The following is a 143110-nucleotide window of genomic DNA, read 5'->3' as shown; positions in this document are numbered from 1 at the left end:
ATCTGCTGCCACTGTCCCCCATTTGCTTTGCTCTAGCCAGTTCCCTGAACTCCCGCCCCAGGGCTTGAGCTTGCTGCTCCCCCGCCTGGAATGCTTTTACCCAGAGAACTACATGTTCCACTCCCCCACTCCTTTGGGTAACTCAATGGCAGCTGTCAGAGAGGCCTTTCCCCTTAACTGATCGCTCTTAACCAAATAGCACTCCCCTGCCAAACTTTCTGTCCCTTCACTCTGCTACATTCTTCATCTTAACATTTACAACCATCTGATGAATGTATTTATTTATTGTTTGCTTCCCCACCTGAGATGTAAGTTCCATCACTGCTCGTGAACCTGGTTTTTCTTCATTGCTGTATCTCCAATGCCAAGAATGTTACCTGGTAGGTTCTCAGTAAGTGTTTTTCATATGAATAGGAATGAAACGACTTGCGCAAGGTCACACATCTGTAAAGTATAGCCCAGAGATTTGATTCCAGGCACAATCTGATTTAAGGCTTCTTGCCAGTTCGTTCTTCCTGTTTACAAAGGGGGCTGGGGCCAGAGCAACTCTGAGGTCCCTCGGCTCCTCAGTCCTGTAGTTAGAGGAAAGGGGTGGGGGGATGGGCGGTAGGGCAGGGAGACTGACTCCCTGTGGAAGAAGAAAAGCAGGGTGGGGCAGGGGTCCCCACATCCTCACCCAGTTCCCACCAGGGAGAAAATTCATGAAGGAGCCTTGGGCAGCAGAACCCTAACAGAGGGACCCTGGCAGGAGAGAGAACCAGAGAAATTAAGAAGGAAGAATAAAATAGAGGGAGAAAAGATGGCTGGGCCTCCCCAGGTGTTTTCCGTGGAGGTGTGCACTGGAGGGCACCACTGGGGCGGTGGGCTAGGCTCTGCCCGGTGGCCAGTGTGCCCAGGCTCAGAAGACGTACCCAGCTCCACCCCACATGCTGCATGCAGGTGCCCACCTGCACTGCCTCTTGTCCACAGGCCCTGTGCCTCCCAGGGTTTGGGGCCCTGGACTGGCTAGTCGTGGGGAGCTCCCTGAAGACTTCATGACTCTGGGCTGCAGCGTCAGGATTGGCTGCCCACATGGCCTTGCTGCATGTGATGCAAGGCCGGCTGGGGACTCTGAGTTCTCTGAACTTTTGGGGAAAGGGGATGCCTTCCTTGGTCCTGGAAAATCAGAAGGGCAGAGGGCCTGCTTTCTTCATCCCTGGGTGGGAACTAAGGAGAGCTGGGGGAGAGGCTCCAGCCACTGGACTCCTGTCTCACTACTGTCTCTAGCTTGCTGTGTGACCTTAAATGAGTTACTCACCATCTCAGATATACTAACTTTAAAACCAGCAATGTAGATCCTCCAGGACAGGGATTGTGCCTTATTGTTTCCCATGGTCCCTGAATTGAAAGGCAGGAGATTATATTCCTTTTAAGAATTATTGTCTGTATTGTAATGTATTCCTGTCGGAGTGTGTGTGTGTGTGTGTGTGTGTGTGTGTGTGTGCGTGCACGCGCATGAGTGTGTTATTTGAACCAGATGTTCTCATTCCATGTGCAGAGTTATAAATGGCCCCCATTGTCCTGCATCTGGGGACACAGAGCAGAGATTCCACACAGATGCCAAATTCATCTTAGGGTTCAGTTAAATCCCAAGCTCAAGGGATCAAACCACAACCGTCTCGGCCAAAGTTTTCTACTTCCCGAAAACTTCCCCACACCTTTGAGCAAGGATGATGTCCCAGATTCGCAGATTTGTCCCAACTCCCTTGTGCGAACAGATGAGCCTCAAGGTCAAAGCCTGGGAGAGTGAAGAGCAAGCTGTGTGGGAGTCACAGTAGACTTAAGTGAGGCCCCAGTTCTAAAGACAGGGTCTGCTGGGTGGCAGGTGGGGTGGGGAGGGGAGAGGTTTTCCAAGGTTTAGATGGGAGCCACCTAGAAAACCACACTTCACAGCTTCAGCTGCATCTGGCATTTGTAAGTATGTCTCCAGTGACAGGTGTTGTGCACTGTAAGGGTGTACTGTTGAGGTCACTACTGTGGGAGAAGAGGTCTCGACTCAGCTGTAGCCTCCTGAGAAGCATACAGAAGGCCTCCCAGATTTGTCTGGAACTGGGGTTCAGAGAATTGAAATAGCCCGCCCAAGGTCACACAGATGGTGAGTGAGTCATTGGCCCAGCAGGGATTAGAGCCTTGTGTTTTCAGAGCCCATGCTTTTCCCATAACACTATGGACCGGGGTTTAGTTAGGCTCTGACTTGTTGGGGGACTTTGGGTAAGGCACTTAACCTCTCTCTGGAGGTGGTGGCTCAGTTTCTCAACTGGGAAAGGGGATGATGAAGATCTCTGCCTGTTTCCCTTCTAGGGATGTCCTGAGAGCCCAGGGAGCAGAACCACAGGAGCAGGGGAGATGCTCACAGCATAGTGTGGCATGAGCAGGGCAAGCTGATGGTGGGGGTTTGGGGTGGGGGGAGGAGGGAGGCTATGAATCCTGCTGGGTTGGTGTCTGAAGGAGGAATGGAGAGCCATGCCTGCAGGAAGACTCTGGGAGGCTAGGCTGCCCACCTGACTTCCCTCCCCTCACTCCAGCCACAGAGCTCCCCAGGCTGGGAGACCCAAGCTGATCACACCAACACCTGTTTTGCATCAATAAGTTCCTGACTGCTGAGGGGAAGCCTCTCATAGAGGCTTATTCCTCCCAATTACATAAGGCTTTACAACTTACCAAGTATTTCCAATCACTTAAAACTTTTATCTCCCCACACTTCCTTGAGGTGAGCTGGAAAGGTGTTGTTATCCTAATTTTGCAGCTTCATGGAAGGGACCTTGCAGACCACAGCTCAAAGGCAGATAAGGAGGCCGGGAGATGAGAAGCTACTTGTCCAAGGCCACACAGGTAATGAACAGCAGAGTCAGGACAAGAAATGAACTCTTCTGCCTCACAGGCTGGTGTTCTTACTAATAAACTCTTTGACCCAGGGTATCCAGGCACCTGGGACCTCCCCTGGAAGGTGCCATCTAAAACAAGTACCCCAACATCTGTCTTTTCCTTATGAAAGTCAGGTGAAGATTAGGCAAGAAAAAGTAGTGTAGCCATGATTCTGCTTTTGCTTCCTGCTCTGGGTTATGTGAGGGGAGGAAGCTGGTGAAGGGGTGGGGGGGTGTGGTGGCGGCAGCCCTGGGTTCCTGTAGTGCCCTGTGGCCACGTGGTCAGTGGTAGCTGACTCGTGTCCTTTTCCTTTTCCATCTCATTTTCCAGCCTGGCCTGTGGTTATTGATGACCACACTGCTCCTCTGTGGGCTGCAAGAACCCTCCTCTGCAAGGATCCATTTAATCACAATCAGAAGGCAGAAAAAGTGGACTCAGACATTTTTTAATAACCAGCAGCTACAAAGAAGACTGAAACAAATTGAGTTTTATCAACACAACTCTCCATTACCCAGAAAATTTCATTACCCTACCTCCCCCACTCCCTGAGCCTTCTGCTTAATAGAGTATTGACTGAAAACATACATTTCCAAAGTCTGGTCTCAGAGGAGTGTAAGGGGAAAAACCCAAATAATTCAGAAATGCGGAGACAGACCTCTTGAAGAATTGCAAGAAAACTTGCTGAAGTTTTACTCCTTCTAGTAGATTTTGGAGGGATGACAGGAAAACAAATTAATTAAGTAAATAGGCTGAGGTATAGCCTGCAGCAAAAGTTTTGTGGCTGAGCTATAAAAATTTTAAGTACCTAAAGGTTTATCATGGAAACCCAGAGGAATTCTAACCAGTCACTCAAATGGGTGCTGCTATAATTCCATGATTTGCATCAGACTCGGGCAGCGGCTGGGTCTTGGTTCCTATCTGGGAGAGTGTGTCCTTGCTGTCTGATCCAATTGAGAAATTCCTCTTCAACTTTGTAATTTGAAAACTTTTTTTTTTTTTTTTTTTTTTTTGTAATTTGAAAACTTTAACAACTCACTTCCTTCCTTCCTCTTCCCCAAGCACAGAAAATTAGCTGGTTGAATGAATGGACTTGTACGTGATTCACCATATCAATACCATATCAGGGATGCTAATTACTGCACCTGAGGGTAAAAAGCCAACCATCTGGAGCTCAGTTTTTCTCCTCCAATATGATCCTGAGCATTCAATAGCTCCCTGTTGCCTTTAGGAAAAAACTTCAGCTTCTTTGCATGATATCTCAGGTTCTTTAAACTGGTACCCAAATTGTCTTTCCAGCTTAATCTCTTAGCTCTACATCATATACCATCTACCTCGGCCAGGCTAACAAATCCTTCCCACCTATTTATTCAAACTCTTCCACAAACATGTGAGAGCCAGAGGAAAAGATGCTCAAACTCGATGAAATCTTCCCTTTCCTGCCCCAGGCCACAGTTATACTTTCCTGCCTTGTGTTTAAACTGATGCACTGCTCACTTTTTTTTACCTTACATGATTACATGTGTGATCAATTTAATCCATCATCCACATACATCATATTACTCCAGCCAGAGAGTAAAACTACGAAACTTTCTGATTGAATGAATAAATGAATTTGCAATTAGCTCTTCACAAACACTCCATGGCAGGGCAGGAATAGAATGATTTGCTTGAGGGGTCTTCAGTCTAGCATTCCATGCACAGAAAAGCAAACTGTCAAAACAATCTATTAGTAACCTAAAGGCCAGCTCGTTTAACTGACCAGCTTCATTAGGGATTGTTAGCACATCAAAGCAGTGTTTATTGAACCTGGCAAAGTGTCAGATTGTGCTTGGGTTTCTCAAACTTTTCCAGAGGTAGGTGATAATATCTGCTTTCTTTTCAAGAGAAAAATAGTTTCCTTTCCCTGAGCACACAATATCTTTGTTCCCTCTGTTGACTAAGATGTCAAGCTGCCTTGAGTTATTTAAAGAGACAGAAAATATCTTTGTTTCTCAGTGATATTCCCCTTGGATTCCCTTCACTGGCAGCAAACAGCTCCCTCATTATGACACATTTGCTTACTTTTAAAAGGACACCACTCTATCCATCTAAACACTACTTTGTGGCTGCTATCTTTACCTGGAATTGCTCTGGCCCCCTCAAAGTCATTTCTGTGGATATTGTACTTCTTTAATGTTAATATGGAAAGACCCCACTCTTTGTGTCCCTTTCCCTGAGAAAAAAACACCCTCCCCCTCTTTTTTGAAAAAGTAGCTAATAACTCCATTTTGCAAACATGCCATTTCATCCCCAGCAGTTGGAACCACAGGACAGGATTGCTTTGCTGAAATCAGATAAATGGGCAGCTGCCCTGGTTACCGCAGAGACAAAGGCGCACTTTCCAAGATAACGAGAGCCACATCTGGAGCCCCAGGCCCTCACCCTTCCACCTTGCCAAAGCCTCTTGCTTTCTGTTCCAATAGCAGTGGAGGAAGACTAGTTTCTGCTGTTAACTTGTGACTTCATGGGACCTCAGTGGGGGAGCAGAGTAGAGAGAGCACTAATCTAAGCCAGCTAGTCCAGTGGGGCGGGCACTGGGCTGGGGGCTCAGGCTTGCACCTGACTCTGCCAGCTGTTTGATCACCATAAGCAAATCATCTTCTCCTCTCCAGGCCTCAGTTTCTCCTGCTATAAAATGAGGGAGGTTCATTCATTACCTTGAGTTGGGTTTCCCCAGAAGCTGACTTTGAGTCAAAGATAGAAGTGTAAGTAGTTCATTTGGGAGGTGATCCTGGGAAACCCACGTCAAGGGAGATAGAGAAGGAAGCAGGCCAATGCAAGGCGTGTTGTTGAGTAGGTCCCCACCATGGGCATTGCAGCTCTATCCTGTTGGGGGCACTCTGGGAGACAGAGTTGGGGCACTTCTCAGAGTTATCTTGCCCAAGGGGTGAGGGAGCTGAGGATTTATCCACCAAATCCTCATCCCTCATTAATAGAGGGCGTTTCCAGGGGCATTAAGTCTTGGGCCTTTGGGCTTTGCCCCACACTGGTCCACTGTGCCCACAAGTACTAGAAGTAAGCAGGCTTCAGTGTGGAATTGAGTGCTGAAGAGATGGGGCAGGGCATTGACAGCCTCTGCTGAAATGACTGATCTTTAATTTTTTCCAGCCCTGAAAAGCTGGGAGAGTACACTTCAGCAAAGTAAGTGAATTTAGGGCCTTGGGATGATATGCAGGGCAAAGGGACTATATCTCTGCAATCAATGACATCCCCCTACCCCCTTCCCCATGATTTTAGACCACTAGGCAGTTCCCAGGGGCTGACACCAGAGTTCATCTCTAACTTTTGAGAATGCTGAATTCTCTCACTGGCCTGAAAAGAAGGTGAGACTCCATCCTACCTTCCCGTCCCATGGCATCCAGGATAAAGACCCGTCCTCCTCAGCCCGTCTTCCAAAGCTCTTCATGGTCTGATTCCGAGATACCTTATTTTTTTTTGCTTCCCAACACAAACCACTCAACACTGTCAGGTTTTCTCCCTCCCCACTTCTGCATAGACCATTCCTACAGATACCCTAGAGTATCTTCCTACTAATTGGTCTGTCAGAATTCTAAACTTCTTTCAAGGATCAACCCAATTTTACCTCCTACAGGAAACACTTTGTGACCATCCTAGAGATAAAAATGCATCTTCTCTGGGCATGTATTGCAGTGGCACTCATCCAGCCCTTATCACACGCGACTCTGCCACTTCTCAGAGACACACCTAGCCTCCCTCAAATGGAAGATAACGTCTTTCTGCCACTTGAGTTCTATCTCCCAGTACCTAGCAAGTCTCCTAGAGATAGGAAATGTTGAAATGAAGAATGAACCAATTAGTTCAGTTCAGCAAGTATTTACTGAGCACCTGAGTATACAAACACTGTGCAAGGAAGCTGTACGATGGAGTAACTCAAAGATAAATGATGCCCCATCCTGGTCACGAAGGATTTTAGAATTAAAGTTGTCCTAGGTAATAGAAAGTCAGAATTTGTAAGGATGGTCCTTGGAGATCACCAAGTCTAAACCGCTCCCTTCACAGATGGGGAATCATAGCAGAGAAGTGACTTACCTTGTCTTGGGTGCCATAGCTAGTGAATAGTTTTACATTTATTAATTAATAACAGAGCGCCCTAGACTTACTTTCCCATCATTTGTGCAAGTTCAGAGACAATCTTCTTTCCTTTTCTTTGTCTTTTTTTTTCACTTTGAAGAAAAAGGAAATTTAATGGCTTCTCTTTCTGAAGAGAAGGGGCAAGGAATGAAAATATCAGTTATGTAAGAGTCATTTGCCTTAGTCATGCAGCCCTGCCAAAGTGCCGTTGGAACAGAAAGATGATTAAGTTAAACACTGCATATTTATTCCCCTGCGGTCACCCTAATTGGTTCTGCCGCTGTAATTGATTTGACAGGTTATTTTTACTTGGAATGAGCCGGGTTCCTCTGCTGGCTTGTAGATTTGCTATTGTTCCAGGTGCCCAGGCCAGCAATTGTCCAGATGCCCAGATGTGGGCTGGTTTCCACTTGGGGATGAGAGAAGGGTGCTCAGCCTAGCCTGGGGAGAACTGAGCTGGCAGTGTGAAGGTGTGAGTGCTTGTGTGTGTGTTTAGTGGGTGATGGGGGAGAAAAGGATAGAGAAGCTCAATGTGATGCCTCAGGGATCAAATTGGGAAGGAGCTAAGAAAAAAATGTGACATAACATGAAACTATGTTAAGGACTTCATCCTGAGGGCAGAGGGAGTCTTGTGTGGCTTGGAGCAGAAAAGTGGAAGACCATGTTGGGGAGAACTTTTTGCCTACAAAGACTTCTGTACTTTTCACCTATTCCAAGCAGCCACTTTTTCCCACCCCTGCAAACTGCTCCCCAGAGTACAAAGCACATAGAACCGGCATTCTCTGGTAGCCTGCGGCACCAGCCACCTACACGTCCTTCCTCCTCTTTGCACATGACTCAGCACCTCCCGCTACGTGCATGCTGGGAGAGGAGAGAGTGTTGGCGGGTGCTTGGAAACACATGGGAGGTCTCCAGAAATGAGCAGGAACCATTAAGGGAGCTGGCACCCCTAGGACCATCTCAGTGACCATGTGTGACCTTGAATATTGCCTAACCTTTGAACTCCAGGGTCCCTATCGTCTGTCAACATGAAATAACCATAGTCTCTGTCCTATCCCCTCACTAGGCTGTGATAAGAGTACACACAGGTAATAATCACTGAATATGTACTCTACAGCATGTCAAGCTCGGGACCAGGTGCTTCCTCATACATGCACCATCACATGCTACCTTCATGTGTGATGTAGAAGGTGTTATTGTTATTCTTATTCATTACAGACAAGGCAGCCGAGGTGCAGAGAAGTTGAAAAACTCTTCTACAGGTGCACAGTTCTTGAGAGGTGGAACTCAGGAAGGCTGGCTCAGCCCTCGTCTCTTAACACAATAATACTACACCCAATGTATGCCAGGAATGAATCTTGGAAACTGCTGAATTTTGATCCGCTAAGGAGCATGTTAATGTGAGATTGTTACCATATCCAGAGTAGGATGATGCTGCGGAAAGAGCACATGGAAAAGGCAGCCCCACTATTTGCTAGTTTTCTAACTTCTCAGACATCCTCCTTTTTATCTGTTAGATGGGAACAATAATATCCACCTCACACGCTTGTTCTCAGGTGTGTAAGACAGCCTAGCACAGGGCCTGATATAGAGCAAGCACTCAATAAATAGCAGCCCCTTTTCCTCCTTTCCAGAAAGCTGAGGCAAGAGAATATCCACTTCCCCCAAGGCTCCTGGAATGGGAGATTTCCCCTGTGCACTTAACTTTGTGCAAGGGCATGGGGTTTGACTCTCCAAAGCAGGGAATGATCGATGGCAATGGCCTACCCTAACCCTGCTCAGCAGCATACAGTGGTCTGAGACAGGCCTCACAGAGCCCAAGTTGCTGCTGTCCCGTCCACCAAGCATTCAGGACACCAAAGAGGCTCATGCTGGAGTGGGCTGAAGAAGTGAGATCACAGTTTCTGACAGTGATTCGGAAGTTAGGAGAGGCCTGCCAGTCCCTGCCAGGCCCAGGACCTTCACAAAACTGTTCCATGTAGTTCAGCTCAAATTTCAGGCATGAATGTTCAGCAGACGGCCTTGGGGGCAGGTGTAAATTCTGGAGGCTGAGCAACATTTTGCAGAGGAGTTTTTTCTCTGTCAGCCTCGGGCCTCCAGAAAGGCCTTCCTGGGAGCGAGAGGTGCTTCTTGGGCTTGGAGCAGGCCCAAGATTGCCTGAGCAGCAGCTTCCCATGGGCAAGGGAAGTGATGGGCCCACCTACTGTGGGCTTGGAACTTTACACTGATGGTGTGGCTGGCTGGATTCAACATGCAAACAGAAGACATCTTTACTGTTTTTTCCTGTCCTTTTCAACCTGCTCTCTTTCTTTCTATCCATAAATAAAATCTCAGGCAGGTCCTGTAGATTTTCTGGGCCCTTTCAGTCTCCAAGATAATCTCAGTTCAGTAAATAGAAAAATCTAGTCTAGTTTAATATAAAAACTCCAAGCTCTTATCTTACAAAAGCTTTTCACTACCTTTAGCTCAAGCCAACTCCAGGCAGTAGAGACCATAGCCACTACTTGGTTGGCTTTACTCCACCTGTCAGCCAGTGTTTGCTCTTTGGCCCTTACAGGGCAGGCTCAGGGTGGAGGAGAGGTGAGGGGCAGGAAAGGCCTCCTGTGGCTGGCATGGAAGCACTCTGGCTTTGGACCCATCCTTTGTGACATCCTGTGGTGGCCTTGCCTCTCTCCCCCTGCTACTTATGACTGCTCTCAGCCCCGGGCTTCCAGCTCACCACTGCTTTGTTGGAGTTCCTTTTCCATGTGTCATCCTCAGAGGAATACAGTTTAGGAGACCCCAATCAGGCTGCCCTCGACAGGACAACAATACAGCGCTCCCGCTCAAAGAGGCCCCCTCTCTCCCTGCTCCCACCTGTCCAAACAGCTTCTCACCTTTAGATTTCTCAGGAGTGTGTCAGACATCAGTCCCTATGTCCCCCAAACTCCAGGGTCACATATCAAGCTCTCCTAGTGACCTCTTAAAATGCCTGCTTTCTTCTCCTGCATGTCCAGGGAACATATGACATACTTACAACTCTCTACAGAGAAGCCCTCACACCTATCCTTTTTCAGTTCCACTCTTTCTTACCTGGAGGTACTGGCAGAATATTCTATAGTCTTTTAACTTGTTCCACACACACAGCCTAGACCCTTGCTCCATGATATGGGGGATTCTTGGCACCCATTGTATTATTCTAGGCTTTTTTGGGGTGTCAGCTGGAAAAAGACAGCAAGTGCCCCATTGTAGCATCTTGTTAGGAGGGTTCCCTAATGTAATTATCATGGTGGGGCCACTCATGTTTCTTGAGTACTACCTCCTATATGCCGGCCACTACATTAGGCAACTTAGATGCATTATTTCAGAGCAATTCCTATTTTACAAAAGGAGAAACTGAGACTCAGAGAGGTTAAGTGACTATCCCTAGGGTCACAGGGCTTGTTGGTAGTAGAGTTAGAATTTGAACCAATCCAGTCTTTCCCCACCAGGCCAGTGCTGTTCCTCTCCCCTCTGCCCTGGCCCAGCATGACCTTCTTCTCCAGCCACAACTTCTTTCTCAATGTCCCCTAAGCACATCTGAGCTTTCTTACTGTCCAGTCTGTCCTCCTGGATTGACCACCCTGCCCAAACTGTATTCTTTAAGGTCCAGTTAAAAGGCTACCTTCTCCACAAAGCTTTAAGTCATCCCACCCAAGGTGATTTCTCCCTCCCCACATAACAAATCCTCCTGAATGTAGTATTTATTCTGAACTTAGTAATTTTCATTCCCATGCGTATCTTTTTGTTTTGTAAGTTTTAAATCAATGTATCACTTGTATTAGGTGCACAAATCTTAAGTGTACAGCTTGATAAATTTTACAAATGAACATGCCTATGTAACCACCCCTTGGCCTAAGATATGGAACGTGCCCAGAACTCCAGAAAGCCTCCTCATGAAGAGCCACCCCAAGGTACCCCTAGTCTGACCTCTATCACATAGATGAATTTTGCCAGCATTTGACCTTCATAAGAGTGAAATCATGCAGTATGTCTTCTCTTGTGTCTGGCTTATTTCACCTATAAGAGTCACCTTGTTATTGTGTGTAGCAGTAGTTCATTCTTCTTTACTGCTGTGTAGAATTTGACTGAGTGGCTCTACCATAATTAATCCACTCCACTGATGATGGACATTTGAGAATTTCAAACTTGAGAATACTGTAAATATATAAATATACGAACATTCTTATACATGTCTTTTGATGGATTTAATCACTCATTTCTGCTGGGTATATAACTAGGAGTAGAATTTCTGCAAGATGTTTACATACGTTTAGCAGTAGATGCTGTCAAACAATTTTCCAAAGTGTTTACATGAACTTACATTCCCACCAGCAATGCATGAGAGCTCTGCTTGATCCACATCCTCGGTAATACTTGGGATTGTTAGTCTTTTAAATTCTAGCCATCCTAATGGGTGTGTAGTGGTACAGTATTATACTTTAATTTGCATTTTCCAGATAATTAGTGATGTTGAACACTCTCTTATAGGCTTAGCCACCTTTGAATATTCTTTTTTAAAGTGCAGTTTTAGCTCAATTTTAAAAAAGTTGAATAGCCTTTTTCTTATTGATTTGTAGGAATTCATTATAGAACTGGGATTAGGTCCTTAAATATCTTTTCTCACTCTCTGTGTTCTTTTTAAATATCTCTTCATCGTCTCTTTTCATGAACAGTTCTTAATTCTAGTGAAGTCTAATTTATCAATCTTTTTTTTATGATGAATGCTTTTAGTGCCCTATTTAAGAAATCTTTGCCTGCCCCAGAGTCATAAAGATATTTTCCTATGTTTTCTTCCAGAAGCTTTATTATTTCCCATGCACATCTTCATACTCTAATTATATGTGTATATATATCACTAAGCATATACAATATTGTTTTGTATATTTCTAGATTTTATACAAATAATGAATAGTACCTATTCTGCAGCTTGCTTTTTGCACTCAATAGTGTGTTTATGAAATCACCCTTTGTTGATATACGTAGCGCGTGTTCATTCACTTTCACTACAGCAAAGTTAATTATGCTGTATACGTCCATCACCACCTACTTACCCTTTCTCCTGAGGATGGACATTTAGGTTGTTTCCGTTATTCATCCTCACAAATAATGATTCTACGAACACGTATGCACGTGCCTCCTTGTCTGTGAGTATCTCTGGGGTACATACCACATAGAAGAGGCTGTGTTTGGAGCCGTACAAACTCAGCACTTGGAGGAGGTGACTCAGGGGCTGCTGAGGAGTAGGATTGGGGAGATAGATGGGTGGGGGTGCTGGATGGCCCTGGCTCTAGGCCCAGACCCCTGTTTCAGCCAGAACAGATTTACTTTCATGCTTTATGACCTGGAGTTCTGTTTAACTCTTTGTTTGAAGATGAGTCCTGCTTTAAAAACAAGTAACTTTTTGAAAACAAGTAACTGACTTAAGGCATTGTTCCTAAAGTGTTACAAGTTAAAAAAAAAAGAGAGAGAGATGAGTGATTCACTCTTCAACCCAGACTAGTCTGCTTATCACTACCACCTTGCATTGTTAATTAACTCTTTGGGTGCAGCCCTCCTTTTTCTTTTCCCCAACTACACTCTTTATTTCTTTTTAAAATTATTATTTATTTGTTTATTTATTGGCAGCTGTCTAGTACAGGGATTGGAATCCTTGACCTTGGTGTTAACAGCACCTCACTCTAACCAAGTGAGCTAACTGGTCAGACTCACTATTTTTGTATCCTTGGCTGTCCAGTTCAATGAGTGTTTGTTGATGGACTGATTAAAGAATAACCCTTTGAATAACTTGGCACCGGAATCATCTCCTATTTGTACTATCGACAGTTCACAAACTGCATTCATAGCTATTCCTCCCTTCAAACAAGCCATCTAAGAGCCTGAGGATTATGCGGTGGAGGAATGACTCCACTTCACAGAGGAAAATACTGAGGCTCAGGGAGGTGAAATGGCTTGAGGTCATGTGACTGGTAGGTGGCAGATCAGGATTTGGCCCCAGGCCTTTGAATCTGGCAGTGCGCCGACTCCACTGCTGTGTGTGGCCTGAAAATACATCCTTAATCCAGATATTAATTAATAACTAACTTGTGCGTTGCCCTCTGTAGTTTATGAAGTGCTTTCCCCATGTTGCTTCTTTTCATCTCTACAATCCTTTGGTGGGTGGATATTATCATTATTATCCCCAACCCACCCCTTTTCAAAGAGGAGAAGCTAGTAGTCAGAGGGTCAGAGTGTCCTACCCCAGGTCACACAACCACAGAATGACAGAGTTGCACTCAGCACCAGCTCCCAGCTTCCTCATCCCTGATCTTCTGCTCTTTCCTCACTTTTCCTTCCTCGGCAGGACCTAGAGTTGTCTGGGGGCAGGTGGGCTTTTCAGCCACCCCTCCAGGTCCACCCCAAGCAGCCTAAAGGCCTGGCCCTCATGGGCAGGCCCAGGAAATGGCTAGGTCTGTAGTTCGGAGCAGCCCCTATCACGAGGCCTGGGGTGGTTTTTCTTATCTAAATAAACTCTGCACAAACTTGGCCATGTTACTCAGGTGTAAGTTAATTGCGATAGCATAGCTCAGAGATGGGGAAATGGGTTCACACTGGAACTGTGTCTCGACGTCGTAAAAGTGAACAGGGAAATGGAATTTTAGACCCAGGGCAGCAAAATCCAAAACCTACTTTCCTTGACACCCCACCTCCCATCTCAAGCCTGGGGAAAACTTTGCCCCTGGTCTCACAGCCTATGGGCCCTGATGGAGGAAAGGCAGAACCCACCTGTGCCTGGAGCAGAGGGTAAGGGAATTCCAAGGGACAGACTCTCTCTTCCATGGCCACTATCTGTTCCCACCAGGAAAGACAAAGACACATCGACCCGTGCAGGGGAGCTGCATTACCCCCAGGCCTTTTGTAAAATGAGTGCTGGAATCCATGCCTGGTTCTTCTCCCCACCTTTAACTCTGGGATTTGGATCTTTTACAAGAAGGTCCCGGGACCAGGGGAGGGATTTAGGAAGCTGCTATGTAAATGAAGATATGTATAATTTAGCTCAGTCCTGGCACAGTGAGGCTGTTATTATTACTGTTGAGGAGGCAGGTGGTTAGGTGTGTGATGGGAAAGAGAGACGATGATAAAAGTGGTTTATCTTGGCCCACTATCATGTAACTTCCCCAAGGCTGCACATCTACTTGCTCAGGTATGTTATTACCTCGCTGCATAGGTGAGGGCCTGACTCTCAAAGGAGTTCTATGATGTGCTCAAGGCACCAACAGGAAGTCAATCATAAGCCATAGAAAGTGGGGTTTGTGTTTGCAAACGAATCTCTGACATAAAATCTCAGGAGAATTCCTGACAGAGCTGGAAAAAGAGCCTTAGTCCCTTGACTCCTAGATCAGCAGAATTTGGTTCCAGCAAGATGTTTCAGGGATGCCCAATTCCCTGGATGTAATTTGTGTTGGTCCCAAGGAACATGAGCACTACATTTGGCTTCAGTCCCAAGGCTCTGGAACTGTGGTATACGGGCTATGTGGTCACAGGTCCTTGCTCCTCTTTACCAGCTTTAGAACAACAGAATTGAGCTTGGACAGGCTGTGGCTATTTGCTGTGTGGGTCTTGTCCTGGAGACTTTGTCTGATTCATCTCTGTACTCCCATGGGACTGCCACTAGGACAGGGCTGGGTTAACACCCTTAGATGACCTGAAAGGTCATGCCTCCCTCATATAAAATTTAAGCAATAACAATTCTAAACCTGAAAAAGTACCACACATCCATGTGTGCTGAACTCAAAATAGCTTCCTTCTAGAGATTCTGATGGCAAAATCCTGGATGAATGCAATGGAGCTGAACCTTTTTCCTTGGGCTAGGAGTGGGGCAGGAGTGGAGCAGGAGTGGGGCAGGAGGAGGAAAGGCTTTGCCATTGGCCTAAGCATCTGCTTGCTCTGCCTCCTGGACCACCCAGTCTGCCAAGGGACCTTGCACATAGTGGGTGCTCAGCCCACCTCTCCTAAATGGAATGAAGTGTGCCCATGTCCCAGAAGATGACTAAATCAAAGCAGTACTGTGTTGGGAAATGGGCAGAGAGTCTCAGCCAGTACAGGGGGAGAGAGATAGAAAGAGAGGGAGAAAAAGAGAAAGGTTGTGTGTGGGCTCAGCAACCTTCCTTAGTTCCACTTTGAAGAGACAGCAAATAAAAACATGCTGTTGGGCCGGCCCATGGCTCACTTGGGTGAGTGTGGTGCTGATAACACCAAGGCCACGGGTTCGAATCCCATATAGGGATGGCCGGTTTGCTCACTTGGAGAGCGTGGTGCTGACAACACCAAGTCAAGGGTTAAGATCCCCTTACCGGTCATCTTTTAAAAAAACAAACAAACAAACAAACAAAAAACATACTGTTGCCTCTCATAGTTAATATATGTGCTTGGAGTTTCTACACAGGGCCAGGCCCCTCCCCTGGTGCTGACTGACCCTTTATGGACAAGGTTTCCACAGAAGGATCAGCTACTAACCCTGAACCAAGCTGCTGGAATGCTGGGCCTGGGAGCCCCAACTTCACAGAAAATGCAATTCCACAAAGGGATTTTAGAGTTTTGTAATGCAGCCTCCAGAAGATGAACGCATTCCTACCTAAAACTGGCTTAGATCTGCTTTAAAAATAACAACAATGGCAAAAATACACTTAAGGAATGTGTAACACACCACAAAACTACAGAAAGTGGGGTTTGAGTTTGAGTGGGAGTGTATAAGTGTGTGTATTTGAGACATTAAGTTAGGGTAACGTGGCCTCACTTGGAAAAATCTGGGGGGATGAGGGAGGATGATAAAAAAATATGAATCCCATGCCGGCTGGGAGCTCAACCCTACGCAGCTAAGCTTCGAGGATGGAGAGTGTTCCTTTGTCAGTGTGTACGCACGTTCATTTTTCATGCATTCATTCAAATACTATTAAGGGACTGACTTGTGCCAGGCACTGTTCTGGATACTTGGCAACACACTTGTTATCAGAGAGATGAGTTCCTGCTCTGTCTACTCAAGTCAGTGGGAACAGAACTCATATTTTCTGGTTCCTGAATTAAACTGCATGCTACCCAAGGGCAGGAGGCCAGGCTATTTTCTCATGACATTTTTTCTACAAAGCGCCCTGAACTCATGTCCCTATGATGGATGCTCAGGCAATGGGCCCAGTGTGTGTCCTGATGCCCTGGTCGGCTAGACCTCCTTTCCTTCTATCACCTCCTCTCCTGCTCTTATCTCCTGGGCCTCCTGGGTGGCCTTGGCAGGATCAGGCCCTGAGAGTTCAGCTGTTGATTAAAGCCAACAAAAACTTGAGGTGCTACTCTCCCACAGTCATTTGCATCTAGTTAGGGGATTCCCAAAGACCAGAGGAATGTGTCTCTATCAATGGGATTGGAAAGTGAGAGCTGAAAGAGTCTCAAGGCAAACAGGTTTCAACGAGAAGAATGGCAGGTTCTTGGCAGAGCTTATAAAAGGATTCTAGGAAAGGGAAGAACTCAGTAATTGATTGGCAATGTCTGCTGTGGGTAATGCAAAGGAGGGTACTTGAGCTATGTGTTTAAATAAGCCAAGGCCAGTCCAATCCCTTAATCTTACAGATGAGGATACTGAGTCAGGGAGTGTAAATAGCATGCAAGTTGGGAGCAGGTCCATTGATAGAACCAGGCCCTCCGGACCCCTCCAGGCACTCCAGTTGGTCCATTCTTCTGTCACTTAACCAGCACTTTGGATACTTTGCAGGCGGAGGGACTTCATCCCCAGGTCACAACTATCCTCTTCATCAGTGAATGAGGTCAGCTCTGATTGAGAGCTGTGTATCATCTTGCAACACGCACTTATGTTTCTTTTGGTCCTAGTCATTTCCTGGTAATAATTTGAGGGCAATAAAATATAGTGCAATTAAAGCCAAATCCATACCAGAAAAAGCAGGTCCTAGTCATTTTCTTTTGGTCCTAGTCATTTCCTGGTAATAATTTGAGGGCAATAAAATATAGTGCAATTAAAGCCAAATCCATACCAGAAAAAGCAGGATCATGAGCCAGGTCACATGGATTTTAGCAGTTGGCACCTTAAGCCAATCTTCGTGCAAATCCTCCCACATGTACACTCCAGATAAGGACCCGACATCTCTAATTTGGTGGCTGAATTACCACTGGACTGAGAGCCTGCAATGTAAGTCAGGAAGCCACATTTTAGTTATGAGACCTTGGGCAAACCGGTTCATCTTTCTGGGTCTCAGCTTCTTAATTATTAAGCCATTCATCCACCAAAAGTTTATTAAACACTTTTGATGTGCTTGGGCACAGGTATGGGAGATAGAAACACAAGACAAGGTTCTTGACCTTAAGGGGCATAAAATCTAGTGTAATGGATCAGTTAGGTAAACAAATAAATGCACTAATGGGTTATAGGTATTAATAGGCATAGAGGTCTGAGCAGGGTAGAGTGGGGGCTCAGTCCTCCGGTGGAAGTCAGAGAAGGAAAGGCTTCATGAAAGAGGTGGTGCTCAAACCTAGGCCTAGATGAGGAGGAGGTGTTCATCCAGTTGAAGAACTGGGATGTGGGGATTGAAGGGATGGGCACAGAATGCAGGAAGGAAAGGCAGGAGCAAAGCCACAGTGGCATGAAAGAATCAGGAATATTTGTGACTTGCTTGAAAAGAAGATGTGGCACAGCAAGAGAGATGAGGTCAGACATAGGGCAGGTCACATCACCCAGGCACCTTCTTCTCACTATGAAGGACTACGGATTCTATTTTCTGAATCTGTGCTACCCAACAGGGTATACTAGCCACATGTGGCTATTGAGCACTTGGAATGTGGTCAGTCCACACTGAGATGTAAGTGTAAAATACACAATGGATTGCTGACTTCATACAAAAAATATATATAAAATAGAGATAATTTTTATATCGATTACATGTTAAAATGATAATCTATTAGATATGCTGTTAAATAAAATATATTATTAAAATTAACTTCCTGTTTCTTTTACTTTTTTTAACGTGGCCTTACGAAAATTTAAAATGACGTATGTCACTCTCATATTTCTATTGGAGAGCACTGCTGTAGACAATGGCAAATCACTGCAAGCATTTTTTTTAAATAGCTGGGGAGATCCAAATTAGATTTGCATTTTAGAACGCTTACTCTGGCAGCAAGTAGAGAATGGAGACGATTAGAAAATTATTGTAGTAATCACTGGTGAGTAGGGATGGGGGCTGAGTTAAGACGGAGGCTGGGTGTTGGGAGGCAGATTCTACAGGGCTAGGGACTGATTGGATGTGCAGGTGTGAAAAGGGAGGAGTCTCCAGATTGCTGGCTCAGGGGGCTGTAGACAACGATGATACCCCAGGAGGACGGAGGACAGAGGAGGAGATTTATGAAGGAAGCTGATGAGTTTAGTTCTGAACGCTAACTTTGAGGTTACTGGGGCCATCTATGGCAGGTCCAGGTGCACAGCTGGATGTATGAGACTGGAGTGCTGGAGAGGAGTTTGGGCACGATACTCAGATTTGGGAGTCAATTTGTAAGGGTTAAGTGAGATTCAAGGGTGGATAAGATCACCCAGGGAGAGGACTGTAAAAGAAAAGAGGCAAGTACTTGGTGCTGGGGAACACCCATATCTGTGGGAGGGCAGGAAAAAATACATCCTTTTACTTCCTGCCAGTAATGACATCCTATGACTCCTCACCTTACTTAAGGCAGGCAGCTCTCTGCTCCATGCTGAGAGGTCTTTCAGCAGAGAATCTTTTTTATTTGCTGTGTTCAGAGAAAACAAGAAAGTCACAGCTAAAGCTGAAGCTCTTTGGTCTCCTTGAAAGGAGCTATTGATGACTAAGTGAGACAATAAGAATTTGTCCCAGGTGCAATCTCTCTTTATAAAGCTGGTGTGGCAAGGACAAGCTGTTACAATAGCTTTTCAGGGGCCATTTGTTAATGGCATTAAAAGTAGCAATTCTTTTTCTTGGGACTTATCCCAAGAAAATAATCAGGGATAGACACAAATGTATACACACAGAAATGTTTAAAACAGCACCTTTTATAATACCAAATAACATTAGGAACAATTAAATGTACATTTGTGGGAAACTGGTTTAATAAATTATGATAGATCCATGTGACACAATGTTCTACAATTATTCAAAATACTGTAGTAAATGTATATTCATTGACGTAGGAAGATGCTCACAATATGTTCAATGAAAAAGCTTGTGACTGCAGTACGATTATTTCTAGTTAGCAGCAGTTTTTTGTCCTCATGGTGGTTAAGAGCAAGGACAGTCTAGCAGATGGCCTGGGTTGTCTGAGGGTGACCACTCACTGATGACACCTAGCCATGCCTCAGTGTCCTCTTCTAAAAAGAGGACAGGAATAACTCGGGCTCCAGGCAATGCTAAAAACTAAACAAGTTAACCTAATCTGCATAAACAGGCCCTAGCTCTGTAAGATCTCAGTAAATGTTAGCCTTTATTATTAGTTAAAAATATCTTTATTGAGAGGCAATCCACATATCATACAATTCACCCATTTAAAAATGTACAATTCAATTGTGTTTAATATGTTCATAGAGTTGTGCAACCATCACTGCAGCCAATTTTAGAACATTTCATCAGCCCAGAAAGAAACTTAGTACCCATTAGAAGTCACTCCCCACCCCACCCCTTCTCCCAGCCCTTGGCCACCATTGATCTTTCTGGCTCTAAAGACCAGTCACTTCTGGACATTTCATACATATAGAATCATACAATATGTGGTCTTTTGTGATTTGCTCTTTCACTGAGCATAATGTTTTCAAGGATTATCATGTCATAGTACATACTAGTACTCCATTTCTTTCCTATTGTGGATAGTCTTTATTATCTATACTATTATATAATTTAAAGAATTTCCCTACAATGAAAACATTACACATTTATAGCAACCACAACCCAACTTACTTTTTAGGCTGGTGTCCCTCTTTTTGGATAGGCTGCCTGGGAGAGGGATAGCTCTGCCTTGTTTCTCTGACCGATTGCATTCCCTCCAAGCGTAAGTCAAAAACAGGATGTTCCCATGGGCTGCAGACGCTGGGTTGCATGTAAGGTGCAGAGTATTTGAGACGTGTATGTTATTTTGAGAGGTTGGCATTTCCACCCTTTCTCCTGTCATCACCCAGGACCTGACTACACAGAAGCACTACCAGGCTAACTCCAGGGTCAGCAACACACTCACACCTGACCAGAGAGTGCAAACCACCATGGTCTCGTTCTCTGCCACTCTCTAGAACTTATACTCACACCAGAGAGACCCGACTCTGCTCTCACCCTACACATTGTTTTCTTTCTCTCTTTAAAATCAATTTTAAAAATTGAGTTATAACTTTGACCCAGTATACTCTATCCACTTATTAAAATTTATTTGTTTTTTAATAATCGTGGTCAAATGCAGCTCAGAGGCATTAAGTACATTCACACTGTTTTGCTCCTATCGCCGCCAGCTATCTCTATCATCCCAAACTGAAACTCTGTACCCATTAAACTCTAACTCCCACTCCCTCTCCCCCCATCCCCTGGAAGCCACCACTCTTCTTTCTGTCTCTATGAGTTTGACCACTCTAAGTTTCTCCTGTAAGCAGAATCCTATCATATTTGTCCTTTTGTGACTGGCTAATTTCACTTAAAATCTTCTTAAGATTCATCCATGTTGTAGCACCCATCAGAATTTCTTTCCTTTTTAAGGCTGAACAACATTCTATTGTCCGTATACACCACATTTGGTGTATCCATCCGTCCATTGATGGACACTTGGGCTGCTTACACCTTTTGGCTACTGTGAATAATGCTGCTGTGAACATGAGTGTACGAATATCTGTTCAAGTCCCTGCTTTCAATTCCTTTGGGTATATACTTATATTGATTCTTAATGTGAAAATAACATACCAATATATTAAAAATAATTTAAAGGCATACAATCTCACTGCCTCGATAGAACTATATTTTCGTTTCAGTGCATCCTCTTTGATGGCTATCCATATGCATGTGTCTTTTAAAAATAAATGCAATTATAATGTACCAACAATTTTCCAATTACTTTTTTTTAGGTCCACATTGCAAACTGAACCATGGACTGAGGGAAATCCTGGGCATGAGCCAAGGCTGCATTTGTGACTCTTATTATCCCAGAAAATAGAAAAGGGAAAACAGTGACCTCTATAAACATATATATACACACATACAAGATGAATGCAAAGACAAAAACTGCAAAAACACATTTATGCAGGGAAAAGACTCATACAACATGTACCTGTTTCACTTAAACAACTAGGGCTGGACTCTGTGAAAGAATGAAATCTGAACAAGACAGCCCTCAGATGCATCTAAGACACACACACACATCTGAATCTCAACAACATCCGTGTACACAGAGTGATCAACACTTCACACGAAAATGGTAAAATTAAACACACACACACACACACACACACACACACACACACACACACACACACAAACAGGCAACCTCACACCTATGAGAATCCACTCCTGGCCCCTGACTCCCAGACCTTTCTGAAGGCTGGGAAGGAGCTCCCCAAGAGAACTCAAAACAGCACTGCAAACCCTGCCCTGGGCTCCACCTGTCCACCCACAGGTCCGTTCTGTTCTCCTAGCGCAGCCCGGGGGCTGTACCTGAGTCTGTACATAGCTCCAAGTCTAATCCCCTGCCCCAAATCTCCCTGAGTCAGACTTCGTCCCTCTCAGTAACTTCCTTGGACAGTGCCTAGACCCAGCTCTTTCGTCATAGCCCCGTTCTCCCAGGGATGCTCAGTAATCAACACCAGAAACCCTGCTGAGGGCTCTGGGGACAGAGAAGCCCACACTGGGCTAGCAGTCAGGGGCTGGCCGTCCACAGCCAGTCCAGTTTTGGCCAACAGCAGCTGGACTCCCTGCCTCTCTCCTCTGTGAAGCAGCAACAATAACAACCACCTTGTAGACACCATGAGAATTTTAAAGACAGCCACCACCATGAAGTCCCGGCCCACAGCCTGGCAAAGAGTAGACCCATGAATGGCGTTAGTCCCCTGACTTCTGTTGCCTAAGCTGTCACATGCGGGCAATGCCTAAGCCTGCATGTTCTTAGGGGCTGCTGTGAGACAAGCATTTTAAATAATTTTGACTGGGTTCTCCAGATGTGTGATATCATGATCACTGAACCAGACAGTGCTAGTAGCCAAGGGCTTTGTCTTTTGAACAACCTAGAGCACAATTAGTGTATTAACTAATACAGGTTGGGCACTTGGTAGTACCAAAGCTCTGGAGTAGAGGGTTAAATTAATCATACTCCTCAATACACAGGGCATCAATCATTACAGATCTGTGAATTCATTTCTTTATTTCCACCCTTTAGCCTCATCCCCCATGCCCCTACACCCACCCTCGAACACCTATTCTACTGTGTTCGATGTGTATCTGTTCACTCCTGTATTTTTTAATGTGGTAAAATATACATAACGAAATTAATCATTTTAACCATTTTAGTATACAGTCTGTGGCATTAAATACATTCGCATTGTTGACAACCACCCCCACTATCTCTTCATCTTCCCCACCTGAAACTCCATACCCATTAAACAATAACTGCCCATTCCCCTTTTCCCCAGACCTGTAACTGCTGTCCACTTTCTGTCTCTAAGACTACCCTAGGTACCTCTATAAGTGGAATCATATAATATTTGTTTTTTTGTGAATGTCTTATTTCACTTAGCATAATATTCTCAAGGTTCATTCATGTTGTAGCATGTGCCAGCATTTCATTCCTTTTTAAGGCCGGATAATATTCTATCACATGGATATACCATATTTTGTGTATCCATTCATCCATTCGTGGACATGAGTTGCTTCCACCTTTTGGCTATTGTAAATAACGCTGCTATGAGCATAGGTGTGCAAATATCTGTTGAAGTCTTTGCTTTCACTGCTTTTGGGTATATACTCAGAAGAGGAATTGCTGGATCATATGATAATTCTGTTTAATTTTTTTAGGGACTACCACACTATTCTCCCCAGATACAGCACCATTTTACATTCCTATCAGCAATGAGCAAGTGTTCACGTTTCTTCACATCCTTTCCAACACTCATTATTTTAAAAAAACCTTTTTAAAAATAATAACCATCCTAATGGGTGTGAAGTGGCTCAATGTGTATCCTCTTCTTTGTGTGACTTCTTTCAGAATATATACAGTTGTTCTGTGTATATGTAATTTTGCACATAAGTAACATTATGCTATTCATTTCAATCTGTCTTGCTATTTTCGCTAGGAACTGCTTTTAGGGTCCATCCATTTGTTTTGTGTACACAGAACTCACTTCTTCTAACTGTTGCATAATACTCTATGGTGTGTATTGACCACATTCATGCATACTGAGAACCTAGTATGTGCTTGTGCCAAGATCTCTACATGGGTTATTTAATTTGATTCCACACAGCAATCCTAAGAAGTAGGTGTTATTATTATTATTCCCATTTTATGGATGAGAAAACTGACACACAGAGAGTTAAGGAACTTGCCCAAAATCAGATAGCTGGAAGTGGTAAAGCTGGGAGTTTAACCCAGCTCTGTCTGGTGCCACAAGAGACTCAAATGTGTAAGGTGCTACAAAGAGCTATTGATAGAGATCTGACTAGACAGAAGCTCTCTCTTAGGTGAGGCCCCTCTGATGAGAGTTCTAGTCCTGACATGGCTACTTCCCTCCATAGTGCAGATCATCTCCCTCCACCAGACGTCACTTTCTGTTTGTGTAAAATGAAGACAGAACAATTTTGATGCCCTTTCTAGATTCACCACTTGTCAATTAAACACCTTCTAGCTAATGGGAAAATAATCAGAATTGAAGTTAGGTATTTGTTTCTTTCCAGTATTCCACCTGGGAACCATTCCACGTACATGAAGACCCTTTGGCACATCTGTTTACAAGGCTCCTCCCTGAAAGGACTATTTCCAGAGAAATAGAGTCCTGCCTTTGCCCCCATCTCACCTCTGCTGAACTTTGCACTTACCATGATGAAAAATTAACTGGGCTAATGTTTCCCTTTCAAGGACAACCTCTGCAAAAGCAGGCCTGGCTGGGCCCCAAGAGACCAGGCGCCAGAACAGAGTTGTATCCATCTGGAGCCACCCAGCGATTCACTGCCCAAAGTCAAGAGAGCATGTAGGGTCCTCTCAGCACTGAGAAGAATCAGTTCCTCTCCCCTCCTCTGGGCTTTGTGAAACTGGGCTTGTTCCCTGAACTCTTCTTAGGGAGAAACCAAGGCCAGAGGAGAAAGAAGGAACCCAGAAACAACATGTGTTAGACTTGCATGTGGGTCCAGCACTGTTTTTCTGCATGCACAGCTGTCACTGTCACACGGATGCCGGCAGGGGAAGGAAGTGCAGGAAAGTATAGTTTAGCCACACTTAACTAGCTGGCTGACTAGTTATTTCCTCCCCTCAGGAAAATGAGAGGGCTGGATGAGGGCCCCTTCCAATGACACAATTTTAGAGGATGAGGTACAGGCTCTTCAACTACATTTAATCCTCAGATCTCTCTTAGGCTATTACCTGCATGGTGCAAATGGCCTCCCTTCTCCAGACATCGTTCTCTGTCTGTGTAAAATGAGGGGCTTGCCCTGGAGGATAATTATGATGCTCTTTCTAGATGTACCGCTCTGCAGTACAAGAACCGTTTGCTCCATTCTTACAGCCGAGAGAACAGGAGCTCAGCAAGGTGAAGGAGGGAAAGAACCCGAATTCAAAGCCAGGTCAGTCTCTCATGGGACCTGAACTCCTTTTACTTGATTTGGCTGCCTCTCAACAGTTGGACTTATTTGATTTGAAGGTCAAGTTAAAATTAACATTTTACTGGAAGATGACTGCAAAGGCCCCTTTCTGCCCATCTTTGCTCACTTAGACACATCTGCCCTGCCCCCACCCCTTGGTGCTGTGAGCTCCTTGAGGTTAGGGACCTTCATCTTTCATTTTGGAGGTAGGTCCCTGAACTGAGTAGAGGGCTGCAGCACAGAAGCAGTCGATAGATGTGTGTCTAACTGAACTGAGCTCTCTCAACCGCCCCACTCTTCCTGTCATTAGCCTTGGCAAAGCTTGTCACAGTAGTCCCACAGCCACCTTAGGAAGTAGAGAGGAACACTATTTCTAGCCCCATTTTACAGGTGAGCAAACATTTCTTGCAGTGTTACAATAAGGAACTTTTGTTCTGCAAAGAGCTCTATCAATGATGTCATCTTTGCCTTCTTCAATTCTAAAAGACATCTGGGTACAGTGGCAAGGTCACAGACTGAGGCTTCACAAAGCTCTGGGTTTAAATCCCAGCTCTGCCACGTGGAACCCTGACAAGTACTGTAACCTGTAAATGTGAGGCATAAGGACATCCACCTCAAGGGCCATTGTGAAGATTAAATCAGAGGGCAGCACTTGGGCTGGTGGAATGAAGAAAGCAATCAATAAATGTCAATTGCCTGCCTTTCTTATCTGTCTTGAGGAGGGCTGGGAAGAAGAGTGAAACCTGAGACTACAGCAGCAGCAGGTTAGCAGGAGGACCAGCCAAGAACTGGGACCAGGTTACTAAGCCCCAGTTGGGCTTCCAGGTCCAAGCAGGCAGGGAGTCAAAGGAGAGGCGGGGGAAGTGCAGTGCTCCACAGCAGCAGCAGCTAGCGGGTTTGTGGCAAGCCACTCTCTGTGACAAGCAAGGGCCCCTGCAGCTTCTGGGCTGAATTTGTGGATTGGGCCACACCTCACAGGGCTTTGTAACTCCCCACTACCCGCTTGAGGGTTTGCAGATAACTTCTTTCTCACCACTGGGAGTTTCCTGCTGTTAAAAACAAACAAGGCCTTAGACACCCAGCTAGCCTGATAGAAGAGGGGGCAGTAGGAGAAAGGCTCTGGGGGCCCAGAAGCCACTGGGGGGCCTGTGGCCAGATGCCCCTCAATTCTGCCAGTGGGGAGAAAAACCCCAGAACCCCCAACGTGCTAGTGTTTCTTTGCTTCCCACCTAGGCTAACTTTGAATATGTAAACTTTCTTGGCCCACTTTTTCGCGAGTTCATTGCTCTGGAAACAAAGCTCTGTCTCCAATTTATCGGGTGTCGAATTTCGGATCTTTCTGTATCAGGAGATTCCCCAGCACTCTGTGATGTAAGTTTCCCCCAAAGATAAATTCTAAAGCGCCCCCATTCATTTCTTGATGAACTCAAAAGAGATGTCTTTGAAGCCCATTTTCTTCAAGGTACTTGGTTCACAAGGCCCAAGGTATCCTCGGCTGTAGCTATTGTCCAGGTTGTCACTGCGGTCCCCAAATCTCCACTTCTTAGAGCCCACTTCTCTCGCGTCTCTACTCCCTCCTCCGCATACAGACTCTCAGCCGGTGTGATTTCACCAGTGAGAAAACAAAAACAGCCCCCTGGTCGCTGGCACCGGCCGAGGCCCCTGACGGGGATCCGCGAGCGCGAGTCCAAGTGTGCGCCCCGACTTCCTGGTCCTGGAGTCTTCCGTGCGCCCCGACTCGGGCCGAGATCCTCCCGGGGTGCTCCGCCAGGCCTCGGCCAGACAGCAGTTACTAGCTGCGAGTCTAACCCTCTCCGGCCCGCAACTCCAACTGAGCTTCCCGAGTGTGGGTTCCGAGAGCGGACGCCATAGCCCGCGCTCAGCCCTCCAGCCTGGGGCCCCTCTCGCTGCTCCTTTCCCAGGACTTCCTCCCCGCTCCCGCCCGACTCTGGGTCGGGGCCGCCGCCGCCGCCGCCCCCGTCCCGGGTCGCCCACGTGGGCGTGCTCGGCGCGGGGCGGGGGATGGCCGGGAGCCCTCCCCGGAGCAGGGGGCGGGCAGGGCGCCCTGGGGAGGAGGCGGCGGGGCGCGGGGGAGGAGGCGGGGAGCCCCGGCGGCGAGGGGGCGGTGACAGCGCTTGGAAAGGAGGCTGCACGCGGATTTGCATGAAACACAGACTGGGAGCGGGCGGGAGCGGGAGCTCGGCGCACGCCCCGGGCCGGCCGAGGGAGCGAGCGAGCGAGCAGCCGGTAGGAGGAGGGAAGCGGGGAGGCGAGGCCGCCGAGGCGAGGGGATCTGCGCATCAAAGCGAGCTAGGCGAGCAAAGTTTGGCTGGGGGTTGGACTTTCCTTCCCGGAGGCGGCACCCAAACAGCTACCCCGTGCGGAAACCCAAACTTTCTGCTGCCACTCCGAGTCTCACGGCCTCCGCCTCCGCCCTGCGTTCGGGGCCTTCCCGACCCGGCGCCGCTGCCGCCAGCCCGCCCGCCCGCGCCCCCTCCGCGCTTCTCCCCGCCGTGGGAGCCTCTCGGGGCGCAGGGCCGCGCGCCGAGCTCCGCAAGTTGCAGCGCCTCGTCCCGGCCCGGCGCACCGGCAAGTTCGCCGAGAGTTGAGGCGAAGTTTGGGCGGCCGCGGCCGGCCCCGGCTGAGCTCCCCTCTGCGCCCCCGGCGTCCCGCCGCGCCCAGCCCCGCCGGGGGCGCCCCTCGCTGTGCGCGCGCCTTCCCCAGCCATGTCGTCCATCCTGCCCTTTACTCCCCCGATCGTGAAGCGCCTGCTGGGCTGGAAGAAGGGCGAGCAGAACGGGCAGGAGGAGAAGTGGTGCGAGAAGGCGGTCAAGAGCTTGGTCAAGAAGCTCAAGAAGACGGGGCAGCTGGATGAGCTGGAGAAGGCCATCACCACGCAGAACGTCAACACCAAGTGCATCACCATCCCCAGGTGGGAGCCCGCCTGGGGGTCCGGAAGGCGCGCCGGCCCAGCCCCCTAGTGCTGCGGGGCCTGCCCGGTGGGGTTGGAGAGGGAGCGATTGTGTGTGTGTGTGTGTGTGTGTGTCTGTGTGTGTGTGTGTGCGTGAGTGCGTGTGCGTGTGCGTGTGCAAGGGGAGAGCAAGAGCGCGGACATGAAGGGGGGGGAACCCCAAACAAAACCTCTGGATTTGCAAAGATTCACAACATGGTGCTCCTACTCGGCACTCGCTTCCAGATCTCACATTCGCTGTCCACCTCCGAGAAAAGGGGTACTGCTGGAATCGGCCGCCCCCACCCCGGGGAGCTGCGGGCTACAAGTTGAGGCCCGCTTTGTTCGGCTCCGCGGGCCGGAGCCCCTCCTCCGCCGCCGCCTCCCGCCCCCGCGGCCCGCGCTCGTGGAGGTGGTGGTGTCTCTGCCTTTCTTTGCTTCGGTCCTGTCCCCCCACTTCTTTCCTCGTCTACAGGAATGCAGTCCGTACAGCTGGGGCTGTGGGTGAGGAGCGGGAGCCTCGTGATTGACAGATTCCTTCTTCGTTCTTTCTTTGCCTTCGGGATTAGCATTTTTATCGAGTATTTTTAGACTTGGTTGTGCCAGTCTCCCGCCCCCTGTGCACGCACGCACTTTAGTTGCAGTACAATGATCTGACTTTCAGATGGGAAGAGACAATTGGCAGAAAATAGGGTCTTCTCTCCAATCTCCCAGCCCCCTCCTGGCTGTTTGGACCCCCCTTTTAGTCTAGGAGATTTCGGGTTGATGCAGAACCGAGGGGAACTAGAACCGGACAGATAACAAAACACATCCCAAAGTGGGCCTCGCATCGCATTCCTGCAGAGCCCTCCTTCCCAAAGCGCCCTGCCATCTGTCTGGACCTCTTTATCCTCCTTCCCATTCCGCTAGTTAGGTTGGGCGGGAGCTCACAGATGGCTGATAGAAGGGGTCAGTGACTTCTTCCACTCCCCAGGGCCTACCTTAGCTTAGCTGTGCCTGGTTGGGAATTGGGGTGGGGGGCAGCTTGGCCTCTCCTCTCTACCTCTCAGACCCCTTTTGAAGTCTGATTCTGAACCAAGGGAGGGTGTGGGGGTGTGTGTGTTTGGGAGGGTGTTCTGGGGTCCCAGGCTGCAGAGGAATGAGTAGAGGGCTTTCAGGGGTCGGAGCCCCACAGGGATTGTCATCCTCGCTCCTGGGCCGGGGGGTGGACTCCATCCTTGGCCACCTGCTTGGGGCAGCTGTGCAAGGGCTGCCAGCTGTGTCAGGCAGGCACAAAGCAACATCTGTCCACAGGAATCCAAGGCAGGCCTCCCCTGGAAATAAATGCCACATAAGGTGGGAGTGCTGACTTTAAAAATAATTTTTTTTAAAAACTGGGTAGACCCAGTCAATACATGGGAAGGGAAGGTGGTGTGCTGTCTGAGTGCGCTCCGGATGTGTGACTGGGAGCCAAAATTGACTTCAGAGGAGGTGATATGATGTGATGGTCAGAGAGACCTGGGGTTTGGTCCCAGGTCTGGTTCTTACTTCTTTATTCCTTTGGTGGGGGCGGGGAGGGTGAGTGTCATAGTTTTCTATCTGGGGAGGGGTCTGCAAAATCTGCCTTCTCCTTATCTGCCTGGGCATTGAGAATAAGTACTTTAAGCATTGAAAGAAAAAAAAAGTGGTATCAATTATAAAACAAGCAGCTGTGAAAAGTTTCACAGTTTAAAAAGCACTTTCACATGGTTTTATGAGGTCTTGGAAGAAAGAAAGAAAGAAACCAACCAACCAACCAACCCCTGCAAAATAGATAAGGCTGTTAGGCTTAAGATTATCTCATTTTTAAGTAGAGAAAACTTTGGAGAAGAGAGGTGACGGGACTGAGAAAATGGGCACGGGATTCCGGCTCAGTGTGCTCTTTCTGCTGCTCCTGCTGCTCTGTACTTAGAAGATTCGGAGTAAGTTCTTTGCTGAACGCTAAAGCACTGTTAGCCTGGGGTGGGCGGTGTGGACCTTTGTTGTTTGCTATGCTTAATCTTCAGGCTGGTGATGGCTTGGAGAAGAGGCCTTGCTGTCCTTGCCTTGGTAGGTGTTGCCCTCTGTGGGGGCATAGCATTGACCTGCCTCTTTCTCTTCCAAAATCCTCCGCAGTCTGAGGGATGCGAATGCTTTGGATGTTTCCGAAGTTCAAGCTAACTTGTCCCCTGGCCTTCTCATGACTTTGTTAGGACTGGGGCATCTTCTGCCTGTCTGGAGAGACCTAATGCTAAAAGTGGATTTTTTTCATCTTTTCTCAATTAGGGAAACCCAGTTGCTTGGGTGGATCCAGACAAAATGGATTTCCATCCCTGGATTTTGTGCCCACGCCTCTGGGTCACCTTGTCTTCCTTGGCAACAGCTGCTGCTGTTTTGGTTGTGGGCAGAAAACTAAAGGCCACGTCTTGGGGAGGTGGCTAGCTGGCCTTATGCTGGTGATATTGATGTGTGTGCTAAGCCCCATAGATTGTGGTGTTGCTTGTCAAATTGTCTGCTCTCTCCACAGTGCCGTTTAGGAGTTGGGCTTTGGAAAGTAGACAAAGGAAAATGTTTCTTAGTCATCCCACTGTGTGTGTGAGATGGGGAAGTGGGTGCATAAAATAACATTCTGCGAGATGTGGACTCTGTGGTTTAAGGAGCCCTCCACCTAAGGAGATTCTGTCAAGTGTGTTTTGGCTAATATGTAGTCATGAGCAGCAACAGCAACATTTAGCAACTGTAACTGTATACCAGGTCTTCCAGACCGCGTGCTCGCTTCTCTTTTACACCAGCTCTACCCTGTTTCATTGATCAGGAGAACTGGAATGATACAGGCTTACTGGTATCAAGAATGTAAAAGAGATCGGTGCCAAGGAAGTGGTGAGAGCTTGACCTATATACACCGACAAAGGGGCTATCAGGATAGGAGGTCTGGCGAGATGGGCAGAACTTAGACACATTCTATAACAGCATCTCACTCCTTCCCTGCAGAAATCTTCCTCACCAGTTTATAAGAGTGACGTTGAAGCATTTGACACTGAGAGAAAGAATCCATGTGTGGATGTTATGTTAGTAATAAGGGACCAAGCACACTTAAAAATTACTTTTCTGATAGACACTTGTTCTTCCACCAGTGGGATCCATGCCTTGGCCCAGGGGTTGGGAGCCGCACCAAGCTTAAGATGTTGTTTGCTTGGAAGGGAGTTTGGGCTTTCTTGTGTCAGAGCACCAAGTCCAGAGGAAAATGGAAGAATTTGACCAAATGCTAGATCTGACACACAGCATCTCCTACCTCTCTGTGCATCTGATCTTTTAGTATAGTCGTCTCCTGTTATCTCCCTGGACTTTGCCAGGCTACTCTCATCTTGGGGAGAAAGGAAGAAGATCCTCGTCTTTAACACTCCTTTTTCAGACTTCTGGGGACAGACCTATTACCAAGGCTGCGGAGTGCCCTCTTTAATCCCCTTTAGATCTCAGCATCTTCCCTCCACCCACCCCTCCCAGATGCTGTTCAGAGTGCTAATCTGTTGTGGGCCATTGGAAGCAAGCCCCCTTCCAGCTGCTGGGGAGGCTGTCTATGCTGTCCTTGCTCTTGTTAACCTTGATTAGCGCAGCTCCACATAGGGCCTGGGAAGAGAAGGGGCCTGCAGGACAATGGGAAGCTGATTAGGGGGATGACACAGAGCTGTGGTTGAACCTAGGAGCCACTTGACATCCCCTTGACACTTAGAACCTTGGAACCTGCTGCTTGCACCCAGGAGTTCAGTGTTTAGGCCGATGTGTATTGTAGACGGCCCCTTGCTCACAGTTCCCAACCAAATTTTACAAGGTTGGATCTTGATTCATTGATATTTATTGGACTCTTCCCATGTCTGAGTCAAGGGAGGATGCAGAGATAAATTTGAGAAAGTCCCTGCCTGTGAGGAGCTTACACTTCAGTAAAGGAAACATAAGTAGGGCATTATTTGAGTGTTTTAACTACTATTTCTTTCTTATTCCCAGCCATCAGAAGAAATAGGAGATCTAATATGGAGTGATTTTTGGGGGGTGGGGGTGGGGGAAGACTATGATGTATCTTTTAAATATTGCATAAGTTGCTATGTTAGAAAATAAGATAATGACAGCCATCTGTTTTCCTTGAAAAAGCACCTGTTTTCCTTAGTTTCTGCATCTGCCATTTTACTACCTGGATGGCTTTGGAAATTCATTTAATGTCTCAGAGGCTTCATGTTTGCACCTGTAAAATCAGGATGAGATAAGGCTCATGGAAGTATTTTGTAAACCAGAGAGCTTGACAGATATAAGTGTTATGTTTAGCCTTCATTACTGAATTAGTCATTTATTGATTACCTACTACTATGACCAAGGCAGTGTGTCTGTACTCAAGGAGCTCCCTGTCTAGAGTGGAAGACAGACTTTCTCCAAGATGTAGGGCATGAGCCATAGCTGAGGGATGCACAGAGTATCCAGCAATATGGGGACAGACAGTTAATTCTGTGGGAAGAGGTGGCAAGAGGAGGTGAGTCAATGTGAGGTGGGAAACTAAGAAGGGGACAGGAGTTATCATCAGAGGGTAGTTTTTGAACTGCAGTGTGATCATGGCAACTTTTTGGTATGTGGGGATAGTTGCCTACAAGAATGAGGACATCTTTGTCTTCTGCCTTTTTCTAAACTGAATGCTGTTGTGAATATGTCACCTTATAACTCACACTGAAGGGTGACCTGGGTGCTGTACTTTACTCCACTGTGAAGCATTTTCTCTTTGAAGTAAAAAAGTAGTTTAGTACTGCAAACCTGAAATTCAGGTTTTCTTGGTGGGAACAGGGACTTTAGATATGATAGCCCAGAATATGACAGAGTGTTGATAAAAAGTGGACAACTTGCAGATGATTGTGGGTGCTTAGAATTTCAGAATATTGGTGTGACCTAGCTTCTAATTTCTCTGGTAACACTTGCTGAAAATAAATCTATAAACCTGAGTTTCTGGATGGACATCAGAACTTTTAGAGATATATTTTTTAAAAAGTCTTTGCAACAACATAAAGGTTTAAATGACAGTTTTAATAATAGAAAAAAGACCAATGAATACAGTAGTCATTTAGTTCTGATGAGAAATGCAAGAAGTTGATGAAATCCAGAAAATTTAGTTCAAGCTTATCACATCAGGAATCCAATTAAAATGAGTTTTAAAAAAATAAATATTGGTTTAATAATATAAATTTGTGATTGCTGTATTATTATAATGGAAATAAAATTAACACAATTTAATTTTCACCCATTAATTTATTAGGAGATTTTAATGCCATTTGATGTAAAATATAGCCATTGTTCTGTGTGCGCTCCTTTATGTAATAAACGGAGGGCCAAGCAGGGTTTGCTTAAAATTGAAATCAGACTTTTTTCCCGTTACCTTATTCGCTCACCTTCTCATCCACCTCTCCCCGAGCCTCCTATAAAAGCAATTAAGTTCTCTAAGGTTGGAATGCAGCTTTCTCCATCAACAAGGCTCATGGATAGCCCTAATTTACTTTTGTTCTTGTCTCCTTTGCTATATTGACAGATTAAATCAAAAACAAAACAAAACAGAAAACAATTCTACCTTCTTCCCCCAATCTACATCTGATAGCACTGATTGGCTGGAGACAGAATTGCCCAGAAAGGCTACTTGTGAAGGCAGCTTGCTGAGCGTGCAGAGTACTGACTAGGAGGTTTATCAGCCTTTTGCAGACACAAATGGCTGGTACAATGTTGGATGTGACTAGCTGCTCCCTAAGGAGGGCTGTGATCTTTTGTTGACTGCTGACAAGTTCCTAGGCCATGGAGACTTTGAGTCTTCTCATTTTCAAGGGCAGTGTTTCCTGGAAACAGTTGGAAGTTGCCATACTAAGCCTAACCTGCAGAATTTTGGTTTCTAACTTTACTCTATTCCAAGTTTTAGAACAAAAGAAGATTCCAAGAGAACCTGTCCAATTCATTTTATGCTTTCTTTTGATGCACCTATCAGGTGCTAATCTGTTAGGTAACAGGGACTAAATTGTGAATAAGGCAGATTCTTTCCCTGCCTTCTGTAGCTTCTAGTCCACTGGCTGTTAAACGTGGGTTCTTTGGAATTGTAATAATGCTGTATGTATTTGCTCTTTGGCTAATTTGTAAATACTGTTTTCTTGGTGCCAAAAAACCAAATTCCCCAAGTTCTGCAGTTTATTGACTCCTGACAAGGGTAACTGTGTAAGTGTGTATAACATTTTCCTTTGTTTTGACTTAATTAACAGTTTGAGAAATAAATCTATAGCACAAGCCACACTATCCACTGTTGATTATCTGAGGCCCTTGCTGTAAGCACAGTCTACCACAGTGACACACTGCTGCAGAATGTTTTGACAGAGAGACTCAGTTTAAAATAAAAACACAGTAGAAGCCTATTAATTAAGAAGTTTGGCTAATTCTGGATTAGGCTGAAGTTTGTTTAGCAGGCCTTCTCTCCCCATAAATGTTGTCAAAGAAAAATTACTAATAAAAAAGGGTTTGGGGGTCATTTTAGAGGCAGGAGTCAGCAGACCTGGGTAGATTCTAGATCTAGCTCTGTTTCTGATTAGCTGTGACAAGTCACTTAACTTCTCTGGGCCTCAGATGTTCTTAGCTGGAAAACAGGCTAGATAAGCTCTATTGGATGGTCTTTCTAACTCTAAATTGGTTTTTATGCAAGCATTTTATTTATTTATTTATTTATTTATTTATGGCTGCTGACCGATATAGGGATTGAACCCTGGATCTTGGTGTTACCAGCACCACACCCTAGCCAACTGAGATAGCTGGCCAGCCCCTCATGCAAGCATTTTGGAAGCTCCCATTTGTACACATCCAGTTGATCAATGAACCACAGATCTTTCCTATTAGTGTTCCAAGAGCCTGTCAGCTTGGTGCTAATTAATTTATATAAATGAAAGTAATAAGACTATAATTCAGTTTTTAATTTTGGTTGTTTCATCTCCCCTCTCCTCCCTGCCTCTTCCTTACTCTGTGAGTCTAAATCGGTGAAATTTAACTACAAAGGAATATAAAAATAACTTCTAGGATAAAGACGTGGAGGCTGTGTCGAGATGCAGTGAGCAATTTTTCTTCTTTTGTTGCTATTTTTGGCTATTCTCAGAGCAGGAAGTTTGCTTAAACTAATGACCACAGATGCCTAAAAATGGTTAAATGTGTAAGAGGTAAGCATTATAGAGGATACCTGTGGAAATGTTTGCTCATATGTCAAAGTTTACCCAGGAAGCTTTCTTTCTTTATTTTCAAGCATCTATATAAAGAAGGGTTACACTTGATTGCGAAAGCACAAGCCTTTTGTTAGGCAGCGTGGAGGTTACAAGTTTAAACCCAAGCTAGGAAATGAAAAGTGAGTTTCCTCCAAAATATTTCTTTTTCTATATCACGTGGCTCTCCCTGTTTATATCTGGCAAGTTTTTCTCTCTCCTGAAAGCTTTGCTGGGAGTTGAGGACTCAAGTATTGTTTAAGAAACACTGTGTACGGGTTTGCCTTTGAAACCTACAGAGTTATAAATCTGGTCGCTGCTTCTGCTCAGTGTTACATCACAAACTGCCGAGCCAAGTTGTAGCTCTGAGGTGTCACCGCTTTTTTTTTTTTTTAAACTGGACTTTTGAAATAGTAATGCTTTTTGGGCGTGTGTTTTTTAAAGGTCTGTTTTTACGCTGTCACAGCTCAAAAATGCCAAAAGGCATTTTTTCCTTAAAAAATCACCTCTGGGCCAAGCCCAAATGTGGAGTTATGGATCCAGAAAAGACTTTTTGAGTAGTTACAAGTGGCTGAAAGCAGGCTCTGATGATGGAAATTGGGTTTTTCCTTTTGCTTCAAATCTTCCCTGTTGTAAACTTTGTCTTAGTCTTGCTGAACTCAGACTCAAGGTGCACATGGGAGGGCAGGGTGCATTAGAGTTTGTTCGGCTACCCCTTTAAATTTCGTGTGTAGCATTTAGCTCTACCCAAACAGGTTCTTCAAATGTTACCTAGGGAGTAGGGGAGGGGGGAGTTCAGGAAGAGCCAGGTGAGGAAGAAGAAAGAGAAAAGCTCTTGAGTCTGACAGTTCCTAGGTCTGTGGTGACCTTGGGTACAATGGCTTCAACTTTTTGAACCCTGGTTTCCTCATCTGTAAAATGGGGGTGGGACCACCTCCCTCATATAAATCAACCTAAATGGGATAAGACAGATCAAGTACTTAGCCAATATTTGTAGCTCACAGCACATAGTAGGTGCTCAGTAAACCAATAAATGCTCATTTTCCCTTTCAAGGGGGATATTTGACTTACGGTGTCTATTGACTCCAGTGAGGGCTCTCCATCTTGCTCCCGCTTGCACTTTGCTCTCAGAGCTCACCATTTGGAGAGCTTTGGTTTATGCAGTAAAAGGATCTACTTCCAACACATACACAGAAATAACACGCAACCATGCCACTTGTTGGTTTAGGGCTTGGCAGACTATTGAAAGGGAAACAATTCATATTTCTTAGGTGGTTCTGCCCTCTCTCCTTACCTTCTCTATCATCATGTTTTAAATTGTTTGGCAGACTAAAAATAATAGTACTGAAAACAAACTTTGATGAATCAGTGCTCCTAGGGTGGGGGATGGGTAAGATCCTGAAGCAGAAACGCTGTGACTCAGGTGCTTGTCACTGATAGCTGCCCGTAAGTGCGTGGAAGTGCATGATGTTTATTGTTGCTGGTGTTTTTTGAGGCCTGGGTGCAAAGCACTTCTGGCTCTGAAGTACCACCTCACCAGTTGGCTTGGTGGTTAAGTGAAAACGGTCAGCTCCAGAAACTCCGGGCTCCGAAATGACCTGGACATGAGTGCTCTGAGCTGTGTGCAAGAGGGGCTTGCACTTAGAGGACATGCTCTGGCTCTCCTCCTGGCTGTGCTCCTCTTCATGGGGCAAGGAGTCTGTAGGGCCAAGGGACAGGCCCATCTAGAGCCTGCACCTCCTCCTTCCAGACCATCAGTTCTTGCCCCAGTGTCTCTAGCCTGCTTCCAAGTCCAAGTTCCAAGAGGTGTGGGCCTCTTCCCCAGGTCCGTCTACCTGAGGGCAGACTGTGTCGACCATGGATAGTATATGCAACCGCTGGTCCAACGGCCAGGCGAGGGGTTTAGGGGGGTGGGGGAATTGGCTGGAACTTGGACTTGTGGCCTGGGGAGTCTACCTACATAGGTGTGCATGAGGCCCCCAGAAGTGTGGGATGGTGCTGGGGGTAGACTGAGATCTGGGGCCGGTTCTCCCTGAGTTTTCACATTCCACTGTGAAACCGAGGGGTCAGAGAATTCTAAATTCAAACCTGGACTTCCAGGTTGTATTAACATATTTGTCAAGGTAGAATGATAGAACACATTCTTTTTAACAGTTCGTTACCTTGATTTCTGTCTTTTAAATATGATGTGTGGTATGTAGGCCTTCATATGTGTTCTTGCTCTGAGACCCACTGGGGGTAGGAGCAGGCCTGTTTTTAGCACCATCTGTACAGTTGTGTGGCCACAACTGAGGCCCAACCTAGGTGGCAACATTATATGGACAAGATTGTGGAGATGTCCCTCACCCTGAACCGAGGCCAGAGTGAATTAAATGCAGGTCAGGGAGAAGGTGCTACATACCGCAGCTGCCAGTCCAAAAATGGAGCAGAGCACTGGGCGACCAAACGTGCATTTCTTTGTTGGAAACATTTATTGAGCACTGACTTTGTGCTGGGCCTCAGGGGAGATAGGGGTGAAGTCCTGTCTCTGAACTGCTCAGAGGCAAAAAGGGACACCAGTAACCACAGTTATGCTGAGGCCATGGGAGAGATGCTCTAGTAGAGAACAGAGGGTTGGTTGGGAGTGCAGAGGATGAGCAGCTCTCTTTCTAGGGGTGTCAGAAGGCTTTACAGAGGCGGTGATGCCCGAGTAGAGCCTCGAAGGATAGATAGGAGGTTGGGAGGGGTGTGGGAGGCTGAATGGAACACAGGCCAGACAGAGCATGGAAGGGCCTGGTGTCTGGGGAAGGCAGGACAGTTCAGGGTGGCCAGAGCATGGAAGAGGCAGTGGCCGGAGAGAAGTTGTAGAAAGGTGTTGCCAAGGGCTTTGGTCAGCCATGCTTGGTGTTTGGCCCTTGCTCTGTGAGCGTCCAGGAGATTTTAAAGTTGGGGAGTGGCATGGCTAAAGCCACTGTTCCTTTGTACTTCATCTCCTCCCACCCTGTGGCGGGTAACAGCAGGTTTTCTGCCCGAGTTATCCAGGTCAGAGTCATAATCCCTTACACCACCATGTGGACAGCTTTAGGCTATGTCTGGACCTGGTTGAAAGTAGTGTTTTGTTTGCCATCGGGAGAGAAGACGCGTTGTTCAGCCAGGAGGGCTCTGGGAGCCCAAGTGTTCAGGTAATTAGCCAGTGAGTCATGGCAGCCTCCCGACTTGGATTCTGTGGGAAATTAAGTGGAGTGTTGCTGGGCTCCATGCAGGTGACTGCTCTCCCCAGGCAAAGGCCTGCAGATCAGCTCTTGGTCTCTCTCTGGGTCTTCCTTGTGCCTGACCTCATGCCTTTATGTGGACTGTCTCTGGTCAGTGTTTTTAGTTTCTGCATTGATGATCATCTAGGCCAGGATTTCCAATTCTAGGCCACACTGCAATTGGAGAAAATACACAGATTCTCTACTGCACACTCACAGAACGATATCAGTATATTAGTAACACATTGTATTCCTTAAGAAGAGAGTAAAATAGTTTATTTAAAACAGGATTGTTTATTATCATTAAGAGCAAACAGAAATCATATTGACCATTTAAATACTGAGTACAATTTACCTTATCTGTTTCGAGTCAGCTTTTTGTTGTTGTTAATTTAAGTTAATAGGTTTTTAAAAGGTAAAGTTTTGTGTCCATGGACTGATTCTGGTTCATGAGCCATTGCTGAAAACATTACTAGAGGCCTGCTGCTGAAGGTGAGACTAGGGGCAGCATATGGCAGTAGAGCATCCTGGGTTCAAGTCCCTGCTCCCTAACTTACTGTGCTGGTGACTGTGGCTAGATAACTTAACTCCTTTGAGCCTCCCTTTCCTCATCAATAAAATAGGAAAAATAATATCTTCATCAGGAGGATTTTTAGAGTTATTTATTCAGTTAGATCAGCTATGCATTAAAAGTACTTTGCAATGTGTAAAATATTATGCAGTGTCACGTACTATTTCTTTATGTAGTGCAGCTCTTTAGTATTGCTAAAAATCCTTTCTGACAGAGATGGAGTTACGTCTTCCTAGTTCGCACCCAGATTTTCACAGAGGCCTTAGAAAAAATCATAAATAATGCACAAAATCCAACAGGAGTATGAACTCAGGTGTACATGCTCTGGTGTCTTGTGCTAGAAGCTTAGGTGAGCTGTTGCTCTTGGCTTTGTCCGAGGATTTGAGTCAGTAGATGTGCTGACCTTTGACAAATCACCTAAACCCTCTCGCGTGGGTGATCTTGGTACGTGCTGCATGGACTGAGTGCCAACTAGATGCCAGACACCAGAGGGGTGACCCACTTGTTGGTCTTATTTATCTACAGGATTCTGGGAAGGATGATTTTCCTATGTTTACAGAGGAGGAGGCTGAAGCTTTGAGGGGTCAGTAGCAGAACAGAACTCTAAACTCAGGCTCTGGAATCTGAACCCCAGTTCTTTGCACTCTGCCTTACTGTCCCCCAAGAGAGGGCTCCCATTTTCTTCCTTGTAAGAAAAGCCCTGAAATTGGTATTATTATCCTTATTTTGTAAACAAAAAAATAAGGTTCAGATTACTTAGGCAGGTTGCTTTAAGTCTCATGATAAGGGGTGGAGCTGAATTTACCTCTGAAGCTCTAACCCTTCTAGAATCTAGGGTGACTATGTAATTTATCAGACAAACCAGGACATTTCTAAAAGTGAAAAGGGGCAGTGCTGTTAATAATCATGGCTGGGTAGTGGGCATAAGCCTGGATTTTCCAGGCAAGCCTGGGTAAATAGTCACCCTGAGTCACCTGGCCTCTGTACCAGTGACCGTGATACTTGACCAAGGTAACTGGGAGGATTAGATCAGCCAGTTCATATGCTGTTGCTCAAGTGGGAGGGACTCTGTGAATTATTTGCTACCATTCTAAGTAAAGCGACTTGCCTAAGGTCATGCAGCAAGTTGGCAACATCATATTTAAAACTGGGTAAGACCTTAAAGATGAGCTAATGGAGTGAAGATAGCATTGGAGCTTAATTAACTAGAGTAGGAGTTAGGGAACATTGAGCTATGTCATTGGCCACTCTGAAGGGAAGGGAAATATATGTGGGAGGGGGCGGTGGGGTGTGGGTGTGGTATGGGGTTGGCAGGGTGCCCACTTGGATCTAGAATGTCTGCACCTTTATCAAGCCCTGTCCCTTTGAGACCTAGGAGATGCCACTAGTCCCAGTGCAACTTGGATGACGTTTGATGGCCAGGAGTGGAGATTTCTATGAGCTGACTTCTCCTGCTCCCCTGCTCCATTTTATCTGAGGCCTCAAAGATACTACTGGTTGGGAGTGGTGAAAGTTTAGTTGATAATCCTTCTGCTGAAGAATTTTGGAAGGCAATGAGGAAGGAATTAAAAATAACAGCAAGCATGCCTTTTCTTTCTCTTTGAGTGTGGTCAATGTGTGGAATGTGCCAGGGCCACTGCGGAGCAAGCACGTGGCCCCAGATAACCCTCTTTGCCGATGGAATTCTGCAGAGATCATGTAAAGCCTGTGCTGCTTCACTTCTGCTTCAAGTTCTCGGGGTTGGTTTTCATGATCATCCAAACCTCATCTGTCTTCCCTTGCCTCATATAATTTATTGGAAGTCTGGAGAGGGACTTGTGTTCTCTAAACTCTCCAACCAAACTTGCTGTGGGTGAGACGCTGTCTGATGAGCTCCAAGGGGAGCAGCTGGAGTGACAAAGAGGAACAGTTACAGGCTGAGAAAAGCGAAATGTTAAGTTCAAACCAAACTTGGCACCTGTTTGGAGAACTTCAGCTAATACTGTGGTGCTCCAGTTGCTAGCCTTTGTGGCTGTGCTGGGTCTTATAAATAGAACAAGATGCATTTCCCCTTTTGTTACCCCATGGACAGGAGGAGACATGTGTGGGGGTGAGTACGGGCAGAGAGTATTAATTATTTACATTCCAGTTCATCAGATAGTCATTGTGGGAACTGAGCCCTGCTCTGAGGGGATGACTAGGCCATCTTGTGGGTAAGGCTGGAAGCTGCCTGTGTGTCTCCTGAGTTCCATCCCTCCTCTCCAGTGCCACTCTCCCCTCCACAGATGAGGCCCTCGGTTCTTCATGTCTAGATACTACACTTGTCCAGGTCGCCCCTTCCCTCTCTGATCCAGCCCATATTCTGTATCAGGGGCCAGAATCACTGTATCAGGATGCTTTTGGTAACCTGCAACCAAACGAACAGCTTCAGCAGGATGGGCTTATCATCTCCCCTAAGAAGTCTAAGGCAGGGAAGTTTCAGGCATCAGAAGAACTCAGGTGCCTTCCGTCTTTCTGCCCTGCCATCTTCAGCCTGATGGCCTTTTGTCTTCAAGCTTGTCTCTCCCTTGTTCAAAGGTGGCCACAGCTGTTGTAGACATTACCCTTTTTAAACAGTTGCATCCAAAGGCAGAAAAGAGATGGTTCTCCTTGGGTGTCTTTATCCAGGAAGAAGATATCCAGGAGCCTCCTAGTATGTTATTGACCAGTGTTGTATCCCATGCAGTCAATGACAGAAATAATGGATTGTCATAAGCCTCTCGAAGTCAAGGACCCAGGCTATTTCTTTGATGCATTAGAGTACTTAGTATGGTGCCAGGCACATAGGAAATTTTAATTAGTATTTGTGGATTGCTGTTTTCCTTCTCTGAGTGATAGTCCTGAACACTTACTGATCTTTTGCTAATTCCTGAGCCTATGATGGTAAACCAGTCAGGGACCAGTTCCTGCCCTCACAGAGCTTATATTCGAGGTGGAGAGACAGTTATGTAATTGTGTTTGGCACGTGTGAGGGGTAGATTGTAGCAGTCTGTTGTGGCTTCAGCAGCTTTGGAAGAGATAGCAGATTGGGGCTCAGGGAGACAAACGAAAGTGAGAGAATCACACTGGGGACTCTCAGGGCCTCTGAAGACTGTGCCCGAGGACCATACACTTTGTGACCCACGCCGGGTCGTGTCGAGCAATTCAGACTTCTGCCTCCTCCCCTCCACCAGTCTTATTTTCCTGTTGACAAAATGAAGATAAAAACCTGCCCTTGAGTACAGACTGGGGGCAGGGTACAGAGCTAAGAGCCTACTCCCCAAGGGGGAATTTTCTAAAGGTTCTTGCGGTCTCCTAGCTTCAAAACCGTTTGCAATTTAATTGCATGTTTCATGTTTTTGTGCATCTCACTTGCTTTGAATCTGCTGGAAACTTTCTCTGAAAGCATGTATATGAAGAAATTAAAATTCTGTAAATGTTTAGTGGTTAAAAACAAAGTGCTGGCCAATTTATGTAAATTTTTGCTATTTTCTGATGGAACTTTCTGCAGACATGGAATACCCTCGAGTCTTCCTGTCACAGTGAGCTAATAACTAATTTCAGGTCTGCAAATGCTCTTTTATTCCAATTCAGAGAAAACAGAGCCTGTCCCAAGGCCTCAAGTTTTTATTTTCCTATTGATGTAGGAGCTGGGATAACTTGGGACCCCGGGGAACATCTCAAAGCTAATTAAAGAGTTTGTTTGAGGTTGGCCTGTTTTTCTTGCTTGACTGAAAGAGTTGCAGTTTTTGCTTTGATTATTTAAAAAAAGAATCTATCTCCATTCCTGATCCAGGAGGTGGGGGTTGGCAGAGAGGGGGTATTGCATACTTTAGTAAAGATGGGAAGTCCTCCTGCCCTCCTAGCATGGTCTAGCCCAGAGAGGCACCTTCGAAGATGGGCCTGGAACCAAAGCAGCTACTTTCCTTGAAAATTCTCAAGTTTCCAGGAGCAGTGGCCAGGTGAGTCTGGGCGTGAAACTGAACTAAGCTGTCCCTGTGTGAGGCTGGTTCTGTTTGATCACTTTCAGTTCTGAAGTTAATGGTGCAAGTTTGCCACTCACAGAGGGAGCATTAGCATGGGGGGGGTGGTGGTGGTGGAGGCCCTGACAGCCATTCCAGGGTGCCCCCAACCCTTTGTTTAACCACGTCTGTGGACCAGTGGTCTCAGATGTTTACCATCGCCTGTTTATAAGAGGGAAGTGTGGTCATGTTTCTATCTCTCTTGTGGGCTGCACGGTTGCCTTACTGGGGTTCATGTGGGAAGTGGTTACCGTTAGCAGGAGGATGAAATAACAGCACTCACAAAAGGGCTTTGATCCAAGGATCTTTCTGAATGTCAGCTTTTGGCCACTGTGTTTTTTAGTTTTATTTTTTGCTATCTGCTTTAACTTCAGTGATGAGAAAAGTGAACCGTGTGCTGGACATCGTTAGATCCAGCTGGGCTGAGTCAGAATTTCAGTGCAAACTTCTCTTCTCCCTGGGCTTCATTTATGACCCTTGTGGGGATAACGTCCAGATCTGCAGTTCTCCAGAGCTTAGAGACCCTCAGCTCCAGTTGCTCTCTGAACATCAATTCCCGAACGTCCCTGCAACACCTGAAGTTTAACATGTACCATTTCTTCTTCTTCCTCCCCATTCAACCTACTCTGGTCTTCATCTTCATCATTATCAGAGCCCCCAGGTTTGATAAAGTATTGAAATCAGCAGAGGAACACATAAAATGAGACATGAAGGAATTGTGATCTTAGCATCCTGCTTTCCGGGGGAGGCTGGGGCCCCTTGTCCACTCTCACCGGTAGAGAGAGATTAGCTTTATGACTTGGGGAAAGTTGACTTGACTACCTGGGTATCTGGTCTTCTCATATACAAAATGACAAGCTTGAAGACTCTCAAAGGGCCCTATCCATTCTATTATATCACAGTACCTCTCTAAGCTCTCCTCCTTGGCTTCTTGCCTTTCACTGTTTTCTTGATGCACATATTTTCCTGGGGGACATATCTGAGTTTTCATCGATGCTCTGCCTTCAGAGGTGGCCCATTCCTTACTATCTTATTTAAATGCATTATAGTCATTGTTTAATTTATCAGAGATTTCCTGAGCTTTCTTTTGGTGGTGGTGGTGGTGCCGCCAGACACTATGGTCCAGGAGCTGCAAATGCACTGTTGACTTGGATAGTCATACATACCCTGCTCTCATGCAGCTTCCCAGGGTGAAATAAGGCCCCACCTGAGACTCTATTCCCAGGCCAGGGAAACTCAGTCTGTTGACAAAGAGGAATTTCTCATTTAGCCTGAAGCACAGGTTTCCTGTGCTTGTAGGCACCAGCCGTGTTCCAACTGTGGTGCCATAAAAATATAGGAAGGAAGGGAAACATGTTCACAGGTTGGTTAGAGATGTTGAAACCAACCATCGGCTCTCTTATCCACATGAAACCAGAATCCACTGCTGGCTTGAGTCTCTCAGACCTGCAGCTCAACAGAGTGCCCTTTTAAAACTGGGTTTGACTCCATGCAAGTGGCTTTTTCTGTCAACCTCAGACAGCCACCGAGTATATTCTTTGAGGCTTATGATTTGACCTGTGTGCTCAGGAATCTTTAAAGAGAAACGCCTTCTTTGCCATCAGTTGTTTTAAGGCCAGTGAGGAGACTGAGCCTTTCAGAGATGAAGCAATTAGAGGATGACCTCCAACCAGTCCTTTGACACTGTTTGTGTCTGGCATCTGTCACCATGAGGAACTCCTCTGGGGTGTGGAGGAGAGACAGAGGCGGAAGACCTCTGTTCTGGGCCTGGGTCATTGTGAACCAGCGTCGTGACCTTAGGTGAGTCACTTTGCTACCCCAGCCCCTGGTTTCCTCTTCTATAAAATGAAGGCATTGGCTTAGCAGGATTTTAAAGTTTCTTCCACCTTAAAAATTCTAATTCTTGTGCTTGCATTCAAAGGAATGGCTCTGTTACTCATTTGGATAGTTTCAGAATCACTGTACAATCACGCTGGGGGCTAGAAATTGGGGCCTGCAGTTGAGGACAGGATGGAAAGGGTTTGGGAGCTCAAGGTAAGCTGGGGCAGCTGGGAGTCTTGCTTCCGCATGAGTCACGCTTGGTTGTCGGGGTCACCATAGAAGGTTCTCAGCCTTGGTTGCTTATAAAAATTTTGATGCTCAGACCACACCTCAAATGGATTAATTCAGAATTTCTACAGGTCAGGCCTGGGAAATCAGTATCTTTAAAGCTTCCTAGGTTGTTCTGCTGTGTAGCCAGAATGGAGACTCATAGCTGTAGATACTTATGTAAAGCTGTGGTTCAGTGTTACGGGCATCTGTTCTGGGTGGAAAGTGATAGTGGTTGGTTAAAAATAAATAAATAAATAAAAAGCACACACACGGAGAAAGAGAAAAGTTCTAGGTTCTGGGAGTGTGTTGATTTGGTAATCACGGCTGTTGTTGGTGAGTAGTTGCCCTGAGGTTTGGAGTCTCAGTTCTCTTATATCTCTGGGTCAGCGGTTTCTCAGCATCTTTGAAGTAGTGGAACCATCTGTAGTTGGTTATTTCTGCTCAAGAAACTCAGAGTACTAAGTGGGGTGGGGTGGGGGGTGGAGCAGGAATGGATTAAACAGGCCATTACACACACCCACACTTTTTTCATGAAACTAAGTGAGAGGCCTCAGCCAACGCTGGCATACCTTGGTGTCAGATCCGTGGCAGTGCCCCAGTGGATTCTAGGGCCTGCAAGAGGGTGCAAGGTGTATGTTGTTCCCTGAAGCTTTGGTGAAAGTGTCCCTGTCTGTGGTGGAGAGTGTCCTGCCACTTCATTAGCTACTTCATCTAGATCCTCCTGTTTGTGCCCAGTTGATGGTTCCCTGCAGCGAATCGCTTCCTACAGCCTAGGAAATCTGATGGGGCACAGCTAGATGAAAGCATTCTGGATGAAAGCATTAATGGAAAAGGCCAAACTGGGAAAGGGCAGCTAATTGGAATATCTCATTCAGGTAGAGGGGTGGGCTTGCTTCCGTGGTAGGAGTGCAAAGGTGAATACTTAATTGGTGTGAAATGAACCATAGGAGGGAAGAGAACTTGTCAATTCTGATTAACCTTGAGAGAGTCCATGGATGAAGGGGATGTGTGAAAAGTTTTTAAAATGACAAGGTCTGAGATGCAGGTGTAGACACAGATACCAGATGTAGGTAGCTGTTTTTCAGATGAATGAGGAATCTGTCAGTTAACAAACATTTTTGAAGCTCAGCAAGGCACTCAGTGAGATGGAAAATATGGCCTAATCCTCAAAGAGCTTGGAGACTTTTCGGGGGTTTGAATACACAAGTAGCAAATGACAGTAGTGAAGGCCTTCTGCGCCATGGTCACGTGGTGAGTATTCTAGCGATTCAGAAGGAGGCACCATAGAGAACGTAATGGGACAGATGCATCAAAGAACGTGACCCTGAGCTAGCAAAGCAAAACACACGGGTTCCACTACCATATTGTGCGGATCTTCTCCTTCTAACGTGGTGTCAGCTGTCCCTGGGAAGCAGCCATGGTGGGCACCTCATTGTTAGCAAGAATGTTTTTATGTTCCTGCTCCCATGAACCTTCTCTCCTTTCAGGAATACATTTTCCTCTAGCTTTTTTCTTTTCCTGCAAGGGAGGGAGTGGGCTTGCCAGATCCCTGCTTTGATGATTACCATCTGCCCACCCTAATTCCTTCATAGTTTCAGTTGGAAAGTCTTTTCTCTCCAGACCCAGAAATACCATGTTATATGATTGTACCATGTTATATGATTGTTCTGTGGATAGGGTGCCAGCTGGCACCCTATCCGCAATGGCTGTATTTCAGGTAGGGATGGGGGTGATTATCTGTGTATCAGAAAACTCAAGTTTGTCCTGTGAGCAAGTTGCATGATCCACAGTAAACGCAGTACTGGCCTTGTTAGGCCCTGGTTGTGGCCAAGGCTGTCATTTCTCTGTGGGTAATTATTCCAGTTTCATGGTCACGAGCTGAGTGTAATCAGGGGCAGATAAGAAAGCCATATATAGAGCAAAGTACATATTTCTTAAGGTGGGCGGCAGAGGCATTATATGTGTGTGTGTGTTTAAAAAAAGACCTATATTTTCTGGGCAGCAGAACTTAAGTTTCCAGTAAACAACTCCTCCCTTTTTTACTTTACCTTTTAATTTTGTGTTTATGGTCTCTGTGCTTTGGAATTGTTTTGCTGTGATGCCAGCCCTGCCTGAAACAGGCAGAGCATGCCAAGCCCTTTGGAAGCCATGGTTTAGATCAGAGTTCTTAGAGTGACTGTGGCCCAGCTGACTGACAGCTCTAGCTCATCTAGAAGAATAAAAATAGAAACCTTGAGCTGGAGGGCATGGGGACGTGCATTTGTCAGTTTCTCCCCCATTATCACCTTTGTCACAGGAGGAGTCTCCTGCTGTGTGGAGTTCTGGTTTGGGGCTGGTTTTCCTCTGTTCCCCCTTCCCTGTGGTGTCCAAGCCCCAAACCTGGGACTGATTCTCCTGGGAGACTGTGGCTAGGAGGATGGGCACATGCTAGGGTGAGCCGGTGCTAAGTGGCTCTCCTGATAAACTCACTGTTCTTTCTGACCGTGACTTCTTGGGATGGGGAGGAGAGGGAGGGTGGGCAGGGGCGGGGAAGCCCACCATGCAAACAGTACGGTGGAGAGTCAGGCCGAGGCCAGGCAGAGAGCATCGGTGAGTGTGAAAACATGTGGAAGAGGGGGCAGTGAGCAAGAAAAGCTGGGGGAGAAAAACCCACAAAAGCAGCAAAGCCAGCCAGAGCCCGTGTGGTGGGGGTGGTAGCGAAGGAAACACGCCGCTTTTAGTTCAGCGCTGCTAGGAAGGCTATTTCAGAATTTTCACTGCACGGGAGGAGCAGCTGTTTAGGGGTAAAGAGGGGAGCAGCTTCCTGTGGTCACTGATGCAAGGAGCATGGGGGAGTGGACGGGGCTGACCTCGGATCTTTGTTAGGTCAACCTTTGTCCGAACAAAGAGAACCCAGTGAGCCCAGAAGGGAGAGGCCCTCAGCACTGTATGACCCGCAGAGTTCCCAGGAGACCCTAAGTAAAGCATTAGGCACAAAGCAAACAGTCCTGAGTGAGAGCACACCAGCAGCTTTCTTTTGCAAAGTGGGCCTTTTCATAGGGTGTGTGGCTGCTTTGGGCTCTTCTGAAGAAGCTAGACTAGGAGACCCCAGAGGGATGAGGGAGATACCCCAAAAACCCAAACTCACACCCCTGCTCTCCCTACCAGACGATCCTTGCTACCTTACTGCTTTTTCGGTGACTATCCTTTTTCTTTTTTTTTTCTTTTCTCTTTGAACGTCCTGAGGATTTTGAATAGCAGGGAAATAAGCGAGTTTCCTTTGATTTGTGCCATCCTTCCTCTTCACCCCACGGTGGAATGACGTGTCACATACTTTGCCGTGTGCAGTGCACTTTCTCATTGTTTTACCTTTATTGCAGCCCTGGGTAGAGACAGGGCAAATGATCTTATCCCTGTTTTGTAGGTGACCAGGGACAATTTATAGTTGGTGGAGGAACAGGAACTGAGGCCAGTTCTCCAGTCTTTGACAGAGTTCTTTGACTACACTCTGTTGCCTCACAAATAAGCATGCATGAGGTGTGTATGCACACATATGCATGTGTGTTTTCTGTGTATCAGAAAATGATGAATTCTTTTTCCAGCTGCTGTCACTTGAAAAGAGGACATACCACCACCATAACCTTTTCTGTGCACCATACTTTACAATTTACAAAGCAGGCTGGCTAGTTGGCTTAGTTGGTTAGAGTGCCACCTGGTAGCACCAAGGTCAAGGGTTCAGATCCCTGGATTCCCATACGAGTCGGCCACCAAAAAAAAAAAAAAAAAAGCGTTGTTTGTTACTGCATAGTGGGGTACAATTACAAAGCACTTTTCCACATGTCATTCCATTTAATCTTCGTGACAATCCGTGGAAGTAGGTGCTAGTCTAGATGAGCAGAGACCTGGAGAAGCTGAGGGACTTGGTCCAGGGCTCTAGCTAGGAAACGGCACAGCGGTGAGCGAATCATGTTGATTGGGTGCTGTGGGTGGGGACATGAGGGTCAAATGGTGCAGTTGGTATGACCAGTGATTGGCAGAAGCATTGAGTTTTGTTGTCGTTGCCTCCAAAGCGACATAGGCTTCTGATTCCCGAGGGTGACCCTCTTGCTGAGGGCTGGCTTGTGCATATTCTGCCCCTGTGTGGGAGCGTGGACCAGTGTGTATGAGCAAGAGGCACACCCAGGTCAAGGAAAGCGCCATCCTGAGGGGGTAGTGAAGTGGCACTGGGAGCAGCTGGAATTGCTCAGGGTGCAGCCGTCCTGTTTCACATGACTGAAGGGTGGACTTTGAAGGAATGTGGCACTTTAATGTTGGTGCCTCTCCTGGTGCAGTAGGCAGATCAAGGAGTCTGGAGTCAGATTTTGCTGGAATCCCCACTTTGCCACTTAGTAGCTGTGGGCAGTTGAGACAGTCGCTTCAGCTCTTTGCACCTTGACTTGGGGGTGCTCAGATCTTCAGAAACTGTGAAGAAGTTCCTGAGCAGGGGTCCCTGCCACAGTATGGGTCATATCATAGTTGCTCCCCTGTTCAGAAGTGACTTGACAGATCATCTAGTCCAATCACATCATTGGCAGAGGGGGAGACTGAGGCCCTGAGAGGTGCAGTGACTAGCCCAAGACCATACAGTGAGTTAGTAGCAAAGCTGGAGTGGGGACCAGGTTTCTTGGTCCTATGTCTGGTTTTTTGTTAGTTTGCTTGTGCTTTGAATGAATCTGGGGTACTTTTCCCAATGGCCATTTCCCTAGAGCAGTTAGTTGTCTTATGAGGTGAAGGAGGCCAGCACCCAGGGGTGAGTGTGCAGCCATGATGTCAGATTACTGCGGTAGGAGAAGGTGGTGAGCACTATTTTGACACTTGCTTGCAGAGCCTGATGTGAACTGCTGTGAGCTAGATCGTGGTTTTCCATGTGTGCTTGATGGGGAGCTTGGTTCAGATGCTGAGCTGTTCCGCTCAAGGATTTGGAAAGTAGACACACATTTCCCTTCAAGCCCTTGATGCATCTCTCTTCTGCAGCTCCCCCTCACCCCCCAGCACCCCCACCTCTCTGTTTCTCTGGGGCTTTAAGTCAGCTTTGGCTTGGGTTTGAAAGCAACCCATTACAGTCGTGAGCCTCCGGTCTGTTTTGTGTGGTGTTTCAGGCTAAAATGTTATAAACAGACCACCAAACTGTGTCTGGTCCAAGGCCAAGCACCTCTTTCCGCACTTGAGCACTTGGTTACCTGCCGCAGGGGTCAGTCTTGAGTTCATGGAGCAGAATGTTTATTTCAGGGCTGTTAGAGTTCTAGTACAGGAATCTGGCATAATTTATTGTGTTGTTACAATCTGGTTTCATGGAGTCTGTTTCTTTTGATATTAATTGTGCCCTTGGGAGGGAAAACCCCTCAAAATGGTGGAAAAAGAAGATAATACCTTCCTCCCCCAGAACCCCCGGGGCACACACATTGCTGCCATGATGCTTGGTGGATGTGGCTGAAATAAGCCCCCTTTTTCTTTGAGCATTCTCATTTATTACTCCTGTTCCCCCAGCAATCTCCAGGCCCAGTCCCCTCTGATGGGGTTTCCCAATGGCTTCCAGACCAGAGCCTGCCATGAGAGATAGGACCTGCCTCCACGGTAACAAAGGGCCAGAGGTGCTTTGGGGTGTTACCCAGTAACACACCCTTCCCCAGTGGCTGAGGATCCAGCCTTGCGGTGATACATTATGTGACCTCTTCAACAAGTGAGTGAGTCACTCACCCTCAGATAACCACCTGGTACTTTCAGGGGGAAATATTGGTATTATTGTGGCCATGGTTTCTCAAAAATAAGGTGTTTTTAGAAATGAAAGTACAGGGATTGGTTTCCTTAGATTTGTTGCCATGGATTCATGGCTCCCTAGTCTTTTCCTCATAAAGACTCACCTTTGCTTAAGTTGTATACTTGGCATCGGTTGTATATGTTAATAATATATAAATGACACTCTTCTAATATTTTTTGGGGGGGAAAACCTTCATAATTTTATCTCTTTTAATTTTTCCATATTACCTTCTAGAATTGCCTATTTGCATAAGCATTTTTGTAAAGCTGTTATCAGAATGTGTCAGTCAGAGTCTAACCAGGAAAGCAGGAACTACATCAAGTATTTACCACAAAGAGAATTTACTACGGGGCCTTGGTTACACAGGTGATAAAGGAGCTGAGAAGCCAAACATGGGAAGGTGAGGTGACCCAGTTCTTCCCAGGAAGCCACAGCCGCCTTTAGCCTGGAGGGACAAAGGGAAAAGAGGCCGTGTTCCCAGAGCCCCGAGTGAAGGTCACCAGTGCGCCTGTCTAGAGGAGATGCAGCTGCTTCTAAAAATGCCTACCTAGGGCAGGAAGGGAGGGAGAAGAGACACCCTGGCCTCACCCATCCACCTGCCCTCCACTCTTCCACAAATGCCTCCTGTTGTCCAAACCCTGTCAGGTGCCACACCCCATCCCCATGTGGGGCCTAGAAAGTTAGGGGTCAGCCCCGGGACATACAGAGCAGAGCCCAGGAATATGAGGGATGGGTCAGAGGCAAACTGGACCCAGACCAGCCCAGGGTACAGACCTAATGCTTTAATTTGATATTTTTGTAAGCATTACCCCATACCTTCCTTTAACATGGTCTTCATAATTATGCATATTAATTTATCAAGTAGATGTACCATACTTAATCATTCCCCAACTGTTGGAAGAGCATTTTAAATTATTATAAATTAGCAGCTCTCAAAGTGTGGTCCCCGGACAGGCGTCAGCATCACTGGGGAACTTGTTAGAAATGCAGAGTCTCAGGTTCCACCCCAGGCCTCTTGGATCAGAAACCCTGGGGATGGGGCCCATCAATCTGCCATTTTAAAAGCCCTCCAAGGAATGCTGATGCACACAGAAGTTTGAGAACCACAGTTATAGGTGATTCTGCACCTATAGGGGTACAGATGTGGAGGGTGCTGGGGACAGGGGGTCTTTATCCAGAGTAGGGTGGTATGGCAGAAAAGGTACAAGACTCCAGGGCTGTACCCCTCTAGGGTCAAGCCTGACCCTTGCTGTTGACCTCTTAAAGGAGTACTTCTTTCTTCTTTTGTCAAAAAGCTAAAAATATCAAACCATGGGGTTGCTATGAGGATTAAATGCAATACCAGGCATGAAGTTCCATATATGTTGGTTCTTCTCCTGGAGCTTTGGGGAAGGAAGTGTGGCAACAGCAGTCAGCTTCTGGGCCATAGCAAATTGGCCCCCGTGCCAGTACCCGAGGTGTGTGGTCTGCACATCAATGATGAACACTTAGGAGGCTCACAGCCTGCTTTGAGTCAATAGGAATATTAGACTGAGAGTTTGGTATCTGTGGTCAAACTTCCCCTCACCTCTTAGCCTTTCTGAGCTGCACGTTCCTTATCTGTGAAAACTCTGCTTTGCCTCCCTCACTGACCATGGTGCAGATCAGGTGGGATGATAACAGGAAAACTGCCTTGAACCCCTGAGTGCACCCCAAGAATAGAAAGCCTTAGGGTCCACGCCTCCACTGGGCCCATCGCTGGCCTTGCCCCTCTGTAAGCCCCTCATTCTACCCCCAGCATGGGGGTGCTTGATCCTCATTTGTCCACGAAGGCAGGATGGCAGGTGGATCGTCATGCTCTCAGCGCCTGGGTGAAGGCACCAAGCTGGGGCCTTCAACACACTTCTCCCTCTTCATCCTCCCAGCAGCCCTATTAAGTGGGGAGCCTCACAAGAAGTAACTGGGGCTCAGATAGCTTAAGAGGAAGGATGTGAGCAAAGCTGACCCTGAGGGGACAGACAGAGGCCCCCTTTGCCTCCCAGCCTCCTGCAGAGCAGCTGCTGCTAAGAAGGGAAAGGGGAACTGGGCAAACACTGTTGCTGACTTGCAGCGGCAAGTGTGGTGGAGCTGGTAGGGAGCCTGTTACCCGAGGAAGCGAAGGCAGCTCGTCATTCCTGTCTCCTGCCTCTGGACCAATGGAGAACTGACCACCAGCCCACCGCAGGCTTCTGTGAAGTGGACTGAGTGTCCTTGCCAATCTCATCGGTGCCTTTGCTTGTTAATGGCTGAGGAACCTGAGGCTCAAAGAGGCAAGTGTGCCTGAGGTGGCACAGGCAAGAAATCTGAACCCAGATTGTGTTGTTTCTGGCCTAGGGCTCTTTGCATGATGCCATGGTGCTTCCCAGACCAGCAGTTTGCAGTGTCCCAAGCCGTTTCCCACCTTTTCCATGGAGGGGTCCTCAGGGCGGGCAGTAAGACTGCTCAAGGTGGCCTACATGGAGTGGCCTGTGGGGTGATGGGTCTAGCAAAGTCAATCTGCACCTTGGGCAGGTCAGAAACATGCTCATCCTCCAGCCAACAAACAGTTCCTCCTGTTTGGATTGCAGCTAGAGTGACACCAAGAGGGGATGAGAGTACCAGCTGCTCCCATCCACCCTGCATTTAGGGTTAGTGGGCACCGTCCCACCCAGTGGTTCCCCTGGGCAGGGCTGAGGGCATTTGCTTGGCCACCTTGTAAGACAGACTCAGCACAAAACAATCTTTTTGTTCAAACTCTGCTCAAAATTGCTACCCTGAGGAGAGGCTGTGGCAAGGTGGTAGGGCAGGTGTGATAACAGGGAACCCAGGGCCTGCCCGAGCAGGTCCTGATGATTACAAATAACTGCTAGAGGCAGGACCTGAGCCTTTCACTTGATAAATATACATTACTTCTTATGTAGCTGGGGATGAGCTGAGGAGCATAATCATCTGAGATCTGCTTTACAGGCATTTAGGGAAACACATGGGGCTGCACTGACCTAGGTAAGGATGTGGCCACATTCATTTAACACGTCTCAAAGAAGCCCTTGCTTTAATTCTTTATTTAAGCCCTGGCAGGTTGCCCCTGACCTGATTGATATACCACAGCTTTTGCAGTCAGAGTTGCTCTCTTTTTTTCTTTAGTTAAATGCACTTAAATTTTAACCCAGATGTACTACCCAACCTCTGGGCAGACAGCAGCGAAGTCAAACTGAGCTGGCTAGACAGGTCTCGGGTAAATTTCAACTTCTCTGAGCCTCAGTTTCTCCAACAGTAAAATCGGAATAGTGATACCTGTCTTTTGGGGTTGTTGCAAGATTTGAGTTAATGGATGGATGTACAGCACCCAGCTCAGTGTTGGTCACCTTGCTAAGAGCTGGTAAATGTTGGCTGGTCCCTTCCTCTCTTCCCTTGGTTTTAAACAGATCAAAGGATGGCTGATTGCTCACCTCCTGCTTTATTGTGTGGATGAAGGAGCTGTCCCACAGTATGACAGCCTTAGAAAGGTGAAAGGTGACCAGCGAAGTCTTCTGGCCCATCAGGTACTCAGGTAGGTAAGCATTTTAATCCAGATCTTTTGTGTGCTTCGTTACTGATGTCTGTAACCAATGTTTCTCAGACCCAGGGCCTCTGAGTGTGTGGTCCTTAGCTAATTTTGCTTTAGATGAACTGGCCAGCAAAGGAAAGGACAGCCATCGGAATGTGTCTTGAGACTATCCCACCCAGGTGTGGCCAGCATCGAGGCCGGCTTTGTGGGCATGTGACATGTGCAGTCACGGAGGTTGCACTCAAAGGGCCCTGTGCTTGGTTTGGTGCCCTGTTGTCAACATCTTGGGATTCTTAATTGTATTTTTGAGCTTGTGTTTTGTGGGAGGTCCGATGAGACGGTGGAGCGTGTGCACAAGCAGAGGAGATGCGGGCAGCATGAGGGTCCCTTGTTCCTTTCTGCCCCATTCGCATAGAGCGTTTGAAGTGCCCCATGAGCATGGAATTCTGCTGGACCCCAGTGTGGGGGAGCTGAGTGGGAGTCAAAGGCAGTACGCAATAAAATGTCACAGCAATGGCTGAGTAGGTGGGGGCCCCGACAGTCCCAGTGCTTTCCATTTGAGCCGGAACTTGTCTTGGATGTGGAAAGAAGGTGACAACATTCTAAGAAATGTCAACGACCTAGGAACCCTACTAACATATACTTTCTTACTCATGTTACTTCCCCGTATCAGTCAATGACTTGCATGGAAAATGATGACACACAAGGAAAAGGAAGGACAGGGCAACCTGTGGTGACTTTTCTTCATCACAAGGTAGGGTGTTGGTAGAATGTGTGCCTACCAAGAAGTGAAGTAAAAGTGGTTGAGTTAGTTTTAGGCAGTGTTTCTCTTGCTCTAGTAAGTCACAAAATGCATATGGATGTCTAAGCTAGGAAATACAGTTTGTGTAATTTTGGTGATTCCACATACTGTACTAGTTAAATGCTCTTATATTTGCATTTAAAACTGGCATCACACAGTATGAAGATGAATGGTAAAATTCATGCTGATAATTTAAAATTTTAATTTTTCTTCACTTAGAATGATATTAAATAGCAAATTAAAAAACACCATGGCAAGTCAAGAGGGAAACTGTGGAAGAAAGAGAAAAAGCTTTATATTTTAGTTTCACAAATGGTTCTTTTTTCCTGCTTGTTCCACACGGAGCTCCCCATTCTCATTTTGTACTGTATTTTTGCCACAGATTAGGTAGATAACCCTGACTGGCATCCTGTGGCTGGAGGTCTCAGGCAGGTCTTGCACACACAGGCCCATAGCTAGCCCTGATCTGCTCACACTGTCTTCTGGGTTGCAGCACCAAGAAACGACATATAAGCAAGTAAGCACTGGTGCTTGCTCTGAAGAGTCCAGGCTTTCCCAGGTGATAGTGGCTCTGTTGATAGAGATCACAGTTGAGGAATTCCAGAGGCTACAAACGTACCCTCATTGTAGGTATTTTTGGGGTGTGCTGTGTATTCACTTTTGTGAATTTTTGAGCAGCCCAATGTAGCAGCATAAGCTAGCAGTGAGCTGAGAGAAAGGCCCTAGTTTGAATCCCAACTTTGGCTTGCTCTCCTCAAGCAAGTCATTTCTTCATTGGGCGGTCCTCAGTTTCTCAGTTGTAATGTAGTTGTCAAGAATGTGGGCTACTTGGAGGCTGAATTTTGGGGTCAAATCTCATCTCCACCTCTTCACTAGTTGTTTGACCTTGGGCAGATTGTTAGAGCCCCCTAGAGCCTCAGTTTCCCCATCTGTAAAATGGGGATAATGGTAACTATCTCATAGGGTGGTCATAAGGATGAAACGAGTGTGGGTGAAGGAGTTGACACTGTGTCTCTTCCCTGGTATTGAATAAATGCCAGCAGTGGTCATGATAGTGAAGAACAGGAAGAGGGAGAAACAATCTCTAGAGCTGCTAGGACCATAGCAGTATCATCTGGGAGCCCCAGCCTTCAAGCTCTAACTTCACAGATTCTGTGAGTACAATTCTAAGGAGCCTCTATGTCAGACTTCTAAGCAGCTCTTCAGACTGTGCTTTAGAAGTTGCTGGAATGAAAGAAAAATTGTAGTGCTTGGAGTTTGAAGATCTGGATCCTTGTCCTCTCACCCTCTGTCACCCTCAGTCATGTGACTGTTGACTGTCCCTCTCCCACTAAGCCTCAGTTTCTTCATCTATAAAATGGAGTGGCGACAGGTCTGCCTGCCATATAGGATGAGACCCAGCTGAGATAATATATGTAGACATCTTTTATAAACTTAAATACTGGTGTTAGGAAGAACTTCATGGTGAATCTTCAGTATTTAATTAACTCTTGCTCACTATGATTGTGAGCGACTCTAAGAAGCAGTTACTTTGCTGGGGCCTCAGTTCATCATCTGTGAGATGAGAGTATGGGACTTTGAGATTCCCTAAACTGTCCCCTGAGCAGGTCAAAAAAGAAGGAAGGAAGAAATAAGGGAGGGAGAGAGAGAGACGAGAGAAAGAAAACCAGCAGAATTTGGAATGGTCCCCTAACTGGAACCACAATGGCAGGTTTCAGGGACTCAGGAAGGGGTGCAGCCCCGCCTGTGGTTGAGAAATGAACGTCAGATGTTGGGAAGAGAAAAGCGAGTGTTAACGTAGCAGGGATTTCTTACTGCCCCCTGTCTCCCAAGCCCTGGTAGCTTGTTGCTGCCTGGCTAGCAGCTTGGTAGCACAGAGGCAAACCACAGAGTACATTTGAGGCCCAGATCTGCTCATTTCAAGGGTGGGGCTGCGTTTTTCTCCCGCCACAGTGAGCTAATTAAAGAAAACAAGCTTTGGGAGTTAGGAGAGAACTGGCCACAGAGTACTTGGGAGGATTGCTCTGGTTGTGGAGGCCTGCACAGCCCATGGAGGCCTCCACAGCCCCTGAAGGCAGGTGGAAGTGAACCCTGAGGGTCCCATGCATCCCTGGTGGAGCTCTGAGAGCCTCTGTTGCTTCAATGGAAGACCGGGATGGGGACAGTGGGAGGGTGTAAGTGGGAGGCAAGGGTGGATTTGGTTTGTAAGGGGACCAGTGTGGAAGGAGTTCAAGCAACTCATGAAGATGGGATAGGGTTTTGAAATGCCTTACAGATGTGGACTTTGCCCCAAATGTATGGACAAAGCTTGCGTTCTGAGAGTTAGCTCTGTGAGTAACAGCAATAACTCCCATCTGTGTGGCACTGGCTTTTTCATTCTCATTCTTGCAGCAGCACTAGGGAAAGTGGGTGTGACTTCTGCATTCCCTAAGAGAAAACTGATACGCAAGGAAGTGGCTGCTCTTGTTCTGAGTCACGGGGCTGGAAAGTGGGGTGAGGACTCAGGACTTCTGTCTCCAGATCGAGCATACTCATTACGTGGCAGGGAAAGCAAACATCAATTCCTGGTGTCCTGTAACCATCACAGTCCTCCTGAACAGAAGCCCAACTCAAACAGCTGCATACTGTTTTATGGAGTAGGTATGTTGCTTAAACATTGATTGTACAAATTGGATTATGTTTAAAGACTACCAGGAAAACCATTTAAAGGAATCATGTTGTGAATCATTTTGAAAAATGAAGAATGACACCACCTCCCCAACGATTTTCTATTTTGATAAATCCATGTGGCAGGATTGCTTAAAGAGGGGTCCCACTGTTATGATAGCTTATGATTGTTACTGCATAAGGATGGTTTCCTCCTCAGGGGTGCGCACACATTGGAGAACCTGGGAAATGTATAGTACATGTGCAGAAACATTTTAGTTCATGTACTCAGAAGTTGGGATCTGCATGGGGCCTCTAGTCCAGTGATTCCCAAGTGAGGTGTGCTACGAGGAATTTTTGTTGATGAGGAGGAGGATGGAACGCTAATGCTGATTGTGTCCTGTACCTTACGCAGATTATCTTATTCAATTATTACTACTAATAATAGTATTGATGTTTGTGAATGATTTACTTCTAATTAATTTGAAAGCATATTCCACTCTGCAATGGAATGTTTTTCAACCAAGAAATGAAATACATACTACAGCATGGATGAACCTTGAAAATACTATGCTGAGTGAAAAAAGCCAGACACTTTTGTACTGTATATTGCATTTTCCATCTACATGAAATATCCAGAATAGGCAAATTCGTAGAGGTAGAAAGCAGATTTGTGGTTCCAGGAACTGTTTAATGGTAAGGAACAAGGTTTCCTTTAGGGGTGATAAAAATGTCCTGGAACTAAGTGGTAATGGTATACAACATTGCGCATGAACTAAATGCCACTGACTTGTACACAATTAAAATGGCTAAAATGGCAAGTTTTTATGTTATGTGTGTTTTATCACAATATATATTAAGAACCAGTGTATTCCTCTTGTGGTGCCCCTCTCGCCAATTTGGTTTCTGATGTGGTTGTGTTGAGTGGAAGAGAAAGGGCAGGGGTCATTTATGTGTGCACCGAGGCTGAAACAAGCTTGGGACTTTCCAATCTACACTCCACCTTTATAAGGAACCAGAGACTCAGAGAGGGCTAGCAACTTGCTCAAGGGCACAGAGCAAGGCACTAGAGCTGAGATTTGGATTCTAGCCTCCTCACTTTCCACTGGGAAAATCACAGTGGAAAAAGTGGGTTTTTAGCTCCTTCATGTCTCTGGGTACATTCTGGGTTGTTGAGGGTCAACTTTGCCCCACTGGTGTTTTGTGCCTTCCTTGGGTACTTGGGGAAACTGTCCATCCCACGCTGGTGGAGCAGCTCTGGGATTAACTCACGAGGCTCTGGGGCTGTTTAGCAGAAATAGCCAAAGCCCTGGGCTGTGTCCCCGTGTATGCGTCTAGAATAATTCCAGTTGTACTACTCACATCGGGCATCCAGTGAAGGGAACCAATTATGTGTAAACATATACATGTGGTGTTTGATGGGGAGACTTGCCATGTGACATTGCTTCTTCTTTTCTTCTCCTTTTGACTATGAACATCTGACACTACAGGAAATAAGAAACTTTTCAGTACCTAATTTGTGTTCACTCTACTTTCAAACCCTCTTGGCTCCAGCACAGGGTAAATGAAACTGTAGCTTATAGTAATATTTATGTGTGGGAGTCAATGAACTGTTTCAATGCTTGGATGTCAGAAAAGAGATTTCAAATTTTGCAAGCCCCCTAGTTCCCCACCCTTTGTTGTAAACGGGCCTGCTTCTCCCTCAAGTCAAACTCTAGCATGCTGTCCTTGTAGGTGACTATATAGTGATGATGACACCGATGACAATGGAGATGATGCCATCTGAAGAACAGAGCCGCAATTGAATTACGTATGTATTTAATCCTTAGCAGAAGCCAAATAAAGTTTCAGAATCATGGCAGTTTAGTTGTGCTTTTGGTAACTGAGGTGAGATCCATAGACGGGGACGAGACCCTAGTTTTAAGAAAGTCGCCTAAAGTTTCTAAGCCTGGGCTTCCTAACTTGGAAGTGTGAATAGTACCCTCAACCTCTCCTATCTCACGGAGTTGGTGTGAGCATCTGTGTGAGATGATGGATGTTAACCTGCTTTGTTTGCTGTTGATGCTCTTACTGAAATGGAAGGATGAGCAGGACTGAAAGAAATAATGAATGAATGCAAATTGGTTTGTGTTGGGAGTTGTGCTTTGTGGAGCAGAATTTGCCTTCGTTTTCAGGAGAGCGTTAGCCATGGGAAGCAGGACTTGGAATGCCCCGATGTTTGTTTCTGCCATCAAATCAGCAGGGTGATGAGGCACCTGCTCTGTTTAAGGCAGTGTAAGTAAAACCCAGTTCCTGCCTGGCTTAATTGTGTTTTCACGGGTCACCTGGAAAGCGAGCCCTTTGGGAGTGAGAGGAATTGACCCGATGAATCCTCTAGGTCCCCAGGCCCGCCATGCTGTTCACATCAGTCTGGGGGAAAATGCTGTGAGTGTGTGTGTGAGTGTGAGTGTGAGTTGTGTTGAGAGAAAGAAAAAATACAAGAGAATAGGATGAGTCGGATTTAACCACTATTTTTTCCCTTTTGAAACTTGTTATGTTCACACACACAAAGCAGTCATGCACTTGCTCAGAAATGTGTGAAAACCACTTAAAATGTGTGAAATGTGGCCCTTTTGAAAGTATGCCTCACACCCACATTCTCTTGAGCAGAAAGATGGATTTGTGAATGTTCAGATCTTTCCTTATCTGCAGGAATTTTGTGTCTGCTGAAGATGCTAGCTCAGGGCAGTACAGGCTGACACGTGTAGACGTGGGCCGTGTGTGTAGACGTGGGCTGTGTGTGTAGACATGGGTTGTGTGTGACAGGAACAATGCCCTGGGGATTCTGTCAGACAGGTGGAATTCTGACCCTCCTGGAGGTCCAGGTTGGTCAGTAGCAGAGAGTGACCTTGGATGGGCTGGGAAGAACTGGACAGACTACATTTCTATAGACAGGCTGTGCGGTCCCTTACCCTGCTACTTAAGTTCTCTAGAGCCAAGCACTTTGTGGATTTACCTTCTGGATGGACCCCCTGCTTCTGCCAGATGAGGCTCGTCATAATTCCATAACCCCTGCCATGTTTTGGCTCACCCTTTTGTTTCTTAGGACACTTTCTAAAAATTCTCTGTACCTTTCTGTCTTTAAAACCAGAATGGGTCCCTGCTCCTTTGACTTGACTGTCCCAGCTCATGATGACCAGCTTCTCCTTTCTCTGAATGGTCTACTGAGTCACTTCCTGGCTGTGGCACATAGTACATGCTCAGTAAATATTTCTGAATGTATTAATTTGGTCCTTCTCTATGAACGTATCTTGTCTGTCATTCATTCACCCAAATTTGATTGCCAACTTCCTTTGTACAGGAGTGATGTCTTACACTTGTTTTTTAACTCACCACCCTCACTGTCACCTCCTGCCACCCTCATGGAAGAGTACTAGGCAGTCATGCAAGCCCTACACACTTGACCCTATTAAATGTAGCTTTAGACAAGACACACAGCCTCTTTGGGACTCACTTTATATCACATAAAATGGGGATAGTAAGACCCACCCTGCTTTTATTGAAGACTGCCATTATGATCAGGAGAGAGTGGGAGATGGGAAAGAGTTCTGGAAATAGTAGACCATTGTGTAAACATGAGTTATTAGAGGTTTGGGGGATAGGCTATCAGTGACTATGACCTGACATTAATGCTGGGGCTGGCTCGGGGCATTGGGTGGAGAGCTAGAGTATGCTGCTGGCCTGGAGTCCAGGACCTCTGAGCTCCACTCACCCTCCCTAGGCCTCAGTTTCCTCAACTACCCTTTCCAGCTCTGACACTGGAGGCTGTGGAGCTGTCGGGCGGGGGGCAGACCTGGGTGCAGACTCCCCACCCCTGTATGGTTTTGCTAAGCCCCCAGTTCTGCAGGGAGCTGGAACTCAGTTGAGCAATGAGAATGCTTTCTTCCAGCTGTTGGTGCTTCTGGGTCAGCCATTTCAGCTTTGACATCATGGCGAGTGACCACCCCTTGACTGACCACCCTGGACCTCTTTCTTTATGCCTAAGTTGTTGCTGGATTTTCATAAACACTCTCTTTGAGTGATTGGAGAGGCTATTTGCACTATTTAAGGTGGCAGAATTATTCACCTACAAAGGTGTTGACATTTAAGGGTAGTTGGAGGTGACTGTACAGAGGGAGACAGGAAACCTGGAGGAAGGAAAGGGGCCCGTAGTAGCTGAGAAAGTGTATGACAGGCCCTACTTTAAAAAGTGCCTGCCTGTGCTGGTTTTGTTGTGGCCGTGTTCAAAGGCAGGAAGGTAGATAAGATCGGATCGCAGGATTTTCACCCCCACCCACACCTCCAACTTTTGACAGCTGAGAGCTTTTCCAGGGCAGGCAGTGCAAGGAGTAGGTATTTTTCAACTTTTCTAATGCCTGTGTCTAGCACAGTGCTTGGTATTACAACGTGATCAATGAGTGCTTGGAGAATGAATGAATAAATAAATGGATTTGTGTTTTCCTGGCTCTTATCACAGTAGAAGGGTGTCAGTGTATACATAACGTCATGGTTAGCAACAGGTTTGATGGGCTAAGAAATACTAATCAATGTGTCTGATTATAGAAGACGGAGCTTCTCGGAAGAAAGGATTGCTCTTGAGAAGTTGTCCTCTTCTTCTGCATTCTGTGGTCACCTTTCATTATTCCTGAGTTCAGGAACATCTGCAATTGGAAAGGAGCAAAGGCCTTTTCCAGTCCCAGTAGGGACTTTATTGTGTTCTGCACACAGTAAGTGATAAATATTCACACTAATTGTGGGCAATGTCCTTTTTCCAGATGATTTCCCATTAGTCCCCTCTGTTCATGCAGGTGACTGAAGGCAGATGACTTTGGCAAGGGGCTTGGCACTAATGGCCAAGTTTATGCTGGATCGTGGTATTCTGTGCTATCTTATCTCGTTTCCTGGTTGGTCACCGTCACACAAGAAAAAACTTCCTCTGTGGGCTTTGCCCCCTCTCATTCCCTTCACAAAGAACTTTGGGCTTAGATAAATTCATAAATAGCATCACATGAATGGAACCATTTCTGTTAGAGCTGATGTTTCACTAAAAGTCTCCTCTCATAAGCTCCCAGTGTCCCCAGGAACCTTTCTTCTGTGTCCTGGGGCTCAGTTATTCTCCCACGTTTATGACTGATCCCTCCTTCTCATTTGAGAGCTGTCTGGGGAGGACAGACATTGTGGCATCTGTGTGCAAACTTCTTTGAGAGTTTAATCTTGCAGGCGTCTTCGTGGCCGCTTTTCCTCGTCTGCTTCCTGGGGGGTCTCTGTCTCAAAGCTGTCTGCGGCTCCATCTCACCTACCCGAGCAGGAGGCACTGTTTGTCAGGAGGCCTTGCTGCCTTTGACCCAATGGCCAGGGCCCCACAGAAAAAGCCCTGGACTGAAGTTTTTGTTTCAGTTCTGCTGTTTGACCTTAGGCAAGACACTTGATTTCTCTGAGCCTAAGTTTGCTCCTCAGAAAACAAAAAGGTTGGACGAGGTGCTCTCTGGAGTTCCTGCCATCTGTGTCCTTCCTCTGTTGTCTGTGGGGAGGAAGGAGCAGCCTCTGTTCCTGGTGGGTACTCAGGCTGGAGGGGGTAGGTAGGGAGGGGTGAGCTCATGCTGCACCTCCATGGCCACAGTGGAGACCCTGAACCCTGACCTGTAGCCAGCAAGTCTGGGATGCTGGGGCGCAGGGCAGTCAAAGCCCCTGCTGGAAGCAAGTTGGGTTATTCAGCCCTGTGGAATGCCGAGGCATGGCTGAGCTTGGGCAGGGTGCTGAGAGGCTTGTGGCTGTAGCTGTGGGCAGAATTTCATGGCCTTCAAGGATGGCTACTGTATATACCAGTGATAAATATTAGTCACTCTGGCAGCAGAATGAGTTTCCTGTGCTGTATTTTTGGCACTTCCAGAAAAGGGAAAGCCTTTCTCTCTGACAGGGCATAGGAGAGAGAAGCAGGAATGTGTCTCTTACCCTGGTGCCCTGTCTGCAGGTCCTGTGGGATTTTCAACCTGCCTGCATAGGGCCTGCATATGCCTCCTATTGCCCTAGGTCAGACTAGGGCCCACAAGGTGACGTCCAGTCCACTGTTGACATCACTGCTAGGCTGCATCGCATCCCAGATCCAAGCTTGGGTCTGCCCTCCTCTTCTCCCATAACCCAGTGCCTCCCCACGCCCTGTCAGTTCTGCCTCCAGAATATCCAAGTCCATCTGCTCCCCTGTTTTCCACTGCTGCTTCCTCATCCAAGTCAGGGTCTCTCTGGTCCAGCCTCCCTCCTCTCTGCTTTCCTTGTCTGCATCCTCCTCCCCACTGGGCCCATTCTCTTTTGGCAGCTGGAGTGATCTCTAAAACATGTACTTCCTATCATCTGGCACATCTGCTGAAAATTGTTCAGGGGCTTCCCGTTGCCTTGAGGGGAAGGGTCCAAGTCCCTAACAAAGCTGTGGGGTCTGGCCCTGGCCTGGCCTTCCAGCCTCCACCCCTAGATGGGCCCTCAGCCCCACTCTGGCTGCCTTATGTTTCCTTTAGGGCATTTGCGCACACCGTTTCTTCTGCCTGGAATGCTCTTCCCCACAGTTTTCAGCTGGCTGATGTGAGTCAGGTCTCAGCTTAAATATCATTTAAAAGAACCCTCTTTGATTCTCCCCTCCATCTTCATTATAGCCCCTGATACACTCTCTCATAAAGCCACATTCTTTTCCTTTAGAGACCTTACCCCAGTGGGTAGTTATAAACCTGTGTGATTGTTTACTGTCTGTCTTTCCCTTGAGGTCAGGGGCCATCGCTTTTGTTCTCCATTATACCCAGGGCCCAGCACCAAGGAGCTCAGTAAATATTTGTAGGCATGAATCATATGTGGAGGATGCTATGCTGTGATCGCCCCACACCTGGGTTCCTTCGGGGTCTGTCCCTTACTCTTTAGTCCCCACTGAGTAGCCACTGAGCACCGGCTCTTCCTGGCTTCCCTCCTCTGGCATCAAAACTTATCAGTCCCACATCTCAGTCTTCTGCAAGGTGACACTTCATCTGATTACCTAATTCACACTAAGGTGTTAATGGTGCTAATGACATAGTATTTATTACCCCAGGGGAGGCAAAATGATGGTATCAAAACATATCATTCCCTCTTGGTAACTTCCTAGTGAGTCCAAGGAGAGTCCAGTCTCCTTAGCTGGGTTTGCAAGGCCCCGACTGCATAATTTGGCTTCTGTCTGCTTCCCCAGCCTCAGCTCCTCAAGCCTTAGTCATCACCCTCTCTCCCACCCAGTACCCAGCACAGCACCTGGCACGGACAGGCCCTCAATAAATGTTTACTGCGTGAATTTAAAAGAAGTCGACTTTAATGACTCATGCTTTAACCGGAGCTGTTGGTGTAGTCCGTCTTTGGGCCTTGGATGCCAAAGGAATGACAAATGGTGGGAATTCCAGGCACAGTGATTGTGATAGCTCCAGGAGAGAGGTGACTTTATCTGGGTGGAGGGGGGTTGGTCTTTCAGAGCCCCCAAATCCAGATTGATCTCTTATCTATCACCAGTCCCACCACACGAGCATCCTGTCATTCTGCCCAGGGTGAGATTTACCAACCCTTTGCTTTCCGGTGCTGGAGGAGGTGAGGGTCTTGTCCCCACATCTTCCTGCTCTCCTATGTCTGTGGTCATCTGCAGGGGGTGGCGGATGAAGCAGTAACAGGCTGGAAATAGTCGCTGCTAGGAGAGTACTATGGATACTGCATGGACAAAGCCACCCTCTGTCCCTCCTTTCCCCCCTCTCCGGGATTCTCGCGACCCTGTGGATGTGGCCTGAGAAGGCAGGGAGAAAGGAAGAGCCACTGGGTTTTGTTTTACGGAAACCGCCTTTTTGATTTATTTTAGTGTTGGGTGCGATGAGGGTGGCAGTTCTTATTGAAGATAAGTGGGTGATTTTGGCTTAGTGTAGTTTTTGGAAGGGGGGATTATCTGGGGTGGGAGGCTTCTGTGACACCAACATCTGGTATTGAAAGTCACCCTCCCTCACCTGGGCACTCCCTGTGCAGCCTCTGCTCCTACCCCCCAATCTGCTCTCCCCACATTCCTTGGGGAATCTTTCTAAAGGATGAATCTTGCCCTGGTACCTCCCTGCTTAGAACTCATCCCTGGCTCCCAGTGCTTTGGGGTTAACTGGGCTTGTCCCTTGATGGCTGCACAACGTCTCCCATTTCCTCATGCTGGGCCTTGCCCTTGGTGGCTCTCATAAGAAGCTATCCAACCTTGCAGCTGCAGGCTCTGTGAGGTTCATATTTGCCACAAATGGCTGGGAATTTATGTGGGCACCAAACATTTGTGGGGGGAATGCCTTCGAGTATGACTGTCATCGCAGGAGAGATCTGTGAAAATGATTGGAATTAAAAACAATCACTTTGCCCAAAATGATCGACAATCCCCACTGTGACCATACTGGACTCCTGCTTGCCTTCCCCACCCTTCCCCAGGCCATTTCTTGCATCCTTTCTTTGCTTCATGCTCAGCCTGGAATGTTCCAAGCATATTCAGCTTGCTTTCTCCAAGATGTAATCCCACCTTGATCTCCAGGAAGCAGCCTTTGGATGCCTCCCTCCTCCCAGCCACTGCAAAACATCCTTCCCCTGTGTCCGCACAGCCAGTGAGCGCACCTACGTCTTAGCACACACCACAATATGTCAGAATATCTGTTTCTGAGTCATTCTTTTCACAGTCCCAGACAATGAGCCCTGGAGAGCAGAGGCTCCATGGGACAGGGTGCTGACACCCAGGCCACTCAGCACATGTCACTCATCTGGACCACAGTGTCATCCTTGCCTAGTTGTCTGGGCTCTGATCTCTACAGTGCACTTGATCTAAAACTGAGCTTTGGCCTTTGCATTCTGCCTGGTGGTCTATGACTTAATAGATTGAAAAAGACAATTCTGCTTTATTTTTATTTGGAAAGACAAAGAATAGTAGAAATCTAGAGATTTCACTGATCCAGAGGTTAAGAGAAAATTATGGAGATCAAAGAAAATATTGTTTATTATGAATGTTACATAAATCAAGGCTTGTTTGAAAAAGGCTTATTTTCCATGGGTTTGGTCTTTGTCTCACAACTGGGTTCTCCTTGAAGACAGAGGGACCAATTCTTATTCACCTTTATGTCTCTAAAGCCTAGCACAGTGCCTGACAGACAGTGGTCACTTAATAAATACTTGTTAAGTGAATGCATGGGAAAAATATACATTTGAGTATTTTTAATGCTTTGTCATTAGGACGTTCCTATAGCTTGTTAATCTGTAAGACATGATTTCCATTGTAAATTCCTTGTGTGGGGGAATGCTTTTTGTGCGGAATGCTGGCCTGGATTGAAAAATGCTTCGTGGTAGCAGTTTTGAAAAATTGAATCATTTTGCTCTGACTGAAGCTGGGTGATTTTGTGCAAGTCACTGAAACCCTCTGGGATTTGTGACCCTCATGTGTAAAATGGGTGGGAGGTCAGAGTGGCTTCTGAGAGCCTTGTACTCTCAAGCTGCATGTCATTCTCACATCCTCCTCTTTGGTGTTTGCAGACCGACCCTCTCCCCAAGGGTTTGTGCACAGAGCTGGAATTCTCTCTGGCCTCTTTGACTGCTTTCCAGTGGGTGGAATGCCTAGTTTCTCAGTAGCAGTGAATGTTAATGTGGGGTTATGAAAGCAAGCCAAGAGCCATGGAATAATTAAAACACACGCACGCAAAGAAGGAAAAGCGAGAGGGAAAAAAACACACTTAATGGACAAGGGATGAGTAAAACCCAATGGACTGAGAAAACTCCAGAGCTGAACTTCACATGACCCCGCATGCTGCCTGCAGTTGCGACACCCGCGTGCCCCCTGTGCACTGCCGGCCCCTCAGTGATGTCAGTGGGCTGCGGCCCCACAGGAAGCAGGGACTGCCATCAGCCTGGTAGAGCATGGAAGCCTGCTCCTCCTCCACGGCCCAGTTCCCACCCGCCCACGTCTCCAGACAGCATGAAGCCAGAGATCCGGTCTCAACGGAGGGGGGAACCAACCCAGCACTTCTTAGAAGACGAAACCCCTGCCCATTAGTGATGTCCACACAGGCAAGAGATGACCAAGAAGAATTTTTGCTTTCATAGGGGCTCTCTACCCGAAACCAGCAGGTTTCCTTTAGGGATGGTGTTCCTTTGTGCTTGTGAACACCTCTAGGTCATCGGTTAATGAATGAATGAATTCATTCATTCATTGCCTGAGTGCATATCTGTAAAATCTTGGGGGTATAGAGATGAGTAAGATATCGTCTCTGCCCTTGGAGTTCTGTGCCGCTTGGGGGATAAGACTCATAAACTTGCAGAGGTCTACGGGGCTTAAATCAAGGTATATGCAGTGACCCATGGAACGTTCGAGAGAGTTACCACCTCTGTGGGGGAGAGAAGGCCAGGAACTGTCCACCTAGTTTTCCCATGACCCCAGCTCATTTGGACTTAGAGGATGATGGTTTGGCAAAACGGAAGTGTGTATACTCCAGTTTATTACCTTTAGATCATATCCCCTTTGTCCAAATACACATGGTTACCCGTTTTCGGGTCTTCATTTTCTTATGAAGGCTCCCCTATCACATAAAACTTATATTAAATATATTTGTATGTTTTTCTCTTGTTTTTTAAAAAAAAGTGTGTGTATATCAACAGAGAGATGGGGGTGGGGAGATAGGATGTTCACAGCCCCTCGGGTTGTCCTTCTCCCTGGATGACAGTATTTGCCTCGCAGTGTTGTTGTGAGGCTTGAAGGAGATAACAAGACGGAGAAGGACCGTCTCCTGCTGTGCAGATGGAAGAGCTCGTTATTAGTTCAGCTCCTCTGGGTCTGTGACATCCAGCCCAAAGTGGGCTGTCCCGGTTGTGACATGGGCCTTCTGCCTTTGAACAGCTTATGGTCCAGTGGGCAGGAACTCCACAGTCATGTGAGCCTAAGTAAATAATTGCACAATAGTTAGCTTTATATGACCAACCTTTTCTTTAAAAAGCTTTTCCTTTTGGAATAACTGTAGATTTACAGGAAAACTGCAAAGATAACACAGAGAATTCCAGCATATCCCTCACCCAGATTTCCTTAATGTTAACATCTTACATTACTGTGGTACATTTGTCAAAACTAAGAAACCAACATTGGTCCATCACTGTTAACACAACTTCCAGCTTAATTTAATCAACCCTTTGAAAAATAATAGGCTTTATTGGTGTATAATTTATGTACCATAAAATTTACTTTTTTAAGGTATACAGTTGAATGGTTTTTAGTATATTAGCAGAGTTGTGCAACCATCATCATCACTATCTAATTTTAGAACGTTTTCATCACCATAAAAAGAAAGCTCATACCCTTTAGCAGTCCCTCCCCATCCACCTCCCTTATCCCTGGCAATTTGGTCTTCTTTCTGTCACATCAGATTTGCCTCTTTTAGACATTTCATACAAATGGAATCATATATAGGTATTCTTTTTTGACTGATTTCTTTCACTTAACGTTTTCAAGGTTCATCCATGCTGTAGCATGTGTCAATACTCTATTCCTTTTTATGGCCCAATTTTTGTACTCCATTGTATGGATACACCACGTACTGTTTGCCCATTTTTCAGTTGATGGGCATTTGGGTTGTCTTTGCTGTTGTGGATAATGCTGCTACGTATTTTTGTGTACATGTTTTTGTGTGGATATATTATATCATTATCTTGAGTGGTAGATACTTACGAGTGCAATTACTGGGTCACTTGGTATCTTTATTTTTAACTTTTTGAGAAACCACCAAATTGTTTACCAAAATGGCTGAACCATTTCATGAGCCTACCAGCCCATTTATCAGGGTTCCAATTTTTCCCTATCCTTGGCAACACTTGGTATTGTCTGTCTTTTTAATCTTAGTCATCCTGTTGGGTGTCAAGTGGCATCTCATATGGTTTTGATTTGCATTTCCCTAATGGCTAATGATATTGAGGATCTCTTTATGTGCTTTTTGACCATTTGTGTACCATTTTTGGAGAAATGTCTACAAATACTTTGCCCATTTTTTAATTGGGTTGTCTATCTGTTGTTGAGTTGTATGAGTTCCTTATGTATTCTGGATGTAATTCTCTTTTCAGATGTATAGTTTCCAGATATTTTATCCCATTCCGTGTGTTGTTTTTTTACTTTCTTTTTTTTTTTTTTGTATTCAAATGTTCATAGCAGCTTTATTCATGATAGCCAATAATTAGAAATAATCCAGTCCATCAGCTGGTGAATAGATAAGCAAATCATGGTACATCCATACACTAGAACACTAAATCAGCAGCAAAAAGGGACAAACTACTGATACACACAGCAACATGAATAAATCTTTTTTTTTCCAACAAGGAAGTCTTTATTTGTGAGTTTTCTCAATATCTCACAAGAGTGTGAAATACATCTATGATATCTGATGATGAAGACAAGTAAGCTATATATACTTATAAATATATGTATACTTGTAAAATATAAAAGGATAATAATATAACCATTCATTTTATCTGAGATTATTTGTCATGACTCTGTAATTTTATCGTAAAAGAAAAAGCTAAAAAACTTCGTGTTCCCAATCCGAGTTTTTCTTTACTTTGTTTACACACACACACACACACACACACACAGATTTGTGTATCTATATTTGTGTACATATGTATTTTATATATACTTTATATTTTATATTTAAAATTTAAGGGTATATTATATACACACATATATGTATACATATAATATGCTCCTAATGTTTTTTCACTTTCTTGATGGCGTCTTTTGAAGCACAAACATTTTTAATTTTGATGAAGCTCACCATTTATTTTTACTTTCATTGCTTTTGTTTCTGGTGTCTTACCTAAGAAACCATTGCGTCATCCAAGGTCATGAAGATTTATTTCATTGTGTTTTTCTAAGAGTTTCATAATTTTAGTTTATATATTTAGGTGTTTGATCCATTTTGAGTCAATTTTTGTATAAGAGATAAGGTAGGGGTCCAGCTTCATTCTTTTGCATGTGGACATCCAGTTGTCCAAGTACTGTTTATTGAGAAGACTATTCTTTCCCCATTGAATTATCTTGGTGCCCTTGTCAAAAATCCATAAATGTAAGAGTTTATTTCTGGACTCTCTTATTCCATTGATCCATATATCTATTCTCATGCCAGTCTTGATTACTATAGCTTTTTAAATCAACTTCTAAAATATATTTTTTCTTAATTTACCTTGTTCCAAAAAAGAATTTGAGGTAACTCTCAGAAATACAGTGAATAAAAAAGGATAAAGATAGACAGGGAAATGTGTCTTTTAGGGGGAAAGAGGATGAAAGGATAGGAAAATAAGATGAAGGCAGAGGTAATGTTAGTACACAGTATTACATGTTTTCAGGTTTTGTGAGAGTCTGTTAGAGGTGGCCTGCAAATTTGGCATTGAGCTTCCTAACAGCCAAAGGCAAAATGGAAATGTGACTTTTGATAAGATGTAAGTGTCTATAAGATTTTAAAAAACAATTTTTTTCTGCAGGGGGAAACCCAATATTTTCAGGCACTGAAACATGGGAGAATTTCTCCTGTGCATTCTAGGAACCTGAGCTTCTTAAGCACACGGTTGTTTCTTTTGTGTTAGTTCCGTCCCTTTAGACTGATAGCTCTTTGAGGGCAGGAATTATGTTTCATTTCCTTCACAATCCCCCATGCTTAGGACAGAGCACAGGAGGTGCTTACAAAATCTCGATTGAATTCTTTGTAAAATTTGGAATGTTCGTTTCATCCTTTGGCGGAATTTCTACCACCAGGCTGAGGTTAGTTGGGACCAATTTGGAGGTAGAGAAGCAGCAGTGGCTGCCCTTCTGGCTGCATTTTAGAAGTTATTGCATAAGTTTCTTGAGAGTGGCTGAGCAGTGGGAAACGCCGGGCCAACGGTGCATGTGCCTTTGCTCTGACAGATGCCGATTACTTGGGAGAGAAGGGAAGTGGCCTCGCCTTGCTGGCCCTGGAGCCCTCCCAGCTGTTACCTCCCCAGTGCTGGAGGGTCCTCTTTCTTGCTCACTCTTGCTGACATGCCTTCCAGCTTCCCTGCCTGATGGAAAAATCCAGCATGCGTGAGGGAGGTCCTGGCCCAAACTGGACAGCTTTTCGTGGAATTGGGGCCACTGCCACGTATGGTTGTGCTTGGCACAGGGATGGCCACTCTGCAAGGGGGCCCACCCAGACAGGCTCCCTCACCAGGGACAAGGAACAAGCCACCTCTAACTGACTACATGTGTCATGTTGGGTGGTCCTCTCCGTCCCACCCCCAATAAAGGGCTTTACTATTTTTCAGTAGCATCCTTTTTAAAAAAAATAGATTCAAACACCAACATCTAGTGAGGAGGTCATCATCGTTTCTGTTTACAGATGAAGATATAGAGGCTTCGAGTGCTTAAGCCACTTGCTCTAAGTAATGTGTCTGGTTACTTGCAAAGACATGCCTCCTACCCAGACAATCTTGATTTTGACTTCATTCTCTCCTTCCTCTTCCACCCGCTGACCCAGTCTTTATCTAACATTGGGGGTGTGAGAGACCAGCATTCTTTCTGTCTTGGGCACCTTTGGATAAATAAATGCAGTTTCCTTTAAAGTTACATTTGCTTCCATGTTGGGGGCTGTCTATAAACAGCCCCCCCCCCCAGCCCCCACAGAGAGCACTTTCTGCATTATGGGTCTTATACTAGCAGGAGCCTCGTAATGTACCTCATGTCTGATGACTGCCCATGGCTTACAAAGAACCTTTCACACCTCCTGTCTCATTTGAGCCTGGCCAGAGCCCAGTGCAGAAGGCAGTGTGGGTGCTGTTAACCCCACTGTATCCAGAGGGACACTGAATTGTCCAGGGTCACCCAGCTGCTCAGGGTCAGAGGTAGGCCCAGAGGCCAGGTCTTTGACTCCTGGTCCAGTGCTCTGGTCCAGCCTTTGGGCATATGTATATCATGTTGCATCAACAAGCTTAGAATTCCTGGAACTCACAACTGTGAGTGCCTCCAGGAGCATCTTAGCACTTCATTACATACATGATGAACCCTAGGAAAGTCTTCTTTTCTTTCTGGAAGTGAAGTTGTGCCTACGCCTGCAGGTTTTTGTGTCCCTCCAGCACTGAGCTATGTTCTCAGAACAGAGCAGGTAGAATACAGTAGAATCAAAATGCAAACAGAACTGTCCTCCCTCCAGAATCTGCTATGATGGAAACGTGATGATAAACAAACAAAAAAGCTGTTTTGGCTCCTCTTCTGAAGTCATTTCATTGCTTTTTCTTCTACTTGGGATCCATATCTGCTGTGTGCTCAGAGCTGTACTAGTTGCCAAAGAATCCAACAAGAAAAAGGCATGGCCCCCTTTGGGGCACTTCTGTCCTGGTCTTGGCACTGCCCTGACCCAGGTGAGATACATACGCCCTCAGAGCCACGATTTCCTCATCAATAAAAAGGAGTTGATAATGCCTGGTTAGCCTCCTCTCCTGGAGTGAAGGTGAGGCTGAAATAAGATTCAGTGGCATTTTCTCATTTGTTCATTCATTCAGCACATTTTATTGACAGCTTACACTGTGCCAGGCTGTGGAAAGCCCTGCAAGTGTAACACCGCAAACCTTAGGAGCTGCAAATGAGAAGCACCAGGAGCCGGGTTCCATGTGGGGAAGGAGTGGTGGTCTGGGAAGGCTTCCTTCAGGAAGGTACATTTGTGCTGAAGTCCAAAGGGTGAGCAGGAGTCACTAGAAGAGTGTCCTGGGCAGAGGGACAGCAGGTACAAAAATCCTGGGATGGGAAGAACGTTTAGCAACAGGGAGAGATCCACCTGGAGGACTTTGCCTCTCTCTCTAATATCCCCTATTCAATTTAATTCAGCAGGCCTTTTTTGAGCACCTGTTAGGTGCAGGTGCATCACCAGGTGCTGATGGACGAAGATGGCAGTGGTTGACACTAACTAGGGGCAGCTCCCAGATAAATCAGGGCATGATGGTTGAAGGTCTGTGCCTCCAGCTAGAGGGAGAGGTCCCTGAGCACAGCCCTGCCTGATGCATCTCCACGTCCACAGTACCTAGCACAGAGTGGGCAAAGAGGATCACTGAACACACTGCTCTAGGATGCAGGTTCGTATCTGGCTTTGCAAGGCACTTAGAAATCTTTCTACAGACTAAGTGTGTGGCATCTGGCCAGGGACATAAGCTTTGGAATCTCGGGTCCATCCCAGGTACAGTGGGGATAGCAGTAGTGCCCATCTCAGGGAGTTTGGTGTCATTCCCAGTAATGACTGATGTGCCCAGCAAGTGCCTGTCTGGAGAAGCACACAGTAATGGGGAGCTGCTGTATTTATTACAGGTATTTTTCCTAGTGATTCTGCCATTAGCCTTGACAGTAAGTGCCAGGTCACTGGTACTAGGAATGCTCCTCAGAGCCCATGGGACGTGGATGGACAGAGGGGAGGAGGGTTTGAGGTTGAGGCAGGACCCTGAGCATCAAGAGATGAGGAAGACCCTTGGCGATGGGGACATCGGTTAGGCACAGAGGAAAGGTACATGTGTTCAGTGAGCTAGGACACAAGCTTCTCAGCCACTGGGAAACTGTCCACCAGCTTTCTGCTTCATGGTTGTAAACAAATCTTGTAATAATCCATGACGGCATTTCAGGTTTGGAAGGCAAAGGTCAGGAGGTGAGAAAGCAGATAAATGCAATGTTTATCTTGAAAAAAGTTGTAAACTGCTTGGAAATCCCCAGGCGCACTTCCTCCAGGAAGCCATTCTGTACTGCATCACCCAGTTCTCACCACTGCCGAGGGGTGGCTCCTTGAGGTCTGGGGCCGTGGCTGGCCTGTTTAGCAGTGTAGCTGGGAAGAGTAATATACATTTTGAATACACTAAGTTTTCAGAGGTCTCACAGGCTGAAAATGCTACTTAGGACACAAACCCAGGTCTTTTGACCTCAAATCCAGTTGTTCCCCCACCACACTGGCCTCACTCAGGTGATGACCCCAGGTTTTGCCCATGAGGAACTGCCTGGCACTTTTGTTCCATCAGACTGTGAAGGTAGAAGGGCTGTCAGAACCAGTAGGAGCCTCAGACCTCGTAAGTCCAACTCCTTCATTTTACAGAGGAGAAAACCATAGGTCCCAAAGCAGGTCCCCTGATCCTAGCCTCATACCACCTCAATGCACAGACCAGCTATCTTCTTTTGATCATTAGAAAGTCACCAAGTCCCCAGTGGGGTTTGAGCAGGGGGTGCTGGGCCGGAGACTCTGGTGGGTGTGAGGATATTTCCCTTCCTGCTGGGAATCCCTTCAAGCTCATGTGAAAGAGATGTTGTTGAGCATGGATTTTCAAACTTTCTTTACAGACAGCTGTTGTTAGCTTAAAATGCCTGGAAACATGATCAAGGGGTGATGTTTTAGTGATAACATGAAAAGCAGGTAGTACTAAGCTTAACGTGTAGATGAAAATTTACAGTCAGAACTCCTTATTAAGAGTCTGAAATTCATACTTTCAACACGCTTGTGTTGGGGGCTGACCACATGCCTTGCTCAGTTAGTGCTGTGCCCACTAACTCACAGAGTAGAGGGGAGAGAGGCATATACATATCATGTCATGTGGCAATTGCAATGGGGGAACCCAGTGAGGGGCTATCCAACCTAGCTTAGAAGGGACCAGGAGAAGGCTGGGTGGCATTAGTGAAAATACGGATAGAGCTTTGCTCTTTAGAGTGTTCCTTCCTGGGGTTAGATGAAGCAGATTAAATGTTCTTGTATTTTCTTCTAATAAGTGAAAGTTCTCCTTTTGTTTGATTTCTCATGGTCTTTGATATTTGCCAGAAAGGTAATACCCCATCGCTGAGTGAAGGTGGGACTGGGGCCAGCAGACTGAGGTCCTAAGGTGTGTCACTTTTATACCAGACTAGAATTTGGGGATAAAGAGACCAATTTTGTCACAAAAAGCACCAAAAAGAGCTCCACTGAGAAAATGGCCTTCTCTAGGAAGTTTTCATCCAATGTAGAATGCAAACCACCAGTTTATAACAGTGAGGTGGAGCATTGTGCTCTCTCAGCATGGTGTAGGGGGACTGAGTCATGAGTACCCTATTGTGTGGGATGCAAATGCCAGTTTGCTGAGCTCTCTTGCAAGATATAACCCAAATGCTACCTCCCCACCTTCCTCAGGAGCCCCAGGCAGGTGAGATCTGCCCCTTCTCTAAAATTCTCTAGCTTTTCCTCTTCGTGTCCCCCTTGAGCACAGGGACCTGCATCTCCTGTTATATCTAGCACAGAATCATGCACAAAGTAGGTCCTTTTTGAATGCTGGTGCATACCAGCACATGTTTCTGGAGCACCTGTTGTATGGGACATAGACCAGGCCGCTAAATAAATGGGTGGAGTTCAGGGAGAAGATCTGAGCTGAGATACACATTTGTGAGTCATCTTTGTATGGATGAGGTCAGGTTGGGTAGGATATGAGGGTGGGATAAAAATGTCTAGGCCTGCTCCTAAGGAACAATCATGTTTAGGGGATGGGGGAGAGAGAGAAGAGCGAGACAGAGAGGAGGAGCAAGACGGCCCACAATGACACTGAAGCTGAGAGTGATGAGACCCCACAGCGAGAGGAAGAAAACAGCAGTGATAGTCTCAGAATCCAGGATAGTAAGGCCTGAAAAGCACGTGTTTTGGATTCTGTAACCCAGAGGCCAGTAGGTGACCTTAGTAGGGCAGTCACAGTTGAATGCTGGGGCTGAAGCCCATTGCAGGAAGTCACGTAGTGAACGGGAGGTGAGGGAGCAGGTGCAGAGGGTTGGGCTGAGCTGCTCCTGCTCCACCGCTGTGCTGGGCCCAAGTGAGAGCTACAGCGTGAGAGCCAGAGAGGGACCTGGTTAAGGGATGACCATGGGGTGGGGAGAGCCTAGAGTGCTTTCAGGGGCCAACTGAATGGAATGGTTTATTAAGTGGGTGGATGGAACCCTGGCCAAGTTGTATCTCAGACTTGCCAGAGACATTCATAAAATTCAGACCCATACACACTCAGGGGAACAGGGCAGATGGATTATTTTGTAAATAGCTTAGTCCAAAGGTGAAATTGCCTAAGAGAGCTTCTGAAAGTAAAAAGGCAAGTTGGTATTTTAAAAGTGAAATAACATAGGTTTTAAGTGAGATAACGCAGTAAGTTCAAAGGGTAAAGAATTTGGATTTAGTAAGCCTCTTGCATCTCACTAGGAATGGGTTTCGAGGACTTCCCCTTCCCCCATTTATTTATTTTTTTGCTTGTTGCTTCTTCTGCTTGTCATGTGTCCCTGGAGTACACTGGATGCTTTATGGGGGAAAGAAGAACAGCATGGGACAGACTTTGTTTGCCCTGAGTTCCTTAATGTGATGGTAGGGAGCAGAGGTGGTCAGAAGCTCCGGCAGCTCAGGCAGGCCCACCATGACCTGGGGAGGGGGTGTCAAGGATAACAAGTCCATAAACCTGCCATGCTGTCTTTTGGGATCCATACATGAATGATTTCTGAGACCTGTCTATGTGTCAAACTCACTTTGGAGGTATAAGGCCTGGCCTCTGTCCTGGTGACAGTATCTGAGGGGGAGGCCTGGCAAAATGTCCATGTTCAGGCTGATTAACGCCCCAGGCTGAGACTAGTAACTTCCCTGGGGTGGTGTGGAAGGGCAGACCCACTGGCTGAGAAGGGGCGGAGGCTGTGTGGAGTGGGATTGCTTGGAGATGTCCCATGGAGAGGGTGGGATCTCATCCCGGGTGCACCCCTTCACCTTACAGGTGAGGAGCTGGGCCTGGAGAGGGTGAGTGGATTTCTTGAGCTCAGTGGCAGCTTCAGGACTTGAACTCAGACCCTAGTTTAGAGAAAGTGCACTTTGCTGTTGTGAAAGGACCATGAATCCTCACCTAGTATGTTGGGACTCCGTCTTGCATGTGTTGAGGCAGGACGTGATTGTATCTGTAACGTAATTAATGGTGTATAAGAACTTGCATGTCACGGTCTCTGCAGAAAGGTGGGCGGCGTTTCCTGCAGCCCCCTCCCAGGTCCTGGCAGAGGGGTGGGAGGGCTCGCCGGCCGGCCGGCCCGCTGAGTCACTTTCCGGCGTGGAGCCCGGTGGGGATTTCCACGCGGTCCCAGTGTTGTCTTCTCCTCGCTTCCTGTTGGGCTTTGACACAGGCGGCTAACAGCCAGTGCTGGTGGGCACTCCCGCCCCAGGCCTCGTGAAACCCCAGGGCACCGCGGCGGCACTCCCCTGTGGTGACTGTGCCCCAGCAGGGTGTGCCCTGCTGTCTCCGTCCTGCTCCATTTCGGGGGAAGGGGCAGCTCCCTGGAGGCCCAGGGAGGGCTGCAGATGGGCTGGGGGTGGCTGCCTGGTAGCACAGAAGGTTTTGCTGAAGAGTGAGAGCTTGCTCATGAGCAGTTTGTACTGGGTGTTTAGGGTTATAAAACCTGAGGTTGGCTGAAAACAGCTCTCTTTTATCTTCTGAAAGAGACTATTGTGAAGAAAACAAAACAGAGACTTTCAGCCGTTCAGTTTACACACTTAAGGGAATGACCCAGTGATTCCAATAGTGTACCTAATTCCTTTAGGTCTTTCTAAAATATCTGTGTATCTGTGTTTGTCAGCTTCTAGTGCCTCTATTTCTTGATGTGAGAATATTCTGCTTTAAAAAAAAATATCTCCACTGATAGGACCTCCACATTTTTATGCATTTTTCCTCCAGAACTTACTGCGCTAGGCAGTTTACAGATCAGATATTATCTTATTTATTCTTGCCACTACAGTCTAAGGCTATATCGTCTAATATCTAGCTACTACCCACATGTGACAATTTAAATTTCAGGTAATTAAAATAAAAATTCCAGTTCCTCGGTCACACTAGCCACATTTCAGTACTCAGGGAGGCTAGTGGCTACCACGTTGGCTAGTACATAGCAGTGCATTTTTGCCATCAGAGATATTTCTATTGGATAGCACTGGTCTAAGGTCTGAGCATATATCCCCATTTTATAGATGAGGAAACTAAGTCCCGCAAAGGTGGAGTTGACTTGACCACTTATAAGAATGAACAAGTGAGACATTGTCACTTTACAAATGAGGAAACTGAAGGTTCTACTTATTTTTCCTTCTTAGAGAAAAGAAATTGATCTGTAGGCTCCAGGGGCTCTTCAGCTAGCCTGTGGGTGCTGTGCGGGTCAGCTTTTGCTGTTCCCCTAGACCCCATGCAGCTGTGGATGGCTGGTTTCTCTTGGCCTCAACAGAGTTTGGGAATGAGCAAGCCAGGACTGCTTTCCCCACACTAATCCTTTGGCCTATTTCCTCTTGGGGATTTATGGATGCTGGTGATCTCTTGGGATTTTTTTCTTGCCTTTTGTTAGAGCCAAAAGGGATCTCAGGAAATGTATAGTAGTTTCATAGCCAAAAATACTGACGTGCAGAGAGGCGAGGGGACTTTATGGGTCATGCAGTTAGCTAGGAGCTGAACTGAGCTGGTTCAAGCCAGGGCTTATCTGATCATCTTAAGAAAATAATCACTCCATGGACAAGGGTAGTTTTTTCATGGAGAGAAGGCACTAATGTGATGTTCCCTGTGGTCCCTGCGTGGTGTGGTGAGGGACAGGGCTTTGGGGTCATGATAGACCAGGGTTCAAATTCTGGCCCTGCCACTGAGAAGTTATGGGACTTTAGGCAAGGACTTAAATTTTCTGAGTCTCAGTTTCTTCATTTGTAAAACTGGGATAAAATGTGTCACTGAATTTGTTTTAAAGATTAAATTGTAACTGGTTTAAGAGATTTACCACAATTCCTAACAGGTTGTAAAAGCTCTTTAAATGGTTGCCATTAATGTTACGGTGGTGTCATCACCGCCTCCCAGGGTTCTAATTTTATAGTATAGTGTGTCTGGTACATAGGAGGCACTCAGATAGGCAGGGTGTCCCAAAGTTGGGAAACAGGTTTATTTTGAAATGTCTTTTAGTGACATTTCCAAAAAAAATGCTCAATGTTTTTCTGCAACCCTTAGACTTCTTTTTAGGCAAAGGACCTCTGTAAAGCAGTGGGTTCAACTGTTAATCTGAAAAGGTATAGTAGACTAACATCCCAGAGTGTCCAAAAAATCTGGAAACAGAGGGAAAATAATGTATCCTGTTTTCCAGCTTTTGGATACTCTATAGAATAAGACTGAAACAAATCACTGGAAAATTGCTGTTGTCAATTTTATTTTAAGTCTTTTGTTCCTTTGAAAGAAGATATTGCCAGTGACTGTCCTGGGGTGTCTAGGTGACCCAACCACCCACCCGTTTCTGCAGCTTACACAGATTGTTGATCTCCAGTGACAAAATTCACGTCACAATCTGGGCCTAAGGGGCTGGGGGAATCATCTGTCTTTAGAAAAAGAATCTATTGTAATCTCTAGAGAAAATGGACTCATTGAGGGAGAAGAGTGGGGATACTTTCTGGAAATATTTTCAAAGGGAATTGGGAGAAAAAAGGTTTTTGGTTATCCTTTGGTGATTAAGAGTACTCAAAAACACAATGCCTCATTACCAAATACCGCAATTGACCAAGGCCTCCACCTGTGACCCTGTTTGAATAGAATCAAACATGGCGGAAGGTGGTGTTTCAGCTTTTAATTTCAGCTTTCAAAGGTATACCTCTAGGTGCAACTTTGGAGCACCTTGAAAAACCTCACAGCCCTGCACCCAAACAAGGGGGCATCTGGAGGACTTGGGAAGAAAGATGTGGCACAGGGAACCAGGGAGAGGCTGGTGGCCAGAAGATGGCCCTGACCTTGGCAAATTTGCCTGGAAGCTGGGCCTGGCCTTAGCAACTCAGAAACCTCAACTTGTCAGGCTCGGAGTCAGGGCTGCTGGCTCTGCTAATGAGTAAAAAGCCAAATCATAAATCAAGCCACTAGTTTATTCATTGAAAAAGTATAACCACTGTGAGGTTATACCCAGGGTGCTCTTTGCTTATGGTCACCGCACCTGGGAAGCCAAATGGTTAGATGGCTGGGTAAGTATGGGTAGGGGGCAGAGAGAGTCATGGGAAGCGAGTACGTCAAGTGGCCGTGGGCTCTGATGGCTGGGTGTGCCCATGTGCCCTGCAGGCCCCCGCCCCAGCCTGGCCTCACCACCGGCCAGTGCTTCCTCTGGCACTGCTTGTGTTTGCTGCTGCATCTCTTGGCCCTGTGGCTGCTCTGCCAACCTGCTCCAGCGTGTGTGCAGGGAGCCTTTTTGAGGTGATGTCGCCTGTCTCTGCATTGAGCCACGATGTTTCCTCGTGGATCTCCCTGCAGGGCCTTTAGTTTCATCTTCTCAGGTTGCAGCAAATGCAGGAACCTCTGCCTTTGCTGTTGCTGGCCAAGCTGGGCCCACTCTCCTTGCCCACTATCCATTAAGCCAGTAGGCACAGGAGGATGTGAATTAGCCACTTTTTCTGCCTCTTCTGGCCTTTTCACTTTAATAGCTCAATAGAGACATCTGTGATGGCTTGCATCCAGAGTGCGTGGTATTTATTTTTGATTTGAAATATGAAAAGCATTTTTTTTAAGACAACTGACTCCTCTGAGTCATGCCCAGGGGAGCAAATGGCCTGAAATGTGAGCTTGTGCTTGCCGGAGGAGGATGACAGGAGAGGCTGCTGCTGAGTTCACTAGTGCTGGGGTTAGGTCACTGCTGGGCTGAAGTGCGCTGACCATAAGAGCAACATGTGGGCAAGAGCCGTGGCAATGGGGTAATTTATTGCAGCCGCTCGCTTAACCAGGATCCCCACACGCTGGGTTCCCACAGGATGGGACGACTACATGGAAACCCACACACGGGCCCATGCTGAGCAATCGCACTTGAGTAAGAGTAATCTTATTTGGCTGACGGGGGTTGCGGGGTGGTGTTCGTCACAGAGGAACCGAACATTTGACAGATAGCCTCTGAGTCCCTAGGTAGTTGCTTGGTTTTCTTCTTTTCTTTTGCTAGGTCCACTCTTACCAGCAGTCTGGTTTCAGAATGTGCTTAACTCACATTTGGTCAGCCCTTATAGCCTTCCTGGGGTCTCGGCGCCATCTTGCAAACTTGATCAAGCCAGATGTTATGATAACTCTGTTAACCGATGACGAGGCTGCGGCATGGGTTGCGATTCTTGTCCACTCTGGCTTCACGAGTGGTGAGGCCAAGCCAGGGTACTGTGCCCAGACCCCAGGCTCCCAGGGTCCGGGGCCTTCTGTCTCCAATCTCCTAGCCCATGACTGAAGATGCCTATTTCTTGGCCTCTCCCTAGACTTCTCAACGGAATTCCTAGGGTGTGGTCTGGAAATAGGCATTTTAAGCAGCTTGCTGGTGATTCTATGGACCTTCACTTGAAAGTGACCCGGGGCTGACCCTGTTTAAACTTCTCTCAGACATTAAACCTGTGTCACTTACTGAAATTATCTTAATTTTATATTCTGTGTAAGGCCTATCTCCTCCCAGCTCCCCGTGGACGGAGCTCTTTCCCGTCTTGTCCATGGGGGCTTCCCAGTCCTTTGGGCAGTGCCTGGCCTGCAGTAGGCCCTCAGTAACTGTTTATTGAATGAATGAGTCTTTTCCTTGACTCCGTGGTTAGGGTGGGAGCTCTCTCTTGATAGAGTATGGCAGGTTCGAGCTTCTCTTCTGTGCAACTTTGGGTAAATTGTGGGCTTGCCGAGTCTCCGTTTCCTTGTCTGTGGAATGGGGCACGATGTGTCTCCCTCACAGCTTCCTGGTGAGGAGAAGATAAACACTGCCCACACGCCCACACTCTTGGATGTTCCAGCACGAGGTGGGCACTCGTCAGAGGGCAGCTCTCATTGCTGCTGCCTGGCGTCTTGGCGTGAGCAGCAGGGTCATCGTGGCAGTCAGTTTTTCCACTGCTGTCAAATGGGATCCATTTAGCTCTCAGACAGACAAGGTATAGGGCTGGACTCTGTGCCACGGGCTAAATACTGACCACTTTGGACCTCAGATCAAGCCCAGACACCAGCATACACCCAGGTGGTCTAAGCCGAGGACGCTCAGTGGAGCCAGGCTCATGAATGGATGAGTAAATATTTACCCTGTCTGAGGTTGAATGTGAACTGTCTACCAGGTACTTTGCTTTTCTATCTCCTCCCTCTGCCTGCTGTCCCTCCCCCTTTAAAAAAGGAAACCAAGAGGTTGGCAGGTTAAATGACTGGCTTGACACAACCAGCCATTAGAATGTCCTCCAGGCCTGTCTGAATCTTATTCCTCCTCAGACACCTCCTCTTTGAAGCCTTCCCAGATGTCTGGCCCACCTGCCTCACCCTTCTCTGAGCTTCAGCCTGCAGACGGCCTTCTGCCCGTGACCTCGTACAGGGGGGACAAAGGGGAGGCGGGTTCTCTTGTCCTCTGCCTCTTTCACCTGCACAGATAACACCCATTGGCAATGAGTTGTGTGCAACTCTTACATTGTCCTTGTGTGTTTCATGTCCTTTGTATCCTACTTAGGAGTTCCTGAAAATGAAGGGCTCTGTCTTCTGCACCTTTAAACTGTTCTTTTATTGGTCAGTTTGTTTGTACACCTATCTGCTCACCCCCCCATCCAACAGCACACTCTGGTCAGCCTACTCTACATCGTCTCAGGGCTAAAGTTTGTGTCCAAGGCTAGACTGGATGGCTAGATCTCAGAGGACAGCTTGGGCTGGAAGTGGCAGGGAGGCTATTTTTAATGGAGTTGGGAGGAGCTGAGCTTCTGAAACTGGGGAATACTCAGCCTTGCTAATGAGTTCCTCTGAAAAAATATCTTATTGGCCCTTTGCTGGTCACCATTTTTTATTTCCAGGGTCCTGCCTGCACCCTGGCCAGGAAGTTCATAGGCAACAAAATAGAACCCACCTTCCCTATCACCCACCCCTTTTAAGACGTGACTAACTCTGAGCTAACTGAGCCTTGGCCAGATGTGGATTGGGTATGTATGGACTCCATTTTGTGGTTTGTCATCTCTGACCTGCTGGGAAATCCTTTGGCAGTGTTGGTGGGAGTGGGATGGGAAGTGGAGCATCTCTGGGGCTGAAGTTTTTCTAGGATGCGTAAGCTTCAGAGGCCTCAAGTAAACAAGGAGTGTGGGCTGCGTGCTTTGTCTCATGGACAACAGAGAAGAGAGCCTGGACTTGGAATCAGAAAGACCTGGGTTTGGATATTAGGTTTTGCTCCTGACCATTTAGTAGCCTGGGCCAAGTCACTCAACCTTTCTGAGCCTCAGTTTCCTTATCTGTAAAATGCAGGGAGTAAAATTTACCTCACAGAGTTCTTGTAAGGATTAAAGGAACTGATGTATGTAAAACCCTTGGATATATTCATGGTGTATAGTGACTGCTTATACTTTCTAAAATCTTAAGATTTTACTCATAAGACTCCTGAGAGTATTTCTATGTGTACCTTCAGGTCTGTGTGTTAAGTACAATGGGAAAAATAAAAAGGTCCTTTCTCAAGAAGGAATCGTAGTCTATTTGGGGAGAGAATAATGCCCAACCAGTAACACGTTTGTGTAGTATTCTAGAGCAGTGTTGTCAATATAAATAAATATAATGTGATCTACAATGTAATTTGAAATCCTTTTATGGCCATGTTAATATATATAAAGAAAAAGATGAAATTAATTTTAAATAATACGTTTATTTAATACAATATATCCCCAAACATTATCATATTAGCATGTACTCAATATAAAAACTGTTAATGAGCTGTTTTATAAAATCATACCAACTCTTTGAAATCAATGTTTCCTTTACAATTGCAGCACATCTCAGTTTGGACTGGCCCCATTTCAAGTGCTCAGTAGCCACACATGGCTAGTGGCCACCATATTGGCCAGTGTAGCTGTAGGATTTCTTTGTCAGGTCAGCTGATGTTGTCTGCAGTTTTGGAGGGGAGGCTGTGACTTGCCTGAGTTACACAGCCAGTGAGGAGCAGAGTGGGGCTACAGCCCGGTCTTCTCTCTGCTAAAGAGAAAGGGAAACTTGCATTTGCTAGTATCTGCTGTGTCCCAGGTGCTGTGCTAGACGCACACAGTAGTCTGCATGGTAGATAATGCATGTCATGTGCATTTTAAAAATAAGGAAACAGAGAGCCCCAGCACCTTACCCAAGGCCACACAGCCTGAGGTGGAGTTGGAATTTGAACCAGGACCCGCTGATTCCAGAACCATTCCATTCACTTGTTCTCTTTCCCCTACATAGAGAAAAAGAGTTTGCACACAGCAATTTAGGCCAAGTACTTAAGGGCAGTGCCAGAAGACAGGAGGGGCGCCGTGGGCTGGGTGGCCTGGGTAGCCGGTTTAGCAGTGGCTTTAGAACATCAGTTCAGAAGGCCTGGGCCTGCTTTGGTTGTGGTGGTGACCTTGTAAAAGCAGCATTCCATCTAATCACAGGTTCCGCCTGAGAGGCAGACAATTAAGCCTTTGCGGGGCGGGGTTGGTGTTAGTTAGTGGGGGGTATGAGGTGGGGTGAAGGGGGTGATGGGCAGCAGTTGCGGAGGCCAGAGAGCTGGGCTGTCCTCCCCCTGCCATCTGGGAGTGCTGAGTGCTTTGTGAGGCTCCAGGCAGCTGAGACTTTCTGCTTGGGGAACCCCTGAGAATGTGGGGAGGCTGGGATTGAGCAAGCTCTTGAAAGCTTGTGTGCATTCATGCGATCACTCGCTCCCTCAACAAGTAGTCATTGAATATGTGCTTTGGGCAAGAATTATTGGGCTGTTATCTCGTTCTGCATGACGTTGCCCTTACCTCTGAGGATTCTTCTCCTTAGCATGTTTATACCTCACATCAGCCCTCCAAAGTACCGGGTTATGAATCTGCATTTTACAATGCAGGAAGCAGGGGCTCAGAGAAGGAGGTCCCTTGCAAGAGGTCAAAAGACTACTGAATGGAAGATATGAGATTTCAGAGCTAAGGGTTTTTGACTCATATGTTCATCTGTCTGTCTAGCAATCAGCAAGCAGGTAGTCTCTGAGCTGTTTCTGCTTGCCAGGCATTGAGCTAGGTTGTGTTTTTTGTTTTGTTTTGTTTTGTTTTTTCATTTTCAGTGTGTTTGTTTTGCTTTATTTTCAAACACAATCAAAATGTTTCTGGATGTTGAATAGTTGCTGATGTCTGTTGTGTGCCAGATACTGTGCGGGGTGAGGGTCACATTCTACTTCAGGGATTCCTCCCAGTCCTGCTGTAAAGAGTAGGAAACTGATGCTCAGAGATGTGTAACTTTCTGAAGGTCATACAACTCAGGTGGAGCTAGGGATTTCAGTCCCAGCCTGTTTGTCCAGAGCCCTGACTTAGCCACTGTACCTCACTGCCTCTCTGTGACAGGGGTTGAATACTGGTCCTGAAATGAAGCCCACCTTGCTGGTATCTTCTTGTGAGGCCTGTCTAGTCTTCAGTTTTACCAAGTGTAAAATGGGGCAGGGGCAGCCAGTCCACCCTCTGCTTCAGAAATCAGCCTGCCCAGGAGACGGTGCTTCTTCAGCCACTGCCTGGCCAAGAATGCTGCATGAACAGGAAAGAGAGATCAAGTGTGTGATCGGCCACATTTGTGCATCTCTCTGTTCCTCCAGTCTTCCCCCTTCCCTCATTATGCAGGGCAAGCTCTGATTGTAGTCCTCCCTAGGTTGGGAGGTCACCCCCATGGAACTGGCAGCCTAAGTAGACCTGCAGAGAACCCTGTCCAAACTGCTGGCATCTGAGAGGTCCTACTTTAGAGACATGGGACTTCATGACAGGAAGGTATCTTGGAGAATAACTAGCAAACCTTTCACTTTGTAGAAGGGGAAACTGAGTCCTAGGAGATCAGCCATATAGACTCTGCATTGCAGATACCTGAGGGTGAATCTTATCTCCATCTGAACAGCAAGCTCCCATGCTGGGAACCTCACCCTGACTCTCACAGTACTTTACAGGAAGTGAATGCTGAGAATTAAAACACTTGCCAGGTGAATAACCCTGTCCCACGGCTCCTGCCAGGGGATCTTGAGAAGGGCCACCTCAATGTTTTGCCCTTTTTTGAGATGGAAAATCAAGGAACATTCATACTGCATGACGTTTGGCCCCCTGGGAACTGCATACCCCTTCCATAGGCAAGATGGAAGCTAGACCAGAAAGGACAGCTTGTGGTTCTTGCAGGGGCAGTGGGGGTGGGGTGGGGGGGGTGGGAAGACAGGATTCCCAAGCCCAGCCTTCCAATTTAAGAGGCAGGGGCTCCAAGGCTCTGGAGTAGGAATAATTGTGGGGCAAACAGCACTGGGCAGAAGGTCTGGATTGGGTCCCTGTACCTGCATTATTAGCTGTGTGACTTGGGCATAAATAACACAAACATTTGGAGCCCCAATTTCCATATTTAGGAAGATGAACTCATGAATTGGTTTGGGTTGTTGTGCTCGCAGAACTGTTGCTTGAATCAATGAGGTGCCATGCTTAACTGTGCTGAATAACTGGGGAAGCATGCTTAAATGTAAGACAAGCTTTTTTATCATTAGCAAGCTGCCGGCACACCCCACTCATCTCTCCAAGGCAGCCCATTGCATTTTCTCTCATTGTAATGCACTCCATGAGTTGAGCAGAAATCAGATTCCCTGTAACTTCTACTTCATCCTTTAAAACAGCCTACTATTACGCCTTACATCCTTTGGGACTTTCTGCCCTGTCCGCTTGCGTTTCTCTCCTCTTTCAAAAGCATCCTCCCCCGTTCTTCCTCTGACCCATGACTTACAACTCCTCACCCTCCTGGTCACTCCCCTTTAAATGCTTGTTCAACGTGTTTATGGCCAATCCAGTGATATACCCAGGGGAGGATGCCATAGCCCCAGCCAAAGGAGCTGGGACTATGGCCTCCCTGGTGTGTGGGGTCTATGCCTCTTCTCCAGGCAGGTCGCTGTGACAATCTGACTTTATGGAAGGGTGAACTCAATGACATTTGCTGAACTGCTGGTGGAAATGGGAAAAGCCCTCCCGGAACTCATATCTCTCTTCTTGCCAGAGGAAAACCATGTCCCATTTGGCCCATTTGAGCACTTTCAGGCTTATAGCCATAATCTTCCACACTGGAACATGTTTGCCCCAGATGCCAACATTATATTGGTGGGTTTTTTTCAGAGAAACTTAATTGGAATTTTTAATGCCTTTTCTGGGGGTGGGCTGTGTTTCATTTGCCTCTAAAAACAATGAGAAGGAAAACAAAGTATGATCTTATTGCCAGAAATTATGGAGCCAAATCTGAAATTAATTTACAGAGTCATTAGTATTTTCCATTTGCGAACCCAAAAATGAACGTAAGTGCAGTTCCTTGTAATTAACTACAAATTAGAAAAGAAATGGGACCCATGCACAAAACTCTAGAGGAAGCAGATGGGGGTACCCAAGACCTGCTTTGGTTTTCACTGAGGTCTGTGACTTTGTGACAGTAAGATAGACTCAGATATTCCCCAGCAGAGAGCACTTTTCCAACAGTTTGAAAACTGGCAGGGGCTTCAGAGTGGTCTGTTCTGACCTTCTCATTTTCCGAATGAGGCAACTGAGAGATTCAGGGAGGGTGAGCGGCTTGCCCAATGTCACACAGCCAGTAAGGTCAGCACAGGGGCCAGAGCCTACGCTCTGACTCTACGGCCAGTGCTCTGGCTGCCACTGACCTCCGCCTCCTGAGTGCTCTGCTCATGCCTTTCATGTTAGCACTTGATATGCCCAGAAGATTCCCAGTGCTTACATCTGAAGCAGTGCTCCTTGTAAGAGCAGAGGAAATGGAACAATCTAGTCACAGTCACACTCTTGCACACTGCAGGTTTCAGATGTGCTGTCACGTCCTGAGCACCACACTGGTTACAGGGCAAAAGCGGTGGTTTCTCCTTCCTTTAAGTAGCCGGGTTATTTCCACAGTCTCCCCCAGGCCAGGCCCCTCCACTGCCCATTGAGAATCTCCTGTTCTGTGAATGGAATGGGCCTGGGTTAATTAGCAGTGAATGTGTGTCAGTGTTTAGGTGTTTGCAGCAGGAGCTCTTCCTGCAAGTCCCTAAGCTCAGATGAACGGGGACCCTTAAGATGTCAGGAGCCATCAGAGGGATTCAGGAGAGGCCTTTGAAATGCTGTTTCCCCTGACCCATTTGAGGTGAGGCTCTGTGATGTCATTTCCCGTGTGTGTGTGTGTGTGTGTGTGTGTGTGTGTGTGTGTGTGTGTGTGTGTGTGTGAGAGAGAGAGAGAGAGAGAGAGAGAGAAAGGGAGGGAGGGAGGGAGAGTAGAGCAGCACTAAGAAAAGCCACTGCTGAGAGCTCACAGCCCTTGCTTCAGTGTTTTCCTTGCAATGGGGGGTCTTAAAGCTTTGAGTGACCCTGCCTTCCAGTTCTCCAGCTCTTTTATTGGTGAACACTTGGCCCCACCGCAGCCCCTTGGGCCTTCTTTCCTCCCCCTCGGATACCAGGTGGGCTGGGAGGCATGAAGTTACCAAACACACGACTCCTGCTCTCAAAAAGCCTGAAGTCCAGGTACTGAGAAAAACCGTGTTTACATGGAGATGTCAAGAGCCATGGTGCCGATGATAACATATTTTTGAGAGACCCTGTGCCAGGCCCTGCTCTGAGAGTTTTATGTGTGCTGTGGCACCTCACACCCACAGCAGCCGTGTGACACGGAGCGGTAAGGGCTTTCTTCTACTGACAAGGAGACTGAGGTTAAAAGAGGTGATGTTTAATGAGCTGGTGAGGGGTGGAGGTGGGATTGGAACAGAAGCCGGCTGCCCTTCAGAACCTCCCATGTCCTGCGGGGGAGGCGTGTGTCCAGGTGGGCCTGTGCCGGGAGAGGGGAGGTAGGAGTGGTTATGGGGGCTTTGTTGCAGAAGCTGGGCAGGTACTGGGGACAAGGACGGAGCTGGCCTAGGTTTGGAGTGGCAGGAGAGGAGATGGCAAGGAAGAGCTGTGTTGGGACGGTACCTTGTCTGCACCAGGGATAAACAATCTGGGCTTTGGCACTGCGAGGGGCAAAAGGTGGGTTTGTAGGGGAGACAGGATGACCCCACCGAGGATAAGAAAGGTTGGCCCAGTGAGTCCTGCCCCCTGGCCCCTGCCTATGCTGCAAGTCCAGGGACAGCCCTTGGGGCCCAGCCTCCCTCTTTCAGGGTCCCCCTTGCTGGTTGTGTGACCTTGGGCCAGTGGCTCTGCCCCTTGGAAGCTCAGTTTCTTCATCTGGGAAAGGAAGGGGTCATAACATCCTTCTTCGTTGTTAAGATTAGATGAGCCAATAATCCAAACTTCTTGCAAAATGCCTGGTACCAAGTAGGCCCTCTCTAAATAATAGTGTTCATTTTCCCTTCCATTTATCTGTGTTTGAAAAAGAACTTTTTTCCCTATAGAAACAAAAATGTTAGAAGACAGAGACAAGTTAATACATTGTGATATATATTCTCAGGCCAAGAATTTCCCAAGTGTTTGCATTCCAAAGTATTTTGAACGTTGGTTTTCTCAGCTGCCTCTTTGGTGTTTCAGACACCTCTCTAAGACACAGAAACTATACTGTGCCTTGGCTGTGTGTGTGTGTGTGTGTGTGTGTGTGTGTGTGCGCGTGCACGCGTGTGCTTACATTGTATTATAAAAATTGAAGCATTTGAGTTACAAGCAAATAATATACCTATGTAACTTCTACCAGATTTAACAAATGTTATTATTTTTCCATATTTGTTTCATATATTTATAACATCTATTTCTTTACTAAAAATAAAAATAAAAAGATTGTGCTGACAGCCTCCCACTACCCCCACATATTGCCACTCTTCGCCTTCCTTTCTCTCTTGAAATTGTTGTGTGTCCTTCCCAGCCAGGATTTTGTAGTGTACTGTTAGTAAAGCCAAATAACCCCTTGGAATGTGTTTGAACCACCAAAGTAAATGATCAGCATTTGGGAGAAGAAGCCTGAATATCCAAGGCCAGGGGAGTGACTTCAGAGAACAGAACACCACCACCTGCTCCCAAATTAAGATTCCAAAATTATAAATTCATTGCCTTCACCTTAAAACTTGACACCCTTCCCCCAGTGCAGATAAATTCGAGATTGTGCCATCTTGAGCTCCCAGGGTCATCTGGACCTTTCATGTGTGTAGATACCTCCCAGAGTCAGTTATTCTTAGAGCAGATGTTTTGGCTTTTTTCTTTAATGTGTTTTCCTCCTTGATCACTACTGTAATATATGCTTATTATAGAAAATTTAGAACAAATGGAGATTAAAATCACTCACTGCCTGCCTACCCTTACTTCCACTCCCATAGAGGTATTTCCTCCCCATCTCCCAAGGGTAGGGGATGGAGGTCCCTGGGTTTCTCTAGATGGGGACCAGCACCATGGTCTCTTGGGGTTTCCTAGCAGGCAAGCCCTAATCCTGTTTGGTCCAACCCCTGTTTACAATAGGATGTGTGTCCCCAAGGTGGGTAGAGGCACTCAGCTGTCTAAGGTCAGGTCACTGGGCGGGGCTGGGACCAGAAGGCCCTCTCCTGGTGGTCTTCCCTCCTTATCTATTCATCAGGCTGGGGCCTAATCCATCCCTGGTGCCTGGCCCTGATCATGGCATGGAGACAAGTGCCCAACAGAGGAGTCTGGCTCCTTCTTCAGGGAAGCTGGGCAGTATAGGACAGGCCAGGCTGCTTCTGTGGTTTTTGCCTAGGCTTGGCTTTTGACCATTTTTCTAAAAAAGTATAGGGTATTTTTTGTTTTACCATTTTGACCCAGCTGATGTTCTTATTTGGTTCACAAATATAAACACTTTAAACAGAGTATATCAGCACTGCAAGCCAATTTAATACCTCAGCCATTTTCTGTGCACCACAGTGAAACTGTTCCTGAGTTCTTTTTTGTTTTTTTAAACTAAATTTATTTTCATTAGGATCACTTCTTTTTCATGTGCACGTTATCACAAAATTTGGTTTTGATTTTGTTTACTTGCTTGCTGTCAGTACTGATTTTAGCTTCTGCCATTCTGGAATTTTTTTGTGTGTGCCATTATTTCTACTGAGGCTACTTTTCCTGGGTAAAATTTTACATAACAGAGTTACTGGATTCTTTCATCAATTTTTAGTCAGTGACATTCATTGTCTGCAGTTTTAGTTGATTTCATTTTGTGTTGGTTTTTTTTTCTATGCTGTTTATTTCTTCCCGGGGTCAATTTTGCAATTTTTGAATATTGCCAAGAAATGTGCTTCTTCAGTCTGTTTTTTATTTTCAACAAATGTTTAAGGTGTGTAGTTTTAGCCATTACCAGTTGTGTTTGGGGATGGTTATTTCTCTGAAGTCTAATTTTTCCTGGTAATCTGGATAGAATGCCCATGGGGCCAGAATGGCAGGTCAAAATGTCTTCTTTCCTAAGCAGTTTGGAACACACTTGCAAAGTACTGTTCTCCTTTTGGATTTCTCCTTTCTGGGTGTTGCCAGGTCTTTCCTCTTAGCAACAAAGAAAATGGGACCTCTTAGGGATCAGACTTCTCCTGGGAAGCCTTGTGTGGTGTTGTCTTTATCATGCGGTTCACTCCCTTCTGCCCAGTAACCTCCCAAATTGACAAATAGTTCCTGCATCTCAGGAAAACATCTCAAGAGGCAGCTCTAGGCTGGTACCCTAGGAAGCACAATGGATGGGGAATTAGAAGCCCCATACTGGGAACAAGTCCCCTCTTCTCTTTGGGTCGGTTGGCCCAGTGAGTCCTGCCCCCTGGCCCCTGCCTATGTTGCAGTTAGGTTAGCGGCCTCTGTGGTCCTTTCCTGCTCTAACTGATGCTTTTCCAAATCATGGATTTCTCCTTTCTGGGTGTGTGTTGTCAGGTTCTTTCCTCTTAGCACCACAGAAAATGGGATTGCCGGCCAGTGTGCTGGGTAAAGTTGCTCTGGCTTTATCCTTCTCTGGGTGAGGGTGTGGACTCTAGGGGTGTCAGGAAGCCTCTGTTCCTGTAGGAAACCCCCTACGTGGGTGGAGCAGAGACATTATTCATGGCCCTCTGCTTGGGTTCCGGTTGCTGGGACCCTGCTTCCCCTCGTGACACCAGGGCTAAGCCTGCCACTGCAGAGGATCAGCGTGAGCGGGTCTGCGTGTGTATGGGGAGAGCCTGCTGGTGAGCAGAGCAATTCGTTCCTTTCCAATCATCCTGCGCTGAGTGGTTCCCGGGACAATTGAACCCAGGGGAACTGAATTCATCTGTGTAAGTAAACATCCATCTCCCCTTAAAGGCAAAGCCTCTCTGGGCAGCTGGAATGCTGCTCTGTGGGTCTGCGTGTTTTTCTTCCTCCTTTCTTTCTTCCTTTCATTTCTTGCTGTCTCCTTCAATTAGGCCTGTGACTGTTTTCAGATGGCTATTTGTATGTACAAGTCTTGTCAGGCATCATAATTTGTGTTTGTCTAGATCAATAAAAGCAGCCCTAGCCAAAGTCCAGCTGAGCATTTATAAATATCCTTCAACTGCTCCCCTCCCTAGGAGAAGTGAAAACTCCATCCCGTTAACCCTCCACTCCCAAAGCTGTTGGTTGACTTGATCAGGGAAGATGTGAAATCTAATTTTTTTTACTGTGTTTTCTCTTTACCCTTTTTGTGGAATTTGATCAGTGTTTAAGCAACTGTAGCTGAGTCCCAGCCCACGTCAAAGCAGAAGCCCTTCACTGTGCCTATTTACAAAATTACCTTTGAGAGACTGAAGCATTGGAAACGTATTTAGACACAGATTGTGCCTTATATTAGCTCTCCGTTGCCCAATAAAATGGACTTGGGCGTATCTGAGGCAGCTACCAAAGGAAACTTAAAAACAGATTCCAGCTGCAGTGATTCTTCTATGATGTGCACAATTTGGAAAAGGAGAACATTTGGGATTTAAGTTCACATGGACCTTAAGGATTTTAAGAACCAGATTTCTTCTTTTTGCTCACATTAGGGGAAAAAATAAAGCTCCGACGCCCTGTGATATCCAGTTACGTCAGGCTTTCTTACGAAATGTCAAGACAGCAGCACTTGGTTTCTGGCTTGCTGTTCCCCACTGTGTCTGCTCTTGCCAGAATTTTTATTAGGGAGAGGGGAGCCTTCTACTCCCCTCCTCCCTCAATGAAATCATTCCTTCCCTGGCCTTTAACCTGTTAAAGATTGGGAAGGGAATACTTTGATTTTAGGGTTAAATTAAAACTTCCCTCTTGGCCTAGGCTGGAATTCAGGTGTGTTAGCAAATACTCAAGAATGCAGCAGCGCTGGGGAGTACTGGAGCATTCTGGGTGCTAGTGTTTGGTATAAAAAGCAGCTGACATTACCTCCTTCCCTTCCTGTGCCTGTGTCTTCTCCAAGCAGCCCCTCTAAAGCCAGGTACTGCTCCAGCTGTGTTCAAAGGCCCCAGGAAATGTTAACTGATCAAAAATGTTGGGTAACTAGAATTATTTTTTCCTCTAGCCCTGACCTCCTTCAGTCAGTTAAAGGTTGGCATGTCTGTCTGTCACCAGGCATGGGTGGAAACTACTTGATAAATGAATGTGTTCGATCCAAGAGGGCAGAGAGTTCTAGAAAAGACAATAAGTACAGTTTAATGATTTATCTTATCATAAAAACCTCCAGCTTCTCTTCTTCCCCGGTCCCTACTGAAAGTGGAGTGGAGGTGGCTTAAGTTCTCCCTTTAGTATCAGGCAAGAGAAATGGTACCCAGGAGGTAGAGTTGTTTAGAGACTTCTTTTTCTCATGCTCTCCTTTCTTCTCCCTTCCCTTCCCCCCCATTCTCTCTTTACCTCTGCCTACTCCAGCTGCACGTGTAGTCCTGCCCATCCCTTCCTCTCCTCCCCTGGCACTTGTAGACCTGCAGGCCCTCTGGGGCTGGCCACTGCCACAGCTCAGGAGAGCCATCAGCAGCCTCTGCTGGAGCTCTGTAGGGGGTGTGAGTGCCCTCTTTGTGGAATGAACTCTGCCAGAAGGAAGGTTGACACCTTCATGTTGTGAAACTATGCAGAGCGCAAATGACCTTCTGAGGGCTTTAGGTACAGAATCCTTGGTATGAGCCAGGTGGGTCCAGAGCTGGCAGACGCTCAGGGCAGTGGTATGGTTTATTCGTTGAATGGGGCTCTGAGAGTGAGTGGGAATGCCATTAGTAACTACACCAGGACAACAGGTGTGGATCCGACTGTCCTGAGGAGACCAGGGCATGAGGTTGCCCTACAATGCCATTTTCCAGTCCCTTCGAGTTCTATTTCTCTTTGAAAGGAGTGATGCCTCCCCTTTGGAGGCTTAGGTCGGGGTGCAAGCTGAAGCACAGGGACAGGCAGAGAGTGGAAAGTGGAGCCTGGGGTAAGAAAATGGAGCAGGACTCAGGGTTTGTTCCCAGTCTAAGGGGGCATTGGCCACACTCAGCATCAGCCAGTGGCAGAGTGTTGCCAGATCTTCTGAGTTTTTTCAAGAAAAGCCAAAAATCTAAATTTCATTTACATATGAAATCTCACAGCTTTTAAAAGTTGGCAACTAGTTTAAAAATTCAAAAAGCACTATGCAGGCCAAGCACAACATCTGTGGGCAGCTGCCTGTTTTCGACCTCCGGCCCAGACCAATTAATTGATGGCTGTCTTCTGTGTCTCCCAGTTCCTGCCACGGGAAGTTTCTTATGGAAGTTGCCCAGATTGACCACGAGTGAGGTGGGGAAGAGGAAAGAGGGGCTTGACTTGGCTTCGACTGATCATTCATTTGCATAATAAATATTTATTGAGAACTTGTTACATTCAAGGCATTTCTCTGTTATGCATGTTTTCTGTTCAACATTTGGGATAAGCTATGTCTTCTTCGTACCGGTGGACTCTTTATATCATGTGCTATTATGGGTCCACGCTTCTCCCCTGGGATTATAGCCAGGATGGCTGCAGTGGGAGGAATCTCAAGAGGGGACAAGTTGGGAAAGGACCTGGGCTCCAGTTCTCAGGCCCCACGATGTTCATTGTATATCAGCTTAGCTCAGCAGAAGTCCCCAAGATGAGACAGGCCTCATCTGAGATAAGGCCTAGGGATTTGGAAGCTGGAGCAGAGGGAGCCCAGCCAGGGACACTTGTTGTACTACGAAGTTCCGAAGCTTGTACTAGGATCTGGAGGCAGAAATCCATGAGGAACAGACTGCATTCAGCTTCGTACATGGCAGAACTTTCTAATAGAGCTCTGCATCCTGTGGATGTTGGAGTCGATGACCTGTAAGCTAGTCTTTTATTACCCAGAAAGTCTGATACCTTGAGGCTGCTCCTGCACACCCGTAACACTCTAACCCTCTCTGGTTCATGGCTTATTTCTGATGGGCTCCCAGCAGGTACTGGCTTATTTATATTCTCTTGGCAACTGAACTTGGGGTCAAGTTCCCCAGAAAAACCAGTACAAACCTGATTTGAAGCAGACTCAGTTTGCCTGGGGATGAGGTGGGGTGGTGTAGTTGTGGCGGGTGGTAGGCTGCTCTTAAGGCTTTGCAAGGTCATTCACATTTTGTGTTCTCCTACTCCACGAATTTTAAACTGGGGATGATCGTACCTACCTCACAGGATTGTTTGAGGCTGCTAAGGCACAGAGAGCTTAAGTAACTTGCTCAAGGCCACACAGCTAGGTCGTGAGGACCTGGAGCCTCGACCGGGTAGTCTGGCATCCACTGTTCTTTTACCCCTTTTGCTAAACTGTTAGATTTTTAATTTCCTTTTGGTATGTTCATTCTTCTGTGTGTCTTTTTTTTTCCTATTGTTTCTAGGGCTGTCAGTATTCAAATGTTGAATAGCTAGGCTTTTTTTCCCTGTACACTTGGCCAGAAGTAGGAATTCATCACCATCTGTGAACATTTACTGAGCCTCCATGGGTTGTGTGGAATTGTACTAGAAACACTCGGCCCTGGGGCTGCATTGGCAATCTATACTAGGTCTTTCTGCAGAAGTTTTGAGGACAAATCACCAACACGTTGGAAAGGATTTCCTCCAGGAATGGCGACACTCTATTTTTCACCTTGTTAATGCTGCCCCCACCTTTGTTTCCCCCCTAGTGTCAATCTTAAGTGTGTTAAGTGCTTTTTCTGCTCGGTGTCCTAGATAAGAGGTTTCTAAATGATGATCTGCACCACACCCCCCACCTCCAAATCTCAGGCTTCGTGATGGGCAGAGAATCGGCATCTGGTTTGTTTTGGAATAAGAGGCTAGACAAGAAAAGTCCAGAGGCCTGATGACTGCAGAGGCTGCTGGCATCTTAAGACAGTTGAAAACCACTGTGCTAAATAACGATGGAGCTGTAGTGACCTCGGCATTTAAAGGAGAAAACAGCTTCCAAAGTAGGCTTGTGACGATCACGAAAGGGGCCCTGTGAGTCATCAGGTGGGCACTCCATGCTGATCTGGAACACAGCGACATGAGCCCGCGTACAGGAGACAGCTCAGCATCCACATACCCCTCAGCTCACTCTGGATTTAAACACCTTCCTCCTTTTTCTGTGGCACATCCCTTTGCCCAGTGGATCATTCCCCGCCAGACAAGACATCCTTGCTGGACATCCTGAGACTGCTGCGGAAGGGGTGGGCGTCCCCGTGTGCAGTTTATTCTCAAATGCCACTTTGAAATTTGGTGACCCACTTTGGGATGCTTTGCCCTTCAGGGCTTTTATTGATGAACAGTTGTTAGGAGGAGTGTCAGCCAGAGTGGTACTTTTCAAGTCACCAAGTAATGGATCTGTATACATTTGTGCCCGAAGAACTAAATAGCTAAGATGTTAATGTAGCAGATATGCCATCACTAATTTTTCAGTGCAGTCTTCAATGTATATATTTGTCACCCGTTTTTAGAATTAATGCTGCTCATGAATGTTTCAGTATTGGTTCTTTTCAGAGTTTAGAGGACAATTTTGACACAATGCCTTGGAGCAATGTGTTTGGGCCTTTTGATTACTTTTGCTGCATTTTTATCTGTCTCTCTCTTTTTTTTTCTTTTCCAAAGACAGACTTTGATTTTGGATTTTGTTGCCTTTTAAAATCAGGCTTCTGGCAGAATTCCCATCAGAATTCTAGGGCTTTTTTTTGGTTTTTTTTAACCATTTGTGTTGAGGTGTAATTGACATATAATAGAATGCACGTTTCAAGTGTACAATTTGATGAATTTGACATTTGTGTAACCCGTGAAACCATCATCACAATCAAGATAATGAAACGTCCATCATTCCCAAAAGTGCACTCCTACCCCTGTAATTTCACCGTCCTGTTTGCCCCCTGTCCCCCTGTCCCCAGGCAATCAGTGATCACCTTTCTACCACTATACATTAGTTTGTATTTCCTAAAATCTTATATAAATGGAATCACACAGCATGTATTCTTTTTGTCTGATTTCTTTCACATGACAATTATTTTACAACTTATCCATGTTCTTGCATGTTTCAGAAGTGAATTCCTTTTTATGGCTGGGTAATGTTTCATTGCAGGCTATAAAGGGCAGAGTGCTGATTTTTAGGGATCTTTTTGTTTATTTTCATTTGAAAAGTCTCGTGTTTTTGTAGTTTGTTTTATTTTCATTTTAAAAGTTTCTTATGGAGGAGTATGTTTTGAAAATGTGGAACAAAGTGTTCCTCATAAACATATACAATGAAAAAAATAAACTAAAAAAAAAAAAGAAAATGTGTTTTGAAAGAACAAATATTTGTTTAGAACTCATTTTTGGCCCTCAATTTTCACCTAACTAATTCATTAAAAATTGGTAAGAATTTAGTGTCTCCTATATCTGCTATGTGTTGGGCTTGGTGGTATTTGCAGGGCACAGAGAAGATTCGTGTCCCAGCCAGCGATTGGTTTGCTTACGAGGCTATATCGGTAGTTCCATAGTGGCACCACATCTTTCATGTGATAAAGCTGCCGTGCTTTTAGACACATAACTGTGCTGTCTTTGCAAAAACATTGAGGTCCTGCTTTCTACAGTCTTCTCATGACCTGACACAAGTTTCTGGTTCTGCAGAACGTTACAACAGATATGCCTTCCCCGCTCCTGGTCTTCCCTGGCCAGGCATGGGCATGGAGCCTCAGAGATGCAGTTGCTGCAGTTCGTTGACTCCTGCCTGGAGCCCTGCATGGTGCGGGCTGGAGTGCAGGCAGAAGTGACCCTTGTGGGTGCCCTTAACCTCACAAAGCCAGGCTCACAAGGGGCCTGGGGGAGTTTACCATGGGAATGTTTTCCCCAGCAGGAGCCAGAATGGAATGGTGTTGCTGGGGAGCTGGAAATGTGCTCCCTCTTCCACTGTTCAGTGAAGTTCCCCTGAAAGAAGTCTGCCAAATGTGAGGAAAACCAGTAAGCTTCTGATTCATTGCCACAAATTGTCAGAGAAGGGACTCGAACAAATCTGGTCCAGCCTGAACATTTTATAGATGAGGAAGCAGATGCTCAGAGAGTGAGAGTCACCCACACATAGTCACCACCAGCAGAGCTGGGACTTGGGAGACCCAGATACTGCTTTAGACCTTCACTTTCATAGAGGGTGGGAGTTTCAGGAAGGCTTCGCAGAATTTGGTAGATAGGGGAAGGAAATTGTTCATCTCTCAGCCTGTGCTCAAAGCTGTTTGTACCTTTTTTTTTTTTAAAGACAAAATAAATTGTCCCCAGATGATGTTTCTAGAATGCTTTCACATCTCATCTCACATTCTCCTGACCTTGCCACCAACTTGTTCCAGGAATAACTTTAAGATTCAGGGTAGATGCCCAGCAGCGTCACTGAGTGATTTTCTGGCACATAAATGAAAGGTGATAGGTGACTCCTTTCATCGGTGTAGCACTGAGTGCATGAAGGGCCTTCATGTGTAGTCTCTCACACGAACCCCTTGTCAATCTTCCCAACTGGACACTTCTTCCCAATGAAGAAACTGGCCCTGGGATATGGGACACTTTACCTAAGGTCACCCAGGTGGCAAGGGGAAGAGCCAGATTTAGAATTCACATCCCAGTTCCCAGTCTCAGGTTGTTTCCACCATGTTCCCCTGCAAGGCAGGTGGGGCACAGAGGACAACAGCATGACACAGTAGGGAGAGCCTGGGCTTTCGCATTTGGAGTTCAGAATTTAACTCTGCTCTCCTGCCTGCTATGTGACCTAATGGGAGACTCTTAACCTCTCTGAGCTTAATTGTCTTCTTTTGGAAAATGCAGCCCTGTCCTACACAATAAACATGTTTAAATGTAAAGTGCTTAGCACAGATCTTTCTCACAGGAAGCAACTGGTCAATGTTACCTTCTTAATGAAGGTGAGGTAGGTGTGGGAAAAGCTAGTTATGAAAAGAGAGTCTGTAAAGCAAATATAAGGACAGATTTGCATATAGTGTGGGGTGCCCTTGGCCCTGCTTTTCTTGCTCACAGAATCTTAAATGTTCCCTGGATTGGTTCCTTAGTCTTTGATCTCTTGCAAAGGAAGTTAAGACAGAGGTATTCACCAAGTGCCTTGCACATAGTAGACACTTAAGACAGACTAGATGATCAAGTGCTCTCCCTGCAGATGCTTGAAGCAGCAGAGTGTGTTCCTGTGTATGTATGGAAACTGTTTGAATAAAATAGGACAAAATCCTGGCAGAGACCAGACTTTGAAGGTGATATTCAGGCCCAGAGCAGGTGGCCAGGGCAGCCTGGAGGTCAGTGGAGATGAGGCCCAGAAGCGGGAGGGAGGGGGCTGAAGGGGACTGTTCGATGGCATGAGGGTTGAGTGGGAATCAGTGTGGACTTGCAGGGGGTTGTGTTTAGGGGTGGGGGTCAGGGGATGTTCTATCAGACACTGAGATGGAATTTAAGTCATGTCCAGCCATTGTCCCCTGTATTTTGTATTTTCCTTTGAGGACATCTTCATTTAAGTAGTTGATGCTCTGAGCAGGGAATGGAGGGGAATGAGCCTGTTCCTTCTGCTGGAAGAGTCAGCAGCCTATCAGTCAGGTTCAGACCTCTTAAGGGGCGTGGGGACAAAGCAGGGTCAGTGGGGACGAACGAGGTGCTTCTTCTCCATCTCTCCCTCCTCCTGCTTAACACAGGGAGCAGGGAGCACCCAAGATCACTCAGGAAGTGGCTGGGCTGATTTCGGAGATAGATCTCACCTGACACACGAAGCTGCCCCCTGCTCACAGCCAGGCAGAGTTTGAAGGGTGCTCTGGGTGGGGTAGGAAGAGAGCAGTCTCGAGGGACTCGCCCCAGCCCCCCTGGCCCTGCCGGGTGCTGAGTCTCCACAGCCCCTCCCGCTGCTCTTTGCTCCTTGCAAGAGTCTGTTGGAGAATCCAGTGATTCACTTCCAGCTCAGCCCTTGCTGAACGTCCCCCTCCATTGTTACTAAACAATCCCAGCCCCAGTGGTGTGTGGTGTTCTGTCCCTCTGGTGAGGAGGGAGGGGAGTGGAACTGTTTACAGAGCCGGGAGATGGGCCTGGGCTTGACGGCCTGCTTGAAAGACAGGCCGCAGGGTGCAGGGCCGACAGCTGGGTGCGTGGAGAGTGGGCAATACAGAGGCAGTGCTCCTGCGCAGAAACCCCTCGGTCTGTCTGCCCTGTGTTGTGGCATTAGCTTCTTTGTCCAGTTACACCAACAGCTGTATTTTCCATTTTGGGCCATAGATAGTTTGAGGATTATGGATTCCTGGAGTAGAATAAAAGAACACTGAAATTCACTCAGAAAGATCCTTGGGTAAATGCTATCTCCTCCCAGGCCTCAGTTTCCTTGCATGTAGAAAAAAGGGGGGTGGTGGTGAAATGCCCCACCCCAGCTCCAAAGTCCTGTGGTTCCTGAGCCTCGACTATCCCACCAGAGATCATTTGAGTTCACTCCCTGTGTCCAGGTCAAATTCCACCAAAGCCAGCTACAGATGTGAGTACGTCTGTGATCCGTCTCATTCATTTCATGACCTCTGAGTTTTGAGGTTAGTAATTCTGCAGCCTCCCTTGCCTTTCTACTTTGAAGCAACCTTCTCTCTCAGGAAGTTGTTTGATATCAATTTAATTCCTTTATATCCCATGGTAGTTGTGACTGCCAGTGTTTTGTTGATACTACTGTTGGGTTTGGGTTTTTTGTTTTTGTTTTTGCTTCTAACCTGTGTTAACCTAAAAGAAACCGAGGCTGAACATATAAACCTTGGTTTATTGAGCCAATGTGGTGATTGCAACCGGGGAAATGCATAGGTCAGGTCACGGTGAGAAATGTGCTCCAAAGAGGGCCAGCAGAGCTTAGCTTTTTACCATCACAAGAAAGGGGAAGAATCAAAGGAGAGAAAGAGAGAACAACCCCTCTTTAATCATTTCATTAGTTTTTCTGTTCGTTGTGCATGATGTATAGATTTGGGATTATTACTAGGTGATAGACTACATGCAGATCTAGGGTAAGGGTTACAAGAAGCATTCTAGGTTATTTTATGACTTTCTGATGCCATCACATCTACTTCTAAGTAAAAATGGTCTTACAATAACATTTTCCGGGACATGTGGACGTGACTACTGACTTATCCCAGATCTCCCAAGGCACTACAGTTTAGCTGACCTGCTTGGAGCAGATTTTTTTTTTATCATCTGCAGAAAGCGTCCAGGTTTTGAAGTTTTCTCTCTTACTCTCTCTGTTTGTTGTGCCATTTATAGTAGAGAAGAAAGGAATTTTATTGGTAGTTCACATTCTTCATCATTTATTTGCTCTGCTGCTATTGATGATTCATGTTTGTTTTGTCTAAGGCCCTCGGTGCCTAAAGGCAGTGAAGCAATGGAAAGTGGAGACACAGACCTCTTCAAGCTACTTCTCACTGCAAATTAGTGTATTTCACAGGTATACAGAATGCTAGCTGGTGCTAGGTGAGGAGACACTAGAGATCAGATGAACCCATCATTTTTTAGATGAGATGACCCATAACTAGAGACCCCGCATTAGTCAGCAGCACAGCCAGAGTGAAGACCAGACTCCTCATCTCCGAAAGAGCAGCCCAGTGTAGCCCCAGGTATGCACCTGCTTTCTCTTCTGATAAATCGAATGCTGATAAAATCTCCAGTTAACAAATATTTGTTGAGCAAATGTGTTGCAAAGCCTTCTATCTGATATCTGCCTACAACCTTAGCCAAAGATGACTTTGTCTCTCCCTGACAGCAGGTGAAGTGGATGGAATTTCCTCATTCAAAAGCATTTTAGCTTCCTGCACTTACCCACTGGCTGCTTTAGCCAGACTGGCACCTATGGCTGTGCCTGTCATTCCCCTGCTGTTTTTAATTGCGCCTTTGAAGACCAGCTGATGACCTAACATTTTTGGTATCAGTCCTCTGGCAATGGTGTGTGTCTGTGGATCCCTTTGCTAGGATGCTTGACTTCTCGACTGGGTCCATAAGGCTGGCTGGTGGGCAGCCTGTGGTTTTTGTTTGCTTGGTTCCTACATCTTCTGATAGATACTGTGAGGTTTAGCCAGTGTCGATGCACAGAGTAGTAATTCCATTATCACTACCTGCTTCTGAGCACGTGTGATCTGCAAGCCCCTCTCTCCATCCAGCATACAAGAACAGTTAAATTGGATTTCCTTGCCCTTGAGGAGCTCCTGGCTTAGTTGGAAAGGGAAGCTAGAGACACACACAAGTTATTTAGTCGTCCTGGGCCGCTGGTGCTAAATGAGGGTGAGTTTGAAGAGTGTAGGACAGGAGGGGCTGTAAGAGTTTGAGGAGGGAAGATGGTGAGAGGTCGCTCATTCTGAGCAGAAAGAGCCACAGAATGGGACACTGCTTGAGGTGGAGGATAATGGGACCTATCAGGAGGCTGAAGAGAGCCTCCTACCCACCCACACATCAGCTGAGCATGTCACCCCACAGCTGGGGGTGCAGGACTGCAAGTTCAGATGCTGTGGCTGCCACGTGTTACCTCTGCTACTTGGGCCGCTTAAGCATTTGGGGTTTCCATACCTGTAGATTAGGCCTGGTACCATCGATCTGCTGTCTTAGAAGCAGGGGTCCGATGAGGTGGGGGGGGGGCAGGTACTGGGAGGGCTGGCATGGGAGAGAGCTGTAAGTGTCCAGGACCCAGTGGGAGGGAGCCTCACCTGGAAGCCTTTCTGTGTTCCTGATTGTAGCTGCTTCAGGGATGCAGCTTCTGACGAAGAGCCATTTTAGTTGATGATGTCAGCCTGAGCAGGGAAGCCTATTGCCTCCTCACATTCTAAGTGTTTGCCTGGCGTCTGAGGTCCTCCCTTCTTCTTTATTTGGAATTCCTACCTTCCTGCCTATAGGGGTTCTTTGCTCTCTTAGGTGAAATTGCCCCTTATGAACCAGAACCTTTTGTTTAGGTACAATAGGAAGTCTGTACCCTTAGACAGAAAGGAATGCTAATTGGCTGCTTAACTGTCCTCAGGATACCGATGCCCAGAATATACAGAACACCCATTCTTTGTTACCATTTCGGATGGAAACAGCTTATGTAAGCTTGTAAAGCTTTGGTCCAGAAAGAAGCAGAGTGTTTGTGGAATGTTAGCAATTGGTATCCTGCTAATGCTGCACTTTCTGCATGCAAAGGTAGTTATTTAACTCCATGATCCTTCAACTAACTTTTTCTGGAAATGTGGTCATTTCTCACCCCTCCCTTATTTCTCGCTCCCCCACGCTTACCCCACAATGGCTGAACTGAAAGGTTTGAGAATCCTGAAAGCTTTGGGCCTCTGAGTTTTAAATGTGGTAAGACTGAAATGTGGGAATGTTCCTTTCCTAACCGTAGTATATGGCATTTGCTAGGAATTGTAAAATAGGAGCTTAAGTGAGCATTTGTCCTGAAGCACTATCTCTCTGTTTGAATGTGCCTGAGTTGCCCAATTTACCCTTCTCATGTTCTATAGCACTTGTGACATTGTTTTATCTCTCTGGCCAGTGACTCATTATTAAGGAAGTCAAAACTGTGCAGTTAACACAAAACCGCCTCATTTGCCCTCTTCACCTCTCCTCCCCCAACTCCCCTAGTCACGAATGCCCGCCTGACATTTTCCTCTAAGTCTTTAGAAATTGTAAGATTTGTTTTGATAGAACAAGGCAGCCAGTTATCATCATTATCGCCTGGTTCCACTTCCCCAAAAAGGTGTAAGAATCTTCTCCAGAAAAAAAAAAAAGAAAGAAAGAAGGAAAATCCCAGCAGCAAGCGTGCAGTCTGCCCACGGGAAGTGATTCATGATGCTCCAATTCAGGCAAACCTGATGGCAGGAGGTGGGAGGCTGGGAATGGGGTCTGGGAAAAGAGGGCAACGAGAGGATACTCAGGCCTGAATGGTTTCTGCTTTGTGGAAGAAAGTGAAAAACAGAGTGACTAAGAGTCCTGTAATAAGAATTGTTTGTTTTGTGAAGTGAGCTAACACTGAAGTTCCCTGGCAGATAAGACATGAGAAATTGCGTGTGTCAGGGGAGGTGACATTTTTGTGCTCCACTTTTTTTATTTTTAAAAGAGCAAAGATGCTCGTATTTCTCGGTCTTAGGACATTTATTAGGGGAAGGTCGATAACTATTTTAATCCCACCTTGCCACCTCTAAGTCTGTTTTCACTTCTTCAGAAGAAGGCAAGATAATTATCTAATAGTCTCCAATAGCTCTTTCTTCCTCTTTTCCCTTCTTTTTACCTTTCCTTCCAGAGTTAGACTTTTGAGGCTGGTAAATGTCTTTCTCTAAATACTCATTTTTGTTTCCGTAAATGGAGCATCGTGTCATCGCAGAAAGAAGGAATCCTGGTGTCTTATTTTGGTCTCCTCCAGATTGACAATGCAAATTAGTCCGTTTTCCAAAAGAAGTTTGGAAACAGAGAGCCTCAAAGCATTGGCCACATGAACAGCCCCGCTGCAAAGCGGAGGCCTGATAAGAGATAGCTAAACACACCCGGCTTCAGGACTCCATTTCAAACTTTATGGTACGAGGTCAGCTTTGGGGGTGGGGTTTATAATAAAAGCTGAGGGGAAGTTTGCTTTTGCCTTAAACCCATCAGAACATTGCCAAGGTCTGTGAGTATCCCGAACGTTCCCTGAATGATCTCTTAAAAAACAAACAAACCATCTTCAGGCTTAATTCCACTCCAAGTGAATGTAAATAGCAGAATTTTCCATCAGAGTGAAATGGCTATCCGGAAGGTTCTGTGAAGCCTGTCTACTTTTCCCTTTCTTCCAGTAATCAGACGCCAGTCCAAGATCTTTGTAGCACTTTCTGTTTGTGACTTGAAAGTTTTATAATCCTACCAACACTGGAGAAAAAGCAATTCCCATCAACTTCGTGCTTGGACGGAAAAAAAAAGCAGTTTGTGGAAACCACAGCTATTAAATAGAAAGGTCTCAAGTGAAACGCTCACCTCCTCCTCCTTCAGGATTTAACCACCTCCTTTGCATGGGGGAAGGGCAGGGACAAGGACGACTGTTTCATCAGAACCAAAGGAGAATCTCTGCTAATTCAAACACAGTGTGTTTTGCAGTCAGAGAGAGCTGGGTTTGGAGTGTAACACCCAGGTTCAAGGCCAGGCACTGCTTCTTGCCATTCTGGGCAACTTTGGGCAAGTCAGCCAACATCATATGAATGTTTCCTCTGTAAAATGGGAGCGACGCTACCCACCTCGTAGGATTCCTTGTATCCGGTGAGATAATGAGTGAAAAGGAGTGGGTAAACATCTGCCCTCAGGTGTAAATTGCTTCTGTATACCCCACCTGTGCTCATACCAGAGCATTTCCTTAACCCAGGGGTTCTCAAGGGGGTAGGGAAGCGAATTTGCCCTCCAGAGGACATTTGGCAGTGTCTAGAGACATTTTCAGTTGTCATAATTAGGGGTGGGGGTGCTACTGGCATCTAGAGGAAGGAGGCTGGGAATGCTAAACATCCTGCAATGTGCAGAACAGCCCCCTCCCAACAATGAATTATCTGGCCCAAAATGTCAGTAGTACTGATATGGAGAAACTCTGGGTCTCGCCTTACTCATAGCCCGATCTTGGAAAGTTCTTAATGTTCATGTGCTTTACAGATGATTATAATCAAGCTGAACTTTCTCCAATAATTGGCCTCCTCCTTTTCCAGAAAGTACAGTCTGTGACCACCCCTGGCCCTTGGGAGGTGGGATGCCCCGAAGTCCAGACGATCTTTGTGTGTTTCCGGTAGGGTCCAGCCCTCCTGAGAAGGCAAGGCAAGGTGTTCCGGGCTTCCTGTGATCTCTGGGGCTCCCACGCAGGCCGCCCCATCTGCCTGGGGCACTGGTCGTGGACTTGAGCCAACTGCTTTGGCGAACTAGCAGGGAGAAGGGGAGGCCTACACACAGGGGGGAGAAGTGGAAAAGGGACTAGTTATCCTTCTGGAGAACAGCACAGGGGGCTTCAGCCTGGCATTTTATTTGGTTTTCCTCCAAACTTGCAGCACTGACGCCTGAAGCACCAGATACTGTCCATGTGCAAGTCTGGAGGGAAGTTGAGTTGTTCTTGGTAGAAACGGTTTAGTGAGTGGCACTGGGGTTATGAAATCCTGTTTTCAGCTCCTTGTGGGCCAATCTAAATGGGAATATTTAAAAACGTGCTTCGCACACTTCCAGAACTCGAGAACACTTACAAAATTCGGGTAGAGGTAGAGCACGTGGTCACTGTGGTAGAATTTACAGTGAAATCCCAGTTATCCAGAACCCGGTCTACCTGCCGACTTCACCTCACTGGGTTTCTTCTTTGTGGCAGGCTGAGTTGGAAATGGAGTTTAAATAAACAATAAAATACTTTGGAAGTTTCTGGGTGTAGTATATTCAGTGTATAGTCAATTTCTTTTTACTTGTAACTTTTTATTTTAATGTAATTTCAAATTTTGGAAAGTTGCAATTATAGGACAAGGAATTACATTATATGTCCTTCACCCAGAGTCACCAATTGTTCAGTTCCCTTTTTTTAAAAAAAAAAAAAAAGCAAAAACTGTCATCTTCAAGAGTGAGACCTTCAGGTAACTTAAGATGTTAATAAGAAGAAAAAATTATGTTTCGTCGTTGTCGACTTACCAAGGCATGAAAATGGACTCACATACATTTTTTACAGATGTCATCCACAGTGAGGTCTGCAGTGTCAGCCCATTGCAGGGAAAGAGCAACTGGAGGCTGTGGTAATTTGTTGGGTGGCCTCACCAAGGTGCTTAAGGCATCAGAGTCTTTTTCAACTGCAAATATGAAGGGAGAGTCTTCAAGTGCGAGCTGTCACAGTTCTCCAAAGTGAGTTTTCAGGTGGACTCAGAATTAGCCAGAGTGTCACCTCACCAGGACACTTTGTTCTCTGAACATTTGGCCGCTGTGGTTTACTACCTGCAGCCAGGGGACTCGGTCGGCACATAGCTCCTGGGAGAACTCTGCCCAGAACCAAGGATGCTTTGGATTTGACTGTTTGCCAAAGGGAATGGGTGCTGGGGAACCCCGAAATCAAATGTCTCACTTGGCAGGCAGCATTTTCAGGGCTTTCATATTTGCTATTCTATTAAATAGTTGGCCTGGGGCTTTCTATTGCATGGAAGAAATAAAGGCATTTTCTGTTACTTGCATATTAAAGAGCAGCAGAAAGAGATCTCAGGTTGGACTGCTTGTAGCTCAAAGGCCAAATGAAACCAAGGCAAGGAGTCTTTTAAGTCACCAGCAGAATTTTTTCTGCCTTTCTAGAAGGTCTGATGAGTGAGCACCTAACCCAAACATGGAGTCACTCAAGCCTTGCTTTTATTTTGAACCAGAAAGAAAAAAGAAAAAGATAAATAAAACCCTCATGTAATGCAAAACTCAGGAAAAGCAGAGTATAAAGATTTTATAAAGATTGCCAGCAAGTGAGCATGGGGATAGTAGGGTAGCTTGGTTGTTGTCAAAAGGAGAGCGGTGGGAGCGGAGTGTGTCAAATCTTCAGGGCAGATGGGCATGCCAGTGGCAGCGTGTACGTTCTGGGCAGTATGTGTGTGAGTGTGGGCGCCTGGCATTCGTGGGCATCCCCAAGATCGGAAACCACCCCTCTTCCTTACACTGAGACATAGCAAATGTTAGGGGGAAAATGTAAAGATGCAGAACAAATTGAGGTGAAATGGATGCCGGGGGTTTTGGTTTCGAAGTTATTAAAGCACTACTTGGGCCACTTCAGAAATTTAACATCATTTGTGTCAAGTTCACATTTTATGCAGATTGACTCTGAAAGCCGATAGGTAGGTTGTTCTCCATAAACAAAAACTGAGTCCTTCTGAAATGGCTAAGTCTTGTCCTGATGTTATGTTCAAGGTAAGGGGATAGGGGTATGCCCCATTTAGAGTTAGGGAAGAGTCTGGGTCACATGGCCTGTTTTCACTTTATATTAACTCTGGGGCCATAGGAAAGTTGGGTGACCTCTTAGGTGCTCTGTTTCTCAGTCAGTATATGAAGACAATGATACCTGCAAGCATATTGGGAAGCCTGGAGGAGAACTCTGTGTATCAGCCAGCTAGCATTGCATAACAAAGCACGCCAGACTCAGCAGCTTGCAGTCACCCTTGTCTATGCTTCTTCATGCTTCTGTGGCTAACCTGGGCGTGGCTCCTTGCTACAGGTTTGGCTTAGGTCTGCTCCAATGTGTTCAATCCTGGGCCCAGGCTATGGGGCAGCAGCTGCCTGAGGGATCCCATGTGATGGCAGAGGTGCAAGAGGGCAAGCAGAAACTCACAGTGGCACTCCGTCCCTTCTGCTCACATTGCATTGGCCAAAGCAAGTCAATAGCCTAACCTGAAGTCAAGAGATAAGAAAATACACCACACCCACGGTAGGAGGAGCCACAGAGCCATAGAGCAAAAGGCATGGTTACAGAGAGGGGTGACATTCAATCTACCACAGTCATCAAGTGACCAGCACAGTGCCTGGCACATAGTGGTAATAACTTCTACCTATTGTTATTATTATTACTCAATAGTCAGAAAGGAAAGCTTGTCTCTGAAAGAGGCACATATTGTACGTGTGTGCATGTGTCTATGTGTGTATTAAATAAGATAGGTTTCAACTGAAATATGATAGTGTTAACAAATTTACTTTTGTTCCCTTCTTTGGCCCAGGTAACTGGCACAGTGCCTGGGAGGGGGTAGGTGTTTGAAAACTATTGGATGATTGATAAGAGGTTAATGTTCCTGATAGTGATGTAGCATGGGATAACAGAAAAAGCATTCTTTGTCCCACACCCCCCACCCCCATTTTTCAGCATCAGTTAGATGACCCTAGGAGAGCCCCTTGCATTCTCTGAGCTAGAGAGAGAGTGCATGGCATGTAGTTTGTGCTGAGTAGATCTTGGTGTGTTTCTGGAACTTATGTGCTCTGCTCCCACCTTCTCCCTAACCCCCATGCTATCCCCCAGATGGCTGTGGGTGGCTGATCACTGGTAACCAGGATGGGAGTAGTATCTGGCATGAGGTGGTCCCCTGTCCCGCTCTTTCTCCCTGGGGAGTGCTCTGGTGGGGCCCACCTTCTCCATGGGCTTTGGACTCTGGCATGTCTACATCCTTGGCTGTGGCTCCACCACCATTTTGGGACACTTCACGGGTCCCACTTGGAGCCAATGGGAGGAAACCTAATTTCCTGCCACAGGAAATTGTTCGGCTAGTGAAGAATGTATTTAAAAATTAAAACCTTCTGTCAAAGGAGCTTGAGGGAGTTGCTGGAGAAAGGCTTTTGGGGGTCTCTCATCGGAAGCCACTGGATGTGGGAAGATATCTCAGCTGTAAATGGGGAGGAGGCCCAAAGGTGGGTTCCTGGGACTGCACTCTTAGCTCCTGCAGCTGGTCTTGAGTAAGGAAGAAGGGCTGGGTCAGGGAGAAGGGTGGGTCATAAATAGACCCTTTTCTGCAACCAAGCATGTTTATGGTAACATCAGCTCAGAATTAAGACTTATTTATTGGATTTACTTAAAGGGCCTGGAGCTCTGTAAAGCTTGGGAGGGTGTGTTCCGGACACATCAGCGATATTAAATCCAGCCGCTGAAACTCCCAATTTACTATTATTATTTTGGTAAGCATTAGTGTGTATTTTCAGTGGAACAGAGGGAGAAAGAAGGAACAATATCGGGGCTCTGGGTAGCCCAGACTCTGAACCAAGAGGAGTAGTTGCTGATGCGTAAGAAGAGGTGAATAAGATGCTCTCCCTGTCACGAGTTTGGGAATTAAATCACCCAGGAGCAGGGGCATGGACCAGATGACTTCTAGAAAACATTGCCAAGCCAGAATGTAGTGTGACAGCGTGCCTGTCTCCCTGCCATCAGGACCTGGCCTGGCAGCCAGGAGAACTGGCTTCGAGCCACAGCCCTGATGCAGATGCCATGTGATGCTAGGACATGGGCTCTGTCTCTCGAATGTACTGGGGTGCAGTGAGGTGGGACCCTTCCAAGACTTGCCTTATTTCCCATACAGCATTGTGGGGGGGATGATCTGAGATAAAGGGCTCAGAAGTCTGTGAAAGTTAAAAGCACCAGGCACACATGAGGTCTCATTGTGACTCTCCTGACAGTGCACCCAGATCACAGAAGCAAGGACAGGGACTGGTGTTTTTGAGCACCTCCTGTGTACCTTACTTTGCCAGGCACAGTCATAGTAATGAGGCAGTAATAGCGACACAACAGTAATGCCAGTAGATTGTTGCCATTTATTGTGTTCTTAGTATGTGCCAAGGGCTTTCTGCACAGAATATCATTTGGTCCTCCCAACAGTCCAATGAAGAGATTTACGTTTTAGATGAAAAATATTAAGACTGAGACATTATATCATTTGCTCAAGTTTATATAGTTAGTGAGCACAGAGTCAGTATTTTTTTTTTTTTTTTTTGGCAGCTGGCCAGTACAGGTATTGGACCCTGGACCTTGTTGTCAGCACCATGTTCTAACCAACTGAGCTAACTGGCCAGCCCCTGAGTCAGTATTTATATCCAGGTTTATCCAAGTCCAAAGTCCTTGCCCTTTTTTTTTTTTTTTAATTGTGGGATAATTTACAAATAAACTGCAAATATTTAAAGTGTTCAATTTAATAGATTTTTTTTGTATGTATACACCCATAAACCACCACTACAATCAAGATAATGAATATAACCTATATCTCCCAGAAGTTTCCTCAGGCCTCTTAGTAATCTCTCTCTCTCATCTATCCCTGCACATACCCCTCCATCCCTGCTGATCTGCTCTCTGTCACTATAGATTAGTTTACATTTTTACTTTATTTTAAATTACTCTATAATTTTACATAAACAGAATCATGCCTGTCTTCTTTTACTCAGTGTGATTATTTTTAGATTCATTCATAGTGTTGTGTGTAGCAATAATTCACTCTTTTTTATTGCTCAGTAGTATTCCTTTGTATGGATATAAAATTGTCTGTTCATTCATCTGCTGATGCACATTGGATAATTTTCAGTTTGGGGCTATTACATTCACGCACAAGTCTTTGGAATAAGCTTTCATTTCTTTTGTGTAAATACTTAGAAATGTAATGGGTGGATCATATGGTAGGTTTATATCTTTAAGAAACTTCCAAAATGTTCTCCAAAGTAGTTGTATCATTTTACACTCCCACCAGCAGCATTTGAGAGTTGCAGCTGCTCCACATCCTTGCCGACACGTGGCACAGTCATTTTCATTTTGGCCACTCTGATAATTACGTAGTGCTGTGTCACTGCGGTTTTAATTTGCACTTCCCTAATGAGTAGTGATGTCGAACATCTTTTCATGTGCCTATTTGCCATCTTTACATCTTTTTATGTAGTGTTTGTGTAAATCATTTACCTGTTTGTTTAAGAAATCGGATTATTTATTAATATTGAATTTTCAGAGTTCCTTATATATTCTAGAAACAGGTCCAAATCAGATATATGGTTTGCACATACTTTCTCCCAATTTGTGGCTTATGTTTTTATTCTCTTAATAGTCTCTTTCAAAGACCAGAAACTTAAATTTTGATGTAGTCTGATTTACCAAGTTTTTTTTTTTTTAATGGATTATATTTTTGGTGTGGCATATGAAAAATCATTGTCTATTTCAAGGTCACAAAGATTTTCTCCTGTGTCTTCTTCTAGAAGTTTTATAGTTCTAAATTTTACATTTTGATCCACTTCGGTTAATCTTTGTATAGGGTACAATGTATAGGTTAAAGTTCATTTTTCTTAGCATGTGGCTATCCAGTTGTTCTAGCACCATTTGTTGAAAAGCTTATCCTTTCACCACTAGGTTGTCTTTTGGCCTTTGTAGAAATCAGTTGTCCATGTATATGTGACTATTTCTGGACTCTGTTAGGTTCCATGGATCTATTTGTCAGTCTTTATGCCATTACCATACTGCCTTGATTACTCTAGCTCCTTTGTTTGTTAAAAATTTAATTATTATCAAAATAATTCATGTATTATTAATATTATTTTCAAAGCAAGTGCCCACCCCCTTCCATCACCCAGGTGGGGCCCCCCTCCACAGCCTCATTCCTCCCATTGCTGCTGGCCTGAGCCCTTCTCCAGGGCCTCCCCCTACAGAGGTGGCTACAATGTCCAGCTGGCCCTTTGTTGAGGCTTTGTCAAGCATTGAAGAGCAAATGTGGCCACTTCCCTAAATTGTGGGCACTTGGTGGCTTTGCAAGAGAATGAGGACAGTTGAGTAACTCCCTGTCCCCACTCGCCGCTTCCCACTGTCCCTTTCTCTCCTGTTCAACCCCACAGTTCATCCCACTTGTGCAGGGCCGGGTGTGGAGAGTGGCTGCTGTAAAGTAATAATGCTCATTTCTTGGTGCTTTACAAAGTACGTTCAAATGGATACTGAGCATCATGAGGTCAGGGGAGTGGGACAATATCCCCATTTTACAGATGGGACAACTGAAGATCCTGGATTCCTCATGACTTGCCCACAGTCTCACAGCTAGGGTCTAGAGCCACATCTTGTCCCCAGGTCTTATGACTCCACATCAGACGATCTTCCTTCTATACCTTAGGGACGAGTCCCAGGCTGTCCTCTCTTGTTCGGTGTGGTAATTAGTGTTTCTTAGCTATAGGGGTTCCTTGGTCTGGGGCCCCACAGGAGGGAGGTAATTACATCCTTCAAGATGCCCTTAGTCAGCAGCTCCCAGTCAGTCCCTATGACCAAGCCCAGCATTGACCTTTGTCTGTCCTTTGGCCAGTGACTTGGAGAGTTTGATTGGATCCCTCTGTTTCTCTTTCTTTGGTTGGTGTTTCTGGTTGCAACTGGCTGGCCCCTTCCTCTCAGATGCCCATAAATCCTCTTTATTCAGACAAATGGGTGCCTTTGGTCATAAGGGGACACAGGGGGATAACTTGCAAATGTCTCTCTGCCAGCCCTGCCCAGTGTTCAAAAAATCGTGCCACTAACCAGTGAGGGCCTAGGATGGGCCTTCTTGTAGAAAGAGCAGCACTGCCTCTTACCAGGGTGCCTCTTCTTTCATGAGCATCCATCTCATCTACGCTGCACTCCCTGCCCCCACTACCCCCAACCTGTTGGTCAGGTGCAGCCAGAAGTATCATGGGGCCTGTCTCTTTGACACTCACACACACAGCCCACTTAAACATCTCAGAGGCTACTTAGTGCTTTTAGAAAAAAGGCAAAACCCCTTATTGTGGCCCCCATGGCCCTACAGAGTCAGCCCTACCCGCCACCCCAGCCTCAGCTTGTACCCAGCTCTCTGGCTTCTCCTCTGCAATCACTCTGGCTTTCGTTCTTTTCCTCCTACCTTACGATGTTGTCCACCCTGCTCAGGGCCTTTGCACGTACTCTTCCCTCTGCTTGAAATGCTCTTCTCCCATACCCCTTTAGTTCTTACTTATCCCTTAGACCTCAGGTCGGCCATCACCTCCTCAGAGAGATGCCTCGTCCAACCCTCCGGCAAAGGGAGGCCCCTTGGTCAAATACTCTCATGGTTTCCTGTACTCTTCCTTCAGAACACTTTCATAGTTTGCAATTGTAGCTAACTGGGATTATTTGATTGATGTCAGTCTTGCACACTGGACTGGAAGCTCCATGGGAGAAAGCATCACTCCACTCTGCTAGTCTGTTCCCACTGTGAGGTCTCTGCCACTGTCCCCTTACATATATGTGACGGATGCTCATCAAATTTGTGTTAAATAAGGGGTTTCATGCCAGTGAAATCTCCTTGCCTGTCTGATACTGGATGCCATCTTACATCTCACAGCCCCTCATAAACCTTCCACCTCCCAGCCTTGCTTGTGGCTGGTGCTGCTTTCTGACACTCCTGAGCAGCTCACTTGTCATGTTCTGTAGTACTGCTTAAACTGTTGTCATGCAAGTCACCTGGGGATTTTATAAAGAGGAAGATTCTGATTTAGCAGGCTGGGATAGGCTCTGAGAGTCTACATTTTTAACAAGCTTCCCTGGACCCCTGCTGCTGGTCAGGGACCACACTTCAGCCTGGCCTGAGAGCAGGGGCACCAGGTCACAGCCGCTTGGAGGCCAAATCACCACAGAAGACATTATTTGCCCACGGTCAGGGCACTGGACATTTGCAGGTGTTTGTCCCAGCAAGGCAGGGGGCAGTTGCAGGACCATGCCTGGTATGGAGTCCCAGGCTCTGTCCCTGTCCACTTCTTGCATGGCCCCTTAGGCCTTAGCTCTGAAGTCTCAGAATCAGGAGACAGTTGTGGACATCACACCTGGGTCTACCTGCAAACAGCCCTTGAACTGAAAGGCACTCCTGAGAGGTCTGCAGGGAGGATTTTACCATTTTAAATTCCCTTTCATTTCCCTCTCTGCTTCACCACAAATAACAACTAAACAGGAGAGGGTTTTGGGGTTTTTTTTTTCTAACATGTGAGGGAGGAACTGGGTGCTTGTTGGAGCGATTAGAGACAGCCATGTACTGGCCACCCTTCCTCAAGTCACTGTGGTCCCCACATCTGAGCCTGAAGAGCTCTCCTTGCCTTGTTCTGTCCTATCCCCTCTCCATACTTCCACGTGAGCAGGGACCAGAGTAGTGGCTCATGGACCTTTGCCAAGCATGATTCCAGTGCTGTCCCCTTTACATGGAGTGTAGCTCTCTGCAGGAGTGAAGAGCAGAATGGGGTGGAGAACTTCCTCTGGGGTCTGGGGGTGCAAGGTGCACCCTGCCAGCTATGGGAGGCCTATGGCCTTCTGGCCTCCCATAGTGGGTCTATGTTGTCTTCTTCTGGAATTCCTTCCAGCACTAATGATGATTCTCTGATCTGGCCTCTGCATTTGAGAGCAGTGAGGGGAGGGGACAGCTCTCTGAGTGTCTGCCAACAAACACGTCTGGAGCTGCAGGTGGCCAGCCTGGAGGGGAGACCAGCAAAATCTACCTCACTGTCTCTTCTTGCCCCTCCCCATCCCGGCAGGTCCTTGGATGGCCGGCTGCAGGTGTCCCATCGGAAGGGGCTCCCCCATGTCATCTACTGCCGCCTGTGGCGATGGCCCGACCTGCACAGCCACCACGAGCTGCGGGCCATGGAGCTATGTGAGTTCGCCTTCAACATGAAGAAGGACGAGGTCTGCGTGAATCCCTACCACTATCAGAGAGTAGAGACACCAGGTATGCCACTTGGCCTGTCGCTGGGATCAGCAGCTGCCTGCAGGTCATACCCCTGCCCCTCCGCCCCAGGGAGGGTCTGTGGTGTGCTTGGGGGCATGGGGGCTTTGGCACCAGCCTGGCGTTGACCCTGTGCTGCTTCTGCTCTGTCTCTTTGTCTCCCCTGGACAGTTCTACCTCCTGTGTTGGTGCCACGCCACACAGAGATCCCGGCCGAGTTCCCCCCGCTGGATGACTACAGCCATTCCATCCCCGAAAACACTAACTTCCCCGCGGGCATTGAGCCCCAGAGCAATATTCCAGGTAGGCACGGGGGCAGCCCTGCCACTGGCCTGAGTGGCATTGGATCTGTCACCCCACTCTCTGTCCCCCTCGGCTGTCCCTAGCCACCCTCTCTCTGTACACAGCACTGGCCCGAGGGCCCCTGACTCAAAACCGCATCCCTGTTGGGAGAGGACCCATGGCCTTAGCTCCCTGCTGGCTAATGATGCTTTTCTTGGCGTGGAGGAGCAGCGTGACCCTTCCGCCCAGCCTCGGTGCAGTCATTTATTTTGGAAGCAGAAATCGCAACATTGTGTTTCTCTCACCGCCCTCGTGGCCTGGACCGCACTGGCTTTCGGGCAGGATCCCCAGTGGGCCGGGGACTGCAGGGGCCAGAGGCCTTGAGTGCCGAGAACTGGCCGGCCTGGCCCCGTAAGTGAGCCTGGGCCTCGGGCCCGTGGCAAGGGGTCGCTGGGTGGGAGTTGAGGCCAGCTTTGAGTTTTTACTCTGCAGGGAGAAATGGCTCCACTGTGAAAGCATACAGATGTGTTTAGAGGCCCCTCATTTACATGCAAATAATGTGTGAATCACCAGCACTCTTGGGCATGCAGGAAAGCTGTGCTTGGCAGCACTTGGGCTAGTCAGGGCGACTTTCACTTGCCGGGGCAGTATCCTGCTGCATCCCTTTTAGAGTGGTCTAATTTGGACATGGCTTTCACCCTAGGTTAGTTTACTGTGCTGAAGTTGGCTGTGGGCCTATGTGCTTGGGCCAGAGCTTTAGGGAGAGACCCACTTTCCAGCCTTTTCAGATCCTTTGCAGGTAGTACTGGTCTCTAAGTCATCCACTCCCTGTTTAAATAGCAACCTTGGAGGGCTAAGGCAGGGTCTGGGGGCAGTTTCAGAGAAATAGATCACACAGTCTCCGCCATCACTGAACTTGCCACCTAACTGGGGAGCCAAGACACTTCCCCTAGAGACAGCAAATAACTACAACGGGTCTGCACAGATGACAGTTAGGGGCCAAAGGGTGGGTTTGAGCTCTTCAGGGGATGGAGATGGGTGAGGCTCTCGCAAGTCTGGAAGCCTCCCTGGAGGAGGTAGGGCTTAACCCTGACCTTGAAGGACAGGGAGAAATTAGCCTGGCAGAAGCTGTAGGAATGGGCCTTTCAGACTTGGGAGTTGGGGATAGCACCAAGAAAGGCAGTAACGCTTCAGGTGGGGAGCTGGAGGTCACTGGTGTGAGAACAGCAGAACGCAGGAGCTGGTGTCCTCACTCTGAGCCCCAGAGTTCCTCCAGCCCCTGATCCTGGCACAGTGGTGTAAGTGGGGGATGCTTTTGCACACGGTTTCTCAGAGCCAAACCTTGGAGGCCTTTTCATAGACCAGGTTTCTTCTGGTTTACAGAGACCCCACCCCCTGGCTACCTGAGTGAAGATGGAGAGACCAGTGACCACCAGATGAACCACAGCATGGATGCAGGTCAGTCACGCAGGGTGTGCTCTGAATCTTAACTGAGTGGCTTGTCCCTCCCTTCTGTCCTTCCTCTTCACCCCTCCCTCCCTTCTACAACTCTCTATCCAGCATTTTAGAGCAACCACTATGTGCCTGGTGCTGGGCATAGAAGAGGTGATGGGGAGACTGATAGGGCAACCAGCAGTTACTGTGCCATCTTGGATAAGCCCTGAAAGAGGATGCCACGTGGCACGCAGGGCACAAAGCAGGGCCACCTAACCTGGTCTGGGAAGGAGCAGTACTTGCAGCATAGGCGTCAGCCAAGCCATTAGGATGGACCAAGGGTGTGCCAGGCAACACTGTGGTGGCATGGGCAGGAGAGCCTTGTGCATTCTGGGGACAGTGAGAGCAGAGTGTGGCTGAAGCATGCTCTCTCCCCAAAGTTGGGAGAGAGAGCAGGGCCCATCACACAGGGGTCCAAGTGTGGCAGACTTTCAAGCTGGCACGGGCAGGCTTCAGGCAGGGTCTGTGCTTCAGTGAGATATTGCTGGCAGCAGGGCGGAGGGGAGGCTCGATCACCTGGAACAGTTCAGGTGGAAGGCGTGGAGAGCCTGAGTGGAGATAAGGCCTTTTTTGAGGGTCAGTGGAGACCCCTGAAACAACCATTTTTGTGTGGTGACCAAATGTGAACTGTGTACTCCTGCCATGAAGGACCCGGCCTCATTCTGTCCTGCTCCATCTCCAGATGTTCCCTGCATCATTTGTTATGGGACCAAATTGGCTCCAAACCAGCAGCTTCTTGAATTGAACCCCAGCTGCCACATAGAACATGCACTACATGCCGTGTGGCAGGGGTAGGAGGAGGAGGGAGCAAGCAGATGTTCCATTCCGATGGTGCTGGGCATGCTTGGTACACACAGAGCCGCTAGATGCGAAGCCACCAGCCCCTTCCTCAGGAGAGCCGGTGCAGTTCCTGAAAGAAGAGTGAAAAAGACCCTCATCTTCATTGTGATTATAGCTACTGAAATCTAGCCTGGGCATTGTGGCACCTTGAGGTGGAGCACGTGTCCCAAATGAGTGAATGGCAGTGTAACCCAGCTGGAATGCATCAGCGACCTTCCTGTATTCGATGCCGAGTGATGGCTCCAAGCTTGCAGCTATTAAGTGCTGCTATGGGAAGCGGGCCAGCCAGGCAGCATCTCTCCAGCTGCTGTGTTTCTTCTCGCTCTGCTCCCTCTCTTCCCTCCTTGAAGCTCTTCGTGTTCGTAGAAGGATGACTGTCATAAACAGACACAGACCAGACGAGAGGGTCTTCTGTGGCGAGAGCAGCCAAGTTTTCACCCTCAGCTCTCATTGCTTCTCCCTCCTCTTCCTCCTTCTGGCTCCATTTTTCTCTGTCTTCTCTCCCTTCTTCCTCTCCTCCCCTAAGTGCGCCTGCAGGGCCCTGTTGTGGACATACGTGCTTTATCTAAAGTGGAGACTGGGCTGGGCGGGAATGGGAGGTCTCCTGTTTTTTCTCTGTTCTTCACTCAAAGTTGCCCAATTGGATCCCAGTTCAATTGCCCAGTTCAGTTTCTTCCCTGCCAGCTGAAGTGTGATCGTGTCTCAGTAGGGCCAGGGGCTCACCCTGCTCACCCCCGCAAGTCCCCTCACATGCACACGTGCCCTTTCAGAACAGTGAGAAGGTCCCATGGTCTTCCTAGGTCTTCATGATTCAGGCCACCACAAAATAGGAAACAAACACTTATGGAGTGCTTACCATATACTAGGCATGGTGTAAGCATGTTTATATAAACAATCCCACTTAATTTTTACATGTCACACAGTAGGTGATATTATCTCCATTTTATACCTGAGGAAAAAAATTAAGGCTCAAAGAGGTTAAACGCCTTTGCCAAAGCCACACAGCTGATCCGTGGTGGCGTGTCCAGACTCCATGACTGATTTTGGAACTCTGTTCTTCCAGTAACTATTCCACATTCCCTCTTTGGATTAGTTACCACGGGGAAGACAAAGAAATTCATGGCTCATCCTTGCCCTCAAGGAGGATGTAGCTGAGTTGGGGAGAAGTACAAGACCCTCCTGAACAGCTCAGGGCAGCATCTGCTTGAGGCCAGATGGGGGCCCAGCCTCAGGACTGGTAGATTTCAGGGGTGGATCCAGGCCCCACAGGGCTGTTAGTAAATATCTAATAACTCTTTGTAGCCCAGGCTGTACAGAAACAGAGGAGGGACAGGCAGGATGTGGCTTGGTGGAAAGGCAGCCACTGGTTTTTTTTTTGAAGGCTGAGGCCATGTGGGTTTTTTTCTTTTTTCTGGGGGTGAAAGAAGAATTGGGTGGAATTGGGCTTTCTCCCCTGTGCACCATCATGTCCTGCATAAAATGTCAGTCTGGTTGCTAAGTTGCAGTATTTCTAAGGCAGGTCTGTGAGATTCCTGAAATTGGCATTTCTAGGTCCCTGAGCCATGGCAGCGGTGACTGGGAACAGTGACTGGTGAGGTCTGGGAGGCCTCAAGCCCTGCTCGCAAGGGAGGTCTAGCCTTCTGCTGCCTGGGTCTTTGAGCAGCCAGGGAGAGGAGCTTCCAGGGTGGGTGCTGAGAGCTAAAGGACAAAGATGTCATCTATCATAGTTGAGAACTCAGTAGCCCTGTGCGGGAGGTCCTGGTTAGGATCCTAAAACCATCGTGGAAGAGACCTCTGAGATCACCCACTCAGCCCATTCATTCTGCACGTGAAGAAGCTGGGGTCCAGGGAGGGAAATGCAGGCAATGGTGTGGGGTGGGCCTTCTGGGGCGTGGAGGCTCAGGCCAGGGTGGTCTTCCTGCAGTGTTGATATAAGTGTTCAGTAATTTGGCTTTCCAGGCCAAGAATATTTTATGAAGTCTCACAACTGTGTCTCACCTCACAGGTTCTCCAAATCTATCCCCAAATCCGATGTCCCCAGCGCACAACAACTTGGGTAAGTATCTCCTTGTTCACACAACCGGAAGCTCCTGTAGCTGCAGCCCTGGCTGGTGGCCGGTGGCCAGTGGTGTGGGGGAAGGCCTGAAGGTGAGGCTTTCCTCCTACCCCCACCATCAGCCCAGCTCAGCCCATCTGGTTTCTGGTTACGGTGATTCTGTGGTCACCACAGAATGGGGAAACCTAAGAACAGTGGTGGCAGGAAAGGCAACCATATGCCGGGTTTGTATTTCCCCTGGGTGGCAGTTAGACGTGAGTGAATGAAAATCTCCCAAACCTCATGCTCAGGAGACGAGGGTCTGTGGTCAGGCAAGCATATGTGTGTGGTTTGGTGCACAGCCACAGGCGTCCATGCCGACTCCAGCCCCCTGACTTTTATAGACTTGATTCAGATACACTTATTTGGATTTTATCTGAGTATTTCATCTCACAATTATGTAATTTTTATTAAAACCGTAACATAAAAGGAATTTGAAAAAAAGCAAATGTGCCAATAATCTCACCACCTTAGCACAGTGTCTTCGTTTTATCGTGGTCCTTCTGATGTTTGTGGATCAGGCATGTGTACTTGTGCCTTGCTGTTGAAATCATAGTGCCTATCTGTTTTTTTCTTCATTCTTTTTTCTCTTGGTCACTTGGTAAACACGTTTCCGTATTTAGATGCCTCGTTTATCATTCTGCATTATCTCATGATGTTTTGGAGTGGCTGGAACATTGTTTCCATGACATTCCTTAGTTGTTGGACTTCTGGGTCAGTTTTTCTAAGATTCGCTTTTCTAACCCAGGAGCGTCCTTCAGTTCTCCAGTGTGGGAGAGGCTTCGTGGGAGTCTTTGTGGAGAAAGGCTCAAAACAAATGAAATACCTATTTAGTTTTTATTGAGGGGAATTTTTAATATTCTGATCTGGTCATTTTAGACAATGTGAGTTTGGTTTTGTTTTGAGCTTTATTGCTGGGGCTTAATTTATAGCTGAGGGAGAGAAATAGTTAATGTCCAAGCTCGGTGAATCAGAGTGTGTTGGACCAGCTTCTGAGCCCATTTGTTTCCAGACCTTGACGGACAGCGTCAGATGAACAAATTTATCATTTGGACTATTGGGAGATGCTTGAAAACTCATTAAAACAGGCTGACATGTGGGCAGTGTGACATGTGACTTTGGGGGATCTGTTTTAACATCTTTATAAAATAAAATGACTGTGAGTGTTGAGCTTTGCAGAAGGAAGGTCGAATTCCTGATACGAAATGACTGAGTTATTAAAAACAAACTCCAAAGGCTAGAAGCTATGTTAACACTTGAGAAATTAAAGGCCATGACTGTAAACTTGACTCTGGGCCTTCAGCTTTCGAGACCGGTTGATTTAGATTTAATTTCTGAGCCATCTTACCCCACCATGGCCGTGGTAGCACTTTTAATCAACAGACTTTGGAGCAGGCACTTGCCTCGGGAACCGTAGAGGTAACAGTCCAGTTTGGAAGTGGCTGCTACTCAAGAGTTGTCCCAGGTGATAGTTTGCTGTGAATTCCGCTGTAGATTGTGTAGACAGGATGACAGGATGATTCGTGATCTTAGACCCTCAGCTGACACTGTACCCCCCACCTACTGCCCCCTTCCTCTGGCTGCTTATCTGGGAGCTGAGAATTCTTATGTTATTTTCTATAAAGGGAGGAACATCCCTGAGCCTGGCTGGCAGAGAGTGGGGCCACTTTGCACTGGTCTAGTTGCACCTCTGCTGGGAAGGTCTGAATCGGGGACGAGTCAGCCAGCGAGTCAGCGTTGGGATTCAAGATGAGACAGCAGCACTGCCAGGCCCGGCTTCCTGTCTGCTTGATGAGCCTGCACACCCCTTCACGCCCTCACAACCATTGGCTTTGTTCCCACCCAAAAGAGCATCATAGCTGGAAGGGGATGAAATGGCAGTGACAGAGATGGGGATGACAATGGCAAACATTTCTTGAGAGCTTACTATTTACTGTTATTCACAGTGTTTCATGCGTGTTAACTCAATCTTCATAACCACTTTATAAGGTAGACGTATCGTCATTTTTTCACAGATTAGGAAATGAAGGAACCGTCTGGTAAACTCGTTCATGCACAGCTAGTGAGTACAGACGCTGGCTTGGAACGCAGGCCTCCTTGATCCAGAGCACGTGCTCCCATTGCAGCACGACCCTGCCTTGCTGGACCACTTGGACCAGCTGCCCCCTTGCTCACACAGAAGAACAAGGCTCAAAAAGGGCATTTATTAATTTTTAGTTGGGGACAAAGGACAGGTTGTGGCCCCTGGGTGGGGACTGCTTGCTCGTCTTATTCATTCGGTGCCCAGGTACTTCCTGCCCAGTCACTGTGTGCCAGTCCAGGTGGGGATCCAAGGAGGAATCTCCCTGCAATCAAGGTGCTACAGCCTTGTCAGGATCAATAAAGCAGGGCTGTGTAAACCTCAAAACAAGGAGTAGGTGCAGATGATGCATTCTGAGGGTTCGGAGGGGGCAATGATGGTGTTCCAGTGGTGACATGCTTCTAGGCTGGACAGGTATCTCCTCTGTACTCATTCACTGTGTCAGCCTTTGCTGAGTTCCTAGTATGTACTGATGCTGGGGTCCAGAACTGGGAGATTGCCTAAGCATTCAAAGTCTGGGGGGTGGTGGCTGGAGGGGTCCATGTCACCTGTTATGCATTGTGCTAGGTGCCAAGAAAGTAAGCACAGAGGAGGGAGCAACTGTGTGTGCCAAGTAGGAAGGTGTGGATGGGGTGGGAAGACTTGGGAGAGGGTGCGTGAGCCATGTGCGAGTGGGCCCTTGAAGGCCGGGTGGGATACAGTAAAATAGAGGAGGGGAGGGAAGGACATTGCACATGGAAGGACAGGGTGTACTCAAAGGACAGCTGGTATTGTGGTTGGGCGTGATGGGAGGGACAAGGAAGATGGGGCTGGAAGGGCTGGCAGGACACTGAGAAAGAGCCCTGAATGCTGTGCTTAGCCCCTCTTGCCTACCAGGTAAAGTTGTTGGTGGGTTTTGAGTGGTAGCGGTGGGGCGGGTATCTGATGACAGCTTTACAAAGATTAATCCTGCCACTGTGTGGAATCTAAGTTCCAGAGGAAATTACTGGAGGCAAACAAAACATCCCACAAAATCCCACTTAGACAGCTGTTGCTGGAAAGGAGGCTGGGATGAAGGCTTGAGAGAAGTGGCAGCAGGGATGGGTGAGAGCATTTGAGAGATGGCCATGGGCCTGAATGAGCGGGACTAAGTGACCAGCTCTAACTGGATGATGGTAAGGCCTGTTACCCAAGGCAGGATACCCAGGAGGTGCAATGGGTTTGGGGTGGAAGATGGTGGTGAGTTGCTCGTGCTTAACTACGTCCAGGAAGCAGCTGGAAAGTCAGGAAAGAGGGCAGGCTGGAGGTGCAAATTTGGAAACCCTCAGCATATGTGACAGCCTTTCTCATAGTGGGGGCAGAGAGGGGCGCTCTGTGATTGAGTGAGTTTGGAAAGCCTGTACTGGAGACCCCAAGTTACCCCTGCAGGAAGGAGGCCTAGTTGTCCAGCATTCCTCCCATGAACTGACCACTGTTTAGGCACTTCTCTCCTGTTACCCCACTGACCACCCCATAGGCCTCACTTTGGAAACATGGACAAAGGTTCGGTCAAGGTTGTGACAGTAATGAGTTCAATGGAGAGGGAGGCTCAGCTCAAGAAGGAAAGAGCCACTCATGGGGGCTCCCTTGGGAAAGGAGGAGGTTGGGGAAGAGATTGAAGTCAGGTAGATGACAGGGCCACAGTAGCCAGAGGGGAGGTGGCCCCTAAAGGACGGTGGCAGTGGGCAGGTTTCCACAGAGATGCAAAGTGAGATGGAAGAAGAGGCCTTGAGTTTGACATCAGCAGTTCAAGGGCAGCCTTTGGAGAACAGTTGGTGGAGGCTGACATCAGTTTGCAGAGGGTCGAATGGCAAGTACAAGGTGGGGAGGTGGAGGCAGCAAGCAACGGCAGCCTTTGCATTTCTTCATGGCCACTGTGTCCCCAACCGGAACATGGAGACAGGACCCCAGCAAGCTCTTCCTGCAAAAAGATGGGGCCATCTCGGGCATCAGATTATTTCTTTTAAAGGCATTATTATGAAATTATTATACAAAAAGGAATAACATGTAGGACATCTGGTTTCTTCTTTCATTTCTGCCCCACTCCAGGCATTAGCCCAGGGCTCAGGTCTGGGGAAGGCTGCGTCCCCTGCCACAGGAAAGCCACTTATGGTAAGTGGAGGAGTCCCAGAGGCATGATTGAGACCCAGCTCAGCATCGTGCCCAAGGCAGGCTCTCGGAGGGCCCCAGGGCCTTTATTTTGCAGGGAAGGGGATATGAGCAGGTGATGTTCCTGTTATTATACATCATCCTGGGTGACTCACCTGGAATTTCCTAAGCATTTAAGTCATAAGCATTGGGGCAAATGGAGGGGAAGAAGGAGGCAGGTGGAGAGAGAGGAAAAAGGTAACAAGCTAGATCCTGCCGGATGAGTAAGTTGTTCCCTGCTTTAAAGTGAGACATTTAGGGAGGGGCCTTGACTGAGGAAATAAGGTACCAGAGAGGGCCCTGGGGCAGCGGTTGAACTGGAGTTCAAGGAAGATGGTTTCCCAGAATGCCTGGGGCAGAATGTACCTTCCTGTCCTGCCCGGAGAGACAGGCAGGGGTGGCAGGGCAGCTGCAAGACCTCCAGCCCTGGAGCGAGGACAGGGTCCAGGTTGCAGGCCTGACCTGGTTCCAGGTGTCTTCCTGCTGCTGCACAAGGCTCTTCTCTAAGTAAGGCCTTACCCTTCTGCTCTGATCTTCCATAGCTTGTGAAATCACAGGCAGGCCACATAATGATGAGAAGTCGGCTGCTGGCTGTACCCTCACTCCTCTGGGGAGCGAACATTGCGAACTTACCACTGTCCTTGTTTGCAGTGAGCTGGTTGTAGGCTAAAAGAGCGTGGGGTTCTTCCTTCGACTTGGTTTGTTGCTTTAATCCTCAGAGAAATAGGTTGGAATTAGTGCCCCAGATGCTGGGGACACAGCTGGCCTGGGCCTGCAGAGAACTAACCCTCTAGTGCAGGAGACAGGTACACAGGTGGCTGGGACACAGGAGGCAGATTCTGCATGGAGCAGGTGAGGAAATGTTTGATGGCTGCCTGAGCTGGGGCTTAAAGACGGAGTCCGTGCAGATGAATGGGGAAGGGTGGTCCAGGTAGAGGGAACAGCAAGGACACGGCAGCGTGAACAGACATGGGAGTTGGAGTGTGGCATCTCCCAGATTTAGGTAGAGCTGCCTCCCACAGGTGAGGAGGGCCCAGACAAAGCCAATCCATTTATGTTTTGACCTGCCTTGCAGTGTCGGTGCTCCTGGCCTTTGCCCGTTCTTCACTTTCAATTTATGGTAGAAAGTTAATTTCCCCCCTCTTTCCTCCCCACCTTTTCCTTTACCGGATTTGAATCTCTTGCACATGTTTTTAATAGGTATCCCTTAATCCAAGTGTTGCCTTCTGGGTTTTATTCTGTTTTCTTTTCCTTAAACAAAACAGAAAGTCTATGCCAGCTTGGAACAGGGCTCAAAACTGAAGCCAGGCAATTCGTTAGGCTGGCAGGGGACCAGCCATGAATTAAGTGCCCCATGCCACTCGAGAAGTCTGGCCGACACCACGCTGCTGGGGGCAGGGGGCCCGGAATGGCTGGAGCTGGAGATTCTTGCGTCTCCAACACCTCTGCTCCAGGAAGAGAGATTAGCACAGACTCAGAAGTCTGGCTGGGAGCAGGGCTATATGAAGGGAAGGCCTTGGGCACGTGCCATTATCTACCACTCCAGGTGTGCAGAGTCTGTGGCCTGAGACACGAAGCCGTTCTCCATTGCTGCCTGTCACCTTACGCCCTGTGTAGTCATCCTCCCAGAGGAGCCTTTGAATGGCATGTCTCCAGGTCCTTTTCAAGAAACAGACATATAGCAAACTACTTCTGCGTTTGTTGTTAAGCTCTTGAAACCGGGACTGGCTTGCTTGCTTGATTGATTGGACTGTTGAGGGGATTGCCACCTCTCCCTGAGAGATTTCTTTTAAGATTTAGTGCCAGGACAAGCTTTGTTTCTCCTATGGAACTAGTAAGCGTTGTCCATCCACCAACCAGAGCCATGTAGCATATGATGTTCTCTTTTTGCCATGTCTGCTAGGAAGCTCAGAGCCAAACTGGATTTTTTTTAATAGCTACGTAACCTTTTTATCCTATTTAAAGTCTTCACCTTTCCAGGGCCCTGACTTTTTGTTTCTCTTGAACTAAATATGGTGTGGATAAGTCCTTTGGTGGAAAAGAAATAAGTTATGCATATGTACAGTTAAAAAAAAAATGCCATAGAAAGCAGAAACCAGACGTGGTGGCTGTACTTTTTGGTCTGCAGCTCCTGTCACTGAAGTGCCTTGAGGAAGCAGCTGAGGGGTGATGGGAGGGAGGGGGGTGGAAGGCAGGGAAAGTCAGGGCTGGCTTTAACTTTGCAGAGAATAGAAAGTGTATGGCTGGGGGTGCTGCTGCAGCTCTGTCCTGCTTCTGAATGTAGGGCAGCTCATCCAAACAGCACTCTCTGCAATGACAGCTGTCAAACTTTGCCACTGACCTGATTATACTGCTCCCCAAACTGGCATCTTCCTAATGATGTGTCAGGCTCCTCTGTCTAGTGTTTTCCATAACACTGTCCAGCATGTGTCTGCAAGTCGCAGGAGTGTTTGGATAAGGGCTCAGATCTGCTTGGGAGGGCCTCTTAGACTAGGACCCCAAGCCCTTTTCTGATTCTGAGACTCCTTGAAGCCTGCACTTCCCCAGAGCATGGTTCCAGAACTGTATTCTGCAATGGGTGGCCTGCCAGCTTTTCTTGTTTTGACTGGTGATCTGTGTCAATGTTCCTGGGAGCCTAACTCTCTCCCTCCTGCCTGGACTAAGTTCAGGGAATGCTGGACAGGGCTTTATGATTTGGGGGTGAGGACTCTGTCCTGTTCTACACATTGTCAAGTAAGCCGGGGCTAGCCTAGTTCAGCCAAAGCTGCTTCCTCAGGCTGACCCATGCCAGAAGTACAGTGACCTAAATGGGCTACTTTACATGTCTTCTAGTATACTGAAGTCATTGTACAGGCTAGGAAACTGAGGCCAGAGAAGGAGGTCATGTCCCCAAGGTCACACAGCAAGGTCAGTAGAGCCTTCACCTGGGCACTGGTGGCCAGCAGCCCTGATATGTCACTTGACCACTTTGAATGCTCGGATTGCACTTGAATGTCTTGGTTTGGGTTTTTTCTTTACTTTTCTTTTCTTTTTTTTTTTTTTTTTTCAGTTTCCGAAGCGACATAGCTTACATTTTAGTGACCACATTGTTTAGAATATAGCTTATCTCACTGGAATGTTGAAACGTCGAGCAAAGCCAGAGCCGGACATGGCTGACGTGGCTCAGGGCACGGGCCACAGCTGCTCCTGCTCTGCCCCGCCACTCCTCCCTTCCCCATTAGGAAGCTTAGATCCCCTACCTTCATCTCTGTCTTCCCCCTCCCCCCCCCCAGGAAGAGAGGAAAGGAGCAAGGGTGCTTTGCCACCCTTGAGATGGAGGTCGAGAGAGGATGTTCTCAAGTTCATGTAATCAAGGCTAATATGATTGTTGTTAACACCACATATGGAGTATTTGATGTGTGCCCTGCACTTTGCATGAGTTATCTCAGTCCATCCACAAACAGCACTGGTGGCAGAGAGGACTGGGGGCTCGGGTGGCTGCAGGTGGGCGGTTTGGAGCATGAATCTCAGAGAGTTGAGCTGGTTTGCTTACAGGTGTACAGCTCATCTGTGCCTGAGCCACGGGTGGCCTCCAGTCCGCCTGGCTTTCCATGACCTGGGTAAAGATCCCGGGCCATAGTATCCAACTGGGGGCAATTTTGCCCCTTTAGAAGACATGTGGCAGTGTTGGGGACATTTCTTATTGTCACAGTTTGGTGGGTGATGTGAATGGTTTACTACTGGCATCTAGTGGGTAGAGGCCAGGGCTGTTGCTAAATATCCTGTGATGTATGGAACCTCTCCTGCTCCCAACAAAGTAATTACCTGGCCCCAAATGTCAGTAGTGCCAAGGTTGAGAACCTAATTCAGGGGGTCCTATCCCTCAGCTGATGCTTCCTGGGTGTGTGTTGCGTGCAGGGAACATCACTGTGTGCATCTCCTGCATGTGTGGTAGCGTTCTTCACCCTTAGCAGGGATCGTGCGCCAAGACCCCAGAAGGAGATCAGGTCCAGTCTGTCCTTCAGAGGCACCAAGGCCCCTCCCTGTAGCAGAATGGCTTCTGATTTTTCTCTCTTGGCCTTTATACACGTCCGAGGGGCATGTGAGCAGGGTGACAGTGAGCGGGGTTCTCGGCCAGTGCTGCCTTAGGCACAGCGAGCCTTTCCTGCCCCTCTCCTGTCAGGCCACACACTAAGGGCTAAAGTGAGGTGGGAGAGACGTCAGCTGGGCCCTGGGACCTCGTGGTGCAGTCGGACAGGCAGGATGCCCACAGACACCAGCTTGCACAAAGATGCACACTAAGCTTCCAGTATATTTAAGAGAGAGCCAGAGAGAGTGACCTGGGCTGAGGGGGTGAGATGGAGGAGTGGGAATGAGCAGGGGACCCCTGATTCTTCAGCACGTGCATGGGATTCAGGTAGGCAGCCAGCAAGGTGTGGTGGGCTTGGCCATCCTGGTCAGGGGTCAGCACAGCACAGAGAAATGGCTGGATGGGGGTGCTGGGCAGTCCTGGTCAGGAGACCATGGCATGGATAAGGAATTCCGAGGGCCTGGCGGAGGGGCCTGGAGGGTGGAGCCGCTGCAGCCAGGGATGCCGGAGGCGTGCGGGTGGGGCGGGGGCCTGGCGGCTGTGCAGCTGGCGTGGCTGGAGGTGCGAGGAGAGCGAGGGAGTGCTAGGAAATGGAAGTGGAAAGCTGGGATCGCGTGAGAGGAAACCTCTATTTCAGTGGTTCCCAACTCTTGAGAAAGAGAACCAGCTCCTCACAAGGTGGCAGTTTTGCTTTGAGGAGCCCCTGATTGAGACTGTACAGATTGACAACTAGACAAATTCATACTTTCTTTTAGGTGAGTTTGTGTCTTAGCCACCCAACAGCCGGCATCTAGACAAGTTTAGAAAATAGTTTCTGTGATAAGAGAGACGGCCCGGGGCTCAGTCTACAGACAATGCCTGGCGCGTGTGGTTCTCAGACCCCAGGCTCCATTTGGAACCCACTGGGCTGCTGCAGCCTTTCATTTTAGGCCTAGAAACTGCTGTTCAACAGGCTACAAGTTTGCCCAAGGCCATGCAGAGCCAAAAACTGGAAGCCTTTTGAGGACAGAGATTAGTCTGGGTTACTTTGGGGACCTTGGAAGGGAGGCTGGGAGGGGGCCGTGTAAGTGAGAGCGTACCAGGTCTGTGCACCAGGTCTGTGCACCAGGTTTGCCCAGGTGCTGGTTGGTGGCTGGTCTTCTTCAGATTTGGCCCAGCCCATTCTTGAAGACTGCTTCAATCCACGTCCAGGCCAGGCTCGGGGAGGAGAGCCTGTACGAGCTAAAGCTAAGTGAAATCAATGGCTCTTTACACACATAGAGTTCAAGGCCGATGGAATGCTCCTGCACATATGAGTCTCTTGTTGTGTTGGATCCTACAAGTTTTATACTCTACAATAAAAGGCACGGGGGCAAAAGATTATTAATACCCTCTGAGAGGTGGGAAACAGTCTTCCAAGCAACCACGGGACCCCATCGAGGGAGCATGGGGCCTGGGATGACCTGCTGACCCAGTTGCCCACGCTGTCTCCACAGACCTGCAGCCAGTCACCTACTGTGAGCCGGCCTTCTGGTGCTCCATCTCCTACTACGAGCTGAACCAGCGTGTTGGGGAGACATTCCACGCCTCGCAGCCGTCCATGACGGTGGACGGCTTTACCGACCCCTCCAACTCGGAGCGCTTCTGCCTAGGGCTGCTCTCCAATGTCAACAGGAACGCAGCGGTGGAGCTCACACGGAGGCACATCGGTAACCAGGCAGTCGCACTCCCCACCTCTCCTCCTACCTCAGGCCCCTGCATGAGCAGCCTCTGCCCTGTACCCCACCCCCATCCTCACTCCTACCTCCAGCTGCGCTGTGCCCCCTGCTGGGGTTGGGGAGGGGACTCACTCCCCCCTTGTGGGCCCCCAAATTCTGTATTGCCTCATTTAGGGGCCAGGCGGGGAGAGCTCAGGTTGCTTGGTCATTCCCACTCAAAGATATAAATAATCTGTGAAAATCTGGAAGCCACAGAGGAACATACTTCACTTAAGAGGTCAAGAAAGGGAAGTCTATGAGAAAGGCAACATATGGAATTGTTTTAATAAAAATACCCTTGAAGTACAGGTAAGTTGATAAGTAGGCAGTCATCCTTGGAAGAGTGATCTTTTGTTAATTTCATATTTGATTATTCTAGACAACTTAAAAAAGGTAGAGACAAGAATTGCCCACTGCCCAGATACCACTACTCTTAACAGTCCGTCTTCTAACACCCAGAACATAAGGAAAAGATCACTTTGTTAGTTTAGGGGAAGATGACACTGTGCTGTGTATCACTTGGTTGGCTCATGAAGTTATTGTGCTAAGGATGTTTGTAATTTTACGATCCAGAATCACAGACTGTCAGCACTTAGAAGGGCCACAGAGATAGCGAAGTGGGATATTCTCAGACATTGTCCTGCAGCCTGGAGCCCCAAGGGTGGCTGAGGGGCCCCGGAGGCAAACTCAGGAGCTGGCAGGGCAGCAGAGGGGGAGCTGGCTCCAGTTCAAGTGGGGGTGGACTCACAGATGATGTCATTTGGAGAGAGGATTCTGTAGTTCAGAGAAGATAAGTTTGGAGCCACGGCTAGGGCCCTGTGCTCATTTTCCAGGGAATAACCTGATGCCTGGGAGTGGGGGTGGGGAACAGCTCTGCAGAGCCACATAGTCAGTTAATGACAAGCAGCCCCCAATGTCAAACCCCTGCCCTTCCCAGACAGTTACTTGTTTGTTTGTTTGTTTTGTTGTTGTTGTTGTTGTTTTACTTTTAAAAAGATACTAATTCTGGGTAGAATTCACAGATGTTTACTTATTATACTTTTCTGTATTTTAAAAATAATTTTTAAAAAAATTACCAAAACAAAACAAACTTTTTTGGTCTGAGTCTTCCATCCGCACCTCTTCTCCTGCTCTTGGCCGACGTGACACAGATGTCCCTCCTGTGACTCCAGGCCTCCAGCACCCGGCACATCTACATGATACCACACCCTGTAGGACTGAGACAAGAAGAGAGCAGTGGGGGGATGGGACAGTAGTGGGGATGGTAGGTAGGTCAGGGGATGTCAGGTGGCACATAGATCAGTCACCTGGTTTCCATCCCACTCGGTGCTGGGCCTGTAAAATCTGGCTCCATTTTCCGGCCCTCTTCCCCAGGAGTAGAACACATACTTTCACATGCAGGAGAATGTCCCCTGGCTGAGCTGAGAGGTCACTGTCAGAGTGTTTATGTAACTGTTTGAATTGCAGAGCCAATTTAAAAATAATTTCTGTCCATCTGGAGTAGATTTAAGAGATGAAAGAAAAGTAAATGATATAAACCTATGGAATGTTTTAGAAAAATGCACTGAGGAGAGAAAGGTCGGAGGTAGCACTGAGCTATCCCTGCAGTGAAGGGTTCCTGGGGCGTCTGCTCTCTTAGAAGGAGCCGGGCAGGTTTACTGAGCAAACCTGACTCTTGGAGTGGGAAGGGGCCAGTGGTGGCTGTAGCAGCAGCAGCAGCAGCTGGCACTTATCAGGCACTTCCGTGTGTCTCACAGTAACCCCATGAGGTAGGTGTTACTATTACCCACACTCTAGAAACAAAGCAGCTCAGGGTCACAGGCTGAGTAACTTGACTGAGGCCCATGGCTGGTCAGTGGCAGAGGCTGTCATTGAGACCTTACCTCATGCTCTTTTCTCCTGTCATCTGCCTCCCTCGGCTTTAGGAACCCACTGTTGCCCAGGATTTCCCCTACCTGGGTTTTATCCTGGGGCTCTGGTCCTGTTTGCCTGGGGAAGCTGGCAGAGAACCAGCCATTGGAGCACCTGCTGCAGCTCTGCCTCCTTTGCTAGCCTCAGCTGGCCCCAGGGCCCCTGTGTGTGGGCAAAGGCGCCCTGGTCCAGTCTCACCTAATCTCTCTAGGGAGAGGTGTGCGGCTCTACTACATCGGAGGGGAGGTCTTCGCAGAGTGCCTCAGCGACAGCGCTATTTTTGTCCAGTCTCCCAACTGTAACCAGCGCTATGGCTGGCACCCAGCCACCGTCTGCAAGATCCCACCAGGTAAGCCACCCACACACCCACCCCTGCCCTGAGGTCCTCTCCCAAGGTGCATGCCTGGGACACTGGAGAGAGTCCACCTCGCTTACCTTTTCTCCTCACTGGTGTTTGCATTGTCAATGTGGAGGTGATTCCACTGGGTTTTCCCTCTGCCCAGCTATCTTACTGTGCTTTCCCTGAATCTCCAGGGAGCAGACGCAGCATCTACTAGATCTGCCTTTAACCCGTGGGTGCCTGCCCATTGCCCTCTGTGCATAGGTGCTCAGGCAGTGTGGTTTCCTTCCTTCACTCATTCATTCCACAAGCATGCATAGCATGTGGGGTACCATGCCAGGTGCTGGAGTGGGTGGGGCCTTGCTGCTGTCCCCACAGACCTTACAGACCTATGGGATGTATAAGACAAAGACGCGAGGGAGTTTAATACAAGGGAGGGGTGCTAAGCATCAGGCAAGCAGCACAGATAGGGAGAAAGCACATTGAACTATCAAGATGGATCCGGGAAGGCTTCATGGAGGAGAAAGCATTCAGGCCTTGAAGGATGGAGAGATTTAGGCTCAGGAAGATGGTGGGGTGGAGCCCGTGAGGGCCTTCTAGGCAGAGGGAACAGTACGGGCAAAGGCCGAGAGGTAATGGGGTCAGGGCAGGTATGGGCGGCACTCTGGCTGGAGAAGGGGCCAAGTAAAAGACAATCAGGGGAGACGTTTAAAGAATGATGGGACCAGGCCATGGAAAGACATGAGAACATGTTTATTCTGGGGAACTCATGAGTGTTTTCTGAGTGGGACTGATGAATCCCACCTGTACCCCAAGAAGATGTGGCAGGCTGTACCCCAGAGGGTGGTTTGGACAGGGCCAGGCCTGGACAGCCAGGTCAGGCAGGTGGCTGATCCTATCAAGGCCTCTTCAGGCAGAAAGCCCCGGCCAAAGCCCACTTCTCACATGGCATGCAGCCCGTGGAATGTCGTCTGTGACTGGCTGGTAGACCATGTGGCCTGGGTCAGGCCGTTGCCTGTGGCACGTGTGCGGTGTGTCCTTTCCTGCCCTCTTAGTAGCAGATGATAGTGGAGTGGTGGGCCATGTGCAGGGTAAACGGAAGAATGCAGAAAGTCAAATTACAGTGCTTCATGTTTTCCAGAGCATTTTGTGGCTGCGTCTGCAGAGTACATTTATATCTTTGATCTCATTTAGTCCTCTCCAGTTTTTCTGGCTCTACAAATAAGCAGATATGTTGAGGAGACAAGTTCAGAGAGGTTAAACCACCTGCCCAAGGACACAGCTAGTAAGTGGTCAAGCCAGGATGGAGCCTAGCGCTGATGGGCTGACTCTGAAGTCTAGTGCTCTTCTGCTTGGCTCTGCTGGGGGCCGGCACCCAGTCTTCTGCCCTGCTCCACCACACTTTCCCTTGGAGAAAATGAGGCTCAGTTGCCTTCTTGGCATTCTGCCCACTGCCTTCCCCAGCCCACCCCCATCTTTTTGGTGAGGGCTGAGTTGGCTCCGGTATCATTTGTCAGCTCACAAAGTGTCAGAGCTGGGAGGACTTCTGAGGCCAGCCCCTCATTTTACAGAGGAGACACAGGGTCACACAGAGAATATGACCAGCCCAGAGTCACACAACAAGATTAGGAGCTCTGTGTTGGGCCACTCATAAGTGTCACCTCAGCTCACCTTTTGGTTATTTCCGGCATGTGCTTTTGTCTTTATTTTTCTGCTTGACACATTCCTGGCACTCAGGCAGTAGAACTTCAAACAAGAAGTTTATTTTAAACTTTATTTGTGCCTGTCTCTAGTTTTACTGTCTGGAGAATTAGACACACACCTTCACTTTGCTGTGAATGTCGCCTCGACCCAGCCTTGTGCCCAGAGGCCAAAACGTGGCCCAGATCTCTCATTCCCTCCTGGCCCGAGCATGAGGCAGATTCGTCAGAGGAGCCTGGGTGGAAGGTGCAGGGGCGCTCTGCCGAGCTTCCTGGTGGAATGGCAGGCCCAGAAGCCTTGCAGCCAGCCTGTCTCTGCCAGCACTCCCTGCTGTCCCACAGCCAGAGTGCCTGTGCCCAGGTGGGCAGCCAGACTCCAAACACTGCATGGGCATCCTGGCTCAGTCCCTTCTCTCTGGTCCCTGGAGTCCTGCTTTGGCCCCTCTTCCCAGGGTAGGGCCACCTTTCCAAACTACCTCCCTCATTCTCAGTAGCCTGATTTGTAGTCTTCCTTCTCAGCACGCCTGCAGATCTAGGAGTTGGAGCTTCCGGGCCAGCCTTTCATTTCCCCTCTCACATTGTCGGCTGCATCTCTCCAGTGAGGGTGATGAATTAAAGGGTGGGGACCGAGTGGGCCCATCCCTCGCACAATGCTGAGCATGGAGTATGTGGCTATTGCACCAAACGGTCGTGTGCCCCTTGCACCAGCTGATGCAGGGATTGCTCTAGCCAGGAGGGGAGCCACAGATGTCACATGCTCCCGTCCCCACAAGCATAGTTGCTGTTTCATTGACAGGGTGCAACCTGAAGATCTTCAACAACCAGGAGTTTGCTGCCCTCCTGGCTCAGTCTGTCAACCAGGGCTTTGAAGCTGTCTACCAGTTGACCCGAATGTGCACCATCCGCATGAGCTTCGTGAAAGGCTGGGGAGCGGAATACAGGTCGGTTGTGGGTGCTGCCGGTCCAGGGGACTGAGGACAGCAGAGCTGAGCTGGGCCAGGCCTCATGCCTGAGAGCAGTGAGAGGCTGCGGGCTGGCAGGCGGAGGGGCCGAGTCAGCCCTGGTGATGAGCAGAACAGCGTTCCCTCGTGCTTGAGTTTCTCAAGCGCTGTAAACACACACGCCCGTTTCAGGCTCACCACAGCCCTAGGTGGGGACGTTGGCATCGTCCACTGTTGTACAGATGAGGAAACTAAGGCCTAGGGAGGGACAGTGACTTCTTAAAGTGACTTCATTCATAGAAAAGCTGAGCCTAGAACTGTGCCCTCTTGGCTCCTTCTTCATTCTTCATTCTGGGCAGATGGTTCCAGAATGACCCACGCTAGTAAGTTAGGTCTTTACCTCATCGTTCCTGACTCGGGCTCTGGTGACCCTGAGGATCCAGGATATTAAAACTGAGAATCAGGGAAGGGAGTAGGAGGTTGGGGTAGTCATAAAGAGACAAAGTTTCCTTGCTCAGAGAAGAAGTGATTTTTTTTAGAATTCCAGGTGTTGGGTTAACATGGCACTGATACTACTGCCTGGTCTCCTGGTTGAATCTCTCATACCATTGTGGTTTGGGATCAGAGAATCCAGTCCCTTTTCGTTCCCCACATGGGCAGGAGTTTCCCAAGAGGCAGGGCTCTGCACCCCTCCCTCCGCCCCACACCCCGCCGTGAGCCAGCGCCTCGCAAGCTCCTCTCCCCTTCTCTGCGCTTTTCCAGATGTTTGGAATCCATTTTGTTTTGCAGTCATTCTGAACTCAGGCCAAACCCATTTCAGGATTGGCTCTGGGCCACCATTTATAATGAAATCCAGATGAGCATGACTTATGGAAAGTCAGATTCTCGTTAGAGGGTTTCGGTCTGTAAAACTCTCCTCTCCCATTGACCGTATTTTCTGCTCTTCTGTGTCAACGTAGCACCTTGGTCTCTGTGGTCCTTCTGAAATCTGGGAGTGACCAACTGAGCAATCAAAGTGGTCACACCTCAGAACTTACTATCATGTTGTGATGGCCAAAGACGTTAAACCAGGTCCAGTGGTCCAGCCAGAAAAACATCTTAGCCAACCTTTGAGCCTTGGCTTAGATCATTTCAGGAACAAGAGTGAAAGATTAGAAAATTAACATTTTTTTTAGTGGGGAAGGGAAATATTTAAAGATAGACCCCAGGAGCAGAGGGAAGTCCATTTGCTCTTTTCACTCCCAGATTGTCATCCAGAGTGCCATACTTGGGCACCCTTGACAGGGCAGACACCCCAGGGCTGAGTCAGGGACCACTTTGGAGTGTCTTGCCCACTTAGGGCAAGTGTAGGCCAAGTGGGGAGGGCAGCACCTTCAGGACAGCGGCACCGTGGCCCTATAGCTCTGAGTGCCTGCCGGGAAGTGGCTCCTTGGCAGTGGAAGCCTTCCCTGGGGGCACTGTCTCACTGTGCAGGACGTACCGCCAGTACAGCCAGCACAGTCCTGTGCAGCCCACCGCATCACCGCCTCCTGGCAGCAAGGCACGGCAGCCTAACAGTGGGTGCGGCCCTTTCCCAGAATGGTCTTGCCCTTCTCCTGCCTCTTGGGCCAAGGAGAGTAAAGTTTCAGCCCTTCCGTCTGTGAGGTGGCCAACAGCAGGGCCCAGGGCCCAGGTCTCTCACCTCCAGCTGGCACCAGTGCCTCCAGCCTCAGCAGATAGCCTTTGCTCCATGGAGGCCTTTGGGAGCTTGCCCGCGAGCTGCGTCATCAACCAGCCTGAATTTAGACAAAGTGCTTTGGGGAAAAGAAACGTGTGGTGTGCCTTGGTTTTTTCCAGTAATTGTTCCATGGCTCACTCTGCTCATAAGATTTTCCAAAATAAGGCCGTAGATAGGAATTATATCAGCACATTGGGAGCCAAAGGCATGTGGACTCTGTCGGCGCTTTATTAAAAAACACCCCTCAATCAGACAGACACACGTCATCGCAGCCTGCTGCGGCTGGGCCCTGGTCTGGAGGTGGGGGAGCTACAGGTGCCCATTTGGTATAGATGGGAGCCAGGGAGACCTTTGCCTGGCTGGAGGTCCTCTGCAGTGGGGGCGTCTGGGGTACCTTGGAACTGACCTTACATGTTTAACTCTGTAAGACCCATCTCCTCCCCCTCAAGAGAACCTGATTTACTCAAAGTCCTCCCCTGGTTAGAAGAATTTTGCCTGATATTTTCAGCAAGTTATTGGCACCTCCTTTAGGGGAATGTCTGACAAGATAGGATGTATCTCTGGCTTTTAGAAGAAGACTGTCACCAAATCAGAAAGAGGTGTTCTGACTTGTATGTGTGTCCCTCTGGACATTTTTTAAGTCCCCCACTCCACCCCTTTCCCTGTTTCTTGCAGGAGACAGACAGTGACCAGCACTCCCTGCTGGATCGAGCTGCACCTGAATGGGCCTTTACAGTGGCTTGACAAGGTCCTCACCCAGATGGGCTCCCCAAGCATCCGCTGTTCCAGTGTGTCTTAGAGACATTGGGTGTGAAGGGGGAGGGTGGGGAGGGTGGGCCTGGGGAAAGTGGCCATGGAGGAGGCGGAGAAAATTGGAACTCTACTCGACCCATTGTCAAAGAAGAAGAAATTTTTCTCCCTCAACTGAAGTGGCACCAACCTGTTTTCCAAAACATAAAAGCAAACCCAGAGATGGATTTTACGAACAGATGTGTCTGCTGAACACATTTACCCTTAAGCCCCAGTTTGAAGGGCAAGAAATGGCTTCTGCTCTGGTGGCTTGAGTGAACAGGTAGAATTTCACCACCTGCCCCCTCCCCCAGCCTCTTTTTAAAAATGATAGCGATCTGGGATGTCACAGTCCCACAGAAAATGCCCCTCTGTCCAGGACTGGAGTGTGGAATTCATCTTGGAAAGATGTTCTAGGTAGGGAAAAGCCTGCTGAGCCATGAGCAGACCTCATGCCCAGCTCTCCAGCGCTTTGGACAAACACCTCAACTGAGCATTCCCAACCAAGCCCTATGTTCTGCAGATCCTGCACCTTGTGAGCTGGATTGCCTTGGGGTGGGGAGGGGTCTTGTTTCTCTCCCCTCCCAGAATATGCTGAGTGGTGTGAGTGTGTTCAGCAGAACGTGCTCAGGGGACAATGGGAAAAGTTGGTGAGAACCACCTCTTTAAAAACTCTCCTAAATTTGTCCTTTCTCACTTGGAAAAGTTGGAAGGACCTGCCGAGGCTCAGTGTGTATGCAATGTATAGTTTCTATTATCACATTAATCTCAAAGAGATTTGAATGACATTAAGGGTTCACATGAAGCAAGAGGCAGTTGTGTGGTGTTTGGGCTAAGGCAGCACTACACTGAGTGCATCTCCAGTCATCTGTGAAAGCTCACCATGTTCTGATGCGTACAGCTATATTGGTTTATGTAGTCAGTTGCATTAATTAAATCAACTTTATCATATGCTCCTTTAAATGTTTGTTTTATATTTTTTTAAAAAATCATGGGTTGGTGCATTGACTGGGAAACCAGAGTGGAACCCAGCAACTACTACTCTCCCTTCTCTCTCCCAAGGTGAAGCTTTCCCAGGTTTTGTTGAGACACTTGCCAGCACTTTTGGAAGCTGAAATTTACAGAAGCAAATTCACCAGAAGGGAAAAATTTCAGGCCAACATAGGCAAATGAAAAGGGCTGTTAAAATTTTTTTACACCTTTGAAAATTGCATGCTTGATGCAGAGAGATCTGTCATCTTACCCTCTGGGACATAAGATTATCTAGCTCATGGTAGAGGATCATCAGTGACAACTCTAGCAGTTATATTGTGTATTAAAAGTACTATTCCCAGTGGCAATTAGGGAGAAGACTAGTATACATTATTTCAACTGGAAAAAAGAAACAAAACCCTCTTCTTTTACTGGCCTTTTCCAGAATACAGCAGACAGAATTGCCACCTGCAGTTTGGTACTTTATTCTTTGCTGCTGTTTTTGTGTGAAATGACTTATCCCACATTTTTGCATGGATTTATACCAGGAAAAATAAAGGGATTTCCTATGGAAGTCCTGTCTTATTCCAGGTGAAGGGAAGAAAGTGTATACTTCTGGCAGGTTAAAAACCTTAAATGTGATGAAATTTCTGATGCTATATGAAGATACTGGGGGCTTCCCAGTGCCTCAACTGCAGGACCCTGCGACTCTGAAGCTCTAGCCTGGAGATTTCGATTTCCAGGTACGAAGCTGCTCCTGAAGCCTCCTGGGACATAGGAAAAGATGGAAGGAGCACCTTGGCTGACTTTTGGGAGTCTTTTAGCAGGGGTGTCAACACAGAACCAAGACAATACAAAACCCCTCATTTCCTCTGAGGGCCAAATTCTGCGGGTCTGAAGTTTGTGCCTGGTGTGAAAAGATCTGTGGACTGCTTCTTACAAACAGAGGAAGCCCCCTGCACCTCCTGTATGTGCATTCAGGCTCCTGATCAGCTCTGAGACTCAGGGAACCAGTATTGCATTTCAGCTTCTGCTGGAGCAATTGTGGTCCCTCTCCTAAAAGACCTGGGCAGTGGTTTCTGAGCTCTGGCATTCACCACCTGCTACACGATCCCCTAAGGGCTTCCTGTGGCACACAGCCATTCTCCAGGTGCTTGAAACTGGTTTCAGATGCAGCCTGATCACGTTTGGCTGCATCTGGATGGTGTCTTAGAACCCTCAATGTTCAGACCTGAAGTCTACTTCTAGGAGGCCCTTTTTCCTTATTGAATAGACCACTGGAGGAGGATGTGTGAGGAAACTGTAGGCAAGCCCACCTTTGGCATCATGGAAAATAATTTTGGTCCTAGTTAGAGGTTAGGAAACAGTGCCATTCCCATCATAGAGTGCTATATAGGTGCTCTGGCATGTGTAATATTAGTGTCCTTCCTTTAAGCCACAAAACTAGTTTTCTTAGTTTTAAGATCCTGTTTTATGAATGTCATTTATCCATCAAAAAACTTTTTTAACGGACAGTTGAAAGGGGCAAGAGGAAACCAGGGCAATTCTAGAGGTGTGACAGTGGCTGCTGGACAGCAGCTCTAAGTGTAGCTTGTCCAGGCGACATAACCACATGCAGTCCCCTGCCCCAGGCTCCCTGCCGTGTCTTCACCTTGCAGCTTGGGCTGACACTGACCCAAGTGGCACTGGGGCATAGATCCTTGTCTTCAGCACCTCCTGAGGAGCCAACTTTTACTCCCCCCGCCCCCCCAACTTTATTTAGTAACTTAGATCCTTCCGGCCCATATGTAGGTAGCTACCCCAGCTGGTTTGGATTACAGGCCTGTGCTGGAACATCATCTCAGTTGGCCACCTTCCTGGCAGGCTGTAGAAGAGCTGACATTTTGAAACAAGCCTAGAGTCAGGAGCAGGGACTTTGACTCTTTAACTTAGGAAGAACATACATGAGGGCAAGGCTGCTGGCAGACTTTTCCATTGTCCTTATGTTGTCTGTGTATTTTTTTATTGACCGTGATTATTTTTTTAAATCATTGTTAATGTATTGAAATGAGCTATAGCACATATCATGTGCTTAGTTTGTTTTGTTTTTGTCCATCTCCCTTTGGCTTCCTAGAGTTTGGACATATTCCAGGGCTCAATGCTTTTACTGAAACCACAGAAGAAGGGTTTTCTTTAAGTAGCGTGTGCTTGTCATGCATGTATGTGAGTAGTCTGGGGAGAAGGCAAATAGCTGATTTCATTCTTAGTCCTAAGCTGCCATTTCTGAGGCTCATGATCGTCTCCACAGGGCCAGAGCTCAAAGTAGGCCACTCTCCTTAGTCCTTAAAAGGAGGAGGAGGGGAAAGAATCTGTAGGCTACTCATGGGACTGTTTATCAAGGGGGCTACCAGTAGCAAGAGGGCACACGTTCAGCTCTGGACCTGTTTCTTACTGTGTGACTTTAAATGGCTAGAGTTGGGAGTTTCCCCAAAATACACACATGTCCCCATTTTACTAGAAGAAAACCTCAACACAGTTAAGTTGTACCATTTTAGTTTGTGTGGCATAAATGTTCCTTTGTAGGACCCCTTGAAGTGACAGTCTTCACAATGTACATCACCCTTTTAAGGAGCATCAGCCACTTCTTAAGTGAGTGGGGAAAGCAGAACAATGTATGCGAGAGGATATGGATCAGAAATGAAGATGAAGCACCTCCAATGGGAGGTGTCAGCCAGTGGGGAAAATGACTTGATGTCGAGGCAACTTTTCAGAAACACACCTACCACAGAAAAGAAACTCTCGTGTAAACTGGATTGAGCAATTCTCAGTGGTTCTGTAATTGATTTTCTTTTTAATGCAGAAATAATGTATACTCTAGCATTCTGGTGTCTTTATATTTATGTAATAATTTCTTAAAACTATTCAGACAGATAACTATTTAATTTTTTAAAGAAAGTTGGAAAGGTCTCTCCTCCCAAGGACAGCGGCTGGAAGAGCTGGGGCATAGCCAGTTCTGAGTGTTGGTGGAGGGTGTAGTGGCTTTTTTGGCTCAGCATCCAGAAACACCAAACCAAGCTGGCTAAACAAGTGGCAGCACGTAAAAGCAGGCAGCTGAATCAAATCTAGGCCCTTTTACAAGGGTCCTCTGACCCAGCCCCCTCCCCCTTCTAGGGGTGAAAACTTTACACAGAGAAATGGAGCCGTCTTCACCCAGGAAGCCTTCACTCCCCTTCACTGCTGCTGCGCAACCAGGTGTCTGGACTCCTGTTCCATCGTGTGTGGCGGGGGTGGGGAGTAGAACGTGGAGGATGTTGATTATCTTTACTGTTCAGCCAGCCTGACCTTTTAAGATCTTTGTAAAAAGCATGTATGTATTTATAGTGTTTTAGATTTTTCTAACTTTTGTATCTTAAAAGCAGAGCACCTGTTTGTTTAAGAATTGTACCCCTACTGTTAAAGATGTGTGTCCTTTCTCTCCTCTTCCTCTTGTAAGTGCCCTTCTAATAAACTTTTCATTGAAAAGCTTCTGTGCCAGGAGTGCAGTCAGATTCTTGCTGCTATGTCTGGGTGCAGAGAAGATTTTAAATGGAGCCCAGAGAGGTCCCAGGGGCTTCAGAGTTCAGCTCAAGGGGACCAGAGGAAAATGTCTGCAAGCCCAGATGTACTTTGACCAGTGATGTGCCAGGCCTTATTCTGCCAGTCCGCATTCACTCACCAAAGGCAACATGGAATGCCAGCCAGTCCTTCAGTGACAGCAGGAGTCCCTGGATCAGCTGCACAAAAGTCAGAAGTTTCTCAGTCAGTGCATTTCCCTGATCCCCA

The 143110-nt window shown here is 47.2% G+C and overlaps 1 protein-coding gene across 2 annotated transcripts; it reads left to right on the top strand.

Moving 5' to 3' along the window:
- Positions 1 to 27032: 27032 nt before the first annotated feature.
- On the top strand, positions 27033 to 138361 carry SMAD3 (SMAD family member 3). Of its 2 annotated transcripts, XM_063089511.1 has the most exons (9): positions 27033 to 27783; positions 115987 to 116180; positions 116349 to 116480; positions 117843 to 117917; positions 120799 to 120849; positions 130679 to 130891; positions 133062 to 133199; positions 135687 to 135831; positions 138224 to 138361. In XM_063089511.1, exons 1-9 carry the CDS (start codon positions 27578 to 27580, stop codon positions 138345 to 138347), a joined length of 1278 nt encoding a protein of 425 aa, XP_062945581.1. In that variant the 5' UTR covers positions 27033 to 27577; the 3' UTR covers positions 138348 to 138361. The 2 variants fall into 2 exon arrangements, with proteins under 2 accessions (XP_062945581.1, XP_062945582.1); XM_063089512.1 differs by lacking the exon at positions 116349 to 116480.
- The last annotated feature ends 4749 nt before the right edge of the window (positions 138362 to 143110 follow it).

This window comes from Cynocephalus volans, chromosome 3 (assembly GCF_027409185.1).
Source record: "Cynocephalus volans isolate mCynVol1 chromosome 3, mCynVol1.pri, whole genome shotgun sequence".
Classification (NCBI taxonomy): Eukaryota; Metazoa; Chordata; class Mammalia; order Dermoptera; family Cynocephalidae; genus Cynocephalus; species Cynocephalus volans.
This window is presented reverse-complemented; position numbering and strand designations above follow the sequence as displayed.

What these genes read in the sequence shown, in the direction of transcription:
- SMAD3 (XM_063089511.1), top strand. Translation starts at nt 27,578, where the DNA reads ATGTCGTCCATCCTGCCCTTTACTCCCCCGATCGTGAAGCGCCTGCTG. An exon ending in AAGTGCATCACCATCCCCAG is followed by an intron (nt 27,784 to 115,986) that starts GTGGGAGCCCGC and finishes CCATCCCGGCAG; the next exon opens with GTCCTTGGATGGCCGGCTGC. An exon ending in GCTCACACGGAGGCACATCG is followed by an intron (nt 130,892 to 133,061) that starts GTAACCAGGCAG and finishes TAATCTCTCTAG; the next exon opens with GGAGAGGTGTGCGGCTCTAC.